This window comes from Pinus tabuliformis, chromosome 4_2 (assembly GCF_031772625.1).
Source record: "Pinus tabuliformis cultivar Carrire ecotype Pingquan chromosome 4_2, CPIR1, whole genome shotgun sequence".
Classification (NCBI taxonomy): domain Eukaryota; kingdom Viridiplantae; phylum Streptophyta; class Pinopsida; order Pinales; family Pinaceae; genus Pinus; species Pinus tabuliformis.
In genome coordinates this window covers 239894073-240038251 of record NC_142304.1, presented here as the reverse complement: position 1 = coordinate 240038251, position 144179 = coordinate 239894073, and positions in this window count along the sequence as shown.

Here is a 144179-nt window from a genome sequence, read left to right as displayed (position 1 = left end):
GTTTGTTCGAACAGCCAGCCTTCCAGATGACTCCAGACCTGGTTGTTGGCCTTGTAAATGGCGCCTTCCCTTCTTTGGCATGTCTGTTTCATCATTTGAGCCACCTTCCTTGGAGATAAGCTCATCCTCCCACCATTCATGGAGACTCCTTCTCCTATTTAAGCCTCTACCATTGCCATGAGCAGCTAGTTTTGGAATTCATAGTGTTTGGAGTGTTGCTGATAGTGTGTGAGCTTGATAGGTAGCTGGTGTGACTAGTTTGGGATTGCTAAAGAGCTAAAGGAAGGTTGTGAAGTGTTTTGATCTTGTGTAAACTTGTGTGAGAGAGAGTTTTTGTCTTGGGAGATCTACCTTCAAGGGTGAATGCTTGAGGGACTTGCTGGCTGGACCCTCTTGAGAAGGATTTAACATCAGAACTATGGTTGTATTCTTCTTTGTTTATCAATAATAGACGACTATCATTATGGTTCCACTCTTATTGCCTTTATGATGGTATTTGAGTTATATCCTTTTTGACTGATATATAGTTGCATCTACTGGATTTTATGCTTGTGTTTGTATCGTTCTTTGCATGTGCAGGTGTCCGTGCACGACGATCGTGAGGATTGTGACCAGCCGGGGCAAAGGAACGGGAACATCAACTCTTTTACAAGTACTAGCGTTGGAATCCAGGTAGGCCTTCATCATTGGTCTTTCATTTGTAATTAGGAACATGCGTGTTAGCGTTGTTTGATTGTTGCTAGACCTTATTTGGACTAGTAGGGATCGCCTATGTCCGCGGAGGGGATTTACCTCCACAACAATTTGGCGACTCCGCTGGGGAGTTTTTTTTACCTTGTTGTTTGATTTGTAAACTTTAGATGGAGCTTGAAGCATGGCCAGATAGCCTTCGAAATGCTATTGCTCTGCATTAGCGAAGTAGATCAAAGCCACTTCAGTCCATCTCCGGTTTGGTTTACGAACTGAACAGCTTGGAGCTGGCTTCTGTCTTTTTATGTTCATTTTTTCCTTGAGTTTGAGATTTTGCTCTCTTTTCAAAGTTTGGGGATTAGTTCTCTGTTTTTGGGTTTCCTGGTTTGGTCTGGGAAGTGCCTTGATTGTTTAAAGGCTGATTGTCTTGGTTTGGGATTTTTTGGCTTGATTGTGGCCGTTTTTTAGCTTCATCGCGGTTTATAATAAAACAGTCGCGCTGCCATCACATAGCCCTTTCTGTGACCTCTTGATCATCGAGTTAATACACCGAACAATCGCGATGGTTCTGAAAATCGGACCATCGTGGTTAAGTCGTGTACTTCCACGCTGACATCACATTGTTGCTACGCGTGGTTTCTAATCAGCGCATTGTTGCTGTGTATCACCCGCGCTGATTCCTGTAGAATTGAATTTCTTCAATTCTTCCTCCTGAGCCTGTTGGTCTTGCTATCCCCTGTTGTTTTAACTTGTTTTATGACTTGATTTTCATTCTCTGAAGATTGAAGCACTTTCTTGTGAAATCTTGTTGAGCGAATCTTACTTTTTGCATCTTGTGACCTAGTTTTGTCATCCCAATTTCTTTGGATTAGCTTTGCTTGGTTACTTGCTTACAAAGGTTTGTTTGCTGCTTGCTTGTGGTTTTGTGAAACCCTCCTCTTTGCTTGCTTTTGCTTGGTTGTTTAGGTGATTGTTATTGAACCAGTCTTCACATTGTTTCGATTACTTCTCACTACCCGGACACAGATCACAGTTGTTTGGGGTCAACCGATTCTTTTCACATTTGTTTGTTATTATTTCTCAAAAGTTTGTTTAATGCACTCTGCCATCAACAAAAAAAAATCTCTTTTGCTTTGTATTGGTTAATGAGAACTAGAACCTTTTCGTTTTGATTAATGATTAGTGATCTTAAAGAAAAGATTGTGAATTTCCATTAGCTGCAATAGAGAAGTTGTTTGTTGTTTTGTGATCATTTCGTTTGTATGAAAGCCTTCTAACTCTCTTGTAATTAGCATTCATCGAATGGAATGACATATTTTGGCATATAGTTTGCATTTAGGCATTTTTTGAGAGATTTCACACGGTAGGGCCTGAAAACTGAAACCTAATACAAGATCAACTTTAAAATGAACTGAATGAACTTAAAAAGGCATTGGAACATAACGCTCACTGTTTAGAGGTCTAGGCTAGAGACCTGCTCCGGCATCGTTAAACCTAGTCACTGTTGTTTCACATTACGGTTGGGTGATTCCTCCTTTTGTGACTCAATAGTGGTCTAGCACAGACTTGAGCTCCCACGTACCATCGAGTATATAGGGGAGACCCCACTAGGTTATCATCCTTTATCTACAGGAAGCCGTGTCTACCGCCTTACAAGCCGTAACGCACCGAACACAGCATTCGGGAAGATTGACTGTCGTACGGGAAGTCCTTGGTTTTCATATGACTGCCAAGGTGTATATGCAGTTTTATGGATTTGTTTGGTAAACCCTTTACCTAGTCTCTCCAGAGTAGTCACTTTTGATCCTTTTCGGACTCCTTAAAAGAAAAGGCTCACTTGAGCAGTTTGTCACTTCGGGCTCACAAAACATTCGAAGGCGACTAGAGTCACCTTTTTGTCATTTTCTCGACTCTTAAAACATGAAAAGGTCAAGTTGTGTCCTTGCATCTTAAAAATTATTTGGCTGCAATTAACATTACCTGGTTAGATCTTGTGTGCGTTAGCTTGAGTAGGCTTCTTTTCGTTCTTGATGGCAACTTTTCCGGGGTTCACCAACCCAGGGATCCCCTCTGACGGGAACCCTGGTCATTTCGCTCCTTTTGGAAATGTTGGTGCTCCTTATATGGCAACGTTGTCCCTCCCCGGGTTAACTGTTGGGTTTCCGGTTTGGTTGTTCTCAACCTCTTTGGTCCCTGTCGTCTCACCGTCTAGTCAATCAGTTCCTCCACCTGAACAAAATCATGTTGATTCTAAGGTGGACCTCTCCCCTTCTTCACCTGTTTCTACATCCTCGTCTTCTACTTCACCTGGTGAAAGTGTGGATTCAAGTAACCAGGTGGCTAAGAAGAAGAAGAAGACGAAGAAGAAGAAGTCTCATCAGCGAGAGGATAAAAGTGCAGTGACTACTCCAAATCCAACTCAAGTCGAGCCTCCTTCTGCTCCTCGGCGGAATTTCAAATTTCCTTGTAGATTGTGCAAGGATGACCACCTTCTTCGTGATTGTCCTAGCATTCCCAGGATCCTTGAAGTATGGTCTTGTGATCCGGCTCGTCCCTCATCGTCCTTTGAAGTTCATGGTGATGCCACCCTATCAACTGACAACATTCAGAAAAAAGGGAAGATTCGAATCCCCTGTAGACTATGTGAGGGCAATCATCCCCTTCACCTTTGTCCGCTCATGGATAAAGCTTCTGCTGTTTTGGAAAGTCTTATAGCTTCTTCACCCCAACTTCCTGTTGGTTATCAAAGGCTCTCTTCAGACCCTCTCCCTGTTGACAAAGAGATTGACTTAGATTCTTCTCTTGTCCAGGCTCCTCTTCCCGAACCAGGTTGTGCCAAGCCTGTTCCAGACCAACCATTGGTCGAAAAGAGTGTCGACTCGAGCTCACCACCCGTCGATCACTCTGTTTCGGAAGAGCATCATGCCCATGTTCTTCTCGTCTCCTCAGATTCCCGTGAGTCCAGAAATGACTCTCCTATCCCAGCTGCTCCCGAAAGTCCTTCTTCAGTTACTATAGAGCATTGGGGAAATCATACGATTCCCCCACCAAGTAGTTTGGTCGCTTCCTTCGATTGGAATTACTTGACCACCTTCCGCCTTCCATCCAATGTGCCTTTTCAGGTTACAGTACATGCCTGTGCTAAGGCAATACCTAGCACTGTTTTGGATGAAGGTGCTTCTGTCAGTCTTATGTCGTCCACTACTTGGCAAGCTTTAGGTTCCCCGCAGCTTGGGCCGGTCGCACAGAATCTGTTAGCATTTGACGGGGGAACCAGTCAACCTCTAGGGGTCCTCCCGAAGTTTCTTATTACTTTGGGAGGCAAAACCGTCTATATTGATGTGCTGGTTGTCCAAGGTGCTTTAGATTTCAGTCTTCTCCTTGGTCGTGACTATGTTTATGCCATGGGGGCCCTTGTCTCTTCGATTTTCCGTGTGGTTTGCTTTCCACACAACGGAAGAATCGTGACTATAGATCAATTATCATTCTTTAGTCTCCCGGCGCCTCCTGCGCAGCTGCCACCCCCTCCTAGTTTTTACCCACCGGTTGTGTCTGCCCCACCGCAGGTCAACTACGTGGCTACCTACCCCATGCCTGTATCCCATGATGATGCCGTCGTGCATGATGTCCTGGGGGCATTGGGACCTGACTTCCAAGATGTTGTCCTTCCACTGAGAGTGCCATTCTTGGAAGTGACGACTTCCTGTTCATTATGATGAAGTTCGTTCGGAGCATAGTTCGTGTTCCTATGTCAAGCTCCTTAAAGAATGAAACTAGGTTTGGTCGGAGCATAGTTCATGTTCCTATGTCAAGCTCCTTAAAAAATGAAAATAGGTTTGGTCGGAGCATAGTTCACTTTCCTATGTCAAGCTCCTTAAAAAATGAAACTATGTCTAGTCGAGCATAGTTCCTGATCTTGTGTCAAGCTCGTTAAAAAATGAAACAAGGGTTATGAGGATAGTTCTTTTCCTATGTCAACCTCATTAAAAAATGAAACAACTCCTCCTTTTCCAAATCGAGTCTTTGATTAAGATCTCGTAAAATCAAAGTCAAGTCTTTCCAACATCTCAAAAGTGAACCTTCATTCCACCCACTTTGCTGAATGCAATGAAGCTTGGGGGGCATGTACCTCGATTTGCGTTATTATGTTGGGGGCATGCGAACTCATAACAAGCATAGTTTTTCGTTTCAAGCTTGTGTAAACATGAAACCGAATCCAAGCGAAGTTCTCCATGGTTCAAGCTTGTGTAAAAATGAACCCATACCCATTTTACATCTCGTGATTGCTGTCTTTATCTGCTAAATTTTGCTAAATGAGCCTTGGTTGTTTCATTCTATTGCTACCATCTCTTTGGCCAATCATATGCTCTCACTTGGTGGTTTTTCCTTTCCTGAGGAGCCGCAGCGATGAGTGGTTTTATTTGCTAGCCTCTTGACCATTACATGTTTTGAGCAGTTCCACCATTGTCGGAACCAGTTGCTACCCTTTATACCACTCGTTCCTCCAGGACGAGTCACCTTTAAGCTCTTTTCTGACTCTTAAAATATGAAAAGATTGCCGAGTATTTTTCCCTTTTTGACTCATTAAAGAGAATAAAAATGGAGGTCTCCTTTCAGCTCTTTTTCGACCATTTAAAGACGAAAAGATTTCCGAGTTTTTCCTCTTGACTCGTTAAACGTGAATAAGAGGCAGTCGTCTTTAAACTCTTTTCTGACCATGTAAAGACGAAAAGATTATCGGGCCCTTATCGTTTCAGGCTCGTTAATGGTTATGAAACGACGTGATTTTGGTTGCTTTTTTACCTTTTCAGGTCGAAGTCACTACTCATGAAAAGTACTCCTCGATCGTAATGATTAGGCGGTTCTTTCGAGCATTGTTTTATACTTTTTCGGGCTTGAGAGACACAACTTTACGAAAAAGGACCCCTCCGGAGTTTCCTTTACCGCTATCTTTTCAAACTCTCTAAACATGAAAAGACGCCGAGTTTTTCCTTTGTCAGACTCGTTAAAACTTAATGACATCGGTTTCTGTCGAAATGACGCCCTTTCAAGCATATGCTATCCCCGTCAAAGTTGTCATCAAGAAATAACCGGGGTACTTGCCAGCAATGGACGAGAAAATGGAACCACAATTATTGTCGTGTTGGCAGTATGTCGTTCTTGAACATGGCACTTGTCTACATTCGTGTCTGGGTGGGAACATCTCATCTTGTTTTCACGCTTGCCTCCGTGGGTTTGGGTTATCCTGTTTGACCTCTCATCTACTCATTGCCTTGTCACCATGACCCATGATCATTTAATGTCGAATACTGCCAAGTCCACTGTTGTGCCGCCGATATGTTCAAGAGAAGTTGACCTCTGCAAGAATACTCAATCTCTCTCTGATACCTCACGCAAAACATTTTATCCTTCTCTGTCTCGTGTCGATGATGTGGGAAACATTATGGCCCACCTTCGATCAAGGTCACTTCCTGTCGACTTCAGCTCATTATCCAGGAAGTTGACCTAGAGACTCCCTTCAGGTGCCTTGGAGCCTGCATGCCTCAACGGCAGGTTCTTCGTGTTCGACGCGAGGTTTTCATCATTGGCCTCCGATCGAATGATTCTGCGGGTGTTCGACGCCAGCTCATTGATTCACACGTCGTAGATTGTACCTATAGTACCTTGAGGACCATTGTCATTATTGATGGTACCTCTCGCATCTGTTAACCGTTTTCATCATTGACTGGTAATCAGATGATGTTCTTGCATGTTTGACTTCAACTCCTATATTTGCATGCTTGAACTTGTACTTTGTTCGGGTCGAGATGGAGCGCAAGACCCTGGGTTTTGTCTGTTGAGATCCAGGTTGCGATTTTGTTGATTATTATGATCATTACATGACTCATTGATGGATGGCTGCACCCATACCTGAGTCTTCATGGATGGTTGCGACCATACCTTTACTATCATCACAGTCTCATTAGCTGGGTGGCTGTGTCCATACCACAGACCTCTTTCATATGTCTTTTGGATGGCTGCGCCCATGCCTAGACTACATGTCATTGATTATTAGAGATATCAGTTGTACTTGCGTGCAGATTCTTCTTGGTGGCGTTCCAGTCCAGTCCGTTTCATAAAGCATTTCACCCCTCCCACTCTCTCGGGCTTCATGCTTTAGGGAGCATCTGTTACATAGTAATTTGTCACTGTCTTCCTGTCAGTCTTCCTACTGTGTCATGAGTCTAAATCAATCATGCTCATGCTCTCTAATGTTGCCAAATGACCCATTTTGCCAAAGTTCGTCTATCATCGCGACTGTTGTAAAAATAAACGCGCTGATGAGCACGCCAAAACAAACTGAATGCGCTGCCAGTGCGGAAGTACACGTGATTCCCGCGCTGGTCGAATTTTGTGAGACAGCGTGTCTGTTATTCATATCTGATCACGCTAACATGACCTTCTCTATTATTCAGTAGCGATGTCAGCGCCCTAGTGCAGTTCTGAACCCGCGCTGATCCCGTTTGCGCGAGTTTGTTCGAACAGCCAGCCTTCCAGATGACTCCAAACTTGGTTTTTGGCCTTGTAAATGGTGCCTTCCCTTCTCTGGCATGTCTGTTTCGTCATTTGAGCCACCTTCCTTGGAGATAAGCTCATCCTTCCACCATTCATGGAGACTCCTTCTCCTATTTAAGCCTCTACCATTGCCATGAGCAGCTAGTTTTGCAATTCATAGTGTTTGGAGTGTTGCTGATAGTGTGTGAGCTTGATAAGTAGCTGGTGTGACTAGTGTGGGATTGCTAAAGCGCTAAAGGAAGGTTGTGAAGTGTTTTGATCTTGTGTAAACTTGTGTGAGAGAGAGTTTTTGTCTTGGGAGATCTACCTTCAAGGGTGAATGCTTGAGGGACTTGCTGGCTGGACCCTCTTGAGAAGGATTTAACGTCAGAACTATGGTTGTATTCTTCTTTGTTTATCAATAATAGACGACTATCATTATGGTTCCACTTTTATTGCCTTTATGATGGTATTTGAGTTATATCCTTTCTTACTGATATATAGTTGCATCTACTGGATTTTATGTTTGTGTTTGTATCGTTCTTTGCATGTGCAGGTATTCGTGCACGAGGATTGTGAGGATTGTGACCAGCCAGGGCAAAGGAACGGGAACATCAACTCTTCTACAAGTACTAGCATTGGAATCCAGGTAGGCCTTCATCATTTGTCTTTCATTTGTAATTAGGAACCTGCGTGTTAGCGTTGTTTGATTGTTGCTATACCTTATTTGGACTGGTAGGGATCGCCTCTGTCTGCAGAGGGGATTTTCCTCCACAACAAATAGATAAAGAAAATTTTGAACAGAAAGTAGATGGACTATACCTTTCTAGCTGCCTTCTTTCTCGAACTAATCTTTTGACACCTGGAGTTTGTGGCTCTTCATCTTCTAATTCCTCTTCTGCTGTAGAGTCTAAATCTTCCTCTAGCTCAAACCCTATCTTCTCAGGTTCCTTTTGGTTGGACTTCATGTTTAATAACATCTTTAACCTCTCTGAACACCACATCTCGTTTGTACACAACCTTCCTTGTTATTGGGTTCCAAAGCTTATAACCCTTTAAACCATCCTTATACCCAATAAAGATGCAATTTTCATATTTACTATCCAATTTTGTTCTTTTCTCCTTTGGAACATGTACATATGCATCACATCCAAATACACTCAGATGTGAAAGAGATGGTTTCTTACCACTCCATACCTCTTGTGGAGTCTTATCCTCCAACGCTGATGAAGGTGACTTGTTGTCCTAGCTTGACACCACTTAGCATGCTTCTTGCCCTTTCCATCAACGCTGATGAAGGTGACCTGTTGTCCTAGCTCGACACCACTTAGCATGCTTCTTGCCCTTTGCATCAACGTCTTGTTCATTCTTTCTGCAAATCCATTTTTCTCAGGTGTATATGGAGTAGTCTTCTGCCACGCTATACCACACTTCTTACAAAATTCTTCAAATTCCTTACTCCAAAACTCTCCACCGTTATTTGTCCTCAACACCTTTATCTTCTTCTCTGTCTGGTTTTCCACCAGAGCCCTAAATTCTTTAAACCTTTCAAAGACTTTAGATTTCTTCTTGAGGAAATATATCCATGTATTCCTTGAGAAGTATTTATAAATGATACCTAGTACACAAAATTACCCAGTGATGGAACCTTCATAGGTCCAAACACATCACTGTGCACAAGCTCTAATATCTGTTTCACCCTCTCACCACCAGAGGGGAAACCCACCCGATTCTACTTCCCATATACACAATTTTTACAGAAATAAAAATCCAGAGAGCTATTACTCATACCTTCTACCATACCTTTACCATGAAGTATTCGAAGGCCCTTCTCTCCAATATGTGCAAGCCTTTTGTTGTGGAGGTAAATCCCCTCTGCGGATAGAGGCGATCCCTACTAGTCCAAATAGGGTCTAGCAACAATCAAACAACGCTAACACGCAGGTTCCTAATTGCAAATGAAAAACCAATGATGAAGGCCTACCTGGATTCCAACGCTAGTGCTTGTAGAAGAGTTGATGCTCCCGTTCCTTTGCTTCGGCTGGTCACAATCCTCACGATCCTCATGCACGGACACCTGCACATGCAAAGAACGATACAAACACAAGCATAAAATCCAATAGATGCAACTATATATCAGACAGAAAGGATATAACTCAAACATCATCATAAAGACATTAAGAGTGGAACCATAATGATAGTCGTCTATTATTGATAAACAAAGAAGAATAAAACCATAGTTCTGACGTCAAATCCTTCTCAAGAGGGCCCAGCCAGCAAGTCCCTCAAGCATTCACCCTTGAAGGTAGATCTCCTAAGACAAAACTCTCTCTCACACAAGTTTACACAAGATCAAAATACTTCACAACCTTCCTTAAGCTCTCTAGCAATCCCACACTTGTCACACCAGCTACCTATCAAGCTCACACACTATCAGCAACACTCCAAACACTATGAATTCCAAAACTAGCAGCTCATGGCAATGGTGGAGGCTTAAATAAGAGAAGGAGTCTCCATGAATGGTGGGAGGATGAGCTTATCTCCAAGGAAGGTGGCTCAAATGACGAAACAGACATGCCAGAGAAGGGAGAGCGACACATACAAGGCCAACAACCAGGTTTGGAGTCATCTGGAAGGTCGACTGTTAGAACAAACTCACCCAGACTAGATCATCGCGGGTGCCTAACTGCACTGGAGCACTGACATCGCTACTGAATAACCAAGAAAGTCATGTCAGCGCGATAAAATATAATCAACAGTCGCGTTGTCTTATGAAATTCGACCAGCGCGGGAATCACGTGTACTTCTGCGCTGGCAGCGCATTCGGTCTGTTTTGGAGCACTCATCAACGCGTTTATTTTTACAACAGTCGTGATGATAGCAAAAACTTTGGCAAAGTGGGTCAATTGGCAACATTAGAGAGCATGAGCATGATTAATTTGATCTCATGACACAGTAGGAAGACTGATGGGAAGACAGTGACAAATTACTGTGTAATAGATGCCCCCTAAAGCATGAAGCCCGAGAGAGTGGGAGGGGTGAAATGCTTTATGAAACCGACTGAACTGGAACACCACCAGGAAGAACCTGCACGCAAGTACAACTGATATCTCTAATAATCAATTACATGTAGTCTAGGCATGGGCGCAGCCATCCAAAAGACATATGAAAGAGGTCTGTGGTATGGACGCAGCCACCCAGCTAATGAGACTGTGATGATAGTAAAGGTATGGTCGCAGCCATCCATGAAGACTCAGGTATGGGTGCAGCCATCCATCAATGAGTCATGTAATGATCATAATAATCCACAAAATCGCAACCTGGACCTCAATAGACAAAATCCAGGGTCTTGCGCTCCATCTCGACCCGAACAAAGTACAAGTTCAAGCATGCGAATATAGTAGTTGAAGTCGAACATGCAAGAACATCGTCTGATTACCAGTCAATGATGAAAACTGTTAATAGATGCGAGAGGAACCACCAATAATGACAATGGTCCTCAAGGTACTATAGGTACAATCTACGTCGTGTGAATTAATGAGCTGGTGTCGAACATCTACAGAATCATTCGATCGGAGGCCAATGATGAAAACCTCGCGTCGAACATGAAGAACCTGCCATTGAGGCATGCAGGCTCCAAGGCACCTGAAGGGAGTCTCTAGGTCAACTTCCTGGATAATGAGCTAAAGTCGACAGGAAGTGACCTTGATCGAAGGTGGGCCATAATGTTTCCCACATCATCGACATGAGGGAGAGAAGGATAAGATATTTTGCGTGAGGTATCAGAGGGAGGTTGAGTATTCTTGCAGAGGTCAACTTCTCTTGAACATATCGGGGGCACAACAGCGGACTTGGCAGTATTTGACATTAAATGATCAGGGGTCATGGCGACAAGGCAATGAGCAGATGAGAGGTCAAATAGGATAACCCAAACCCATGGAGGCAAGCGTAAAAACAAGATGAGATGTTCCCACCCAGACACGAATGCAGAAAAGTGCCATGTTCAAGAGCGACATATTGCCGACACGACAATGATTGTGGTTTCATTTTCCCCATCATTGCTGGCGAGTACCCCGGTTATTTTTTATGACAAGATTGACGGGGATAGCATTTGCTTGAAAGGCGTCATCCGACGTCATTAAGTTTTAACGAGTCTAACAAAGGAAGAACTCGGCGTCTTTTCCTGTTTAGAGAGTCTAAAAAGACAGTAGAAAAGTGAACTCCAGGGGGGGGTCCTTTTTCATAAAGTTGTGTCTCTCGAGCTTGAAAAAGTATAAAACAATGCTCGAAAGAACCACCCGACCAATATGACCGAGGAGTACTTTTTGTATGTAGTGACTCTGACCCGAAAAAGTAGAAAAGCGGTCAGAAGCACGTCGTTTTGTAACCAATAACAAGTTCGAAACGACAAAAACCCGGTAATCTTTTTAAGTTTAAACGGTCGAAAAAAGAGCTTAAAAGAGACCACCTCTTGCTTGCTTTAATGAGTCGAGAGGGAGACTCGGCTATCTTTTCTTATTTCACGTCGAAAAAGAGCTTAAAGACACGTTTCGGGATCAAGTGTGTATAGAACTTTTGTAACTCCACCAGCATGAGAATCTGCGCAAGGAACACTGCACGCGTAAACCTGTTCGAAATAATATAGACAACATGCATAAAAACATAGTGAAACTATATCGGAACCAAGCACATGGTAAAAATCTTCATAAAAAACCCATATTAATGAAAAATAATATTTAATTTTCAAAATTTACCATAAATAGGGGGGTAAACAAAATTTTTACCATAGTTACCATTTGGAGCTTTGGAGAACGACTTGGAGATGTGAAGTTGACGAGCCAAATTCCACCTCGTACGTGCATCATCCTTCCTGAAGTCAGTTCCAGGTAGGTTCATCTTCCCTTACGCTCCACTTTGAAGTCTTTTTGCTGCATTTTAACGGTGGGAAGTGGCTGTTTGGGCAGATTTTTTGAAACTCATTCCGCTCTCGGTTAGCACGGATTTCCCTATCGGGTCCGCGCTGATCGAAAAAAACTTCCACAGGCCACTCCCAGATCAGCGCGGAAGAGTGATGTACTTCCGTGCTGACCCGAAAAAAATATCAAAGGGCGCCCATGATCAGCGCGACTGTTTTAAAAACAGTCACGCTGACGTTGCGCAACAAGTTTTTTGACAAATTTAACGTATGAAACTTTATGAGCAGGGCCCTAATGAATTTTTTTTGATCATGCAGTTTAAAATGGCATTCGTTTTGGTAGGAACACGCTCATGATAATGAGGACATAGTGGCATTCGCTGATGCTGGGTGCCGAAATGTATTGCGGGTGTGTGGGTTGTTTAAATTCTTCTTAACTCTGCGCTTGCGAGCACAGCCTGACCTCCTGGAATTCTTGATCAGACCCTGGAAGCCCACTGATGGGAAGTTCGTTATCCGAGGCCGAGACATCGAGTTTGATTACACAAATATCTATTTTTTGACCGGGTTGTCACGTCGAGGTGAGATGCCTATTCTAGACTGACAGCAACCTGGTGGTGATACACTAGACATGCTGATGGCCCAGGTGTGCCCACGAGCACGCAAGACGCAGAGCGGGAAGATAGCAATTCCTACGGTGGAGGACATCATCCTTCAAACTATACTCTTCATGGTGACTCGGGCAGCGGGCTCCCAGGCCAATCATGAGGCCTCAAAGACCCATCTTCGACTGGCTCTCGAATGCTTAAATCCTATCATATTTAACTAGGCAGCGGCAGTATCGACAAATATGAAGAGACAACTAACTAACTGCCAGCGTGGTTAGTCGAAGCAGTTTAGCTACAGGTCGATCTTACTCCCGCTCATGCTAGAGCGGGTGCCGGCATTGCAGCTACAGGATATGGTCGTGGACCCGCCTAGAGGGCCTCGAGAGACGAGGGCCACACGATGGGGCCATGTCATGCCACGAGGAGGTGGCGGTCGACCAGTGGCATGGGGAGTATACTTCCAAGAGTGGTTGGAGAGGCAGACTATTTTTGTGGAGGACTGGCCGTATGCTAGCCTAGACTTCCGTGGAGACCCAGACATGCCGCTGCCTGCCGGAGAGCAGTGGGATGACGGTGGTAAGACACTTGATCTCATTTTTTGATTTTTTATTTTGTGATGTTTTTTATTTTTCATGTACATGTCTTAACGATGAATGCTATGGTATGCAGATGTAGGACCGACGAGACCCCTCGGCCTGGCCCCAGAGGCGCGGAGGGATGCACAGGGCATTGGAGCTCTGGCCCTGGCTCCTCCAGGAGATGATATGATAGAGACTGTGATACGGAACCTCGAGGGCTTGCTGTCAGGGATTCCAGATTACCAGGGGATAAAGGAGGTCCCCATAGCATCTCAGATCCATACAGTGGGAGTAGAACCTAGTATGCACCGCCTTTTGAGGCAAGTGGCACGAGCGGCTGTGGATTATAGGGAGCACAACCCACCATAGTAGATATCCAGGTCTTTATTTCCTACTGGTGATTTTTTGAGAGACATGTGTCTTAGATGTACAGAGAACACAGGCCCTATCTAGACATGTACACTTATTTTTGAGCGCCTTGGTGCGCGAACGATATATATATATATATATATATATATATATATATATATATATATATATATATATATATATATATATATATTCCTATGGTTTACTATTGTGCTTTTATGTGCTTGCTTGTATGATGTTTTGATTATAAATTACGCAAATGTCTATCTAATACATGATTAGCCAATGCATCAAATAATGTGTTTAATCTTCGTGGAATATGCTGATATGTAATGAAATCAAAATTCCTTTATAACAATTTAACACGTAAATACAACCTTAAAATGTGACGGTCTCTGACGGAATATCGCCCATTGAGCTGATGGACAACAAGTTGAGAGTCTAGGTTAACAACCAATGTACGAATATTGAGATTAATTGCCTCAGCTAATAATTCAATCATAGTACTATATTCAGCGACATTGTTTGTAGTACAGCCTAAACACACACCTTGAAGATCTATCAACTCACCGTGAGGATCGTAGATCACCCACGCTGCAGAAGACAAATTGCGAGTGCTGCGGCAGGCACCGTCAGCGAAACCAACATAAGGTGCACCAGACATCTGCACAAGAAGCAAAAGACACAATAAGCGGCAATCACGCCTTCACACCAAGCCAAAAACATGAAACACACACACACAACACACTTGCTAAAACACACGCATGTACAAATCGAAGTGCATGGAATCATGCATAGTACTTTTTCAAGTACAGCCCATTGCGGGGCTTATCGAGAGGATTACCTTCGTAGTCAACTAGCTCATATGCCCCTTTCTGCAAAACTCTCTTTACAATATAAGGGCCTAGCCACATGGGCTCGAGTTTGCCTGCCCCTAGCTTTTCATTTGCTTGGTCGTATAGCAGGACTAGATCTCCCTCAACAAAGGAGCGAGGATGTATGGTATGGTCGAAGTGAGTTTTAACTCTCTTCTTTTGTGCTTCGATAGCTAGAGAGGCTAGGCGACGAGTCTCGTCCAGCCGTTCCTCTACCGGAATAGTGTTGGGAAGCAACTCGACGGCTAATTTTAACGAAGGGATTTCGCATTCGATAGGAAGGGTAGCCTCCAGTCCATAAACTAGTTGAAATGGTGTGAAACCGATGGCATCCTTCACAGAGGTTCGGTAGGCCCACAAGGCGGGAAACAACATCAGATGCCAATTAGACTTATGCATGCCAACGGTACGTTGAAGCATCGTAACCAAAATCTTGTTAATGGCTTCAACCTGGCCATTGGACTGAGGATAGTATGGGGTCGAACTATCATGCCGTAAGCCTAGTTGGGTTGTCAGTTCGGTCATCATGTGATTATGGAAATGCTTCCTGTGATCTGTGATGATGGCCTGAGGAACTCCGAACCGTGTAATAACATGGTTGAATAAAAACTGCACCATTGTGTGACCGTCTTTAGTTAATGTGGGCATCGCCTCAGCCCATTTTGTAAAGTAATTGACGACAACGATAATAAACCCATGCCCCCAGGCCAAGCGAGGCTTACAGGTCGTATAATCAATGCCCCATTTTGCAAAAGGGCCAATGATGACAACAGGGTGCAGCGGAGCTAGTGGCGCACGCATCTTCCGCTGGTATATCTGGCACGCATGACACGAATGGACGGCAAGAATGCAATCCTTAAAAATGGAGGGCCAGAAATAACCAGCGTGGAGGATTTTTTGAGCTGTGGCATATCCGGACATGTGACCACCACAGGCGCCAGAGTGGCAGTCATTCAGGACTCGCTCAGCTTCCTCAAGAGTTAGACATCGACGGAGGACGGAGTCAGCGCCGAGACGGTACAGGGTGTCCCTGATTATACGGTAGGGTTGAGACTGATGACGGATCCGTCATCGAGCATCCTTAGATACAGCGGGATGGAAAGAGGACGTCTGCAAATATACAATAATATCCTCATACCAGGGATCGAGGGTGCTGATCAGAGAAAGAGTTTCATCCGGGATATGATCCTCTGAGTGAGAGGGTGCAGAAGGAGATGGCAAAGATCAAAGTAACTCAGCAAAGACTAGGGACTTCTTAGACTTGGCAGCACTGAATTCCAAGTCAAACTCTTGGAGGATGACGATCCACTTTGAGTATTTGCCCCTCAGCAATTGACGTGACAAAATGTACGTCATCGGGTTGCAATCAGAAATCACAGTCGTGGTGCGCAACAAGATATAATGCCGGAAATGTTGGATAGCACAAACGGCGGCCAACACCAACTTCTCGACGTAAGCGTATCGAGTTTCCGTGTCTAAGAGGTTGCGGCTGAGGTAATATATAACGTGCTCAGTGTCATCATCATCGTCTTGCATGAGAACCATGCCGATAGTGGTATCGGCGGCGGCCAAATATAGAGTATAATCGCGATGGTAATTCGGACGTCGCAATAATGGAGCGGGGACAAGGAGACCCTTAAGACGCTCGAAAGACTCCTGAGCGATAGCATCCCAATGAAAGGGGTTATCTCGCTTCAATAACCATGTAAAGCCTTTAGCCACTTCGGCATAGTTCAGAACGAATCGTCTTAGGAAATTTTCTTTGCCCTGCAAACTTTGCAACTACTGCAAAGAAGCAGGGGGAGGAAGATTCATAATAGCTTCGAATTTGAGGGGATCCAGACAGATGCCCTCTCGGGAGACAATAAACCCGAGTAGTCGGCTTGATTCAACGCAGAAGACACATTTATGAGGATTGAGCCTGATGCGGTAGTGTCGACAGTGGAGAAAGATTTCATGAAGATGGGAAGGGTGGTCCTGGCATTTGACTGAATGAGCTGGTAGATCATCCAGATATGGTTGTACAATGTGGTGGATGTCATGAAAAGCATAGGACATTGCACGTTGGAAGGTAGCACCAGCGTTCTTCAAACCAAAAGGGAGCTTTTTGTAAGCAAAATTTCCCCAAGGACAGATAAAGGCAGTCTTATGCTGATCAGCTGGCGCAATATTGATCTGGTTATACCCAGAAAAACTGTCCATAAATGAATAGATTTCGCTCCCTCCACACTCATCAATGAGCTGATCGATGAAGGGTGTGGGGAAGTTATCCTTAGGACAGGCCCGTTTGATGTCACGGTAATCAACATAGACTCGAATGGTACCCTGCTTTTTTTCACAGGGAAAATATTAGAAACCTAATCGTAAGTGGAATGGGGTAAATGAAACCAACCTTGAGAAGCTTTTCAACTTCTGCTTTAATGGCTGCAGCCTTTCGGGGGTGCACGGGGCGTAGACGCTGACGAACAGGCTTAGCACCCGGATACGTAGGTATCTCATGCACCACTATGCTAGGGTCAATTCCGGGCATTTCTTCGTAGGACCAAGCAAATACATCATGAAATTTGCGAAAAAGATCGGTGTAGAGCTGAATTTCCTCTGGAGTACAAGTGAATCCAATGTGAATATGCTCAAAATCCCTGGTTTCGCAAGATTTCAATGGGTTGGGTCTGCATAATGTTTCCCATATTGCCTTCAGAGGACACTTGATAAACTTGAATAGGTGTTTGAAGGGGCTGAAATGGGATACAGGAAGCAAACCGTACGAGACAGGTGATCATTTCCTGATGGGCAGGGAGAAACGAGGAACGGTGGTGGTGATCAGACCAAGGAGGTTCCTCGAGAGACATAGTCTCGATAATGGCTTTGTCGGAAGGAAATATTTCCTTTAACGGATCCGAAGTAGCGTCATCTCCAAGCCAAGGGGAATGAACATACGAGTCGGGAACGCTGCTCAGAGGAGTAGGTTCGGGAGGGGGAGTCGATGCAGCAACGATTTCAATGTAGTTGAGCTTGGCGGGACTCAAAGGCATCATATCGCCCCAAGATTCTATCTGATTAGCGAGAGGAAGGACCCATGGATCAGAGCGCACAGAAATCATGTTAATAGGAGCGAGATTAGGAGGTGGGAGGGAAAAGACACCCATCAGGGTGGGATCTTTAAAGAGTCCAGCTCCCACACTCTCACATGATTTGGAGGTATGCTCCACGAAAGGAACGTTGCCTTCAGAAGAGGAGGTGAAGAAGGAGAGCTAGTCCACGGTGACAATCTTCCCTTGATGAGGGAAACAAATGACATGGAAAAGGGAGGAAGCCACGGCTTGCATGGCGTATGTCCAGCTACGTCCGAGGAGGAGGTTGTAGGTAAGATTAGCATCGACAACTTCGACCTCCACTTCGACCGTCTTCCCTTCCAAAGAGATGGGCAACCATTGGAGGATACCATAAGGATGGGACTCTCTTCCATCAAAGGCTTCCAATGTCGTAGGAGACTGGCTCAACGTCGGAGAACCAATAGCTTTCCAACAGGAAACAGACATGATGCAAGTCGAAGCACCTTCATCAATGACTGTACGATGAATCATTTTAGTATTGATAATGACCTATATGAGGAAAGCGATTTGGTGAGGCAGTCTCGGCGTATGGCCTTCGAGGTCAAAAGAAATCAGATCCGAGTCAGGCGGGTCTATGCCACCGATGGCCGATAGCAAGGACTTCCTCTGGGAGGGGCAGCTCTGGAGGACTTCTAAGGCGGACATAGTAGACGGAGCCTGAGCTAAGTCCTCAACGATGCTGTAGTGCTGGGCAACATGAGCATTAGGGTTGTAAGAAGACTTCCGGAGTACACCTTTTGGAGGGGGTCAGATGGGCGTCTCAGTGCTAGGTCTCTCGATGTGGAGTGTGCCAGAACTGGATGGAGGAGCGTTGGAGGGGACCTCAGGCTCTTTCCCGGTATGCGATGGATATTCCTTTGCCCGAGTAGTGATGTGGACGGGAATCGTCCCAGCCATAAATACTTGAGAGCCAAATGAAGAAGAGGGTTGTGATGGATCTGCCACCATTTGAGTTTGTTGTGAGGCGAAAGGTTCTTTAAGCGCAACAGCAGTCCCAAGAGCACCTTTCAACAATCGACTAACTTCAGACCATCTGGGGCAGTCTTTAGTATAGTGGTGCATGAGATACCTATGTATCTGGTTGCTAAACCTGTTCGTCAGCGTCTACGCCCCGTGCACCCCCGAAAGGCTGCAGCCGTTAAAGCAGAAGTTGAAAAGCTTCTCAAGGCTGGTTTCATTTACCCCATTCCACTTACAGATTGGGTTTCTAATATTGTCCCTATGAACAAAAACCAGGGTACCATTCGAGTCTTTGTTGATTACCATGACATCGACCGGGCCTGTCCTAAGGATAACTTCCCCACACCCTTCATCGATCAGCTCATTGATGAGTGTGCAGGGAGCGAAATCTATTCATTTATGGACGGTTTTTCTGGGTATAACCAGATCAATATTGTGCGCGCTTATCAGCATAAGACTGCCTTTATCTGTCCTTGGGGCACTTTTGCTTACAAAAAGCTCCCTTTCGGTTTGAAGAACGCCGGTGCTACCTTCCAACGTGCAATGTCGTATGCTTTTCATGACATATGCCACATTGTACAACCGTATCTGGATGATCTACCAGCTCATTCAGTCAAACGCTAGGACCACCCTTCCCATCTTCATGAAATATTTCTCTGCTATCGACACTAATGCATCAGGCTCAATCCTCATAAATGTTCCTAACACTCTAACAAACAACACGCAGGTTCCTAATTGCAAATGAAAAACCAATGATGAAGGCCTACCTGGATTCCAACGCTAGTACTTGTAGAAGAGTTGATGCTCCTGTTCCGTTGCTTCGGCTGGTCACAATCCTCATGATCCTCGTGCACGGACACCTGCACATGGAAAGAACGATACAAACTCAAGCATAAAATCCAATAGATGCAACTATATATCAGATAGAAAGGATATAACTCAAACATCATCATAAAGACATTAAGAGTGGAACCATAATGATAGTCATTTATTATTGATAAATAAAGAAGAATACAACCATAGTTCTGACGTCAAATCCTTCTCAAGAGGGCCCAGCCAGCAAGTCCCTCAAGCATTCACCCTTGAAGGTAGATCTCCCAAGACAAAACTCTCTCTCACACAAGTTTACACAAGATCAAAATACTTCACAGCCTTCCTTAAGCTCTCTAGCAATCCCACACTTGTCACACCAGCTACCTATCAAGCTCACACACTATCAACAACACTCCAAACACTATGAATTCCAAAACTAGCAGCTCATGGCAATGGTGGAGGCTTAAATAGGAGAAGGAGTCTCCATGAATGGTGGGAGGATGAGCTTATCTCCAAGGAAGGTGGCTCAAATGACGAAACGTACATGCCAGAGAAGGGAGGGCGACACATACAAGGCCAACAACCAGGTCTGGAGTCATCTGGAAGGCCAATTGTTAGAACAAACTCGCCCAGACTAGATCATCGCGGGTGCCTAACTGCACTGGAGCACTGACATCGCTACTGAATAACCAAGAAAGTCATGTGAGCGCGATAAAATATAATCAACAGTCGTGATGTCTTATGAAATTCGACTAGCGCGGGAATCACGTGTACTTCCGCGCTGGCAGCGCGTTCGGTCTGTTTTGGAGCGCTCATCAGCGCGTTTATTTTTACAACAGTCGCGATGATAGCAAAAAATTTGGCAAAGTGGGTCATTTGGAAACATTAGAGAGCATGAGCATGATTAATTTGATCTCATGACACAGTAGGAAGACTGACAGGAAGACAGTGACAAGTTACTGTGTAACACCTTTGATGCCACGACATGGTCTTCTCTCCAGAGACCACTATATTTTCTGTTCCACATTCAGGAACCACAGAACTGTTGCACCCATCAACAACAGTGCTACCTTGCATCTTGTACAGAGTTCCTATCCTAACTCCCCGCATCAATACTAGTGCTCCCTGAACCATCTTGCAAGTATCCTTCTCGAACACTATTTTTACACCTGCATCATCCAACTTGCCTACAGAAATCAGATTTCTGGCCAATGTAGGAATATTCAAAACACCCAAAAGTGTTCTAACCCTTCCAACTTTCAAGTTCAGCTTTACTTTTCCATGACCAATGATTATAGCCTTCCTGTCATCCCTCAAGAAGAGATCACTACCATCATATTTCTCATACTCATAGAACCACTCTCTATGGGGAGTGAAGTGAAAGGATGCACCTGAGTCAATAAACCATGCCTCATGATCTACATGTGTACTTGAGGAAGCCAAGTACACATCCCCACCTTCATCTAAGGTGGTTTTCACCTCTGCATAAGGAGAATCATCAGATCCTTTTCCTTTGTCAGGAGCTTTAGATTTACAGTCCCTTTTGTAGTGCCCTTCCTTTCCGCATTTCCAACACACCACCTTTACAGGTTTTCCTGGAGATTTAGATCTCCCTCTATATTTAGATCTCCCATTCAATTACTTATTTTTGTTTCTGTTTTGGGACCGTCCTCATACAAAAGAGGCATCACCATTCTGGCTCTCCATATTTTTCCATCTCATCTCCTCTGTCAGAAAAGATGAGACTATTTCATCAAACTACAAGGCATTTGCATTTCTACCTATTATAATAACCAGACTGTCCCACGAATCTAGTAGAGAACACAACAAACCGATGCACTTATCTTCATTTGAAATTTTAATATCAACACATAATAACTGACTTACCATAGTATTAAATGTGTTTAGATGCTCTGTCACCAAGTCTCCATCTTTCATCCTCAGGTTATACAACGTTTTTTGTACTAACAGTTTATTCACCAGAGACTTAGATTGGTACAAAGTCCCTAACTTGTCCCACAAAGCCTTAGACATAGCTTCCCCTGATACATTCAACAATACTGAATCTAAGACACACAATTGTATTGTGCTCTTTGCCTTCCGATCCAACTTCTTCCATTCTTCATTGGACACTCCTGTTGGTTTAGTACCCAGATCTACCGCAATCCACTGATCTTTATCCACCAACAGATCCTCCATATTGAGTTTCCACAACTCAAAACTCTGACCATTAAATTTCTCGATCTCTATCTTTCCACTAATCACCATCTTCCTTCACCGCGAAAATTGATCCCACAGATGTCCCATTGAGCGAGGTCTTCCACAGGCCCGAGCAAAACCCCTCAGCGAAAAAGGCGTTCCCTTGAAGCCAAAACAACTCTGATACCAAATGTAGGTTTTATCCCCGTATAGAAATTACCTGCATACAAATTCTAAAAAAACAGAAAATAAAAAATGCGAGAGCATGACACATAAAACACATATACACAGACATTTTCCCTTGGATCCCAAAACCAGGACTACCAGCTTGATTTTTCATTATGTTCCTTTCAATATTACAATACATATTTATACATGCCAAAGCATCTAATACCATGGACCAAAAACCATTGCGTCCAAAACCATGGACCGAAAACCATCACATCCAAAACCATGTGCGAAAAGCATGCACAAAACCATAGGTAGGTTCGCCCAACCTAATATAGAGTCCAAAAAAAATTCCCCGAGGCAGTGCCCTGGACCCCGTAGATGTGGGCTACCCCCCCCCCCCCCCCTTAAACCCCCTGTGACCCCCCTGCTATGCAATCAGTGCAAAGAAGAGGGGCTTTGGCCCCCCTCTAACCCCCTGGTTAACTATGTAGGTTAGTCGAAGAAAGAATATAATACAACCCAATATTTATTGTGGGCAGTTATTTTTAGAAACAAAAACTTTGCCTTTTATATTTTAAGAGTCAAGAAAAGGATGAAAAGGTGACTCTAGTCACTTTTGATGGTTTAGCGAGCTTGAAAGGACAAGTTTCTCGATGATCTTTTCAAATTTAAAGTGTCAGAAAAGATCGAAATGACTACTCAGGTGAAACTAGGTAAAAGGAGTAACAAGTAACTGTGAACTGCATTATACATGTCAGCAAATAAATTTACCAAGGACTTGACGTACGTGCAGGCAATCTCCCCAAATGCTATGTTCGGTGTATCATGTTTATAGGGCGGAAGACTTGGCTTCCTATGGATAAAGGTTTTCATCCTATGGGGGTCTCCCTTTAGATACACGATGGTACGGGGAGCACAAGTCCATGCTAGCACTGTCTAATGCTGTAGCGAACGATAGCTACTAAATTTTTAAGATGTCGGAACATGTCTCTAGCCTAGACCACTAAATATGAACATTAATGTTTCAAATGCTCAGATTAATTGATAGATTTTGAAGTTAATATTGTAATTATGTTTCGATTTCAAGGCCTTAATGATGTTACCTGTTCCTAAAATGAAAACTAGATGATGAAATGAAATCCTTCGATTCGATGAAAGCTATCTACGTAGGGAAGAATATCACTCAAATCATGCATCAACCCAAATGCAAAAGTGAATCCATGAAAATCTTTAAACGCTAAATGAAAAATACAAAATCTAATCTTTCATTTGATAAGCAAATGCAATGCCAAAACAAACCTTAAAGAAAAACATCCTTAAGATATAAATGCATTCAATGTAATCTATTGCAAAAGTAAAAGAGAATGCAAGCAAGACAACAAATATGGAAATATATTTCACATTAATGATTTGAATGCAACCTAAAAAAGTTTTGAAAACTATGAAAAAAGAAACACTTCCACTTTCACTTTTCAAAACACAAAACCTCAAAGAAAACACTTCCTCTTGATTCAAATGAGACAATCAATTTGTAATCTATTGTTTTTCAAACAGAACTTAAGTGATTTTCACAGTATGTACTAATGAAAAAACTTAAGATGAAACAACCAAAAGTGATCTGCAAAGGATGTCTGAACATGCAAAGACTCTTTAACACAGGTAATTGATCTCTGATGTAAGATGCGAAACCAGCAAATGGACGAAGGTTGACCTAGAAGACCTAGACACCCTAAAAGGCTAATTGAACTTCAAGCACACTCAAACCAAGTTAAAAAGTGATTTCAATCAGACAATGGGAGAGTCAACTGATATCACATTGGTAAATCACTAGAAGAAGGCAAAAGAACTGATAACAAGAAGACAAACCCTAAATTTCTCTAACTTCTGCAATCATCACACCTATTAAGAGGAAATCAACTATCATCACTACTGTAATAAAAAAGCGCAATATCATCACAACTGTCAAGGTCAAAAATGCGATGGGATAGAAAAGTAAAGAAAAAACAAAAAATCTTTAAGAACAGCTCAAATCAACATCCTTCAAGCACCTACTATAAAGTGATACTGACTACAGACAAGCAATGAAGTCACTGAATGAATGGTTGATTAAACTCGTCCAAAGACAAGGTGAACAAATGGAAGGAAAAGATCATAGGTTCCCCAGTGGAGTCACCATTATTTTGAAAAGGTTAATCCTCTATGCGAATAGAGACGATCCCTCTAGCCCATTGAGTGGGTCTAGAAACTGAAGTGACAATCAAGTAGACACCTTCCTAGGTTATAATTGAATAGTAGAACAAAAGATATGACCTACCTCGTTTTGATGCTATTCTAATTTCTTTTGTTGAGGGCCTTGAACTGGTTGTGTGACGGGCTTGTTCCTGCTTCTCTCAACATTTATGTACCTCCACAAGTGATCAAGAGACAAAAAAGCATGCCAAAACAAATAGAAAATCCAATAACAACCTACTTAATTGATCAAGGAATGTCAAGCTAATAAATACATGAACGTATACATTTTGGGAAGATGAAACAACAATTGTATATTATTAGGAAATAAAGGGAAGCTTACAACCAAAGCCTTGATGTTGAAAGGCTCTCCTTGAGTGGTAATCCAAGGCCAAGCCAAGAATTCTCCAAGCACTCCTTCTCCAAGTCTAATGAATAGCCTCTGGGCACAAGCTTAGCATAAGGGTGCAAATAGACATAGACCAACCATTTGGGAACGAGAGAGGAGGAATTTATAGGCTGGGAGAGGGAGTTAGGACTTCTCCAAAGATAGGATTAGGCCCACATCTAAAGGAGGTAGCTCATAGGGTTAAGACAAAGAGGTCAAGTTAGGAGGATTTGACTTCATCTATGTGAAACCACCTCCATCTTGCCACTCTAGAAGCTTATAGATCATGAAGCTTCTCATCTCCTTTGGGAAATTAACTTTGTGGTATCATCACAGGTATGAAAGGGAATAGAGCAATGTCATCGCAGGTCAAACACAGTGAAACAAGAGACCATCATTATTTTAAGCCTCATAAGAGTGATGACTCTCATTTTAGGATTTTAAGAGCTATTTCTTCAGGGAAAGCTCAATACATTTTCCATAAACATTATTAGGAGGGATTTGAGCTATATATATGGATGAGTATATTGTATAATGGTCATGTTTTGGGCACTTTAGAGTATGTCACAAGGAAGTTCAGGAAGCATGACAAAATACTGGGTGAAGGGTTCTCCACTACAGTTCATTATCAATAGCAGGAGCCAAAAGAACCTAATTTCAGTAGAGGTTGTGAAGCAACTGGGGCTGCCGAGGACATCACGCCCACAACCATACACCATCGAGTGGCTTCACTAAGGGCGATATCTCCATGTCAGCCAACAATGTTTCCTACCCTACAAGATCAAACCCTTCACATATGAGATATTATGTGATGTTGCTCCTCTTGAAGTTTGTGATGTATTATTAGGACAACCATACTTGTGGAAGCGACATGTTGTGTATGAATTTAGGCCTTGCAATGTTATTATTACTTTGGGAAATAAGTTGTACAGGATACTGAAAGTAGCGCCGCCTACCACCATTTCTTTGATCACTACGAAGAAATGCAGAGAGATCATTTCCCAGATTGGGAAATTTGTTTTCCTTATGATTTATCCTCAGGGAGAGAATAATATTGTGGCCATGACCTCCAAACAGGGCTCCTCCACATGACAACAGAAGATGGACAAGGTCATGAAGGAGTACAAGGACATATTCATCTCACCCATAGGGGTACCTCTACACTGTCAGTTCAAGGACTCTAATGATCTGACCCCATGTGTGCCACTGCCCAATGGACCAATATATTGATGCTATGTTATGGAGAATGATGAAATCAAGAGGTAGATTTAGGATTTGTTGCAAAAACAACACATCAGTCCAATTTCATTACGTGGTGGGAGCCTGATCATGTTGGTACAAAAGAAGGATGGGACCTGGAGACTCTGTATTAACTATCAGGCACTGAATAAGATCACTGTCTAGAATAGGTATCTAATCCCATGGATTGATGACCTTCTGGACTAGCTTAAGGGGGACAAATATTTTAGCAAGATTCACTTGAAGTCCGGGTATCACTAGGTACCAATTGAACCCTTCGATGTGTGGAACACTGCCTTCAAATACAAGGAGGGACATTTTGAGTGGATGGTCATGCCTTTTGGGTTGATGAATGCCTTCACAACCTTCATGAGGATGATGGACGACATCTTATGACCCTTCACCAACTCATCCATGGTGGTGTATTTGGATGGAATACTGATCTTCAGCCAAATTTGGGAAGAGCACCTTCACCATATTTGACAGGTCCTCCAAACTCTGCGAAAACAAAAGTTGTGTGCCAATTTGGAGAAATGCACTTTTGGTATGACCTAGGTTCAATATTTTAGGTACATAATTGATGAGTGGGGTGTGTGTGTGGACCTAGCCGAGATACAAGTCATTCAGGATTTGCCAACCCCAACCACTCTAATAGAGTTCCGCAACTTTATGAGTCTTTCAATTTCTACCACAGGTTTGTGTTGGCGTTCTCTCATATCACTTGGCCTTTGAGTCAAGTCACCAAAGTCAGAGTGAAAGAAAAATTCTTTTGGTCCGAATTCCAACAAAGGGTGTTTTCTGAGATGAAGCATCACCTCTTCTATGCACCAGTGCTCACATTACCAGACTTGTAGCAACCATTTGAGATTGAGACAAATGCCTAAGAATAGGCTATTGGTGTAGTTCTTACTCAGTAGGGGCATCCAATAGCATATCATAGTGAGACACTTTTAGACATAGTCTAAAAGTATCCCACCTATGACAAAGAGATGTATTCCATGGTGCATGACTGCTGACAAAGGAAGAATTACATTCTGGGGAAGGAAACAATCGTCCACAGAGACCACTAACTCCTACAGTTCATACATACACAAGGGAAGTTACATAACGATCACCATAAGAAATGGTCAACATACCTACAAAAATTCCATTTTAACATTAGGTACAAGAAGGGCAGCACCAGTAATGTTGCAAACTTCCTTAGCTGACTGCTGGTCATGGAGCTGACCATTGTGATCAAATATTGTGGGCACAAGACTTCCAGCTGGGTGCATCTTTACAAGAGTGATCCAGAATTCAGTAACACATACCAGATGCTCCTAGAAGGCAAGAGAGTTCCAAATTTTCACCTCTAGGATACACTATTATGACACGTAGGACACCTCTGTGTTCCTTCAAGCGAGCATTCAAAGATGATTTGGGAGGCACACTATAGTCAAATCATTGGACACTTTGGAGTAGAGAAAATAGTGGCAGTGCTGCAGAAGTATTTTTAGTGGACATAGATTCGATAGGATGTTGGGAAGTACATCAGATCCTGCATTTCCTGTGCCATTTCCAAATCGACCATCAAGAAACAAGGCTTATATACTCCTCTACCTACTCCTAGTCGACCTTGGGAATCCATCTCCATGGATTCAAATTCAGGCCTCCCTTTGACTAAGCAGGATAATGACTGCGTTCTCATGGTCATCGAGAAATTGTCCAAGATGGCCATTCTTACAGCCTGTAAGAAGAGTATCACAATAGAAGCCACTCCTAAGCTCTTCTTTGAATGAGTGTGGGTACACTTTAGGATTCCATAGTCCGTTATCTCGGATTGGGACAACTAGTTCCTAAGTACATTTTGATCAAGTATTTGGTCAATGATAGACACCAAGCTCACTAAGTCCACAACTTTCCACCCAAAAATTGATGGCCAAATAAAGGTCATCAATAGGATGATCCTACACATCTTGCGCATGTACAACTCGAACAATCCATGCACATGGAAAAAAAGCCTTCCCCATGTCTAGCAAAGCTACAAAAGAGCTCTCCATAGCTCAACAAACCACAAGCCCTTTCAGGTGGTGTTTGGATTCCAACCACTATGTCCCATTGATGTGGCCATACCATTTTAGCTACTCAGGCAGCTTTGGCCCATGTCTAGTTTGAAGTTGACAGGGCTAACAAATTCATTGAGTGCACCCATCACATCCTCCAGTAGGTCCATGACATATTGGACAAAGCCAATGCTAAGTAAAAGTAGTGACATGATCAACATCGGGTGCCACACAAGTTCTAGGTGGGTAACAAAGTTTGGCTACATTTGGAGGAGTGTCTCACTGGGCCCCACCGTAAGCTTCGACTACTCTGATATTGGTGATACACAATCACCAAGGATGTAGGGGACAATTATTTTGAGCTCAACATTCTAGTGTTCCTTGGCCTGCACCCAATGTTCAATCTGGACCACCTTTGACCATATTTTCCACCATTACTAGACACATCTGACATTACATAACAACTCACACAACCAGAGTTAAAACTAGACTACATGGAATAGGCCAAAAATGATTAGATCATGGACACACAGATAAAAAATAATCACCAACAGAAGATCCAACTGTATCAAGTTTTCAAAGCAGGCTAACTCTTGCACCAAGGCAAGTGGCTCACTAGGGACCAAGTTCAGCAAAAGTTTCCCCATCTCATGGAGGCACTCAACGCAATGGGTACCATTTCTTCCTAAGTGGGGATAACTGATATAGGTGGATATTGGTGGCTAACCACCTATTCAAATTGGACCCCCATCATTGTTTCTTTCAATTTTTTTAGTTTCCTTAATTGTAGCACAATTTACTATTTTTGGCAGTTTTTCGGGTCCTGAACTTTTGAAGCCATTTTTGGGCTATAAATGATGCTTTTTTGGAAAATGGGAAAACATGAGTGTTTCACTCATGTTTGGAGCTGAATGTTTTAGTCCTCGGATAAATATTTATAACGAGGTATTTTTCACGTCAAACAGAGATTGTATGCCAAAGTTACGACCTCGGGAAGTTGATGTACCACTTTATCCAAATGGGTCCCATAGTTTTGGCACTTCATCTTCTAGGGTTTTTTTTTGGATGTTTAGGGTTTTCCATTGTTTCTAAATAATAAATAGACCTTCAGGCCTCATTTTAACACAACTGAGAGGCATGTAGCCGCCACATTTCTTCTCAGAGATAATCTACCATCACCTGAGCTAGCTTATTTCCATTTTTTTTGTAAGCATATTTCAGTTCTTTGATATTAGTGAAATGAAGTGTTATTTTTGTTGCATCTCTGTATTTGTGGTTATATTTGTATTTTTTGGCATTATTGTTTAAGTTCGGATCAACATTAGAGTTGATGCATGAGTACACCTTTGATTGATTTCAGGTGCAGTGACCTAAAGCGATTGAAGTGACGCCAACTAGTTTTAATCAACCAAGATATAACCAAACTAGACAATATAATCAACTGGACCAAGTACAAGGACTAGTGGCTAGAGGTGTAGGAGGACTAGCTCGAGGAAGAGGAGGATTTAGACAAGGAAAAGAAATGACATTCTGTTATAATTGTGGACAATAGAGACACCTCATGTGGGCTTTCACTAATCCCTATTGTACATGTACATATTGTAGAGTGTTGGACCATTCAACTGATAATTTCTCTCAATTGATGAGGGAAATGAACTACAAAAAGTGTGAAGGGATATCATTTTTAAAAATTGGGACGAAGTGGAGATAGTCCACAAAGTTTCTATGTTGGCTATCTACACTGATATTGAGTATAGGGAGCCTGTGACAGAGGTAGATCCAGCTTGAAACTTTCTCCAAATTTGCCTTGAGTTAGTGAAATATGCACAAGCATTAGAGAAATTTAGGAATCTAGTGGAATGATGTGCCAAGGAATCTAAAGTAACTACCACATGAACATCTCCATGCACTGTAGATCAGGTAGCTCATAAAAAGAGGAAAAGTAAGGAATTCATATTTGGCATGTAGGCTGGAGAATATGAAATGGAAAATATCATATTCGATTTGGGGTTTAACACCCTCATCCCACATCTACCCAACTAACCGGCCAACCGGGGTAAATATGTGATGATATGCCAGTATAATGGGATTCATCCTCCTAGGTGATCTTAAGGAAGTGGAATCAATGAAAACACAACACACAAACCTTCCACATCAACAAAATAACTCCTAGGAGCCAACCTAATGACTCAGGTAACCAACCCTTGAGACCATACGACGTTTTAGACAATTAAACCCCAAGACGCTCCCTTGATATTGACAAGCATGCGTTTATGAGGCTCCAAACACTCACACAATATTGGTATGCATGCATATAGGGACTTTTCTCATCAGAACTATGCTTGTGACTCCGATATTTGTGCCACTTTTTTAGGCCCAGAGCCCAAGTCATTGCATAGAACTCAATGACACTTTCAGAAATGAATTTACACTACATAACAATATTGTATTTGCAAGAACAATGACAAGGTTTAGACTGGACCACTACTAGCCATAATAGGCATTTCGTCAAACATGTCACAAATATGTAATCTACATGTCTAAATAGCAGAGCTAAACATATGGGTCTCATACTTATCAGATAATTGTTAAGAAGAAATGTTCCCTTATATCATTAGTTGCATTATCATCTATTAGGTCATAGATACATTTTTCATTCATTTACAAATCAAAACATGAGGAGAGACATACATCATCACTGTCATAATACATGCTTATAACCAACATAATAACAACAGAAATACCAAGGATACATCAACCATAGAATACACATATAAACTAATACATTTACACATAATATGTCACGGAAAGAACCTCTTATTAATGAATGCAAAAGCCGGGATGGGTATACCATATTCCACTTGACCATAGAATGGTTGAGCCAATCCTCTCTTCATCCATTCACTCCCATGCCATATTCCAAGCATGAATGTGGGACTTGTTATCACTTAGGTTGTTCCCCAAAGCAGTGAGAAAGGGAATACGTCCGAGGTAACCACTAAACAATCTTTTAGCTACACATTCTAGCCAATCTGCAACCAGAGAGGGCTCTCTCTTTATGATTTAGCTTTTTTTAGCTATATGTTAGGCTAGTTATGAAGCACAAGTATTCGTTTGAATTTTGGATGGTGACATTCAATAGAACAGGGCTACAAAGTATGAGAAGTTTAGACCATTGGGTTAATGGAGTCAATGAAAATAAACTTCTAGGTATGGTTTCTTTCGCAAAGGAGGAACTACAAAGCAAGATAATTAAACATGGAACAATTTTGAAGCTGGAATCAGGTGAAATGGAGTTAGGGGATGAAAGGCAATCAAGAATATTTCATCATGCTAATAGAGGGAAAATGGATGAATATTACCAAGGAGCAGTTAAGAATTCCTTAATTATATTCAGAGTGTAAGAACCAGGGAGACAGGAGTAGTCAAGAATTCCTGCCTATGCTAGTCCTGAAGAAAACATAAAAATGATAGGAATTGAACACAGAGTACAACAAAGTAAATTCTGGGCTATTCTTTTTTCCTACAATTTAGAGTATGATATGTAAATGATATATAAAACATAGAAATAATAAAAAAATATTTAAAAGACTTATTGATCCATGAGATAATCGAAGAATTCTACAACATGGGCTTCTGCCATCAATTCCATAACCAGTGAGTTCATCAGCAAAGCATTCCAGCAATCTTTATTCAGAAGAGTTCTCAAATTTACAGTGCAGGTCCATAATGATATTCACCAACCAACAACAATACATCTCTAGGGGAGGTATTTATACAAAAAGAGTTACAAAATATCTCATAGAGAAAATATCAAGCAATAACTTTATCCATCTACTTCTTCAAAGGAAGTAAATGACATTGAAAACAAAGCGCAATGAATGTAGGAGTAATTTCCGCTGTACTGGCTGCCTTAGGTGGTCAGATATATTTGACTTTTTAACTCAACAAGTCGGCTGGTAGTTGTCTCTTTATTTTGCATTCCTGCGTTGCTGTCCCGACCCTTTCATCTGTGCCTGATTCCGCTTTAATGCATTTTGGCATGACTTCCTTCCTCTGTTGTTTTCATTTTTATGATATGTGGCACGTGCATTGAATTTGATTAAATGCAGATGATCAAAAGAGAATTAAAACTACATTGGTAAAACCTCTAACATGCTCTGCCACCATTGGTCTGTTGGCAACTGGTGTCTTTGTAGTTTTATCAATATTTCATCAGCTTCGGTATACCTGTAGAAATTGGGTTGGATTTCAAAAAGATGTGTTATTTCATGCTCAATATAGAACAGATTTTCCAACTTGTCATATAAGCTCTATCCAGAGGGAGGTACTATGTCTTCTGAAGTGCTTGATGATGTTGTGATCTGATTGGTAACATATGTATTCACCCTGTGAGCATATTGTTCATGTGTCAACAGTCTCTGACTGCTGGTTAACAAACTGGGTAGACCCTTTTGCTGCAAGACTGTAAACTTTTCTGTAAAAGCATTTATTTCTATCTGCATTTCTTGACACTTTCTCTCCAGATTTTGTATAAAATTCCTCATAGTCAGCACCTTTTTAACTGTCAAAATGGTACCTGTTTTGTCCCTGATATCTAGAGCTGCTAATTGTTCTTTGGTATGAGTATTCAAAAAATGAATTAGTCTATTGGCCTATTCAGGCATGTTCTTCAATAATGCTCTGGCCTTTTGAATCTCTACTTGGGCCATTTCTATCAATTCAATTTGCTCATGGATATTTTGTATTGATCTCCATTGATCAGTGATGGACTGGCCAATTTTAGTCCACAAAATTGTTTTGATATCTGATAGAGGTTTATGAAGAGTAAGATCTTTCTCCAAGGATTTTACCTTATTTTCCAAGGCCTTTACTTCTCTTGTTCTTTCAGCCACAGTTATTTTAGATTTATCATAGCTTACCTCTAACTTGGATAGTTTTTCTTTGGCTTCCTTTAGTTCTGCCATTTGGAGTTCTAATTATTTTATTTCCTTCATCATCTTTTCCATGCTCATGCTGGTATCTGGCACTGTTTTTGTTGCTGTTGAAGTATCTGTGACTGATGTACCTGTTGCTGGGACAGTAGGAGGTATAGCTGTTGTGCTTGTAGGAGGAGCTGTTTCTGGTGGCTGGGAGGTCGACACTCCCTGCTTCTCTTTCATTGCTTTCTCCAATGCCTGCTCTGTTTCTGCTAATCTCTCATTCATCCTCATCAGTAAACCCATCATGTCCTCCTCTACTTTCTGCTATGCAACTTCTGTGGTTTGTGGATGCATTGTAATCGACAACTTTAATTGCTTTTTGAGGGCTGCAATGTCTTCCTCCTTCTTTCTTATTAATGCTTGGATGCCTTTGGGATCCTTGAGATCATGTCCCAGCTCTATGATGATTTCTTCTAAGGATTTAATTCTGTTATCCTTAGCCAAAGAAGAAGCCTTTTTCAATTCCAATTGGGCAAAAGTATTATGTAATGAATTTTGCAATTTGTGAGCTAATAATGCTTTGTCTGCCAAGGTGGAGTACACCATTTCTCCGGTTTTTTTATGTAATTCAATATGGTCCATTGGGTGGATGTCTTTAGAGAGAACTTCCAAATTGGTCCTGATATAATCAGCAGCTGACTGTGGTTGCTGCATTGTGGGCTTGAAGTGACTAAGCATCATTTTTCCTTCTTGTATATCGTATGCTGCCATTAACCTTTGTTGATTTGTGGGGGCCATTCTCAGCAATTGATTATAAAGTTGGATCCTTATTGGATCATTTCTAGCCTTTATTTAAGTAAATGCTTTCTTGATATCTGAGCCTTGCTTGCTCTATTGTTTTCTTTGTGGCCTGGTGGATGTAACCTCCACACTATGCTGCCTCTCTAGCTCTTGCTGATATGAACTAGTTGATGTTTCCAAAATTGGAGGAGTCTACTGTTTAGTTCTTCCCTCACCTCTCAGGTTGCCTGTTGTCTCTTCCAAGAGTTCCTCTTCAGAGTAAGGATTTAACCTTAGCCTCCTTTCCCCTTGCTATTTTGCTGGTCCACTAATAGGTGTGTCTTCTTGCCTGTCTCTTTTCTTGCCTCTTTCTTCATTAAGAGAAGTTTGTAATACAGGGATTTCAGGCAATTTTGTTTGTGTTGAATGACCTTACCCTTGGCTTTGTTCCTTTGATGTATATGGCTGGTTTTCCATTATATCTTGCTGCTCTGAATGCAGCACTTCTTTGCCTTTGGATGTCGCTGCGGGTGGAGTACTTTCTTGGGCAGGTTGTTGTGAAGTTGTAGCAGATGATGTACTCGCTCCAATGTGTTGAGGCAATTTGAAAGGGACCTATCCAAAAGAGTCCAGGTCAAGTGGTTTTTCAAGCTCTTTCATTTCTTTTTCCAATTTCTCTTCTTCAGTAATATCTTCAACTAATGTGCCTTCTACCCATTCTTGTTGGTTAGAATATTGTTGAATTTTAGGGATTTTGTGGTGAACATATCCTGTAAGGTTGTTTTTGACTTTTCTATAACTTATGAAATGTTTAGGGTCATATGGTGCCCAATAAAAGCTTTGTTTTAGCATAAGTTGATCCCTTAAAATCTTATCTGCCTCTTCCCAGGCTTCCCTTTTGTTGAAGATAAAAGGGCCCAATTGATTTCTTATCTTGAGCTGTGCCTTTTCCTATCACCATAGAAATGAGTCAAATCTGAACTAATAAATTGTTTAAAGTATTCCAAGGCAAACAGTCTCATAGGGACATACTTTGGCAGCTTGTAGGGGGATAATTCACAGCCATAAATCCGGATCACTTTGTGATTCTGGTAAAAGTACCAGTCACCAATACTGTAGTCTTTTGAGAGATGCAAAATTTTCTGCATTTCAACAGAGAGTCGACAGGAGGATTTATCAATAATAGAGAAGTAGTTGGATATATGAATAGGTCAATGAACTCACAATATGTATAAGGAGAGTTATGGACTTCATGGAATACTGAGGTCCAGAAAATTACAGACCTCCTTTCTCCTTTGAGGTCCAACTTTCTAAGATGAATTTGAAAACTATCAGGTTGATAGTAAAGCAGAAAATGGTATATATATGATGTGTATTTGAACACTCTTTCTCTGTCCAAGCTCATGAATTGCTCATGGATTTTATTGGCTATGAAGGTGGCATAATCATATTGGACAACAGGGGGCTGTCCTGGAGTGAATATGGACATCAACACTAAGACATTTTCATCAATATGCTCACTGGTTTTGAATCCCAAGATATAAGAAATCATGTCAGTAATGAATATACCAGCTTCATTGAACCAGACCTGATTGAAAGGAGGTGGCTGCCTGGGCTGGCGATCTGGTTTCATGAATAATTGAGCTATTCTGGTTATCTCTGTACTGGGCAGTTTGGCACCTTGGTCAAGCAAGAATTCCATGGTGAGAGGGGCTAGAGGCTGAGTTGGCTTAAAATGCAGCATCTCATTTATGGATTGAGGAGTAATATAGAAGAGGACAGTCCCAGATGGAGCCATAACTGCTCTTTGCGTGGGGTCATAATTTGTACAGCATAAATGGATGAGATTAGGAAGCACATTTACTATAAGGGAGGTAGTAGATGGCATGTTGGACTCCCAAATTCTAAATACATCGGTATTGCTTCTGTAGCTATTCCTAATTTCACAAAAAGCTTGAAGGTGAGGCTTGTCACCCATCATATCCTTAATTTGGAAATCCCTGTCAGCAAGGGGCATCCATTCCAATTCTTTATGTGGTGCATTCAAGGGGGCAACATTCAGGGCCACTGGAGCCTCCATTTTCAAGTTATTTTATGACTTTTTTAATTGGAGTTAGGGCTTTTGCAGCAACAGTAGGGTAAAATGACAATTTGGTCTCTTCTGTGGAAATTGCAGACGGAAATAAGCTTAAATTTAGCTTGATGGGCGAATTTGCAGAGGGAAACATAGTTCACAGGATTTATTTGAAAAAAATGGGTAAAGCAGTGACTATAATGTAGAGGTGTAGAGGCATCACTGTGGTTTCAATTCGAATTTTGGTTTTCCGGGCGATTTTCACAGAAAAACTTGGAAAAACAGGGTTTATGAGTGGGTTTCGGGTAAATACCTGTTTTATGGACGCCTTGTGTGAAATGTGGGTGGCGGACCGAGCTGAGGAGCCATGTTGTGGAGCGAATTTCAGTGGGTGATGGACTGTGTAGCAAAAATGGCGTTTTGAACGTTAAAAACCATGCAAACATCGTGCAGAAGAAACAAAGCGAAATGAATGAAAAACGACGTTTAACGACTTTTTAACAAAATTTTTGATTTTGATGGGTTTTTGGCGTGCTTTGGTTGAGTGACGTCAGCATGACATCATCTTTGTTGGGTAGCGGGGGTACGGAAGCTGACTTGGCGCTGATGTGGCGGACATGGCGGATGACACAGTGGTGAGGCGGCAGAGGACGTGGGTGGGGACGTGGGCACTGACGTGGGCGATGATGTCAGCGGTGGGAATGGAGGGCGGTTTATGGTTTTATCACACCGCTTATTGTGCAATGGTAGTTTTGGATGGAGCAGACGCGATAAACCACGGAGGAAACGCATGGACTTTGTGCGACGACGAAACCGCCAATTTCCCGGAGCCTATCGTTCAGTCATCGAGGGGCTTCCGATATCGACATGGGTCATTGGATGGCAAAGGCGTGATCCAACGGTTAACAGAGATCTGAGTTGGCGGAGGCTTATGACACGGGGCCCGCCCATTTATTTCAACGTTTTATAAAGTCTTCGGGGTATTAAACTTTGGTTTATCGGGGTTTTGCAGGCGCGGTTATTTATTTAACCAGGTGTTAGATAAATCCCATGATTTGTGTATGCGGAGGGGTTATTATAAGGTTCCAAGTGAACCTATAATTCCCAAAATTCTATGGTTTATGGCTATAATTGCTGGGGCAGGGAATATTTAAATATTTGGGGGTTTTTATGTATATTTTTATAAAATAGGGGTGGGGAAACATTATAAAGGAGCTATACAATAAAGCTAACGTGTTAATATGGTTTTATGAAAGGATAACGCTAAGTTTATAAGGTACAAACTTAGGTTTTTAGGGAAATGAAAGGGAAATGAAAGGATTTTTTTTACACAAGAAATGTGGCTTATTTTGGCTAAGTAAACACAGATTTCCACTTAGTATTTTTCATAAAATGAAGTGAACTAGGAACAATGAACAGATCTCAATGTCCTTGTGGGGAGGTTAGTAAATTATTTTTGGGGAAATGAGAAGGGAAATTAGTCATGCTTCGAATGTTTTCCAGCCACTTTGCCATGGTACCTGTGATAGCCATGAGATAGATCATAAAAAAGACAAAATTGTTCATGAACTTGCTTCTGCAACATCCAACTACCTACCCAGCCTAACACACCTAACATTTTTTCTTCTTTTCCCTTGGGTGCATTTGAACTAGCAAACCCTCTCTCTTTTGTTTTCTTTTAACTGTCCTCCTATCTAAGTCTACCCTTATTTCTTCCAGGGGCTCAGATTTAACTGTTGAGCTCCCTTGCTTCTCTACCTAACTAATGATCTGTCAAGCTCAAACTGTTTGAACAGACCTTATTCTCTAATGCTAAAACAAGAAATTTAAACATGGACTGGCCAAGATTGAGCTGTTTGGCCATCCATCAAGTGTGACAGAAGTCACTGATTGCATATTTTAAACTTCTTTGCAAAAATAGGACAGTAGTGGCATTTTGACTAGCACACTTTCTTGGTCTTTCTTTGGGGTTCATTTTCTTTGTTTTTTGACCAATTCATTCTTTTTTCCCTTTGATTTTTCTTTTAGGGCATACCCTCTTTACATTTTTTAAATTTTTTGGTTTTTCTGAAAATATGGAATCTTTGCAGCATGGAAAGGATGATCATATTTGGCATTTCCACAGTCAATCATGAAATATGACACCTATTGGTATAGGAACCTAATAGTGGCTCCACTTGGGGATGGCTTTTCTAGATGAAAAGCCAAGAACAACAAGTCAGATAGCCTTATATTCAACTCTTGCTGCAATCTGAAATTTCCTTTTGCTGGAGACAAACAAAATTGTATCTCTGCAACATATATGTCTTTCCCATAAGCTGGTTTGAACAGAATTACAGCTCTGTCTTTTATAGTTTGCCTGAATATTGTTATTATTTTTTATGGCTCCCAAGTTTTCTTCTTCACTTCTTCTCATAAACTCAAAATGGAATACAAAAAGGTGGCACAGATCCTTTCTTTTCCTCAAAATTTGTTGCATCTTATTACCTATCTTATTGTTGTAATAAACTGCAAAAAATAGACACTATTATGTATAAAATACAGTCCTGTCATCTCAATCAAAGTGGATCAAAATAATGTTTGAGCATCCGACCATTGACTGGCCCATCCTCTGCTTCTGTACCATCCAGGCTTCTCAAAAAATAGGTGTTGTTTCCTTGTACAGCCTGAATGACAAAAGGTCCTTTCCATAGGAAGTCAAACTTCCCATGTTTTCCTTTATCTTCCCTCCTGGAATCCCATTTCAGCACTTTGTCCCCTATGAAAAAATCATCTTCCTTTGTCCTTTTGTCAAAAATCTTCTTCATTTTTTCTTGTAGGATCTAAGATCTATGATACACTTCTTCTCTGGTCTGCTGTAAATGAACAGTTTGATTGATTCTTCTTTGAATATCATTGGGTTCTGCTTGTATTTCTTGCAGTAATTTTATCACAGGGATACCCAAAGATAAAGGGAATACTGCCTCCATGCCATAAACCAACTCATAGGGGCTTCTCCCAATGGATCTCTTTGTAGTCAACCTGTCTGCCCAAAGTGCATTAGCAAGCTTTTTGTGCCAATTCTTCTTGTTTTCTTCCAATATTTTCTTTATGATGTTGATCAAGCTTTTATTGGATGATTCATCTAAACCATTACCTTGAGGGTCATAAGCTGTGGAATGGCCTAAGGTAATGTGGTACTTGTGGCAAAAATTGATCATTCTTTTCGATTTAAAGGTAGCAACATTATCAGTTATGATCTTTTTCGGACACCCAAATCTAGATAGGATATTGGTTTCTAGGAATTGCATGATGATTGAGTCATTGGCTTGCCTACAAGGGATGGCCTCTATCCAATTGGTGAAGTAATTTGTGGCAATTAAAATCCACTTATGTTGGCCAGAAGAGGAAGGGTGAATTTCTCCAATGAAATCTAAACCCCATTGTTGAAATGGTCTCTCAGTGGAAATGGGTTTTACGGGTAAAGGTAAAAGCTTTCTCTTGCCTTCAAAGATTTGACATTTATTGCAAGAAACTACAAATTTCTTTACATCAGCAAACAGGGAGGGCCAATAAAAACTAGCTCTTAATATTTTATCAGCTGTTGACTTCCAATACAAATGTCCACCACAGTCTCCTGCATGAAATTCTTTAAGCACTTTATCCGTTTTATCCTTTTTTAAGCAGCTTAGTAAAATGACTTTATGATTTTTCCAAAATAAATCATTGTCTACTATACAAAACTTTGAAGCTTTCATTTTCAAGAATCTCTTTTTAGTTCTGGACAACCCTGGAGGAGCTTGCAGGTTTAACAATACATAGACTATATCAGCATACCAAGGTGATTGTAAAAAGGCTTGATTGATCTGTGGAGTCGCCATCTCCTGTTCGTTATCCAGTTCATTGATGTCAAGGGCCTGAAAATTGGTTTCAGTCATCAATTTGGCTAATCCTTGTCCTTTTATCAGTTTTGTTGGCTTAATTTCAATGTCATATTCCAAAATGTTGGCTATCCATTTGCCTCTTTTGCCTTCAATTCCTTCTTGAGTTAGAATGTCTTTGACCACGGCATTTGGGACATAAGCTATTACATGAGAGTATAGGATATAAACTCTGAAATCCTTGATGGCCTTTACAAGGGAAAAAGCTTGTTTTTCCATGATTTGATATTTGAGTGGAGCATCTCTAAGTGCTTTGCTGAAAAAAGCAATGGGCTTCTCACATCCTTGATCATCCTTTTGCAATAGGACAGCAGCAATAGTATGCTTAGATGCAAAGGAAAAGATTATGAAGTCTCTATCAAACTTTGGGCTTGTGAGGACCGGTGTTTTAGTTAAAGCTATTTTGATTTCCTCAAAGGCTTGTTTAGCTTCTATTGTCCATTTGACTTTGGAATCTTTCTTCAGCATGTTATTCAACAATCTTATTAGTTCAGCCAAGTTGGGTATGAATCTTCTTAGGAAATTGATCTTTCCTAGGAAGGCTTGCAGTTCTTTGATGTTCCTTGGGTGAGGCACTTGGAGAATAGCTTGTATTCTGTCTAGGTCAATTCTGATGCCATCTTTTGAGATTATGTGACCTAAGAGTTTGCCTTCTTCTAGGCCAAACAATGATTTCTTTGGATTCAAAGATATGCCATATTTTCTGCAAATTAGGAACACTTATCTTAAATGCTCTAAATGTTCTTGGTTTGATTTGGAAAAAGTAGTGAGATCATCAAGATATATGACTAGAAAATCGTGAATCTCTTTTGCAAAGGCTATGTCCATTGCTCATTGAAATGTTGCCCCTGCATTTTTAAGTCCAAAAGGCATTTTTACATACTTGAAAGTTCCCCAAGGTGTTGTAAAGGCAGTCTTGTCTTGGTCATCTAGGTGAACTGGGATCTGATTAAAGCCTGAGAATCCATCTAACAGTGAAATTCTAGAAGCCCCCACTACCCTTTGTAAAATGTGATCCATCTTGGGTAAGGGGTAGTGATCTTTGAGAGAAACTTTATTCAGATTCCTCAAGTCAACACACAGTCTTATTTCTCCCGTTTTCTTCCTAGTAGGCACTAGATTTGAAATCCATTCTGAAAACCTGATGGGTGCAATTATTCCATCTTGGTACATTCTTTTGACTTCCTTTTCAATCAAGGGGAGGAGGACAGGATTCACCCTTCTAAGCTTTTGTTTAAAAGGATTTTGATTTTCTTTTAAAGGTATTGTGTGTTGGATGACAGAAGTATCATAGGACTTCAGGTCCTCATAGCTCCATGCAAAGACATCTTGAAATTCTTTAAACAGCTCAATATATTTCAGTTTTTGGTCGGGAGGCAAGGCTTTGGACAATTTTACCATCTTAGGATTTTCTGCAGTTCCTATATTATAGTCCTCGATTTCTGCATTTAATGGCTGCATTTTTGGCTTTCTTGGAATATCATTTTAATCAAATATATCTTCCAAAGGAGTCAAGCCCGTGGGCAAAAAATTATCCTTCAACTCAATTACTTTAGATTCTCCCTCAGCAATTTCATCAAGGTCCATTTGTTTCAGCTCTTGTAAATTTTTGCTGGTAAAGATGGTTGGATGCAAAATGTGATTTGTTGTTTCAGCTAATATAATTTTCTCAATTTTGTCTATTTTCTATTCTTCACAAATGGTGCTTGTGTCTATATTTGTGCTTGAGAATTCCTCTTTCAAAGTCAAGAAATTATTAATTTGTGTGTCATTGTCAAACACCTGCCAATTTTTAACATTGTCTGGAACAGCAGGTCTGTGTTTAATCTCAGTAGTAAAGTGATGGTTGGGCTCGAATGGCAGCTTACAAGTGCTGGCAAATGTTGCCAAACTGTGAGCATGTAAATTGTGGTTTCTCGGAATTTTGGTTAGCTGGGATTCTAAGAAAGTGTTGAGTATTTCAATTGCTGCCCCTCTATAAGCCCTTAGCCTAAGATCATTTGTAACAAAATTTCCCTTCATCTGTTGGATAATCAAATCTGAGTCCCCTAGAATTGAAATCCTAGTTTCCCTTAGACTTTTAATCAGTTTGAGACCTAGCAGAAGGGCCTCATATTCGGCCATATTGTTTGTACATCTGAAATTCAGCCTATATGCATGTCCTTCAGCATGATCATTTTGTATATTGTGTATCCAAATTCCTGCCCCTGCTCCTAGTTTATTTACTGACCCATCAAACTCTAGATACCATAGAATTTCTTGACTACGGCTAGCATGAAGAGTTTTAGAAACTGTCTTAGTGGGCAGATTTGGATTTTGTAACTCATATGGTTTGCCTAGTTTGTTTGTTGCATCAATCACTTCAACAACTTTCAGATCTTGAGCAATATATTCTTCATTTATGCTTGTTTATTGTGCTGGTTCTAGAAGCTTGTGATTAGTTTGGGAACATATTTCAATATTGTATAAGATAAATGAATCCATATCAGAATGCATGGAATAAATGGGGAAATTTTGGGGTTTCTCTTGACTGCTGACCACATATTTCATCAATGTTTCCCGGTACAATCTCTTTGACTGGCCAAAGACTGAAATGGTGGCATAGGACATGTATACCTGCAAAGATCCTTGGAGTTTTGCACCCCAAGATTTGAACAAAAGCATTCCATACTTTGGTGGGATATCAGCTACCACTACATCCATTAAAATAGTCTTGGCAGGGTATTGTACTAGAGATACACACAAATCTTTGATTAGGCCTAGACACCTGACCTGGCTAGAATCAAATGAAAACAAGTCTTTGTATGGCCTTGTGATATCTAGGTCCAATCTTTCCATCACAGATTTAGGCATCAGATTATGGGAAGCTCCCGAATCAAACATTGCATTATGTAGTACTTTGTCATGAATGTTTAGGCTTACATAGAATGGAGGAACTCCTCCATCTACTGATTTACCATTAACTTCAGGACCAAAAATCAATTCTGGTTGGTCATCTAAGACATTCACTACATCTCTATTCTCTGATATTTGAAGTGACCTGCTGATTTGTTCTCTATATACCTCATGTTTAGCCAATTCGGACAGTGGAATGGCTATTTTTAACTTGCCTATTTCTGTTTCTAGGTTGAAAGGTTTTTCCACTTGAATTTTCTAGACTTTCTTGTCTTCTAAGGTTCTTAGAGATCAAGTTAGGATTTTCAAAAATAGCTGGAGGATTCAGATCTGGATTTGATCTAGTGTAACAGGTTTTCTTCTTTGGAGCCAGCTTCTAAATCTATTTTTGGTATTTTCTGGAAGTACTTGAAGAACACTGCTTTTGACAATATCTTTCTAGGAAATTATGAATTATAGAACTTTGAAATTTCCTGAAGATCTTTTGAAATCAAAGGAAACTGATCAAATTTTTGAGACAGCTATTTAAAGCATAAAGCTATACTAGCGATACACTGAAGCAACTTTTATTTACTCCTGTAATTGCATAGCAAAAATAGTTTCAAAGGCTACCTGGCTAACTTCAGGCTCCATCTGTAGCTTTAGAAAATAGACAGCAGTAACAAACACAGTCATTCAGTTCCCCAGTGGAGTCGCCAATGATGTTATCACTCAGGTTGTTCCCCAAAGCAGTGAGAAAGGGAATACGGCCGAGGTAACCACTAACCAATATTTTAGCTACAGATTCTAGCCAATCTGCAACCAGAGAGGGCTCTCTCTTTATGATTTAGGTTTGTTTAGCTATATGTTAGGCTAGTTATGAAGCACAAGTATTTGTTTGAATTTTGGATGGTGACATTCAATAGAACAGGGCTGCAAAGTATGAGAAGTTCAGACCATTGGGTTAATGGAGTCAATGAAAATAAACTTCTGGGTATGGTTTCTTTGGCAAAGGAGGAACTACAGAGCAAGATAATTAAACATGGAACAATTTTGAAGTTGGAATCAGGTGAAATGGAGTTAGGGGATGAAAGGCAATCAAGAATCTTTCATCATGCTAACAGAGGGAAATGGATGAATATTACCAAGGAGCAGTTAAGAATTCCTTAATTATATTCAGAGTGTAAGAACCAAGGAGACAGGAGCAGTCAAGAATTCCTGCCTATGCTAGTCCTGAAGAAAACATAAAAATGATAGGAATTGAACACAGAGTACAGCAAAGTAAATTCTGGGCTATTCTTTTTTCCTGCAATTTAGAGTACGATATGTAAATGATATATAAAACATAGAAACAATAAAACAAGAGTTAAAAGACTTATTGATCCATGAGATAATCCAAGAATTCTGCAACATGGGCTTCTGCCATCAATTCCATAACCAACGAGTTCATCAACAAAGCATTCCAGCAATCTTTATTCAGAAGAGTTCTCAAATTTATAGCGCAGGTCCAGAATGATATTCACCAACCAACAACAATACATCTCTAGGGGAGGTATTTATACAAAAAGAGTTACAAAATATCTCATAGAGAAAATATCAAGCAATAACTTTATCCATCTACTTTTTCAAAGGAAGTTAATGACATTGAAAACAGAGCGCAATGAATGTAGGAGTAATTTCCGTTGTATTGGCTGCCTTAGGTGGTCAGATATATTTGACTTTTTAACTCAACAAGAACATTATCTAGAAAGATGACCTAGAAATCGTCAGTACCTTGAAATCTGCATGCATCAATGGCAGGTTTCTCGCCTTTGACGACGGTTTACATCATTGACTTTCGATCGAAGGATTCCGTGAAATGTTCGACATCAACTCATTCATTCACATCTCATGGATTGTACTGGGTACTTTGAGAACCATTGACATCACTGGTGGTCTCTCTCACAGTTGTTAACAATTTACATCAATGGCTGGTAATCAAGTGGTTTCTACCATGTTCGACATCAACTCATTTATTCGCATGGATAGAATCGTACCTGTTCGGGAAGTAGAAATGAAGACCCTGGATCTAGTTTCCACCATCCAGGCTGCGAGGAGTTTTGTATTCATTATACAATAGACTAATCATAAATAGATGGCTGCATCCATACTGTGTCTACAAGAGTCTATGATTATGATGTACTGCAAAATCATTCCTGTATCAGAGCAGTAGTTAGTTTCTTAGTTAAAGTTTTCAATCTGAGTATGGGAATGCCTACCTCAGCGATGATATGATCTTATATATGTATTTTGTGTTGAATATTTGCAGGTTTCGACTGGGCTCTCCACAAGATAATCCTTGAAATGATAAAGTACTTCACCCTTCCTAGATGATATGAAACCCTAATCTACTACAGGCTTCACACTTTAGGGGGCAATCTGTTACACTAAAATTTGTCACCATGACTATTTGCAGTTAGTATGGCTCCATCAATTGTCATACTATCCTCCTTGGCAAGTCTCATACCTCTGCTCTTCATGTCAAACTCAAAGAAAGAGAGAAAGTCTTTAAAAATCTATATATCTCTGGGTACACAGTTTCTCTTAGCCTTACCTGCGTGTACGCACCCCAAGTTCACAATACCTGCGTACTTGTACGCTGTCTGTAAAGGGGTGGGTGCGTACTCCTGTAAAGGTCAAAAGGCACAAGTTTCACTTCAAAAAAGTTACTTGTGGTCATTTCTAGAGCACTCTAGAAGGTTGTTTGACGTGTATTGAGCGCCTCCAGATGGTTCATGTATCCCTATGAAAGAGGAACTTATCCCATCAAGAGGGGAGCTATCCCATTCAAAGAGGGGCTTATCCCATTGATGGTGGACCTGAATAACTTCCTCTAGAGCACTATAAATACAGGCATTGGGCCAGAGGGAGGAGAGGTTGAAAGCTGAACACTCCTAAGGGTAGATGCTGTTGGAATTAGGACTCCCTTATAGAGCTTGAGAGGAGAGATTCCCATCCTTTCCTAGCCTTATTTGGAAGTGGGTGAGCTGATCAAAGTAAAGGAAAACTCTTGCTGGACCCGAGGAGGGACCTGCACAACACCAAGGCTCAGGTTGTAATGGTTTCTTTTGTTTCCACTTAATGCAAATAAACTCATTTTTCTCAACAGATTGTTATTCATGATTTGTTTCATATACTCCTTGGTCTGTATGATGAATATGTGTTATTTTGGCTTGTTAGTGAATGCAGGTTTTGAAGAGAAGGAGGAGCTCATCTGGATCGATGAGGCTGGACTACTACAAAGCGTTGGACTAAAGGTATGTTATAATCACCTGATTACTTGTATTCTAAATGCATATTTAGAGAATGGTAGTGTTTACTTGTCTTGTTTGTCACTAGAAAGCCTTAGCTTCTAGGGAGGTTGGTTTTGTCCGCAAAATTGACTCTTTCCGCATGACACCATGTTATGGCATCAAAGGCTTGGACATATTGAAGAGAAGGGCCTTCGAATACTTCATGGTAAATGTATGGTAGAAGGTATGTCTAATAACTCTATGGATTTTGATTTACGTGAAAATTGTGTATATGGGAAGTAGAATCAGGTGAGTTTCCCCTTTGGTGGTAAGAGGGAAAAACAAATATTAGAGCTTGTGCACATTGATATGTTTGGAACTGTGTCGGTTCCCTCACTAGGTAACTCTATGTACTATGTATCATTTATAAATGACTTCTGAAGGAATACATGGATATATTTCCTCAAGAATAAATCTTAAGTCTTTGATAGGTTTAAATAATTTAAGGCTCTAGTGGAAAACTAGACATAGAAGAAGATAAAGGTGCTGAGGAAAAATAACGGTGGAGAGTTTTTCAAGAAGGAATTTGAAGAGTTCTATAAGAAGTGTGGTATAGCACGGAAAAATACTACTCCATACACACCCGACCATAATGGAGTTGTAGAAAGAATGAACAAGAAGTTTATGGAAAGGGAAAGAAGCATGCTCAGTGGTGTCATGTTAGGATAGGAATTCTGAGCAGAGACCATGGAGACTGCATTTTACCTGGTCAATAGATCACCTTCATCAACGTTGGAGGATAAGACTCCAAAAGAGGTATGGACCGATAAGAAACCTTGTCTTTCATATATGAGGGTATTTGGATGTGATGCATATGTACATGTTCCAAAGGAGAAAAGAACAAAGTTGGATAGTAAATTTGAAAAGTGCATCTTTATTGGGTATAAGGATGGTATAAAATGTTATAAGCTTTGGATCCCAGTAACAAGGAAGGTTGTGTACAATTGAGATGTGGTGTCTAGAGAGGTTAAGGATGTTATTAAACATGAATTCCTAGCAAAGGAACTTGAGAAGATAGAGTTTGAGCTAAAGGAGGAAGATTTAGACTCTACAGTAGAAGAGGAATCAGAAGATGAAGCGCCACAAACTCTGGCTGTGAGAAGATCAGTTTGAGAAAGAAGGCAGTTATAAAGGTATACTCCATCTACTTTCTTTTCAAATTTTTATTTATCTATATTGATGATGATCCCAGAACTGTGGAGGAAGCAATAGATTCAGAGGATGGAAAACTCTGGAAAGAGGCCATGGTTGATGAAATGGTATCTTTGCACAAAACCGAGGCTTGGGATCTGGTGGAGATGGCGGCTAGAAGGAAATCCATTGGCAGAAAATGGGTGTTCAAGAAGAAGATGAATGTAGAAGGAAAGGTGGAGAAATACACAGCTCGGTTGGTAGAAAAAGGCTATTCCTAGGTGCCAGGAATTGATTTTGGTGATATTTTTTCTCCTGTTTCCAAGGTAGCTTCTATTAGATTAATTTTATCTGTTGCTACTTCTTTTGATTTTGAGGTAGAACAGATGGATGTGAAGACAACATTTCTTCATGGGGATCTGGAAGAGGAGATCTACATGAAGAAACCTGAAGGCTTTGCGATGAAGGGTAAGAAATAACTAGTATGCAAGTTAAAAAAGTCTCTGTATGGTTTAAAATAGTCACCAAGGATGTGGTGTAAGAAATTTGATACATTTATACAAGGACTTGGCTTCACCAGAAGCAAAGAAGATCACTGCGTATATTTTAAATTAGTTGGTGAGTATTTTATTTATCTGGTCTTGTATGTGGATGATATGTTGTTGGATGGAAATGACAAAGAAATTATCCAGTATTTGAAGACCCAATTGTCCTCCAAATTCGACATGAAAGATATTGGTGTTGCAAACAATATTTTGGGCATGGAAATTAAACGAGATTGAGCAAAGAGGAAGGTTTGGTTAAACCAGAGAAAGTATGTCGAGACAACACTATAGAGGTTATGCCGGATAGTAAACCGGTGATGGTTCCTATTCTTGTAGGTGTAAAGTTATCTGTTGAACAGTGTCCCAAGACACGAGAAGAGGAAGAGGAAATATCTTGTGTTCCATATGCAAGTATGGTCGGTAGTTTGATGTATACAATGGTCTATACTAGACCAGACATTACACATGAAGTGGGAGTATTGAGAAGGTTTATGTCAAAACCACGGAAGGAGCATTAGACAACAGTGAAGCAGGTTTTCAAGTATTTGTGTGGCACTAGTGATTATGGTTTGTGCTACCAAGGAAGACCAGGATTGGACAGAGTTTTGGACATCCGTGGCTTTGTTGATGTAGACTGGGCTGGAGATCTAGATTAGAGAAGATCTACAAGTGGGTATGTGTTTAACCTATTTGGAGGTGTAGGTAGTTGGATGAGTAAGAGACAATCTGTAGTGGCACTGTCAACTACATTAGCAGAATACATGGTAGCCACTCATGCAATCAAGGAAGTAGTTCAGTTGCAGAGATTGTGTTCAAGTATGGGATTAGTACAATGAGCTATAAGGATAGACTGTGATAGCCAAAGTGTAATTTTCTTGGCAAAGAACCATGCTTATCATTGAAAGACAAAGTACATTGATGTTGAGTATCACTTTGTGAGGGATATGGTAGAAGACAAAAACGTGTTACCGGTAAAGGTGGACACTTTGAAGAATACTGGAGATGTATTGACAAAATATGTGAGCTCTAAGAAGTTCTCTTGGTGTAGAGAAACAATGGGTGTTGCAGGGCTAGATCAATGACTAAGCTCTCCTGTGGCCCCCTGTGGAAAGAAAACAAGAAGTTGGAGAATTTTGGGTTGTGCTATATTCTTTCCACGACCCTATATTAGGTAGGAAAACCTACCTATGGTTTTGTGCATGTTGGCACATGGTTTTGGGTGCTGTTCTTTTTAGTCCACGGTATTTTTTAGATCTGGTCAAGGGAACTACTATTATGTTCTAATCTAGGGTTAATGGATTGGGGTTTATGGATGCTTCGACATGTATATATATATCTATCTATCTATATATATATATCTATATATATATATATATATATATATATATATATATGTATGTATGTATCTATGTATGTATGTATCTATGTATGTATGTATGTATGTATGTATTGTAACATTGAAAGGAACATAATGAAAAATCAATCTGTTAGTCTTGATTTTGGGATCCAAGGGAAAATCTCTATGTATATTTGTTTTATGGGTTATTCTGTCGTTTTTGTTTGTTTTCTGTTTTTAGAATTCGTATGCAGGTAATTTATGTATGGGGTTAAAACCTACAGTCGCCCTATCGAGGCTTGACAGGATCAAACTTTGACTCATCACTCTTTGAGAGCTAGTGCGACATCTCGATGAGTCTCATCTAGCTGATTTAGTGAGAGAAAGTGGTCTTCTTCTACAGTAGTGTTGGGTGGTAGTTCAACAACAAGTTTGAGGGAGGGAATCTAGCACTTGATATGGAGAACTACTTCTTGGCCATAGGAAAGCTTAAATGTCGTGAAGTCTCTAGTAGTTTTTACTAAAGTTCAGTATGCCCAAATATAAAGATAACATTCGATTCTAGTGGGTTTTATGATTTCCCTCTAACCAGCAGATCATGGTCTTTAGGATGCCATTGAAAACTTCCACCTTGCCATTGGCCTATGGGTAGTGGGAGGAAGAATGTTCTTGCCGAAAACCGAGTAAAGATGTTAAGTCAAACATTGTATGGTTCTAAAAGTGGGAGCCATGGTTTGTAATGATTGTGTGGGGTACACCAAAATGAAATATTACTTGATTAAACAGGAATCAAGCAGTGGTTTCTTTATTAGCCCGACAAGTGGGAATGGCTTCAACCCATTTCGTGAAGTAGTCTATAGTGATAACAATGTAGTTGTGTCTATCAGAAGAAGAGGGATTACAAGTGATGAATTCAATGCCCCATTTATGAAAGGGGAAGACAAAATTAAATGGGTGAAGAGGGGTAGGCGGTGCACACATTTTATTTGTATATATTTAACAAGGATGACACTGTTGGACTACAGTAATACAATCTTTTATCAAGGTTGGTCACAAGTATCATGCGCACAAATTTTTCTGGGAACTTGCCATGCCAGAAAGATGATTGCCACATGCCCCATTGTTGGCTTGAGGGGCTCAAACCCAGGTTCAAAGTTAGCTATGCTAACCAAAAAAACCCTATACCACTCACCCTTTCAGCAATAATCTGCTCACGCAGACTGCAGTCTCACCCGAGCTGATATTGGGGGATGTTGGAACCAAGTTTCCACATCTAAAAGGATATGGAATGTGGATCTTGGCTTACTGTTACTTAGATATCTATTATTGTGCTATACGATCTTACTCAATATTATATCAAATCTGATCTATTCATACATGTTATCACTAAAAAAATTTCAAAATTTTTTGAGACAACTTGTATGGTTTCAAAGTTGTAAGTCAGTCTTGGTCAAGTCATTTCTATTGTTTTATTTAAGGAATCTAAAACAAAACATAGAGTCTTGTTCCCTTTGTTAAATATGGTCAACAACCTTGTTTTACCCACCATTGGTCCCACATTTATTCAAAGTGTCATGTGTTAAGGCTGTTTCAAAAATTACATGCGCTACAAAACTGTCTAGGAGTTTTCGTAGCGCAAAACCCAGTCTAGGAGTTTTCGTAGCGCAAAACCTAGAATTTGCACTGGCTGCGCTATGAAATCAGGGATTCGTGTAGATCCATGTCAAATGTCATCCAACTGTCAAATCTATCAGAATTCGTTAATATTACATCATCAATTGTCAGTCCATACACCTTGCATGTCACATTCAACTGCTCATTCTCATCATTAGGTTCGTTAGGTGTCTTGGTACGCTCAAGTTTCAAATTTCAAAAAAGGAGCCAAGTATTTTCAGTTATGATTATGTATGGGTTCATGTATGAGAAGCAAATTGACAGGCATTTAATCAGAATTCTTTGAAGTCCAAGTGAAGTAGCTTCCCTTTTCATTTCAAGTGAGGCAATGATCGAGATTAAGATGGTGCAAGCTCTTTCAATTTTCATCTTGCAGGAATTCCATGGAGTTTTTTACAGAAAAGAAGGATCATAGGTCAGGCAGGTGTCTAATATTGAACAAACTTTCAAACAGGTTGGCTGTTGGAAATTCTGTGAAAAGCTTCAAGGAGGTCACATGCAAGTCACCAAAGAATTTGCTTTCAATTTCACAGGATTTAATTCGAAGGTTGGAGTGCTCGAATTACCAATCTCTCAAGAGGTTATATCTGCAGTCACTGAAATTCCAAGGGGACAGAGGAGGTGGTTTAAAAAAAAAAAAAAAAAAACTTCAAGTTTGATATGACTCCTTGCAAGGAATTCTTAAAGCTAGAGTTTGTTGATTCAAACTTAAACAAGTTAGTGCCTTTGGATTTTCCTTTCTATCTATTTCGTAACCTAGGCAAAATGTGTGACAAGGTTCAGTTGAAGAACAGCATGAAGGACATCCTTAGCTAAAGGAAATCCCATAGCAAGTAAGGCTAAGTCCTAAATCTTGATAGATTACCTTTTAAAGCTTACATTGAAGAATGGTGCCTATCTATTCAGTTTTGAACAACTTCATGACAGTTGAAAAGTCATTTCAAGAAAAGGAAAGATCAAGAAAGTCAAATTTTTGGCCTTAAACTGTGGTTTTTGTAATTACACAGCAGTTTCGTAGCGCGCTAGGAAACTGCTGTAGCTGCATATTATGGTTCGGTTGACCAATTTTGAAAGACAAAGGTGAAATATTTTTGAAAATGAGTTTATGAAAAGGATCATTTACAAAGTGTGAGTATATAGCAAGGGCAAAACAAGTAGAGGAAAGACATTTATGAACTCCAAACTTTATCAGTCAAATTGTCTTCTTGTTTTTACCAGTCAACTTCTAGAAGCGTTTCTGAGCAGTTGAAAACTCATCTCTGAAAAGTGAAAGAGGTTTCCATTCCTACAATACTGAAGTACAAAAACCTCTTCCACTTTCTTCAAATCCATTATTATCTGAGAGAAATGAATGACCAAACTTGCGCTACGAAACTGCTATAGGTGCAGTTTTTCACAAGCATATTTCTCCTATTTTACACATGTTTTTCAAAGACACATTCTGGGTGGTAGGAAAGGTGTTTCAAAACACCGAGAGAGGTTTTTTTTCAGCATGGATTCTTTCACAAAATCCTCTCTCATTTTTTCAAAATACATTTTTTATGAGAAGATATGAGCTCTATCCCAGGACCTATTTTTCAGCCAGAACAGAGCAAGGAACAGTCTCTTAGTTTCTAGGAACAATAAAAGGATGAGTCATCAAGGGCCAGCTGGAGGGTTATGAGCACCATCAAATTAGAATTCATGGAGTTATAGGTGTCAAAGAATACTTTAAATGTTTAGATAAGGTTGTTGTAATCATAATAAGGAGTTACACTCCTAGTTGTTTTAGGTCTCTAGGACTGCTAGTTAGCTGTCATTTGTATTAAATAGTTGGTTTTAAGTGTCAATAGGTGTCAAATTAGGAGGAATTCAAATTCCCCTCATGCTGGAGGAAGGAATCTACATGAACTCTATATATGGGAGAAGAACTAATGTATTTGGGGTTGGAATTTTTTGTAAAGAACTCTCATATGGTGCTTTTGTAAAAGACCCTGTTTTAAGTAATACAGTATTTGGCTTTGCTTGTCAAGATTCAGAAGGAATTCAATGTTCAAAATGTCTTATGGTTCTCCTCCTCTCATTACTTACAGTGGTATGAATGTATGATTACTTAGAATTCATTGGTTATGCTCTAACTTCCTTCATACTTTGTAGAATGTGTTTTCCTTTATGCTATTGATGTACTCTCCATATGTTGAATTATAGATGCCCTGACTTCCATGTAAAGCTAATGTTATTCTCATACTAAAGCATTTCTTGACTTCATAAGCCCAATGGATGTTTACTAATTGTGTTTCAACCATTTACACTTCTTAATTTGTTTCATAGAGTTAGCCATCTTATTCATTATCAAAATCTTTAATCTTCTGAGGGAGCCCTCTCAGGTTGAGGAGGCTAAGCCTCAGCCAAAAGTAGGTTTGAAAGAGTTACACAAGGTCTTCCTGATCAGCAGCCTATCAGGGGTGGGTTTTGTGATAACATTTTGGTGCGTTTGCTGGGAGCCTGAAGTCTATTCATTCCCGAAATAAAGAAGCTGAACTTCTGAAGGTAGCAAGAGCTCAGACATCTTTTTGAGGCTGCAAAACTACCTTGGTGACTCCACACCTCGAATAACAAATTGGAAGGTGACTCCACTACTAGAAGATCAGTAGCTTGATGAAGTTCCAAGATGATTTCCACTACAAAAATGAATGCCAGGTATGCTCCTATGAATCGGTTTCATATCCCTGGTTTTCCAAATCCTATGCCAAAGGTTGATTGGTTAGAGGATCTTCCAATATTCAAAGATGAAAAGAAAGACAATGCTGCTCTTCATTTGGTTAGGTTTCATATGCATGTACACAGTCTTAAGGTTTAGTTCCCTGAAGATTATCTCATGAGGATGTTTATGACCACTTTAGAAGGAAAATCATGGTCTTGGTATAAAAGTTTTGAAAATGGTTCAATATATTCGCTTGATAATTTTCATGATGAATTCTATGAGATGTATAAAGAGTGTCATCCCTCCTTGTTGCTGGTCCAAGATTGTTGTAAACATTCTTTGAGTCTTATTCAGTATTTGGAGGATTTCTATGATGATGATGAGTTTATGGATGAGGAAATTTTAGAGGCTCTTCATAATAATACATTTAAACACCAAGAAGAAAGTATAACATTCCACGAAATGCAGCATGAAGATCAGCAGGGGTTCACTTATGAAAATCATGTTCAATCCTTTGATATGAATGAGAAGATGCAGCAAAATTGCTAGTTTTTTTATCATAAAGAGTATGAAATTGATTGCAAACACCAAGAAGAAGTACTGGAAGATAGCTTTTATAACCCTTAGGCAGAGGAAAAGGTTGATTTTTTATGTCAAACTTCTCAGCAGCTTACAACAATAAATGATCATAATAAGGAGAAAAATTACATTGTTTGTGAGAATCATTCAGAAAAGCAGTTGGATAACATATCAAAGGAATCTTGTGTGGTTGATAATCAGTTGTCTGAAGATTTAGAATGTTATGATGATCATCAAAATAACCATGTCCTCTTTGACCCTATAAATGAATACATGGCAAAGCTTTTCACACCAGTATTTCATTTTCATTTACATTATGAAGATCAGGTACATTATGAGTTGATTTGGTCATCTCAATACCATGGTTATTTTGAGGTTGAATGCAGTCAAGAGCCTCCAATATCAAAAAAGACAATTGATTGGCTTTATTGGAAATATCATTTTGCTTGACCTAAAGTGGAAATCGCAGCTAGTAAGTAGGTAGGAAAATGCAAATAAGCTCAAGGTTGACTGAGCATTTTTCAGTAGATATAGTTTTCTTTCTCCTATAGTGATCATCAAGATTAAAGGGAATGCTTGTCAAAAAAATTTCCGTTTATCATAAGAGGCTAAAGCACTGGACCTGCGAGTTCTTAGTGTACTAAAGGAGCACACTATCCCAAGTGGAGCCACTGTTATCACTGAAAAAATTTCAAAAAATTTTGAGACAACTTGTATGGTTTCAAAGTTGTAAGTCAGTCTTGGTCAAGTCATTTCTATTGTTTTATTTAAGGAGTCTAAAACATAAGATAGAGTCTTGTTCCCTTTGTTAAATATGGTCAACAACCTTGTTTTACCCACCATTGGTCCCACATTTATTCAAAGTGTCATGTGTTAAGGTTGTTTCAAAAATTACATGCGCTACAAAACTGTCTAGGAGTTTTCGTAGCGCAAAACCCAGAATTTGCACTGGCTGCGCTACGAAATCAGGGATTCGTGCAGATCCATGTCAAATGTCATCCAACTATCAAATCTATCAGAATCTGTTAATCTTACATCATCAACTATCAGTCCATACACCTTGCCTATCACATTCAACTTCTCATTCTCATCATTAGGTTCGTTAGGTGTCTTGGTATGCTCAAGTTTCAAATTTCAAAAAAGGAGCCAAGTATTTTCAGTTACGATTATGTATGGGTTCATGTATGAGAAGCAAATTGACAGGAATTTAATCAGAATTCTTTGAAGTCCAAATGAAGTAGCTTCCATTTTCATTTCAAGTGAGGCAATGATCCAGGTTAAGATGGTGCAAGCTCTTTCAATTTTCATCTTGCAGGAATTCCATGGAGTTGTTTACAGAAAAGAAGGATCATAGGTCAGGCAGGTGTCTAATATTGAACAAACTTTCGAACAGGTTGGCTGTTGGAAAAACTGTGAAAAGCTTCAAGGAGGTCACATGCAAGTCACCAAAGAATTTGCTTTCAATTTCACAGGATTTAATTTGAAGGTTGGAGTGATCGAATTACCAATCTCTCCAGAGGTTATATCTGCAGTCACTGAAATTCCAAGGGGACAGAGGAGGTGGTTTAAAAAAAAAAAAAAAAAAAAAAACTTCAAGTTTGATATGACTCCTTGCAAGGAATTCTTAAAGCTAGAGTTCATTGATTCAAACTTAAACAAGTCAGTGCCTTTGGATTTTCCTTTCTATCTGTTTCATAGCCTAGGCAAAATGTGTGACAAGGTTCAGTTGAAGAACAACATGAAGGACATCCTTAGCTAAAGGAAATCCCATAGCAAGTAAGGCTAAGTCCTAAATCTTGATAGATTACCTTTTAAAGCTTACATTGAAGAATGGTGCCTATCTATTCAGTTTTGAACAGCTTCATGACAGTTGAAAAGTCATTTCAAGAAAAGGAAAGATCAAGAAAGTCAAATTTTTGGCCTTAAACTATGGTTTTTGTAATTACACAGTAGTTTCGTAGCGCACTACAAAACTGTTGTAGCTGCATATTATGGTTCGGTTGACCAATTTTGAAAGACAAAGGTGAAATATTTTTGAAAAGGAGTTTATGAAAAGGATCATTTACAAAGTGTGAGTATACAGCAAGGTCAAAACAAGTAGAGGAAAGACATTTATGAACTCCAAACTTTATCAGTCAAACTGTCTTCTTATTTTTACCAGTCAACTTCTAGAAGCGTTTCTGAGCAGTTGAAATCTCGTCTCTGAAAAGTGAAAGAGGTTTTCATTCCTAAGATACTGAAGTAGAAAAACCTCTTCTAATTTATTCAAATCCATTATGATCTGAGAGAAATGAATGACCGAACTTGCACTACGAAACTGCTGTAGGTGCAGTTTTTCACAAGCATATTTCTCCTGTTTTACACCTGGTTTTCAAAGACACATTCTGGGCGGTAGGAAAGGTGTTTCAAAAAACCAATAGATGTTTTTGTTTAGAATGGATTGTTTCATAAAATCCTCCCTCAAGTTTTCAAAATACATTTTTTATGAGAAGATATGAGCTCTGTCCCAAGACCTATGTTTCAGCCAGAACAGAGCAAGGAACAGTCTCCTAGTTTCTAGGAACAATAAAAGGATGAGTCATCAAGGGCCGGATGGAGGGTTATGAGCACCATAAAATTATAATTCATGGAGTTATAGGTGTCAAAGAATGCTTTAAATGTTTAGATAAGGTTGTTGTAATCATAATAAGGAGTTACACTCCTAGTTGTTTTAGGTCTCTAGGACTACTAGTTAGCTATCATTTGTATTAAATAGTTGGTTTTAAGTATCAATAGGTGTCAAATTAGGAGGAATTAAAATTCCCCTCATGCTGGAGGAAGGAATCTACATGAACTCTATATATGGGAGAAGAAATAATGTATTTGGGGTTGGAATTTTTTGTAAAGAACTCTCATATGGTGCTTTTGTAAAAGACCCTGTTTTAAGTAATACAGTATTTGGCTTTGCTTCTCAGGAATCAGAAGGAATTCAATGTTCAAAATGTCTTATGGTTCTCCTCCTCTCATTACTTACAGTGGTATGAATGTATGATTACTTAGAATTCATTGGTTATGCTCTAACTTCCTTCATACTTTGTAGACTGTGTTTTCCTTTATGCTACTGGTGTACTCTCCATATGTTGAATTCTAGATGCCCTCACTTCCATGTAAAGCTAATGTTATTGTCATACTAAAGCATTTCTTGACTCCATAATCCCAATGGATGTTTACTAATTGTGTTTCAACCATTTACACTTCTTCATTTGTTTCATAGAGTTAGCCATCTTATTCATTATCAAAATCTTTAATCTTGTGAGAGAGCCCTCTCAGGTTGGGGAGGCTAAGCCTCAGCCAAAAGTAGGTTTGAAAGAGTTACACAAGGTCTTCCTGATCAGCAGCCTATCAGGGGTGGGTTTTGTGATAAAAATACAAAAAGACTACTCGTATATCTAAAATTCTATCTACTGTGCATGAATCAATAGATCTTAACTGTAATTAACTACAACTATATATAGATATAAATTCTGATGTTATCTTTATTGCGCTACAAAAAAAGTAAACAATAATCACATAAATTAGAGTAAAAGATGTAAGTACACAGATTTTCCTTTAAAATCTTCTTTAATAAATTTAGAGCTTCATAGTTACAATCTTTCTTACCCTGCGCACACAGCTGCAGGGGCCTTCGCACAAAGTCACAGACTTACCAAGGTCTCCACGCACACAGTTGCAGGAGCCTTCCCCTTCACTCAAACAGAGAAACATATGAGAATTATAGACTCAAAACATGAGAAATTTGATCAATGAATGGCCTTTCACTTACTAAGAAAACCCTTTATATATATTTTACCTCTTACAATACCATGGTCCGCAAACCATGGGTAGAACCCAAAAAATAAAATTTAATCCAATCCTTTTACAAAATAATGGGCTTTGACCTACCCTAAATCCCCTATGACTCCTAAAACACTGCGTGAATCTCATTACTCTCCTCAAGATTCGGGTTCTTTACAAAACTTTGACCTAGGGGGACCCTACCTAATAGGCCCCCAACACAAAGATATGACTCATCCTGAGTCACTCATCTGGTATGTCCTGAATATTTTATTTGAGACCACTATATGCATCCTTCAAAGGTTGAAGTGTCTCTGTGCATTGCATTGTGGCCTGTCATACTTCATATACTAGCTTCTCTATCATCGGCCCTACTATCGCCAGACCGTTGGTTCTTTACATCTGTGTTATGTTCTTTAGCTTTCTCTCCACTGTCTGTGAGATTTGAATGTCTTCATTGGCCTATGGCTTCATCCATACTAAAATAATCTTCTCCTTTCACATAGCTCATCGATCTGTCCCTACAAAATCTTGCCCTCCTGGAGATGGGAAAAACATTGTGCAGGTGCTAGGGTTCGCACTGTAACTTTGATTTCATCAAACTGTTGCTACTTGTCACAGATATTTACCTGTATCTTCTATACATGTAGGTCCTCCTGCAGCGACGTCCACATCTCCATAGTGTCCTTGAATATTTGGCTACAGTCCTTGACTATAGTAGCAATATTTTCCATAGCAGTCTTGATATCTGCTTCACACTGCTCACGAACCTTTGGCGGAGTTGCTAGTTGTAGTCTCATATTCTACTCCATGATATATATTTCCAACTTGAATTTGACTTTTTCCACTTCTGCCTTTGATTCTTTTATGACTGCTACAAGCTTCTGAAGCTTCTCTTTGGTTTTAGTTGCAGTCTGCATCTGGAGCTCTAGTAGCATGCCGCAAACTTTGGTGATTGCCTATTCAAGCTACTGCCTGTGCACAACTACCTCATCATGACCCTTGATGGCTTGATTCTTGTCCTCGAACATCTGGTGGTTGTCATCTTTGCCTTCTTTAATCACCAACAGAGCGTGATACTCCTTTATATAAGTTCATCAGTGACTCCCTGATGTAACTCATGTAATGTCTAAATGGCAAGCACTGCAAGATTGATACTCATATTTTTCTAGTGTTGCGCATGCTCCTGATCTTCAGAAGTCTAAAAATGTTGGGCACTACCTAGTAGATTCATAGCCGGGAGCTTAGATGTGATTACTGTAGTTGTGCTAAATGGTGCTATGCTCGCTTGACCCATGCTCACCTAAGTTATCCTTGCTTGAACCTTTCTCGCCTAAACCTCCAGCTTCTTCAGGCCCTGTTGGACCTCTGTCAAAATTTCTTTATAATGGTCTTGAATATTCCCCCATAAATACTTTGTCACAGCTCAGACTGTGTCTCCAATCTCGTCGATGTCCCCCTCAGTGAGGACCATTAGTTTTGCGCCAGTAGATCTTTTAGATTTTTTCTTCTTCCATGCTCCTCCAACACTTGATTTCCACCTCTTGACTATGAAAGGAGAATCTACCTCCTCAGTGTCAGCATAAGTGTCTTCTCCACCCCGATCACCACCTCCGATAGTCTATTCCTCCTGCTCAGCTTCGCAGTTTGTCTCCAGCGCAGTGTCCTTATCTTTCCCAATAATGGAACCATTTGTTGGCTTGAGGGGCTCAGACCCAAGTTCAGAGTTAGCTACAGTAACCAACAAAACCATTTACCATTGGCCCTTTCAGAAATGATTTTCTCGCGCATACCGCAGTCTGACCTGAGGTGATATGGGGGGATGCTGGAACCAGGTTTCCACATAGAGAAGGATATGGAGTGTGGATCTTGGCTTAATCTTACTTACTGATCTAGTACTATGCTATGTGATCTAACCCAATATTATACTAAATCTGATCTATCCATACATAAAGATTACTTGCAGATCTAAAATTATATCTACTGTGCATGAATCAATGGATCTTAACTGTAATTAACTAAAACTGCATTCAAAAATGAATTCTGATATTATCTTTATTGTGCAACAAAAAAGTAAATAGTACTCACATAAAGTAGAGTACGAAAGGTAAGTACATAGATTTTCCTTCAAAATTTTCTTTATTAAATTCATATCTTCACAATTACAATCTTTCTTAACCTACGCACATAACTGCATACTTACCAAGGTCTCCGCGCACACAGCTCCAAGAGCCTTCTCCTTCGCTCAAACACAAAAAGATATGAAAATTATAGACTCAAAACATGAGAAATTTGATCAATGAATGACCTTTCACCTATTAAGACAACCTTTATATATATATATATATATATATATATATATATATAGATATATATATTCCTCTTACAATACCATGCTCTGCAAACCATGGGTGGAACCAAAAACATACAAGTTAATCTAATCCTTTTACAAAATAAGGGGCTTTAAACCACCCTAAAGTCCCTATGACTCCTAAAACACTATGTGAATCTCATTCCGCTCCTCAAACTGCGGGTTCTTTACAAAACTTTGACAAAACTTTGACCTAGGGGGACCCTACCCAACAACCAGGATATAAGTCATTAAAAACGTGTTCCGCCTTGGCATATGTAAGACAATGTCAAAGAACTGAGTCAACATCATGACAATCTAGAGCATCTTTCAACACTAAATAGTGCTTAGCTTGGTGGCGGAAGTGATGACAATTGTCTGACGATAAATTTGGGTGAAAACGTTGTGTTTAGAGGTATACGAGAATGTCTTTGTACCAAGGATCAATATATTCAACTATATAAATAGATTCATTGGGCATAAGATCATGGGCTGCTTCATCTAGGTCAACTTTAGCAAGGTCTGCTAACAATTCTATGAAGAATAGGGATTTTTTAGCCTTGGCAATGGCAAAAACTAGATAAAATTGTTGGAGGATCACAATTCATTTGGAACATTTTCTTCTAATAACTTGACAAGACATAATCTGTCTCATGGGATTATCGAGGGAAATGATAGTAGTATGTCGTAGTAGGATGTAATTTCAAAAATGATTAACAGAAAAAACATTTGCCAAGGAGAATTTATCCAGATGGGAATACCGGAGTTCAGGCCCAATGAGGCCTTTCGAGATATAGTAAACCAAATGCTCACTGTGATCGTCATGAATTTGAACCAGAACCATGCCAATAGATGATGGTGAGGCTGCAAGGTATAATAGAAAGTCGCATGAATAGTTAGGAGGACTGAGTAGTGGGGCTGATATGAGTGCTTGTTTCAAGGGATCAAATGATCATTGAGATTGATCATCCCATAAGCACAATACTCCTTTCTTGAGTAGGGGCATAAAGACTTTCCTTAATTCGACATAATTCATGATGAAATGATGTAAGAAGTTTTCCTTCTCTTGCAAACTTTGGAGTTGTAGGATGGATTGTGGTGTGAGCAATTGAGTAATCGCATTTACCTTATTTGGATCAACCCATATTTCATGTTTAGAGACAATGAAACCAACTAGGTGTCTAGATTCAACAAAAAAATACACATTTATGCAAATTCACACAAATGTTATGGAACCTACACCTAAGAAAGATTACATGAAGATGAGCTAGATGTTGGGCTCGTTTCCTGAAATGAGTTAGAAGATCATCCAAGTAAGCCTGAACAATATGTCTAATATCATGAAAGACATAGTCGATAGCCCTCTAAAAGGTTACACCTGCATTCTTGAGACCGAATGAGATATTCTGATATGCAAATGTTTCCCAAGGACAGATGAAGGTGGTTTTTTGTTGGTCCATAGGTTTTGAAGAATTCTGGTTATACCCTGAGAAGCCATCCATGAAGGAGAAGGATTCACAATTTCCGCAATCATAGATTATTTTATCAATGAATGGAGTTGGATATTTGTCTTTTGGACATGCAGTGTTCAAATCGTGGTAGTCAACACAGACACGGATGGTAGCTTGTTTTTTGTCTATGGGAAACAGATTAGAAACCCATCCAGTCAAGGGAACGGGGTAGATGAAACCAACACTTAATAGTTTTTCGACTTCAGTCTTGATAGTTGCAAGTTTGCGAGGGTGGATGGGTCGAAGTATTTGCCAGAAAAGGCTGACATTGTCATATATATTGATCTCATGCTTGACAATAGAAGGATCTATGATGGGTTTTTCCTCGTAAGACCGAATGAAAATATCACAATATTCCTTAAAAAGGCAAGTGAAGCTCGCAATTTCCTCAAGACTATAGTCAACATCAATCTGAATGTTTTCCATGATACCTATTTTGAATGAGATATCAATGAACATATTCTTTGAAAGATTTCCCAAGTTACCTTCTGAAACTATAGTTTGGATATTCGTATAAGTCGAAGGAACTATCTCAGGTGGGTCAAAAGGTAGGATTTTTAGAGATGTCACGTCCGAATCAGATATCAAAGTGCGGCGATGAGAATTTTCTAAAGGTCGCTCTTCTAAAGACATGATCTCTTGAATAAAATTTTCCAAAGGTAAGAATTCATTGAGGAGATCATTAGAAGGAGCAGTGATGAGAGAGGAAGTAGTACCATTAGTCGTAACCAAAGAAATGGAAGAATAAGATGAAGATTGAATGGATTCATAAGCTAATTCAACTAGTGAAAACAACATCTATTCTCCATAAGAGTCAAAGTATGAAGGGGCTAGGAGGATCTAGGGATCGACAACATCATGAGGAATGGTAGAGACAATAGAAGTTGTCTGTGGAACCTCAGGCACCAGGAGGGAAAATAACCCAAAAGGTAGGAATCCTTCAAAAGAATGGTACCTGCACTGGCATAGTAGGTATACCACCCACTAAGGGCATAGTGTCACTAGGTAACAGGGAGTAATCTAGGGTACAGAAGGATAGTTGGTCCACTGTGACTATTTTTCCATCTAAAGGGAAGAGCATGAGTCGAAAGACCGAAGAAATAATGGCAATCATGGTGTAAGTACAACTATGGACCAAAAGTAGATTATAGTTGAGATGAAAGTAATGGGATGGATGGAAAGGTATCCTTTTGGGATGAAAGTGTGGCCATCAAATTATTTGAGGGAAGTCGATGACAGTGTGGGAGTGGGAGAAACTAGGGTGATCCAACTTGAATTGAACATTACGTAGTTTGAAGAACCTTTTTCAATGATCGTTCAATGTATAGATCTACCTTTCGATATAACTTGCCCCTGAAATGCAAGATGGTGGGAAAGGTGAGGCTTAATTTTTTCCATGTCAAAAATTTCTAGCATCGAATCCTGTGGGTAAATTCCACCAATGGTCAAAACCAAATATTTCCATTGTGTTGGAGAGGTTTGTAATACTTCAAGGGAAGACATGGCTAACGATGCTTGCACCAAATCTTCTACAATACTGTAGTTTTGGGTAGCACATGAAAATGTATTGTGTGTTGTCCGACGAAGTGACCCTTTTGGTGGAGGAATCATAAGGTCAATGATAGGCCTTTCGATATGAATATCATTAGGTGGCAGTGGATTCAAACTCGAGGTAGTTTATGGAGAATTAGTGACTTGAGTTACATAATTATTGGCTCTCATTTATAGATCAAAAGTTTCAAAGGTGTAAACAATTGAATATCCTTCACCAGAGGAAGGAGGATGTGAATTGTTGTTTCCCCCTTATGGGGGTTGTGGTATGCTTCGAGATAAGGTGTTGTTTTTGTTGGGAAGGGAAAGGGTTGTTGAGGACCACGAGGTTCCAACCAGTGTCATTTTGAGAAAGAAGGTTTCTGCATTCTTAAAGGTGAGGACATTTATAAGTCATGTGGTCCTCCATACAGATCTTGCAAGAGAATTGGATAGTTTTTTTCCTTCCCGGTATCAGATTTAGCTGCGACTTTCTATTTGGGGTTTTACTACATAGCAAGTTTCTCCTTAGAAGAGGTATTTTTCTTATTCTTCATGTTATTACCATTGGGTTTTTGTGTAGACTGCACAAATTTTATCACAGCAGTTGGAAGAGCAGCCGATTGAGAAGTAGGAGCAATATCAACAAATAACTCGGTAACTTTCTCAATGAGTTTTTTTACAACAACTCCAGAGGTAGCGCTGACGAGGCCATTATCATGCGCCCTGGGTTGCTGAGTAGCATGAGCATTGGATGTTTGAGGGGCATCGGGTATTACATTGTAGAGTGTGCTAGACTAAGAGTAGCTCAAATCTAAAAGTTGGGCACGATAAATGGATCGGCCTTTTGTGACCGCATGTTGGCTTAAGGGGCCCTGACCCAGGTTTAGCGTTAAGTTATCCAAACAAATCCTTACACTATTAGCCCTTTCGGCATCAATCCACAGAGCGCAGACTGAAGTATCACCCGAAGCAATATGGTGGAATGCTAGAACAAAGTTTCCACACCCAGAAATGGTTATGATGTCGTTTTGTACCCTTTTTCTGCCTTTGCGCAGATCGATAAGCCGTCGAGGCTTATCGATATAACTTGCTCTTAGTAGCCTCTAGACCTTCACCATGGTCTATGACTATTTTTTGCAGACCTTAAACAACTGAATCAACCACTTTCGCACCTCTGTAATCACTCCTAAGTCTGTTATTATCCAGATCGGCCTAAGTGTCTGATATCTTTAGAAATCATTAAGATATTCTTCACGTAAGTAGATATTATTACTTGCGTTCATATAACAATGTAAAATATCCAAATTTGCACATCAATATAGCATTAAATCATAAACCCAATATTCCTGATAACATAATTGCATTCATTCATAACAAAAGTAAATAGATCAAACATAAGTATTTCCAGAGTAGTCTTCTTTATTAATGCTTCATATCTTCTTACAGACTCAAACTACCCTGCGCACTCAGCTGCAAGGGTCCATTCACATAGCTACATACTCTACTGTAGGCCTCTGCGCCCACAACTATAGCTCCTATCTTCTACTCTAGGACTCTTCGCTCTTTCTGCTAATGACCCATTACATTCATCCTCAGTGACTGAAATGCCTTAGACTCCTCTAAGACTCTCCTTTTTATACAATCCCATGGTCCACAGACCATGGGTAGATCTTCTAAAGCTAACAAAACTTACATAAACAGAAGGGTAAAACCCTTCATGACACTTTACATCTATGCGCTCCGTGACCACAAATTACAGAGTGTTTACACTTTAAATACAAAAACTTGGGCTTTTGGCCCCAAAATTGACCCTAGGAGACTTTTTCCTAACAAGCCCCCAATAAAAATATGGTGACATGGTCCGAGTCACTCTGCTAGTGTGGAGATATTATTATGAAGGAATCCCAATTCCACTTGCACCACTGCAACTTTAGCTATACATTGCGTAGCTACCTAGTTGACCTACTCCACGAGCTGCTCCATTGTTGGTCTTGCACTACCTTCCTGGATCTCCTGTTGTGTTGTTTGCAGGTTGGCCAACTTCTCTCCCATGGTGGTGAAGATCACATAGGCTTCATCTAGCCAAGGCCCCAATCTTGCCTTGAGGACTGCCTCTTTTCACTGCGCTACTTCCACCTGCTCTTTCAGTTGCTTTACCTCCTGCAGCTTTGTCAATCTCTACATGATAACGATGGTGCACGCCATCACTCTAGTTTCATTGTATTGCTACTCCAATTCCCTTGCCTAGGTATTTAACCTCTGTAGGTTTGTATCTTCCTAAAGACTCATGAGGACCTCCATTGATTTCTTGAAGAGCGCAGTGCATTCTACCACCACGGCATCTACTACAACGACTTCATCCTCAACAGCTACCTCGCGCTATTCTCTAACCTCTGGTGGAGTTGAAGGCTATGCCCTCAACTCGAGCTCTGTAATATTTAGGTTCAGCTCAAACTGAACCTTGGCCATATCAATCCTAGCATCGCGTACACCTCTAGCCAACTTCCGAATCTTGGCCTCCAACGACACTTCTTCTAGGATGTACAATTCTGGAACAGTTCTGCATGCTTCTACTCCCACTGCTATGGTTCACTCACCATACTCCTGAACCTTTTTCCAGGTGTCTATCTCTCTTGTTTTCTTAATGAACATCTATTCATTGTTAACCTTCTTCTCACTGATCACGCTCACCGCGCGCTGCTATCAGGCCCTAAGTTCTATGATCACACCTGCTTGCAGCGTGTGAAGGACTTCACTTGGGAGCACAGCCAAGTTCAAACCAATGTTCTTTAGAGCGCTAACAGTAGCCTTTTCAGCTTCCACGTTCGTGCTTAGAGCTCCATCAGGTAGCATGATGACCCGGGGATCCAAAGAGTGAACCAACTCCACTGATTTAGTTGTTCCTGGTGCTAAGCTAGTTGATGTCATGATGCTCTACCTTACACCAACCTGCAGTCGAGTAGTTTGGATCTGCAGCTCACGCAGACTTGTCTGTATGGTGACCAAAGATTGCTTCTGCTGCTACTCAAACTGCTACAGTTGTTTCGCTTTCGTATCCCTTACCTTATCCCCAATGTCATCCAAGTCGCCTTCTATCAAGGTGATCGGGTCTATGGACGACTTAGTGGCCTTGGTATTTTTTAGCGGTCCTTCTTTTTCCTGTTCCCTGTTTTGCTTCACCTAGAAGGGAGTTTTTTCTAGGTCTCCACCACCCTATTTTGAGTGTTCTTCTTCTTCTATTTGTGGAGAAGGGGATTTCTGGCTCATGTTAGAGCCACGCTCTTCCTACTCTGCTTGTTCCTTGGCAGTGCGCTCCACTTCTGCGTGTGCCTTCTCCTCAGTCTCCTTCTTTCTCTTTTCATCCAACTGCTGAATCTTTGACTGGGCCTCTTCCTTCTTTCGCTTTCCCGCAGACTTACTAGACCTGATGGACAAGTTTGACATTGTGTGCCAATTTTATGTTCAACACTTGACGACCACTGCGATGGCATCATCCGTCGCTAGGTATGGTAAATCATACCACTTCTGTTCTGGGTCCTTTCGCGCCCGGATGGAGATATAGTGGAAGTCTACTTTGAACTCCGCGTATCCTGACAACTACTCAAAGATAGTTGGCAACAAGCATGGCTTGTGGTTAATGGCTGCGTGAGTGCTCGACTCCATTAGCACCTAAAATATTTTACTCTCTCGGACCCGGTCAACGTCCTTTGTGGCCCATAGCGAAGAAAACTTCATTACTTCTGGTAGATCTTTCATGATCAAACGAAATTCACTGTCCTTCGGCAATTCCCACGTGACCAACACAATCAAAAGTAATATCCATGAGGAGTGGAACATTTTGCTATGGTCCTGTGCCTCCCTGTAGTTTACGAGGAACTTGTTGCACAGGTAGCGCACCGAGTTGAATTGTACACCCATCGCGCATTGGGCCGCTAATTAAACCACTAGTGCCGACATCTCATCTACGCGACACTTCCTGATCACCTTGCCATCGAATATCTGGGTGGCCACCTTCACCGTGGGGTCCATAATACTCAAAATTGAATATCCGCTTGGCTTCCTGACAAGCTTAAGCTTGTCCTTCATCCTTTCGGCGAGGTCGCACTCTCCTGTCTTTCTGCCAAATTCAGCCCTGAATGTGGTAGTAAGATGATCATATGGATCATCATGTTAGTTATAGGGATCGACTCTCCCAACCACAGGCACCCGTCGTGCACTAGGCACAACAACTGTTTGATAACAATCAAATTTATGGGCATGCGGTGGTAATGTGGCACCAATAATAGACTCGAAAAGCCTACCTTTTCCTCCCCACAAATCCACTTCACTGGCTCCAGGGTGGTGACAGCTAAATCCTTGTAGAACACTCACTGCATAAAATTATTAGTATCCAGGTGGGGGAACTGCTTAGTGTCCCCCAAGTCCCAATCCTCTAACTTCAGATGTGGGACATGCATGAAGCACAGACCTTCAAATGTTATGTTTTCTGGTAGCACGGGTGTATTAAGAAGAAACTTTCCCTCATCAGGGTCCTTCAAGACCTTCACCTTGCCCTAGCACAGAGTGATGTATTTAGGCAGAATCGAAATAGGGTTTACCCCCTCAATATCAATTTCCTCTGTGCCCATATCAGTGTCCTTTGCACCCTCGTCGACCTCTAGATTGACCACTTTGCATTTTTCCTGCATGGTTGGCTTTTATTTTCTCTGATGCTTACTTGGTGACTCACACACCAACAATGTCTTCTTCTATTTATCTTTCTTTGTCTTGGGAACCTCTCTTGGCGGCATGGGCTTTGGCCTAGGTGACCTCGGTGATTTTGGCACTGCTACAGACACCTCCATAGCCACAACCTCAAGGGCACCCCCTTCAAAGGCCATAAAACCTTTCGTGCTTCTGGTTTCTATGGGTGTAGAAATGAGGCTATTAAGGAGCTCCTGGGTTTCCTTAGGTAACATGTCAAACATTGAAATGGCCACCAAATACTCAAAAAATGCAGGGTTCATGCGCAACGGATAGCACGACACATAAAATCTCAAAATGCAAAGTGTCTCTCATTGGGTGACCATCAGTAATTTATAGGAAATTTCAAATTGAAATTCGGCCGTTCCCCCCAAAATCCGCTCATACATGCTATATTGGCGGCAGATTTTCAAAGATCTCGCTCTTAAATTCAACCTTAAATGCCCCCCCCCCCCCAACCTCCGCTCCTCCTGCAGCCCCTCCATGAGATTTGGCTAGGATTTTGCTTCATTCAAACTCAGGCACATAACATTGCAATATCTCATCTGCTCCCATCTTATACAAGTGACCTACAATAAGAGAAAAATCTGCCACACACACCACCAATTCCTTCTTTTGTTTGCTAGTTTACCCTTCTGGAGCCATTTCAGTTGTCAGAAAGTGTATGATGTCTGCAAAATTATTATCTACTACGTGCATCGCAAAGAGCTATGGATCAGGAAGTCCTTCCTTCAAATTGGTAGGCTCCTCACCTGTTTCAATGCGCGACAGATGATCTGGTCCCGCATTCAATCACCCTATCTTCACAATGACTTCGAAATCATATTCTTGAAAAAACAGTATCCATCTGCATACTTTTGCCCCCAACACAGGCTTGTTGATCAGGTACTTTAATGCAGAATGGTTTGTATACATCTTAAAGTGTCCGCCTAGAAAGTAGTGTCTAAACTTATGGAGCATGTACACCATAGCAAAACCTTCGTGCTCTGTCATCAAAAAATTATTCTTAGCCTTAGATAACTTCCTCCTCGCAAACGTGATAGGGTGATCAAACTCTCCCTCATCGGCCTGTATCGGTACTACTCCCAGAACAATACATGAGGCATCCACATGCACATGAAATTCTTTCTTAGAATTTGGGAATACTAGGATCGGTGCGGTGACCATCTTTTCTTTTAACACATCTAGGCTTCGCTGACATTCTTCATTGCAATAGAATGTAGCATCCTTCTTCAACAACTTTTCCATCGGCACAATAATCTAGGCATAACTCTTGATGAACTTTCGGTAATAACCAGTATGCCCTAGCATTGCGCGTAGCTGTTTAACACTTCTCGACACCTCCAAATTGATTATAACGGTGATCTTAGCTAGATCCACCATTAATTCATGTCTGCATAATACATGACCCAACAAGATTCCGAAGGGAACAAAGAACAAACATTTCTTAAAATTTAGCGCAATCTGATACCTCCGACAAGTATCCAGCATCAAGCAAAAACTAGATACATGGCATTTCACCAACCCATACACCGTCCAATCATCAAAGTGCACCTCCAAGAACTTATGAATGAATTCCTTGAACGCTGCGATGACTACGCGTGAAAATATCACTGGCACATTCTTCATTCCAAAAGGCGTTATAGTATACTGAAAGCATTCCCATTTAGTCGCGAAGGTCATCTTACTCCTATCTTCCAGTGCGATCTTGATCCGATGCTACCTCGAGAACCCATCAGCGAATGAATATGCTTCCTATCCTGCTACATTATCCAACACTTGATCGGTGAATGGAGTTGGAAAAGGATCATGCACGCAAGCGTCATTTAGCTTCGTGAGATCTACGCATATCCTTCTTTCATCCTTCTGCTTCTTTTCTTGAACTACCATAGGACTTACCTAATCAGACTCCTCCATTGGTTCAATGATTCCTGCCGCTAACATTATATCCAACTCCAAACGAACCCTTTCCTTATATTTAGGATTAAGGCGATATGGCCTCTGCTTCACAGGCTTTGCATCTGGATACAATGTTATCCTCATCACCCCTAAATCACCTATAATCCCTTTCAGGTCTGAAAACTTTGTAGGGAACAAATTTTGATACTCACAGAACAACTTAGTAACCTTATCCACCATAGCATCATCTTAGTAGTTCCCTATCTTTGGAAACTTCGGCTCTGCCTCTGTCCCAATGTTCACTTGTCTCGTTTTCAGCGATGTGGTGATATCTAGATTCTCTATATGTAGCACCTCAACTTCGCAGTGACCTTCTATCTCTAGGATATTAACATTCCTGGGACCCTCCTATTCTTCTTCAGCAGTCACATTGTAGCACTCCAATGTGTGGCGCATCTGGGTGGTCCAATCTGGTTAAATAAAATCCAAGGGATCCTATGGGATTCTGAAGATCACTACTTTTACCTCCTGTAGTGCTTCATAAGTGCACTCAAATCCATATTCAAAGCTGAATGTAATCAAGAATCCCTATCTCAAAATATCCAATTCGTCCGTTCCATGGCATAGCTCTACCTCTAAGTAGCAATTCATAGGTATTACGTCCAAGGTGTGACAGAATAGATGCACCCACTCTAGTTGCAGTTCTGCTCCATAAGCATCGGTCCACTTGGCTAAGTGATCATGCAGATCACTCCTCCCATCATATTTCTCTATCAATTGCACCTTTGGGCGACCAAACTGCACCTTAATCAACCTTCTATATTCGCGCCATCCATTGAAATTGCCTTTATGCGTACCCCACCATCTTGCAGGCGTAGCTCGCAGTGCCAAGTCCAAGGCTTGCAAGCAATGCTTTTGTCTCACCTCCCTTTCAAATGCATCCAGAAGTTTATCAACATCAATTAAACCATCATAATAAGGTAGACTTCTTACTGCCGATGATAAAAATCACAATGATTTAGTCATCATGTTACATCGTAGCATAGACACTTCGTGCAATCTATTCTGCAAGTTCTCCAATTCCTCATCTGAATCTAATGTGTAGGAGCTCTCGCGGTCCCATACAATATGTCCATTAGCTATGACATTCACCCAATCTTGATCTCATGTCATTACCTTATAAATCTGGTCCAAATCATCGTCACTTTCATAGTCGCGGACCGGTTCAGTATAGCGCGGTCCTTTTGCAGGGTCCAAAGGTACTACTACACGGAGTGATTTCCTTTCAAATGACATCATCCACTTCTTCAAATTGATCACCTTATTCATATCAATAGCCCAGTCGATCCCAAGGAGCATGGGGTAGGGATTGTTGTCGTCAAGAATCTCTATTACTTTGAAATCTGCCAATGCACTCATGCCTTCAATATCGACTGTTACTCCATGTAATCTTCCCATGGGGATAATCTTTTGCTGATTCGCCATCCTCAATTCAATATGATACCATTTGTAGTGCAGGTCTCCCCATTCTCTCTCATATCTGTTTCGAAAAAACATTCACATCTGACCCAAGATCCAGAATAGCTTGGTTAATTTCATACTCTGTAATTTGCACAGTGAACCTCATCTCACGCCCTGTTCTTGCCTTATGCTTACCAATTTTCCTGACAATGCGTGGTCCCTTACGAGAATTACCAACACATTTATTAATCAACTCCTGTAATCCCTTTACGGCCTTTCTATCATGTAGCATGTTCATATAGGTATCCAAAAAGGTAGTAAGCATGGATGGGTCCATTTCTTCAGACTTATTATCCTGACTTCCTGAGGTAGAAGCCTCAGTGAAGCTTTTCTTTTCTTCCATGAAAGTTTCCTTCGTGCTCCAAATCAAAGACAACCTCATTTTTGGAGCTTTGCAAACCCATTCACCTTCTCCAAACTTCTTTCCCTTATCTTCACAAGTTGTCATCCCACTTCACAACATAATATTCACATTGGGGTCCTCTTCGCGGTGTTCATCCCTCTTCATCTACAGGTTCTATGTAGGCTGCTGAGGTTGCATCCCCTTTTTGCGCATCTTAGCTATTAGTATAGGGCAGTCTTCTGTCACATGGTCAAACTGAGTGCAGTATCGGCATGATAGGCATGTTTGGTTTGTGCATTCTCAGGCTTAGTGTCCTAGACCTCCACAATTGTAGCAAATAACCTGCCCCCAACCTCTCGCACGTCCTCCTCCACCTTGGCCTCATCCACACCCCTGATATCCTCCTCACGGAACCCCAACACCTTCAATCAGAGGCCGAGCTTCTATTTTCATTCGATATGCAGGCATTATTTCCATCATTAACTCATAACTACTACAATTACGCTCATCATGACCTACTGATTGGCAGAAGTTGCAGAAGAGCTGTTGCGGTGTCTGTACAAATTTTTGCAGCAAGTGACAATTATCTGTCACATGTTTTCTAGCTACTTGACAGATAGCACACCACAGCGCGGGCCCCGCACTTGCCCCTACTTGAGCTTTTGGTCTTAGATGCATTGGCCCTCCTCCTGTAACACAATTCTCGAAGATAGGGCAATGTTCTTTAGCATGACCTTGACTCTTACATTTCAAACATCAAACGTCTTTGCGCACCTTTGGCCGAGCCGCTCTATCCTTCTTTAGACTTTGGAATTCTAGGAAAAGGCTCTGCAACTCTGCGTGAATCTATTGAACTCCTAAAGAAACATCTTGAATTGGTGTCTCATGTAATTTCATCACAATCTCTAGGGCCTTCACCTAGGTCCCAATCTTTTTCTTTGATAAAGCGACCCTTAGATGCACAAGAGTGAAGCCACAAACCATTCATGGTGCTGCCCATTCGTAAGGTTCATGTTAGCTTCACAGATCTTGTACTTCAATCTCTAATTCAGCTCCCAAGGTGTCTCACTAGTCTTCATCATGTTTTATTTGAATCCAATGATTGATTGCACTTTAGATTTGGGCCTACCGAATTCCTTATTCAACGCAGTCTTAATGTCCACCAATGCAACCATCGGGTTATCAGTACAGTACTTAATGTACCATGTTAGCACACATTGTTGTAAATTTGTAATCAACGTAGCTTTCTTCATATGATCATATGTAATGCCCTGGGCTTCCCACACAACCTTCAGAATGAACTAAAACTTTTCTAGATACTCATTCCCCAAGCCCTTGAAAATGGACAATTTTATTGAATTTGCCATAGTTAATGGCGATAGAATGGTGGCAGTGGGGGTGAAGGTGTATGCGGTGGAGGTGAAGATGGAGGTGGTGTAGGTGGATGGGGTATTCGCAGGAACCCTCACCTTATTAATTGGACTATGCTCTGCGGTGAATCTTGTGCTTCTTCTTCATCGTCACTCATAGGAGGCTCAATCAACGAGCTATATTCAGGTCCTGTTCCTTTTCTATCCTTGAATAACTTCCCACTTCGTGTAGCTCCAAACATTAAGGTAATTGCATAACCCGCTTTTCACACAATAACATTTTAATCCAAGTATTCAAAGACCTTAAATACTTACCTCGTGGTCCTTTGAAGAAGTGTCGCTCTACTTCGTTGTAGCTAACCGAGGTATTGACCGCGAACTCTATCACAAATCCTCCTATGATATGATCAAGCCACTGATCGATGGCGTGTACAATATTATCTTCAGAGGCTTCCAGTCTCCGCACTAACTCCAGGGTCCACACTATCAGACCATCAAGCCTCCACTTTCCTTGGCCATCTGCCAGTTTAGCGATCCACTCGTATAGTTCGACCAGGAAGGAACAAAAGAAAATTTTGTGTATCTTTGTGTATAGATACCTATCCAACCACTATTATTTCGTCAATTGTGGGTTCTTATTCTCTTGCATAGTGAATTCGTGGATCTTTCTATCCAACCAATCTTCAATTTCCTTCTTAGTTGGATTCCAGTGATTCGACATCACACATCTCTTTATGCAGATCTCGGTCCTGACAATGGAACCATTTTTTGGCTTAAGGGGCCCTGACCCAGGTTCAACATTAAGTTAGCCAAACAAATCCCTACACTACTGGCCCTTTTGGCATCAATCTACAGAGCACAAACTTAAGTCTCACCCGAAGCAGTATGGGGGTATAGTGGAACCAAGTTTCCACACCCAGAGATGGTTATGATGTCGTTTTGTACCTGTTGGAGAGGTAAATCCCCTCTACGGATAGAGGCGATCCCTACTAGCCCAGCAGGGGTCTAGCAACAATCACACAATGCTGCTATGCATGTTCCTAATTACGATTAAACAAGAGGTAAAGAGCACCTACTTGGATTCCTGCGCTGTCATTTGACGAAGAGATGCCACCTTCACTCCTTCGCTTTGGCTGGTCACGATCCTCCTCGATCCCCGCGAATAGACACCTACACACACGAAGAGGAAACAAACACAAGCGTGAAATCTAATAAAAGCAACCATACATCAGTCAGAAAGGATGTAATTCACATTTAACCATAGCATAGACAAATGAGAATGGAACAATAATAGCAGTCATCTATTATTAATCAGAATAGAGAAGAGTACAACCAAATGTTCTGACGTCGATAACCTTCTCAAGAGGGGCCAGTCAGCATGTATCTCAAGCATTCACCTTTGAGGATGGTTCTCCCAAGACAAGCAACTCTCTCTCTCACAAGACAAGCAACACAAAACAACCTTCCCTAAGCAATCAATCACTTCCACACCTAGCACACCAAACCTATAGTAGCAGCAATCTGAGCACTACAAGCTCTGTACAATCCAAGCTATTCCAAGCTATGTCTAACTAGCTGCCCATGGTAATGGTGAGAGTTTATATAGGAGAAGGAGTCTCCTATAAGGGTGGAAGGATGAGCTTATCTTCAAGGGAAGTTGTTGGAAAGGGTCGAACAGACATGCCATAGAAGGGAGTCGACATTCACAAAGCTAACAACCAAGCCTGGAGTTATCTGGAAGGCTGGTTGTTTGAACAAATTCGCCCAAACTGGATCAGCGCGGATTATTAGGAAACTGTCGCGCTGTCGCCACGTCTCAATAACTGGGGTAGTCATGTCAGTGCGGAAGAACACGGGAAAGGCGCGCTGGCGACCAGCGCGGAAAAGGGATGTCCTTCCGAGCTGGCAGCGCACGGAATACACTACAGGGCGCCAGTCATCGCGGATATTTTGGGAACAGACGCGCTGATGAAAAAAACTTTGGATAAATGGGTTTTTGGGCCAGTTCAGAAGGCATGGACTTGATTATTGTGAATTCTTGACACAGTAGGGTGACTGACAGGGAGACAGTGACAAATTACTGTGTAACAGATGCCCCCTAAAGCATGAAGACCGAGAGAGTGGGAGGGGTGAAATGCTTTACAACACACGCCGAACTGGAACACCACCAGGAAGGACCGAAAATCTCTATCAATCAAATACATGCAGTCTAGGCATGGGCGCAGCCATCCAAAGGACATGCGAAAATGGTCTGTGGAATGGACGCAGCCACCCAGCTAAAGAGACCAAAAGAATGATAAGGTATGGTCGCAGCCATCCATGAAGACTCAGGTATGGGCGCAGCCATCCATCAATGAGTCATGTAATGATCATCCACAAAATCGCAACCTGGACCATAACAGACAGGGATCCAGGGTCTTGCGCTCCGCCCCGATCCGAACAAAGTACAAGTTCAAGCATGCGAATACAAGAGTTGAAGTCGAACATGCATGAACATCGTCTGATTACCAGTCAATGATGGAAACTGTTAACAGACACGAGAGGTACCACCAATAATGACAATGGCCCTCAAGGTACTATAGGTACAATCCGCGGCATGTGAAACAATGAGCTGGTGTCGAACACCCACGGAATCATTCGATCGGAGGCCAATGATGTAAACCTCGTGTCGAACACGAAGAACCTGCCATTGAGGCATGCAGGCTCTAAGGCACCTTAAGGGAGTCTCTAAGTCACCTTCCCGGATAATGAGCTGAAGTCGACAGGAAGTGACCTTGATCGAAGGTGGGCCATAATGTTTCCCACATCATCGACGCGAGACAGAGGAAAAATGATTTGTGTGAGATGGCAGGTGAGGTTGTATTATTGCAGAGGTTAACTTCTCTTGAACATATCGGCGGCACGAGGGTGGATTTGGCAGTATTTGACATCAAATGAGCAGAGGTCATAGTGACAGGGCAATGAGCAGATGAGAGGTCAAAACAGGGTAACCCAAAGCCACGGAGGCTAATGTGAAACGAGATGAGATATCCCCACCCAGACACGAATGCAGACTAGTGCCATGTTCAAGAGCGACATACTGCCGACACGACAATTATTACAGTTCCATTTTCCCCACCATTTCTGGCAGGTACCCCGATTATTTTTGGGTGACAAGCTTGACGGGGATAGCATATGCTTGAAAAGTGTCATTTCGACAATGCCCGATGTCATCAAGTGTTTAACGAGCCTGACAAAGGAAAAACTCGGCGCCTTTTCTTGTTTAGAGAGTCTGAAAAGACAGCGGAAAAGGAGACTCCAGGGGGGTCCTTTTTCGTAAAGTTGTGTCTCTCGAGCCCGAAAAAGTATAAAACAATGCTCGAAATAACCGCCCGACCATTATGATCGAGGAGTACTTTTCATAAGTAGTGACTTCGACTCGAAAAAGTAGAAAAGCAGTCAGAAGTACGTCGTTTTGGAGCCAATAACGAGTTCGAAACGACAAAAACCCGGCAATCTTTTTGAGTTTAAACGGTCGAAAAAAGAGCTTTAAAGGCGACCGCCTCTCATTTTTTAATGAGTCGAGAGGGGGACTCGGCAATCTTTGCATCTTTAAATGGTCAGAAAAGAGCTGAAAGCAGACCTCCATTTTTATTTTCTTTAACGAGTCAAAAAGGGAAAAATACTCGGCAATATTTTCACATTTTACGAGTCAGAAAAGAGCTTAAAGGTGACTCGTCCTAGAGGAATGAGTGGTATAAAAGGTAGCAACTGGTTCTGGAGATGGTGGAACTGCTCAAAACATGTAATGGTCAAGAGGCTGGCTAATCAAAACCACTCATCGCTGCGGTTCCTCAGGAAAGGATAAACAACCAAGTGAGAGCATATGATCGGCCAAAGAGATGGTAGCAATGGAATGAAACAACCAAGGCTCATCTAGCAGAATTCAGTAGATAAAAATGGCAATCACGAGATGTAAATCGGGTATGGGTTCATTTTTACACAAGCTTGAACCATGGAGAACTCTGCTTGGATTCGGTTTCATGTTTACACAAGCTTGAAACGAAAAACTATGCTTGTTATAAGTTCGCATGCCCCCAGCATAATAACGCAAATCGAGGTACATGCCCCCCAAGCTTCATTGCATTCAACAAAGTGGATGGAATGAAGGTTCACTCTCGAGATCGATGAAAGACTCGACTTGTATTTTACGAGATCTTAATCAAAAGACTCGATTTTGAAAGGGAGGTGTTTCATTGTTTTAATGAGGTTGACACAGTAAAAGAACTATCCTCATAACCCTTGTTTCATTTTTTAACGAGCTTGACACAAGAGCAGGAACTATGCTCCAACCAGACCTAATTTCATTTTTTAGGGAGCTTGACATAGGAAAGTGAACTATGCTCCGACCAGACCCAGTTTCATTTTTTAAGGAGCTTGACACCAGAAAAGAACTATGCTCCATCCAGACTTCATCATAATGAACGGGAAGTGGAGGCCCCCAAGAAAGTGGCTCCGGAGGAAAGGCCGACATCTTGGAAATCAGGACCTAATGCCCCCAGGACACTATGCACGATGGTGTCATCACTGGGTACGGGCACGGGGTAGGTGGCCACATAGTTGATTTGCGGCGAGGTAGATGCAACTTGTGGATGAAAGCCAGGAGGGAAGGACGAGTGCGCCGGAGGGGCTTGTGGACGAACGAACGATAATTGATCGAACGTCACGATTCTTCAATCGTGTGGAAAACAAACCACACGGAAAAGTGAAGAAACAAGGGCTCCCATGGCATACACATAATCACGACCAAGGAGAAGACTGAAGTCTAAAGAACCTTGGGTAACTGAGATGTCTATATAGACAGTCTTGCCCCCCAAAGTAATAGGAAACTTTGGAAGGATCCCTAATGGCTGACTCGTTCCTCCGTCAAACGCGGTGAGATGTGGTGCGACAGGTACAAGCGATGGGGAACCCAAAGCTCGCCAAGTAGTAACGGGCATAAGACTAACGATGCTCCTTCGTCTAACACAGTGCCAGGCAGCGCCATATGGGAGGCATAGGCGGTGACCCAGAAAGGCACATGGGATGGAAGGGGAGGGGTAGTCAAACAACTCCAATCGAAGGAAATGACCGAACTACTTGGTGGGGGAACCATATGGGTGCCCCCCTGCTCGGAAGGAACCAAATCAGGATTCTCCGGAGAGGTTGGGACGGGCAAACCATTATCAAGCTCAGGAGAATCTGAGGAGACGAGAAGAACATGAGAATTTTTCTCTTTCTGAAAAGAGTGAGCGAGTGGCGAACTCTAGTCAACACTCTGTCTGACCGATGACTGGTCTGGGATAGGCTGGGAACAGCCGGTTTCGGGAAGAGGGGGCTGGACAAGAGAAGAATCTAAAGCAATCTCTCGGTCAACAGGGACGCGATCTGCAGTCGCAGAAAGACGTTGATAACCAGCAGGAAATGGATTCGGAGGAGCAGCAAGACTTTCCAGCACAGCAGAGGCTTTATCCATGAGTGGACAAAGGTGAAGGGGATGTTTGCCTTCACAAAGTCGACAGGGGATTCGAAGCTTCCCTTTCTCCTTACCATTCCCAACGGATGAGGTAGCATTGCCATGATCATCAGTGGACGATGAAGGGCGGGTCGGATCATGAGACCAAACTTCTAATACCCTGGGAATGCCAGGACAATCACGAAGCAGATGGTCCTCCTTGCATAATCGACAAGGAAACTTGACCTTCCGCGGAGGAGCAGAAGGTGACCCGACTTCAGGTGTACTGGAGTGGATAGCTGGACTTGAGAGGGGGACTGTGTGTGTAGGCTCTCCCTTAGGGGACTTCTTCTTCTTGGTCTTCCTCTTCTTCTTCTTAGCCACCTGGTTACTCACATCGAGAATTTCACCAGGCGAAGTACAAGAGGATGACGTAGAAGTAGGCGTCGAAGGGGAGAGATCCACCTTAGGATCAACATGATGTTGTTCAGGTGGAGGGACTGATGGACTAACAGCCGATACGGTAGGGACCAAAGAGGTTGAAAACAACCATACAGGCAACCCGACAGTTAGCCCTGGTAGGGACAATGTCGCCATATACGGAGCACCAACATTCCCAAGAGGAGGGAATTGTCCTGGATTCCCATCAGAGGGGGAACCCGGGTTAGTGAATCCCGGAAAAGTTGCCATAGCAAACGAAAACGAAACCTACTCAAACTAACGCACACAAGATCTAACCAGGTGATGTTATCGTGGCCGAATTAATTTTAAGACACAAGAACCAAACTTGACCTTTTCATGTTTCAAGAGTCGAGAAAAGGACGAAAAGATGACTCCAGTCTCCTTCGAATGTTTAATGAGCACGAAGTGACAAGACGCTCACAGGCACCTTTTCATTTAGGGAGTCCGAAAAGGATCAAAAGTGACTGCTCTGGAGACTCTAGGTATAGGGTTTACCAAGCGATCCGTAAAACTGCTTATACACCTTAGCAATCGTATGAGAGCCAAGGACTTTCCGTACTGCAGTCAATCTTCCCGAATGCTGTGTTCGGTGCGTTACGGTTCACAAGGCGGCAGACTCGGCTTCCTATGGATAAAGGATAAAAGCCTAGTGGGGTCTCCCTATATACGCGACGGTACGTGGGAGCGCAGTCCGTGTTAGACCACTATCGAGTCACAGGAGGAGGAATCACCCAACCGTAATGTGAAACAATAGTGACTATGTTTAAAGACGCCGGAACACGTCTCTAACCTAGACCTCTAGATATTTGCGTTTAGTTCCAATGCGTTTTTAGGTTAATTCAGTTCATTTTATGGTTGATCTTGAAATTAAGTTTCGATTTCAGGCCCTATCGTATGTTCTCTCACAATTACCTAGATGCAAACTACATGCCAAAGAATATCATTTTGTTCGATGAACTCTAGCTATGAGAAGGTAAAGAATTTTTTTTTGATCAAACAAAACGAACACGAGCAATCAAACAACCTAATGCAGCTAAAAGCAAGGAAAGGAAACTTTTCTTTTGAAAATGCGAATCAATGAAATGTTCTTTTCCTTTTCAATTATCAAAAGCAAAGCTACTAGTTTGATTTTCTTTCAATGGCACAAATCATCTAAATGAATTTGGAGGAACCGGAACACCAAGCAAATTACTTAATGAAAGCACACAAAGTTCCCAAAGCACTCAACAAAAGTTTCCAAATCAAAGGAAAGCAAAGTTCTGCACGAGCTATGTGATCTAAGCTCGGCTAGACAAGCAAGGATTGCAAGCAAGGAGGAAGCGAAAAACCACTCGGAAACACAAACCAAAACACTCCAACAATCACTGAACAAGTGCATAAACAAATCCGAAATCGGCTGGTCAAACAAGCAAGCAAAATTCCTACGGTAGGCTTGACACACACACGGCCTCTAGATGTCCTAGGGCTAGAGTGCGAAATCAATGGAGAAAAGCGAACACCCGAAGGATAAGAGTCGCAACCAGTCAATTAGAGACCCAACACAACCCAGCAACTGTAAAGGTAATGATGAAAACACGAACCAAGCAGCGAAAGCAAAAGGGAAGGTATTCGCAAAACTAGAAAACTGAACAAAAACGGAACCTTATGGAACCAAGCTCCGCAATCAAGCAGTTCAGAGTCCAGACAGTGAAAAGCAAGTCATCAAACAGGTGGAGAGAAAAAAGGGATAGTCACAGCAACAGGTTCAGGAGGCCAATTTGGTCAAAAATGAATTTTACAGGATCAGCGCGGGTAGCCTTCAGCAACTCGGCGCTGACAGGAGGAGGCCTGTAGCAACTTTGCGACGTCAGCGCGGAAGGACAGGGATAAAGCGCGCTGTCTCAGAAAAACGAGGTCAGCGCGTAAAGAAGCCACACAGACGCGATGACATAAATCACAATGAAGAGTGGGCGCGATGTCAGCGCGGAAGGACACGAATAAAGCGAGCTGTCTCTGAAAACGAGGTCAGCGCGACTGTTAGACGTACAGGCGCGATGGAAAGAATACCAAAGGAACAGGGTCGCGATGTCAGCGCGACTGTTCTGAATTAAAACGCGCTGAGAGCAAAAACAAGCAAGGCCAAAACAAAAACTTCCCAAACCAAAGGCAAGAGCCTTTTAACAATTAAAATACTTCCCAGAAGTACCCAGAAAGTTTATAAGCAAAGAGACAATCCCAAAAACTCAGAAAAAGAGACCAATCAAAGTCAAACACAAAAGTGGACTCAAGAAACAAAAAGGCTGATCCCCAGCGGAGTCGCCAAATTGTTGGAGAGGTAAATCCCCTCTACGGATAGAGGCGATCCCTACTAGCCCAGCAGGGGTCTAGCAACAATCACACAATGCTGCTATGCATGTTCCTAATTACGATTAAACAAGAGGTAAAGAGCACCTACTTGGATTCCTGCGCTGTCGTTTGACGAAGAGATGCCACCTTCACTCCTTCGCTTTGGCTGGTCACGATCCTCCGCGATCCCCGCGAATAGACACCTACACACACGAAGAGGAAACAAACACAAGCGTGAAATCTAATAAAAGCAACCATACATCAGTCAGAAAGGATGTAATTCACATTTAACCATTGCATAGACAAATAAGAATGGAACAATAATAGCAGTCATCTATTCTTAATCAGAATAGAGAAGAGTACAACCAAATGTTCTGACGTCGATAACCTTCTCAGGAGGGGCCAGTCAGCATGTATCTCAAGCATTCACCTTTGAGGATGGTTCTCCCAAGACAAGCAACTCTCTCTCTCACAAGACAAGCAACACAAAACAACCTTCCCTAAGCAATCAATCACTTCCACACCTAGCACACCAAACCTATAGTAGCAGCAATCTGAGCACTACAAGCTCTGTACAATCCAAGCTATTCCAAGCTATGTCTAACTAGCTGCCCATGGTAATGGTGAGAGTTTATATAGGAGAAGGAGTCTCCTATAAGGGTGGAAGGATGAGCTTATCTTCAAGGGAAGTTGTTGGAAAGGGTTGAACAAACATGCCATAGAAGGGAGTCGACATTCACAAAGCTAACAACCAAGCCTGGAGTTATCTGGAAGGCTGGTTGTTTGAACAAATTCGCCCAAACTAGATCAGCGCGGATTATTAGGAAACTGTCGCGCTGTCGCCGCGTCTCAATAACTGGGGTAGTCATGTCAGCGCGGAAGAACACGGGAAAGGCGCGCTGGCGACCAGCGCGGAAAAGGGATGTCCTTCCGAGCTGGCAGCGCACGGAATACACTACAGGGCGCCAGTCATCGCGGATATTTTGGGAACAGACGCGCTGATGAACAAAACTTTGGATAAGTGGGTTTTTGGGCCAGTTCAGAAGGCATGGACTTGATTATTGTGAATTCTTGACACAGTAGGGTGACTGACAGGGAGACAGTGACAAATTACTGTGTAACAGTACCCTTTTTCTACCTTCACGTAGATCAATAAGCCCTCGAGGCTTATCAATATAACTTCCTCTTACCAGCCTCTAGACCTTCGCGAAGGTCTACGACTATCTTTTGTGGACCTTAAACAGAAAAATTAACCAACTACATGCCTCTGTAATCACTCCTAAGTCTGTTATTATCCAAATCGGCCTAAGTGTCTGATATATTTAGCATGCATTAAGATATTCTTCGCGTAAGAAAATATTATTACTTGCTTTCATATAACAATGTAAAACATACAGAGTCATGCATCAATATAGCATTAAATCATAAACCTAGTATTCATCATAACATAATCACATTCATTCATAACAAAAGTAAATAGATCAAACATAGGTATTTCCAGAGTAATCTTCTTTATTAATGCTTCAGATCCTCTTACAGACTCAAGCTACCCTGTGCACTCACAGCTGCGGACTCTACTTTAGGCCTCTACACACACAATTGCAGAGCCTATCTTCTACTCTAGGACTCTTCGCTCTTTCTGCTAATGACCCATTGCATTCATCATGAATGACTGAACTGCCTTAGACTCTTCTAAGACTCTCCTTTTTATACAATCCCATGGTCCGTGGACCATGGCTAGTGGTGGGCTCCAGTATTGTAGCAATAATGCTACAACTCCTGGAACTCCCTCCTTTAATTTTATCAACCCGGTAGTTCGTAACAAACTTGGAAGCGATGGTGCTGTATGCACAAGTACTAGCTCTTGCCGCAACTGTCACTTGGTTAGCTGGCACAAGTCCACTAGGAGCTTAATCCAACTTCTATGAGCTCTTAGAAGAAGCTTTTTAATTGATGGATGAAATCTAACTCGAAGGAAGCTAATCTAATTGCAAAAAGAAACTGAAAGCCAAAAAGAAACGCAAACCCTAGCAAACCCTAATTCTACCAGCTAGTCCTACTGACGCAAAGGAGCACATGCAAACTACTTAAAGAGATGCCATTACTTCTATGAAGATGAAATACATGTGTCTAGACTACCTCTATCTGAAGAAAACATCTTTTTGTATTTTTGATTAAGTTGTTGGAATTATCATGCATGTGCTTTTAACTATTTTTGACTGTGCAGAGGTGGATCAAGGAGGAGAAATTCTTGGAAGAGGTCAGGAAGGTTTAGAGAGGGTCTAAGGAGTCCCCAACACCCTTCCAGAGAGTTTCACAAAGTTTGGCTGCCAAGAAACCGCGTTTATGAGCTTCTACAAGAAGTCTGCAGGGGTTCTACAGGATGTTCTAGGATTTCTACATGAGGTTCTGTAATTTTTCTACAGGATGTTCAGAAATGGGGTCTTGAAGCATGGATGGAGGGAAAAAGGGGGAGGAATGAGTATGGAGGTGAAATAGGGGTGTAGGGGAGTTCAAGACTTGGAGGATGGAGTTGAGGAGTGGCGTAGATGGTGAGATTTGTTCAAGGAGGGATGAAACGATGTTGCACAAGAAGATGAGAATCATGGCAAAGTAAGCGAATGAGGCAAATGTAAGGTAAGGGTTCTGAGTGAAGGGTGAAGCAGGTAGGTTGGATGGAGTATGGGCAGGTAAGGAAGGATAACAGGTACTCTGCAAGTGGTTTTTCAAACTAAACAAACAAACACTTATAAAACCTATGACCTAGTTACTTCACTCCAAGGATAATTTTAGGGGCGAATGTTCACCCTTTGGCGAAATTAAGGGGTTTTAAATTTTTAGTGGGCGAATATTTTGTATCATAGTACATTTTTACAAATCACCTCAAATAGCCCACCTTATTTTAAGGGAGAGGGTAAAAAAGGTAAATTTAGCCCTTGAAATTAGGACTTACAACCTTCCATTCGCCCATTTTCAAGAATAGGTTTTATTTAAGTGAATCCATTCGCCCATTTTCAATAATAGGTTTTATTTAAGTGAATCCTATGGGCCAAATACCATATTTATAAAAGAGGTATGGTAAATTAATAAAAATATAAATAAATGAGAGGTATGGTAAATAAATAAAACATTTTTTATATTTACTCCATAAGTCACCTTATATACATGTAAGGGTGTAAACAAATAAAAATATAAGTGGAAGTATGGTAAATAAATAAAACGTCTTTTTATACTTACTCAAAAGGTATGGTAAATAAATAAAAATATAAATAAACTAGACCTATCGTAAATAAATAAAACCTCTTTTTATATTTAGTCCATAACCCTCGTTCTATTTATGAAGGCTCAAGAAAGAGGTTTTATTTAAGTGAATCCTATGGGCCAAATACCATATTTGTAAAAGAGGTATGGTAAATTAATAAAAATATAAATAAACAAGAGGTATGGTAAACAAATAAAACATTTTTTTATATTTACTCCATAAGTCACCTTATATTTACGAACAATCAAAAAATGGGTTATATTTTGGTGAAACCTATGGCCAAAATACTATGGGGCAAATACCATGGACTAGATTGTTATTAATACCATGCAAAAAACCATTATTAACCCTAATATTCGAATTAATAAAAATAAAAATGGCACATGGTATTGACCCATGGTATTCACCAAAATGGCACATGGTATTGACCCATGGTATTCACCAAAATGGCACATGGTATTGACCCATGGTATTCACCTGGAATGTAGCCTATTTAAATGGGGGAATTAAACCAGCATGTAGCCTAGGAATTTACAAAGTTTTATTATTTAGTGAAAGACTCGCCGAGATTTTACAAGATTTTATAATTGAGTAAAATATTCGCCATGCCTGGTGAGAGATTCGCCAAAAAACTATATATACATATTATATTATTGATAAAATCGCCTTCCATTTTTCCTATATACCATGGAGATTCGCCCATTTATTATATTTATAAATTTAGGGGGGGTTCTTAAAATTTTCCCTGCTTCACTCTAATCTGACCTAACAGCAAAAGGAAATGAACAGAAGTTTATTTGCAAGGAAACCATGTGAAAAAACTATGCAACTAAGCAATCATAAACCTAAACATGCATCCAAAACTGATATGAAGTTTTGCAAATGAGATTCGAACACTAATAATTGCATAGTGAAGCAAAAAATTTGTTTTTGTGGGCAGCAAGGTTACATTGGTCCCAGCTCATGATTCCACTGAAGGGGAGGTGAGATCCAAAGTACTTGGTAGCCTTTTTCTAAATATATTCCATGTGATTAACCTATCAAGTAAATCTAAACATGAAGAACCTTTTTAATCATCGAAAGCAACCTAAATAACAACACAATATTTAAATCTAAATAGCAGATTTTATTCTAAGAATGCAGCAAAAACACATAAATATAAACAAAGGATGTACTGGGCACTTGATATGGGCCCAACCCCAAGAGCTACAGCCTCCTAAGATAGATTTAGAGCTGGTGCAAAGCTGGATTCATATTTATTGAGCAAGAAAAGAAGAGTTACATCAAAACTGTCCACAAGGAGAACTTGAAAATGAGCTGAAAGCAAAGCTAATCTATTGCCTCAAAATCGAAATACAAACTAGCTAACTTCTGCCTACAAAGGACTAACCATTGGCTAACTACCAGCTAACCAAAATGAGGCCCTAAGCCTTCTTATTTATACAAATTGAGGACCCCAACAGTCCTCCTCAACTTTAGGGACTCGGCTGCCCAAAACTTGTAGTTAACAGCATTCCTACTTGACTTGCTTGGCTGCCCTTGTGCTAATTGATTTGGTGGCCCTTGAACTTTGAGCTGATGGTGGAGAATTCGAGGTAAGGGCCCATAAATGAAGGGGACACCTTCCTACAAATCCTTTCCCTTGTTCTCCCACGAATTTGGCTGCCAAGTGCTCATTAAGACCTTCAATTTTCTCTCCAAATTGACCAAAAAGGCTACACAAAGCACACATTAGACTTGTTGGCATAATGACTAACCCAATTCACTATATTAGCATAAATATAATCAAAAACATGCAATAAACTAATGATAATGGTGGATTAAGTCGAATTAGGAGGTTGAATGAGCCCAAATAATTATCCATTTTTGGGGCTCATCAGCTAGATCTTCTAAAGCTGACACAACTTACATAAACAAAAGGGTAAAACCCTTTATGGAAATTTACATCTACATGCTTTGCAACCACAAATTGTGGAGACTTTACACTTTACATACAGAAACTTGGACTTTTAGCCCCAAAATTGACCCTAGGGGACTCTCTCCCAATACCGCACCACTTAGGGCAATGTCCTTGGAAATTTGGGGAAGACGTGACTTGCAGAAGCAATCGGCTAACAAGTAATCCAGAATGGGAGCTTTAACAAGCCTCTACCTACATCTCCTTTCATGGATATGCTCAGAGATGTGGGTAGGGGTGTCTTGGAGAAGAGTAGTAAGGAGTTTCGTTCCTGTTTCATAGTGGATAGGAAGCCGGAAGTGCATTAAGAATTCCATTTCATAGGCACCAAAGGTATTAACTGATACACATGGTAACTCAATGTACCACTTAGACGCATTGTTAGTAAGGGCACAAGGGAAGATTCTAAGTAGATAATGTCATCAACCATGGAGTTCAATACACACCATAAATGGTAGGTGGTGACATGTGTAGCTGGATAATCCCCTTGTTTCCATTCAAATTTTGGAATGTCGATAGGTATATTGTGTGGGATTGGAGGCTAATGCAAATTGTGATTGATGGGGTCATTTTTCAGCTTATATAGATCAGGGTTATCAAGTGTTTCTAGAAAAGGAAATGGTGTAGGTGCCCCAAGTCTGACCAAGGTGGTGGAGGATGACTTGAATGACCAAGAGGTCCCCCCATTGAGTTGTTTCCGACAAGAAACATAGAATTTATCCGATAATAACCTCCTGGTTGTCGTGGTGCAGTCATATAAGATGGCAGTCAATATGGGATATTAGGTTGGGGGTGTTGAAGAGGCTGCAACACCCTCCAAAATGTTGGCTTGCATCAAAATTTCGGAGCCTACTATGGATCCTATGATCAATCATTTCTTGGTCACTTATTGGTAAGTTGATGATATCAAGCCCCTTCCTTGATCTTAAGAATTGTCCACGTTCCCATCTTTATGCAGCACGTGTCATTTTTGCGCATGGGGATTATCATTTTTTATGCAAAGGTAAGGTTTTTTCTATTGCAAAGGGAAATCCTTGTGCATATGAGTTGTTCTCATTACATAGACATGTTTCACACTCACTTCACACACTCTTGTCACGAAGTTCATTGCATCAAGAAGAGTGTGTTTTATATGTTCTGGATGGTCTATGTTGTATCACTAAGTGTTCTAGTGTGTGATCATAGTCAAGTTCTATCATTGTTTACATTAGTTTCATTGATGTCACACTTAGGCATTTTCCCAAGTAACCTAGCCTCATCAAGCTTTCCAGAACTATAGACCTCACTTTTTCAACCCTCGAGATTTTTTCCTTGCCTACTGGAACTGTGTAACGCATAGCAACCCCAACCTCCCTTGGCATCCAAAACTGCATAGTGGTCTCCTCCAGTGTCCTTCCTGTGGAGTGATAAAAAGGTGTCTTGTGAACTCCTAATTACCTCACATTAATTATCAACCCAGGGACGACTTTTTATTTCAAGAGTGTACTCTGTCTGAGGCGGCTATTTACTCAAGAGTAATGTTTTGCAGTATAGTGCTTAAAATGCAAAAGTAAATGAGAGCTGGAAACAAAATCTAATTTGAACAGCAAGAAACTAAATCATTCATTCAAATAACCACTAATCGAGGATACAGTAGCAATAACTCATTCCTCTAGAAATTGATGAAGGAAAAGGAATTAGAGTATGGATCATGGATCTGGGAGCATAATAGCGTCTGCTGTGTCTCACGACAGCCTTGATCCTCCTCCCACACTAAAACAGTAAATGCAAGTCAATGAAATGGCAGAAAGTAAAATGAAATAGCAAAAGAAACTGATGGAAAGGAAATTAGAGCATGGACCAAAGATCTGGGAGCTAAGCAGCGACTTGCTGACTCACTACAGCTTTAGACCTTCTCTCACACCAAAGCAATAAATACAAGTAAATGGACAGCAGAAAATAAATGGAACGGCAAGTCTAAAATGGAACGACCGTAAATGGAATTAGCAAACTAGAATTAAAGGAATCTGAACAGCAAACTCCGTTTTAATGGAAGCAAACAACAACCAAGCCAAATCAAATAAATCAGACAACAAAAGGAAATAGAATGGCAACTAATTGGAAATGAAATATGGAACAGCCTACGGTGCTAAAATAAATAATGCACACATCATACAGCGATATTAAGAAATGGTAATCTGAGTCTGATACGCAAGTATTAATCCTAGTTAGAAAGGGTAGCGATTGCAATTCATAATGGAACCACAATGTCAATTGAACAGCAATCGTATGAAGTATAAACCACGGACAAATACAATAATACCAGCTTAAGAAGGTTGTAGCTTGATTACTCCGCAATTAAATCATTCTGTAGAGAACATCAATGTTACATTAACGACTTTAAAGAGATAGCAATACGTTATAAGATCAGAATGCACATTACGACTTTCTTGTTGCAGAGAGCGATATATGAAATATAACATAACTGCAATATAAGATAATAAATCACACCAGATTACCAATTCAAGCTGATAACACAAACCACGCATAAACCAAAAAGATAATATACAGCAGCAGCAGCGTACTCCACCAGAGGCTGGGCCCTTAGCCGCCAGCGGATGCTGCGGGGTCACTTCAGAATGAGAAAATCGAACAGCACTCCCAAATCATTTATTAATCAGCCAATTGTGGAATCATTACAATAGCAAAGCTTAAGAATTACAGCATGAATAATCCACCATTGTTGTCCATCATCTCTCATTCCCCAAATCCATCATCACGTCTCACTCAAATCATCCTTCCCCATCTCTGATCTCTGTTTTCATTTAAATAGAGAGAGATCAGAGAGAAGTTACAATAAGGATAAGTACAACATAATTCCTATTACAAAATTGGTTTGCCTCTAACCATTTGATCAACAAGAACAAGGCGAATTTGGCTTTGCAGCTGAGATTTGGAGGACGGCCGCAACTGCAAATCAGAGAAAATCGTGCTCAAAGAACCCTGCGTTTCTCTTAGTACAAGCCGAATTTGGGCAAACTGTTCTTTAAGAAGATAATTGGGCCCGTTCTGGACAAAACCCATGTTCCGGATTTTCGAAATTCGTCCTCATTTTCTCAGAATCTCAACCGCAAAACTGTCACTCCTTAAACCAGCGAATTTCTGAGTTGGCAGATTTAAAAATCAAATCTTCAATCTGGAAGTTACCTTGGAGGCTAAAAATGGTGAATAATGTTATAACCAACTTATTAGCACTATCATTGGTAAAATAATGCATAATCATCAATTTATTAGAAATAAAGGAGAATAAATAATATTTATTCATGAGAGCATAAATAATTAATAAAATGGATTTAAATGATAAATTATAATAAATGGCATGATGAAGAATGGTAGAAATGGGTGGAATAAGTGTTCAAAAGTGATAATAATAATGGCATATTAACGACTCTACATACCCCCACACTCAATATGTTGCATGTCCTCATGCAACGAAAACTGAGTATATTGCATGTCCTCATGCAACCCAAAGACAAAAGCTATGCGTTAACCAAGCAATAAAAATTTGAGAATAAATGAATGCTTCCTTAATTAATGAATATTCAATTTTAGCAATCTCGATGAAGGCATAACAATTTTTACATTGACATTCAACTATATGTATGAAGTTGCAGCAAAATATGACATAGATAACAACAAACTTCATTAACCATTTTCCCAAAAACTACAAACCAGATTTTGTTGAAATGTTGCAAGTAGATTTGTAATATATGAAGGCTTCTATGATCCAAAAATCAGATCGTTTTGATGCATGGATCATGGGATATAAACAAAATGGTTGTAGGTGAGAGTGCATGATTTCCAAAATTTTTATGAACCAATTTATCTTGAAATTGTGTGGATTTGTATTAATGATACGTATGTGTTTTCCAAAAATTACAAGGATTGAGTTCATAGTTTTAAAAAAATATGTGGAAATCAATTTCTGCACTGTGTAAAAATGAAATTGTATGCCTTAAATAAGGAAGAAAGTAGAAAACATCCATCATGCATAGCAATTCCTCCCTCTCTCTGAAAAATTAGCATGTCCTCATGCGATGCTAGAAAACAAATAGAGGTGGTTGCTACCAGCTGTTGAATTCTATGCTTGGTGTAGAACAACATGGAATAAGGGAGGTGTTGAGAGTGAATAAGAATAGCAATGGATGATAAAGAATATGAATGACATGGTCATAAGAAGGAAATGAAAGAACACTCCCCCATACTCGGAAATGATATGCTGCTGAAAAAGGGAAAGTGGTAAAGATGTGGAATGAAGGATGACAAATAATGCTCAAAATGGATTTTCAGTAGATTCTCCTAAATTTATAATAAATTAGAAAACTATGCAATTTTACCTCAAGTTTTACCTCCAAAAAATGTGGAATGACATATAAATACTGGCAGTTGTTGAAGCTGATGTAGGCAGAGTTGGTGCTGAAAGTGATGCAAAAGGTGGAATCCAGGTAAGCACATAATGTCTGAAGAGTTGTTCATGTTCGCAAGTTGTTCGAGCCGCGTCTGTTAGTTGCAATAGTGTGGTCATGCTGTGAATAGAATTTTGCCCATACTTGTTGTTCTCTTGTAAACAAAGCACTATTTTGCATACAATGTGCTTGAATCCATAGTGTTAGCTTTGAATATCAACAGATAAGATGCATGCAAAATTGCAATTAGAAAAACTCAAATCAACAAGGTATGGCAAAGTGCAGTAATCATATCGCATGCAATCCCATAATGCATACATTCCCCCCTCCAATTGGAAAATGGGTTCCATAACCATAAAGCATATGAAAGGGGTGGTGCTGACGGCAAGGCAATGGAATGAACAATATATCAGTAAGGGAAGCAGAGTACACTTATCAATGATAGGATGGTGAAAATTATGGTTATATTGAGAGCAAAGTGTGTAAAGATAGTTATGAATAAGAGATAGGACGCTTTGGATTGATGATAGTTTATACAAAACGAAAAAGGACAACAATATGCTAAAAAGATGCTTTGCTGACGGTATTCTAGCTGAAAATGATGTGATTGATCATAAAACAATTTCTCATGCATAAAGGTTCAAACAGGGAAAAAGTTAAGGAAATAACTTTTCTGATAAAAAGAAAATAAGGAAAGGGTATTATAATAATAATTGACGAAAAGATATAACTTCAATACCATAAGCAGAGCCGCTGCTGCCAGCAGGCGTCCATAGCCTCGGCAGGGTTGCTTTTTAACCCATATGAGCTAGGATCCTCAATTTATAAATGGAGAGTTACAGTGCTGTTCTACAGAAGAGATCAGTGTGCCGGCGTGGTAACCAGATAATCACACTGCCATTCACTGGGATGTAGCAAAAGTGATCAGGCCGGCTCGTGATGAGACCTCCTGTTCCAAGGATAATTTGGCTATCCAATGGATCATAACCCTGGTGTGGTGGCCATAACGGGAATGTCACTCTGTTACAACCTTATGAACATGGTAGGCTGGCTCGTAATGAGACCCCCTATCCTCCATCTGCGAACAAAATTTTGTTGTTATTACATATTTTTATGATAAAATGAGGGAGGCTCAATACTCCTTAAGAGCAGGGATGGCGGAAGAAGTTGAACATGTCAATAGAAAAAAATATACCCATAATCTCATTTATTACAGACAGAGGAGATTATAACCAGGAAGGGTGGAACCAGCATGGTATTAAGATGATCAATCAATATCATGTTCAACAGAAAACAATGCAGTAAAGTAGTATATAAGTAATTGTGTCCCTTTTGAAGAAAATCTATCATCAAGGAGCTGTCCTGTTAAAGATCATAACGTGAATGATATTAACTTGCTTCAATAGAATCCATAATTCTTGTCCTCATAAAAGTAGTGTACTTCATGCCATGAAAGAGAATCAGGAAAATGTGGTTGAGATGAACTATGAATAATCCCATAAGAGAAAGGAAAAGGTTGCCCTCAAAAATATTCCCAAAGTGTTGCTCTTTTGAATGAACAGCAAAAACACTCACAAAGCGGTGTTTCGTGTAAGGAACATCAAAGAAAATGCACAACAAAAAACAAAAATACATACAAAAAACGTGAAAATGCAAATGTCGTTCGAAAAATCACAAATGCTGTTTCTTCTGAGAAAGGAACAGCAGAGACACTCAAATGTTGCTCCTTTTCGCAAATGATGAGCAAAAACGCACAAGTGCTGTTCCATTTCGAAAAGGAACAGCAAAATCACACAAATGTTGTTCCATTTCGAAAAGGAACAGCAAAAACACACGAATGCTGTTCCATTTCGAAAAGGAACAGCAAAAACACACAAGTGCTGTTCCTTTTTCGCAAAGGAACAGCAAAAACACGCAAGTGCTGTTCCTTTTGAAAAGGAACAGCAAAATCACTTTTTGAAAAGGAACAGCAAAGTCACACAAGTGCTGTTCCATTTCGAAAAGGAACAGCAAAATCACACAAATGCTGTTCCATTTCGAAAAGGAACAGCAAAAACACACGAATGCTGTTCCATTTCGCAAAGGAACAGCAAAAACACGCAAGTGCTGTTCCTTTTTGAAAAGGAACAGCAAAGTCACACAAGTGATGTTCCATTTCGAAAAGGAACAACAAAATCACACAAATGCTGTTCCATTTCGAAAAGGAACAGAGAAAACACACGAATGCTGTTCCATTTCGAAAAGGAACAGCAAAAACACACAAGTGCTGTTCCTTTTTTGCAAAGGAACAACAAAAACACGCAAGTGCTGTTCCTTTTGAAAAGGAAAGGAACAACAAAAACACGCAAGTGCTGTTCCTTTTGAAAAGGAACAGCAAAATCACACAAATGCTGTTCCATTTCGAAAAGGAACAGCAAAAATAGCAAAAACACGCAAAGAATGAATTAGCTGTTCACTGCATTGATGCTGAGGATGAGTTGCACTTTGAATGAAGCAACACCTGAAACACAAAATATAAAAGAAATTAGAAAAAAACAACATTTTATTTAAAAACAATATGTAAATTAAGTTACAACAGCTATGATATTATGTAAAAAATGATCTTTTTGAAAAATGTTTTGGCAGCAGTGACAAGACATGAATCTTGAAATTGAAATCAATTCTTCATTTGTTCTATTATGAATCTGTTGGGTAATGATAAAATTCCTTTGTTTTATAAAAATTTCTTTGAAAAATCACTCGTCCATAAATTGACCTTCTTTATTTTCCCAGGACCTGCAAAAAACGAGTGTCTACCTGCAATAAAACATTCAATCATAGAGAAAGAGAGGTGATCGGGCTCCCCTAATCCAAGAATTATGCAAAAAAACAACAAGTAGTTACTCTGTATAACAAATCCATTGAGAAAATAACAAAGTAAAATTTATCTGTCACTTGCGGGAGAGCAATGGCCAATCATGCTAGTCCGCAGTGTTTTAATCACAACTTCTTTGTTTTTCATCGAAATCGAGTGATTCCAAAGCCAAATGAGAGCTAAATCAAAGGTTTATCTCCAGTAAAAACAGGTTTTAAAAATTCAATCATATGATATGTCAAATTTGTTTAGAACAACCTGCATAATAGAGTCATTTTCGATTACCCGGCTTAGACCTATAGTTAATATTTCAAGCATAATGTTTTCATTTGATGTCGGATTCGAATGATTCAAATTGGAAATGAAAGTAGATTCATTTATTTATCTCCAATAGAAACAGCTTTTGAAGACAAGAAGAATTGATAGGTCAAATACTTTAAGGAACAACCGGAAAGACATAGTTTTAAGGGTGCTAATTTACGATAGACAGTCAGTATTTTGATCATAACTTCCCCATAAGATATCGAAAATGAGTGATTCCAATTGCATTGTAAACTAGATTCATAGGGGAATCTACCATAGAAACAGGTTTTAAAAATTCATTCATTTAGGCCTCCAAAAACGGACTGTCCCAACTCTGTTCCTGAGCTGCCCGCTAGATAACCGGTCAATGTTTTGGTTCTAACTTTTTTGTTTCAAATCCAAATTGAGTGGTTTAAATTGGGTTAGAAAGTAGACATCAAGGGCTACCTAGGGTAGAAATAGGTTTTAAAAATATTCACTTTTGGTCCCTCAAAACATGACTGTCCCGAGTGATAATGCAAACACGTGATGGAGTGAAACCAATCTTCAATATATCCGTTACTTTCTTGATTTCCCATCATACCATGAAGTTCTTGAGCTTTTAAAATGGTTTGTTGGCGTAACCTACAAGAAACCTCATTTTTTTTCCATAGTTTCTACAATTTTTGAATTTAAAACATTCTGAATCTCATTGTAAATTTTCTTTGATAGCGCATGCGAGATAGAATGGGTGGGAAGGGTGGGTAAATTTGGCAGTTCAACACTGTAAGCATGTTGTACTGGTTTATTGCGGTGAAGGTGTGGAATTAGTTGAGCAGGAAATTCAAAAAAATGTTGGGCAGTTTCTTACCATAACAGAAGATGTCCTTCATGTGTTCCTTCGAAGCTCCTTCTTCCAATATTCCTGTTAATTAGTTAGTGAAATGGGTGGTGCTTACATCACCACTTGAGTGAAATTATGTGATTTATTTTTCAAATTTTCTATTTTTTTCCTAGTCATTCACAAAAATTCAAACATCTACTTCTACACAATAAAGCAAGAGCAAATCTGATAGGAAAGCGGACAGTGGAGCAGGGCTTTTACATGCTCCGTACGCAGGTTCTTACCTTCCGTTTTTAAAATCCAACTCTTCCCTAACAAGCACTCATCATATTCACACTACTCTTTAAAAATGGCTACACTCTCCCTGGCAACGGCGCCAAAATGTGGAGCGATAAAAAGGTGTCTTGTGAACTCCTAATTACCTCACATTAATTATCAACCCAGGGACGACTTTTTATTTCAAGAGTGTACTCTGTCTGAGGCGGCTATTTACTCAAGAGTAATGTTTTGCAGTATAGTGCTTAAAATGCAAAAGTAAATGAGAGCTGGAAACAAAATCTAATTTGAACAGCAAGAAACTAAATCATTCATTCAAATAACCACCAATCGAGGATACAGTAGCAATAACTCATTCCTCTAGAAATTGATGAAGGAAAAGGAATTAGAGTATGGATCATGGATCTGGGAGCATAATAGCGTCTGCTGTGTCTCACGACAGCCTTGATCCTCCTCCCACACTAAAACAGTAAATGCAAGTCAATGAAATGGCAGAAAGTAAAATGAAATAGCAAAAGAAACTGATGGAAAGGAAATTAGAGCATGGACCAAAGATCTGGGAGCTAAGCAGCGACTTGCTGACTCACTACAGCTTTAGACCTTCTCTCACACCAAAGCAATAAATACAAGTAAATGGACAACAGAAAATAAATGGAATGGCAAGTCTAAAATGGAACGGCCGTAAATGGAATCAGCAAACTAGAATTAAAGGAATCTGAACAGCAAACTCCGTTTTAATGGAAGCAAACAACAACCAAGCCAAATCAAATAAATCAGACAACAAAAGGAAATAGAATGGCAACTAATTGGAAATGAAATATGGAACAGCCTACGGTGCTAAAATAAATAATGCACACAACATACAGCGATATTAAGAAATGGTAATCTGAGTCTGATACGCAAGTATTAATCCTAGTTAGAAAGGGTAGCGATTGCAATTCATAATGGAACCACAATGTCAATTGAACAGCAATCGTATGAAGTATAAACCATGGAAAAATACAATAATACCAGCTTAAGAAGGTTGCAGCTTGATTACTCCGCAATTAAATCATTATGTAGAGAACATCAATGTTACATTAACGACTTTAAAGAGATAGCAATACGTTATAAGATCAGAATGCACATTACAACTTTCTTGTTGCAGAGAGCGATATATGAAATATAACAGAACTGCAATATAAGATAATAAATCACACCAGATTACCAATTCAAGCTGATAACACAAACCACGCATAAACCAAAAAGATAATATACAGCAGCAGCAGCGTACTCCACCAGAGGCTGGGCCCTTAGCCGCCAGCGGATGCTGCGGGGTCACTTCAGAATGAGAAAATCGAACAGCACTCCCAAATCATTTATTAATCAGCCAATTGTGGAATCATTACAATAGCAAAGCTTAAGAATTACAGCATGAATAATCCACCATTGTTGTCCATCATCTCTCATTCCCCAAATCCATCATCACGTCTCACTCAAATCATCCTTCCCCATCTCTGATCTCTGTTTTCATTTAAATAGAGAGAGATCAGAGAGAAGTTACAATAAGGATAAGTACAACATAATTCCTATTACAAAATTGGTTTGCCTCTAACCATTTGATCAACAAGAACAAGGCGAATTTGGCTTTGCAGCTGAGATTTGGAGGACGGCCGCAACTGCAAATCAGAGAAAATCGTGCTCAAAGAACCCTGCGTTTCTCTTAGTACAAGCCGAATTTGGGCAAACTGTTCTTTAAGAAGATAATTGGGCCCGTTCTGGACAAAACCCATGTTCCGGATTTTCGAAATTCGTCCTCATTTGCTCAGAATCTCAACCGCAAAACTGTCACTCCTTAAACCAGCGAATGTCTGAGTTGGCAGATTTAAAAATCAAATCTTCAATCTGGAAGTTACCTTGGAGGCTAAAAATGGTGAATAATGTTATAACCAACTTATTAGCACTATCATTGCTAAAATAATGCATAATCATCAATTTATTAGAAATAAAGGAGAATAAATAATATTTATTCATGAGAGCATAAATAATTAATAAAATGGATTTAAATGATAAATTATAATAAATGGCATGATGAAGAATGGTAGAAATGGGTGGAATAAGTGTTCAAAAGTGATAATAATAATGGCATATTAACGACTCTACACTTCCCTCTACTGAAACCCAATGTCTCTAGAATTTGTGCAAGTTTGTCCCTCAGCTAGCCAACTGACACTACTATCCATAAATGCATAGAGTAAGAAGGTAACCATCACCACTCTGAAGAATTGCGTAGAGCAGTCAGGAAGTCAACATTGCTCTCCATAAATTCGCAGAGTAGTATGGCAACCTTGCTCAGGAAAATTTCACAGAACTGTCCTCTCAAGACCCCATCCCGCAGTAGTGTCTTTCATGCCAAAACTGCACAGTATTCTCATAGTTGTCCAGCATGTATTTCATTCAGAAACTGTGAAGATTTTCCTCCCAGGGCCTCATCCCGGTAGTAGACACTGCTTTTTGAAACTACGCAAATCTATCTCTCGGTGACCACAAGGAAATATTACATGCTAGATAACTCTCAAGGAGTTGAGGAGAAAGACTAAGGAACCATGTTATGATAAAATATAGAGACCACATGCAAACTCTGTCAAATGCATAACCATCCAGAGGGTAAGTATCGTCTTGCTCCCTTTCGCTTGTTGCACCAGTGGTCATATTCTGGCATACAGATTTCTTTGTCCTAATTGCAATCTTGTCTTAATGATTTTGAAGGTTTGTCTTTGTGTGCATGAGTTGTCTTCACTTTGTGAACATCAGTTTCACTCACACACAAAGCTACAATCACAATCATACAAGTGTCATCATGGTCGTTCGAAGTTCTATCTCAAGTGTCACACTTGTCTCTCTTAGCTTTAAGACAGTCTCAATCAACACATGTTTTTTCTTATTGGTCTGTGTAACTATCTTGTCATCAAAATATGCTAAGTGTATGATCACAATGTCACGTATGTACATGTTCACTTTCTCTCACACTTAGCCATTTTCCCAGAAATTATGTTGATTGGACAAAACCCTTCAACTAGAACCCAAATGAGCTGCATTGCGCAGTATCAGTTCTTAGTGACCTTTCTCTACTACCCAGAACTGCACAGAGCTTGAGGCTATCCTCCGGGGCAACCCACACTGCACAATCTTGGAAGTGAGCAAGCTGACTGTCTCCGAGAAATGCACAAAAGTTGTCCCCAAGTGCGATCCAATCTGTACTTCCAGCAAGATCACTCATCAAGCCTCCCTCAGGTCTACCGGAAACCTCAACTGCATTATGACCCTAGGCTGTACTGCTCTCCAAAACTCCACAGACATGTCCAGCTACCTGCCCTGCATTGCCTATAGAAACTGCATAGTCATGTCAGTCAAGGAAATGGTGTACAAATTTGTCTTGGGAATTTTTCTTGTTCAAAATCCTCTCTTAGGCTAGTATGTTTCACGCATGTTTTTCATCCATTTGCAAGACTATTCTTTAAACATTTTTAATGCATGTTTGCTTAACTTGTACTAAGATAGTTGAACTACTTCAGTTATTTTTATACTTAGATTGCTGAAGGTGTGTTGTATTGTTTATCATTGTTGTCTCGTTTGTGTGGACTACTCCGTCGGACATTAGATAGATCATTTTTGTGTTTTCCTTGGTTATAATGACCGTCACTTCCATGTGGACTACTCCACTGGACAATGTACATGTTTTCCCTTACACTTTGGTTTTAATGACTACTGCATCTGTTGTGGACTATTCCGTTGGATGCTGGATAAACCCTTGCTATTTTTTGCGTGTATCTCTCCCTGGGTGGTACTACTACCTCTCATCTAGAGGCTCACTTTTACCCTCTCCTTTATAGTAGGAGAACCCAAACACAAGTTAAATTCCGCACTCACCAGGAATACTCACCTCTCTTTTTGAAGTCACAAGCATAACACTCTCATGCGCTGAACAACAAGAGCTAAGGAAAATCTATAAGATAATGGCAGCTGGGCCATCGTAGTGGATGGGACTCCTACACCAAAAAGTTTGAGGTCTAGTTGGGACTTCATACTGGGGAGATCCCCTTTGTTGGTGAGTCTAGCACTGTCAACAAAATGGCGCTAGTAGGAGGGCCAGATGACAGGTTGTGCCCATAGAGTCTGGTTTGAATATCTTATTTAAAAATGGCTATTCCTGACATCATAATCCTGGGACATCTTTCTACAAAGTTCGAATGTACCATCCCCATGAAAGTTATCCATGACTTGTCCAAGTTAAAATTTACTGGTGAGGGTGAACCATATTTTCATGCGCATGTGTGTCAAGTTATAAACTTTTACCTACACCACAAGATAGAGTATGAATATGTCTAAACTGTATTAGCCACCCTCACATTTGAACGTTGTGTTAAGAAATGGTGTCAAACATTACCCTTTGCCTCTATCGATTGATTTGGTCAGTTTGCCGAAAGGATGACTACAATGTTCGATGAGTATAGCCATCAGGATTTTTGTGAAAATATTTCTTGTTTAATAATGGAGCCTGATGAATCACTTGAGGAATTTGTTGATCACTTCCTTCACCTTTGTTACAAAATTCCTAAACAACTTTTGAACTTCGATTTCTTGAGAGAAGAGTTTAAACGCTTGGTTCATTCTTCTCAATATGGTGAACCCCCTCATTTCACTTCCTCCCCAACTCTTGCAGATAATGAGGCACCTCAGATTGTAGAGGAGGAGCCCAACACCCCGTTTGTTCCTTTTCCTCCTCCTTTCCTAGTGGCGATGTGGGTGCCCCATTTTGGTTATTGCAAAGCTGAGGAATCTAAGTAGCATTTCCCCAACCCATCTTCTCATCCATCTCCCGTTTCAATGGAGGAAATTCTAGAATGGATGAGGAAGCCTATAGCAAAGACTCATTCCTCCATTCCATAAGAGGATTTCACCATTCAAAACTCAAGTCTCAAATCTGATATGCATCTCTGCCATCCTCCATAATCTACAAGATATGATTCCTTGTACCATGGCTCGCTTGATTAATCTGCTTCAACTAGTTGTTCACATTCTCTTGATTCTGAAGTTGTTGGCTCAAATTGTGATAAGGCGCAAGGCAGACACATTACATAGGAAGAGGAGAAAAAAGGTGAGGACACTATCAATATTCCCTCTCTCTTTCCAAATTGTGCACATCAAAATAATAAGCTTCAATTATTGAACGATTATCAATCTTCTAATCTCAGTGGAACACCCTGTACAATTAATTCTTTTGATCAACCCCTAGTCTAGGGTAGTCATCTCTCCCATGCTTCCATATGCAATGACGAATGCCCAAGCACTTCTGGAATATGATCTGGTCAAAGAATACATTTATATCGAAACCTACTTCTCACCTCAGTTGCCTGTATGTCTTACCATTCACAACGTATTGACATGCGTCGTAGATACTCTGTGTTCTCTTGTGTCTTCATCTGATGCGTTATCTCCTCAATTGACACAAGGCAGTGAGGCTTTCCATGATGAATTTGAAAACAATATAATCACATAGTCTATTTCCCATTCCCCATCATCTCCTCTCTTGCATGAGGATAACTCTTTAAGTCAGCTTGTTGAAGCCGAAAAATCTAGTGAAACTTGTGACAAAGATGGCAACCATCCTGAGAGCAGTTTTGAAATCGGCAAAAACAGTTATCATCAAGCCATGCATGATGTGGTTCACGCCTCAAAATATGATTATGAAATTCTAGAAAGTTCCGAGACATGCCAAGGATTCAAGACACTTCAATGCCTGTTGATGGTTATGTTAGGACCTCGTGAATCTAGTAAGCCCCCTGAACTTAATCAGATATGGTTTCTCACACACAAGCTATCTATCTACATGGTCTTAATCCATGTGGGTTCTTGTCTAAAAATATTTTGGTATTCCAGACTGTGTGATCTTTCAAATTTTCATATTTTTCTTCATGAATAAATCCAAGAATCTATTACAGCACGCTTGTCTTCATGAACATCTCTCACATCAAACTCAGGTTGGGAGTGTACATCTCTCTTTAAATAATGGAATTGTGAGGTTGATCATCTCATAGACTATATTTGCCTGCAATCATATTCATCGAATATTCCATCTCATGATCAAATCTTTGATCTTCTTGCAAACCTTGCAAAACAATTTTTTCCGTCATATCTGGCTCACAATGAACTTGGTTCGATTGTGCAGAGTGTTCGTAAGATTGTTCAAATTGTAAACTAAGAATTTGATGTCTCAACCAAATTATCTAATAATTCCTCTATCTTGGGTAATTTTTATTCGGTTTATTATTTTTCCATCAACACATCTGATGACGGTCACTTTTTGCTTTCTAATATTCACCGTTTAGTACCTTTCTCCTCTGATTTCTATCAAGCAAGTGAGGCACTTTGGTCTATGCTGATGGAAAATCCTCACTGTCTTGGCATGACTATTGAGAATGATCAAAATTATTTTCCCTTCCAAGATTCTGATCATGATCCAGTTTGTCAAATAAAAATTTCACCCTTTCGTAGATCACGAGGTTGTTCAAACCGCCATTATGAATCTCACAATCCAATCGCTGAATGGCTCGAGCAATCTTACATGGCAAGCCATGTTGTAGGTAACAAGCTTCAATACTTCCTCGCACTTTCTAAGAATATGAGTGCGGATAAGGTCACACTCGCAAGAAGATGTTGAGGTTTGTTTAGAAACAATATCCATCATAGAGGTAAGCATGTGTATTGGGTGGTTGTGACACATATTTCTGCCCACAGGAAAAACCTTCCTTTTCGTGTGCATCTTATTCAAGTTTTCGTATTTTCTTTTGCACACTACTGCTTATCTATTTTAATCACTTGTATCTATGTGGATGTAGGTCAGGAGTGACTACAGTGGCTTCAATGCAAATTTCATTTCACGTAAGCCCGATCATTTAACTGTTATGATAGGAGTAGGATTAGATGCATCTTAGTTTTCCCTTCCTTGCACTCATCTTGCACTCGTAGTCTGTCATGGTTTTCTCATTCTAGTTTTACTTCCTGTTTTATTTTTCCATTTTTCTTTCTTATCTTTTGTTTTCCCGTTGTGTACTCCTTTCCTCTTGTCTTGTTTTTCTCTTTCATGTTGAGTTTTCTGCGAATAAGTGTTGCCATACACTTTGTTCTATCTTTTAAGTAAGTATGTGGCTAAAGTCCAGGAGTCTTGTGACACTACAATGCTTGGCCAATCCCATGTTTGTCTTCTCTGTGCTTGGTTGTAACTTTTGGTTGATGAAGTCTCAAGGGAAAATACAATCCATCTATAAGGCAAGCTCTGGTCAAACCATGAACTTGTGTCCAAACTGGGAAACCCCATGACTATACTCAGTCTTCTTCTCTGTGTGTTTAAGCTCATCAAACTAGTAGAAATAGAGAATGGGAAAATCTAAATGAGCAAACCTAAATCAGTGGTGTTACATGTTTCTCTGAAGGAACAATCTCTCCTTCTCTCAATAAGTTGGGATCCCTCTTCCACCCCAAAAAATAAATAAGTGCCTATGCAAAGTTCTCTTTCGAAAAAAAAATAACAAAGGTGAAAGAAGAGAAAGGCTTCCTATATAGAGAGCTGAAGCAAGCAACTCCACGGGGGTACTGTCTAGGCTCATTAGAAATGGAGCAATGCTTGTGCTCCTGTGTGACTCCACTGGGGTACTGTCTAGGACTACTAGCAGTGGAGCAACATAAGAGACGAAAACTTATGCTCTGAAAATCCTAATCTTGCGAGACAAACTACCCTTCCCGATTGCTGAATCTTTTGTTGTGTTTGACTGAGTTGGTATAGGGTGAACCATGTTTGTCCATGGGTTAAGTGGGGAAGCTAGAGAAATTTGCACAATGAGTCAATACTCCCTCAAATACTAAGGCCCTGTGCTAAAATGAACTGAAACAGAGAAGCTGGTATTGAACCAGTGTGTCACCAAGTGTTGTAGCGGCTGAAAAACCCTCCTAAATTTTGTCATGCATCCAAATTTCGGAGCCTACCATGGATCCTATGATCGTTCATTCCTTGGTCACTTATTGGTAAGATGATGATATCAATCCCCTTCATTGATCTTAAATTTTTTCCACATTCCCATCTTTATGCAACATGTGTCATCCTTAGGAATGGGGATTATCATTTGCCATGCAAAGGGAAGTTTGTTCTGCTGCAAGGGGAAAGCCTTGTGCGTATGAGTTGTTCATATTACATAGCCATGTTTCACACTCACTTTATGCATTCTTGTCACGAAGGTCATTGAATCAAGCATAGTATGTTTTAGATGTTCTGGATGGTAAATGTTGTATCACTAAGTGTGCCACAGTGTGGTCATAGTCAATTTCTATCACTACATCAATTTCGCTGATCTCACACTTAGCTAGTTTCCCGAGCAACCTAGGCTCATCCATCTTTTTGGAATTGCATGCTTTTCTTCTGCAACTCTCAAGAATTGTTCCTTGCCTACTGGAACTACGTAATGTGCGAGAGCCCCACCCTACCTTGGCCTACAAAAATGTGTAGTTGTCTCCTTCAGTGTCCTTCCCTCAGTTGAAACCCACCATCTCTAGAATCTGTGCAGTCTTGTCCCTCAACTTCCTAGCTAGCACTGCTCTCTAGAAATGCACAGAGTAGGTAGGCAACCAACACAGCTCTCCAAAAATGTGTAGAGAAGTGAGGCAGCCAAAACTGCTCCCCACAAATGCACAGAGCATTCCAACAACCTTGCTAAGGAAAATTGCACAGAACCGTCCTCCCAGAACGCCATCCCGCAACAGTGTCTTACATCCGAAAATATCACAGTATTGTCCCAACTTTCTAAACTGTCTTGCATTCAAAAACTACGCATATGTGCCTCCCTGGGCCTCATCCCACCAGAAGTCATGACTCGTTGAAACTACATAGATCTATCTCTTAGTGACCACAAGGAAAGATGACATGCTAGATCAATCTCATGGAATTGAGGGGAAAGACCAAGGAACTACGTTATGATAAAATATCGGGACCACATGCAAACTCTGTCAAATGCATAACCATCTAGAGGGAAGTATGATCTTGCTCCCTTTTGCTTTTTGCACCAACAGTCATCTACTGGCGTGCAAACTGCTTTGTCATGCTTGCGATCTTGTTTTGGCAATTTTGAAGGTTTTTCTTTGTATGCATGAGTTGTCTTCGCTTTGTTAACATCGATCAAACTCACACACAAAGTTGCAAGCATAGTCGCACAAGTGTCATCAGGGTCATTTGAAGTTCTATCTCAAGTGTCGCACTTGTCACTCTTAGCTTTAAGATAGTCTCACTGAGCACATGTGTTTTCTTGTCGGTCTGTGTTGTCTCATCTTCAAAATATGGTAAGTGTATGGTCACAATGTCAAGTCTGTACAAGTTCACCTACTCTTACACTGACCCATTTTTCTTGAAAATTTGTCGATTGGACAAACCACTTCAACCAGACCACGACAGAGATGCGTTGCGTAGCCTCAACTCTCAGTGACCTTGCTCTGCTGCCCAAAATTGAGCACATCTTGAAGCTATCATCCTTGGAATCTCGCACTATGCAATCTCGGAAGTGAGAAAGATGACTATCTCCTGGAACTAAGCAGAAGTTGTCCCCAAGTCTGATCCAATATGTGCTTCCCTCGAGATCACTCATCAAGCCTCCCTCTGGTCTACCAGAAACCTAAACTGCATTGTGATCTTGGGCTGCAATTCTCTCAAAAACTATGCAAACATGCCCAGCTGCCTGCCCTGTACTTCCTGTAGAAACTGCATAGTCACGTGAGTCAGGCCTCTGCTGCCTAATGTTGTATTGTTCTAAGAAATTGAGAATATTTGACTAGCATGCCCCCCTTGCTGGTTTGTTCTGCTCTATCCTCAAAATTGTGTAGTTTTGACTAAAACTCTCTTTACTCCCCCACTCTTCACTCATCCTAGAAACTAAACAGTTATGTCTAGAAGGCCCCTACTTCCTGTCCGACACTATCCCTCAAAATGATGTAGTTGTGACCAGTAGCTCCCTGCATCCTGATCCAACCTTGCTCTGGAAAACTGCATAGAAATATCTTCCAGTGCCTCTTTCTTCTTGCTCTATCTTCCTCAGAGAAACAATGAATATTTCTAGTTGGACCCTCGGTTGACTTGCCTAGTCCTTATCTTAAAAACTACACAGAATTTTCTAGCAGTTCCTCCTGACACCCTACCTTGTCTTCCTCCCAGGCACTGCACAGTTCTGCTCAGCTAGGTTCTACCCTGTAGCTGTCACTACTATCTCAGATTGCACAAATCTTCCTCCTAGTGACATATGTGGAGTTTACCTCGATAGTGCTCTGGAGCATCTCATCTTGACCTAAGGTGTGCTTTGTTCAGTTTCAGTTCCTTGTCCTCCTAAGTGTCACCTGCACCTGAAACAAAAAACAATGCATCATGCTAGACTAGGATATTTTGGATTTGATGTGGTATTGTCATGAGTGATTGTAGGAATAGGTACACTGATGAAAAATGGCATGAAAATGAATAGGATGAATAAGGAGCGCATGTTAGAAGACTTGCTCAAAGTTGAACGAATGTATGAAGCACATGGAGCAACAAGTGAAAGTGATACATGTTTCTGAACCATCAACCAAAGACCAAGACCATCAAAGACCCGACATACTTTGCCATGCGGAGGTGAAGACATGATACACCGAGAGCACACTCAGTAGCATAGTAGCTTGACACAGACACTATAGTCAACCAAGACATGTTAGCAGTGTCATGTCAAGTTATGTCACTAGTTGTCTCGGCCACATCACTACTATGGGCCATACTTGTTGTAATCAAATGTAATGTGATGTGAAACTCCAAGAGACACACATATGAAGTTGAATAGTCATGTAAGTCATAAAGTCATAGGAATTCAAACATTCATGAGGGAAGTCAAAGAGTCACAAGGGTCAAGTATCTCCCTTGGCTTTATATACCCCCTCATTGTATGAGAAAAGGACTTTTCACCTTGGCTCCTCCCACATAGCCTTCAGAGTCTGTAGTCTATTCTTTGATGAGTGAGAAGTGGCTCCAATGTCCCACTACTGGGGCTAGTGATGTATGTTGTACATATGTGTCTTGGAAATTTTGATTAATTCAGAAGCCTGTCTTAAGCCAACATGTTTTCACACATGTTTTGTATCCGTTTGTAAGACTATTCTTTAAATGATTGTAATTCATGTTTTCTTAACCTGTACTAAGATAGTTGAACTAATTCAGTTGTTTTAGTACTTACATTATTGAAGATGTGGTTTATTATTGATCACTATTGTCTCGTCCATGTGGAGTAATCTGCCAGACATTAGACAAACCATTCTTGTGTTTTCCTTGGTTATAAGGACCATCACCCCCATGTGGACTACTCTGCTGGACAATGTACATGTTTTACCTTACACTTTGGTTTTAATGACTACTGCATCCACTGTGGACTATTTTGCTAGATGATAGATAGACCCTTGCTATTTTTCGCATTTGTCTCTCCCTAGGTGGTACTACTACCTCTCATCTAGAGGCTCACTTTTACCCTCTCCTTTACAGTAAGATAATTCAGACATAAGTTACATGACACACTCACTGGGAATACTCACCTCACTTTTTGAAGTCACAAGCATAACACTCTCATGTTATGAACAACAAGAGCTAAGGAAAATATCTAAGATAATGGAAAGTAGGCCATTGTACCAGATGGGACTCCTACACCAAACAGTGTGAGGTCTAGTTGGGACTTCATTCTTGGGAGATCCCCTTTTTTAGTGGGTCCAACACCATTAACAAGGGGAAAAAGACTGGTTTCTCCTAGGATAAAATGTGCCCCCTTGACTCAATTATGGTTGAGATGGGGGTGCCCAAATGGATGTAGCAAGATTGGTTTGAAGGACATGGCTAGAAATATAGTTTGCAGCAAGCACATGAATCACACTAGAAATAGTGTCCAATTGGAGTAGGTAAGTCAATCAATGAAGTACTAGATTGTCCTATAGGCAGAAGGGGAATAGTCGTGCCCCCAACTGATATATGCATGTTGGGAACATTGTCCCCAAGCATCTAAACCTAGGGGTTAGAACTTAGCAATGGGTTCCAACCAAAAGGGTTACTAATTGCGGCCATGATAACAATGCTACTAGGAGTGATAACTGGAGGTCTAGGAGCTGACACAAAAGGGATAGAAACCGAGATGTGCTAGATTCCACTCATAGCTGGTGTAACTAGGTTGCTCGAACTAGGGTAAAAAACTAGTTGTGTAGTACTGACCATAAGCGGGGGAAGTGATGGTGGAGCGAAATTTTCCACAAAGGACCACGACCCATTAATCGTTGTAGGAATATTGGATGTGGGTACTGACGAGGACATGACAAGTGTAGGTGGTACCTAAACCAACACTAGTCCAAGAGGATTGGTGAGGGGAGGATTGTAAGGAGGTAGAACTCCTTCATGAAAAAATTCCTTAGGCAGTATGGTGTCTGCGGAAGTGTTATGTGGTTCCGTGTTAGACACTGGAGACTTATTTCCCAGAGAGGGAGAATCCAACTCACTAAGGCTTAGTAGGTCCTCCAGAGTCATTGGAGGAAGACCTTATTATTGTCTAGATAGACGATGAGGGCCAATTGTAGCTGAAGTGACAAATATCTTTTATCAAAAAAATTTAAACTGATATTTTTTATAGCCTTAGTGTCAACAATCCACCACCTAAAAATAAAAGAATACTTTAAAGTTAATCAACAAGCAACCTAGGCACATAACTCTATCTCATGACCACCACTCACTAAAGATGAAACCCAATATCATAGTGGCTAAAAGAGAGATTCGGTCAAATGTACAGTTATGACTACTCTTGCAATTCACTTGAACCTCAGTGTGAAGGGGCCAAGCACTATCGTGAAGACAAGCACCCTCCTAGTAGAACAAAGACAAAGTAGGTTCATCTATTTAGGTACTAGAGAATCCACCCTAGTCACCTTTTGTTCATCCCTCAAAATTCTGGGCACTAAGGTTACCTCAAATCACAGACACCACCATGTGGGCAGGATACCTGAGTCCTCGACTCAGCCTCGATATCCCTAACTGGATCTCCAATATAGAGAATACCCACCAGAAATGCAATTGAAGGTAAGCTACCTTCTCTCACACTCTGATGTTGTCTCACATTTAACTCCTTTTTGAGGGGAGAGGTCCCTCATGATATGAGTGCAGTAGGATTTTTCTCTCATTAATGACGCAATTCTCAATTTCGTGATCTTGGGTAGTTTACTCACCGCTGCCTAGCCCAAGATCCTAGCTTAAAATAATCTATGTGTAAGCTCAAAAAAGAGAGTTGTGATTACGTTTATTAAGCATTGATGTTATGTGAACTTGTATTAGTGTCTCCGAAGGGGTGTTGGCGTATGGAGTTTATTGAGACTCTGACTCAAACCATGCAAGAAAAAATATTTAATTTTTTCATTCGATGAAAGAGAACTTCTTATAGGGAGATACCATTTTTTTCAAAACACACGCACAAAAATGTATACATATAATTCTCTAAATAATAACAAAATATAAACATAAACAAACCAGCTAAAACAAGAATCTAAAGTAAAATTTTCATTTTCCTTTCCTAAAAAATAAATGCAATTAAGTTATTCTCTAAAAAGATAAATGAGCATGCAATAAACCAATCAAGCAAACTTCACAGTTGCAGATCCCAAGGCTAGACAACATGCAACCTATCAACCCAAGAATCCGCAAAACTGAGTGGATATTGAGATATTGGTTTAGTAACACTCCTTGGAAGGATAAGCAGAGTTTTAGTAGTAGGACTAATGCTTTTTGAAAGACACTAGGGAGTTTTATAATGCTCTAGATTGCACAAGGAAGTGCGTTATAGAGAAACGGGGTGAAAAAAGGGTCCTATCAGGGATTGATCAGAAGTTGTGAGTAGCATAAGAGGTCAGGAAGCACACAGGGTGATTAGAATATACATCCAAAAGAACAAGAAGGCCTAGAGAGAAAGAGAGATCTAAGAACAAGGATAGCAAAGTCAAGAACTAAGAGAGTTCTCCAGCGAAGTCACTAATTCTGTTGTAGGGATTAATGGATGGGTTGTTGTAGATAGAAAAACCCTCTCGTGTCTCCAAGACCCAAGGAAGATGGAATTAGGTGACCTGAAACTCTTCGGAGATACATGCACATATTCATGTTACTCTTATAATCAATAAAGTAAAAGAGAAGAGTTACGTCTCAGTCTCTAGTATAGCTTCACCAAAGATCTCAGTGTGGCAAAGGGAGAACCGCCTCACCCGCTCTTAGAGGAGAACATGCACATAGAAAAGACAAGAAGTAACCTTCACGACATATACATCTTGACAGTTAAAAGCATTAAAATATATGAATATATAAATCTAGCACATCTAAGAGAACCATCAATCTCGAATTCGCATCAACATATACAAAAAAGAGTTTTCAACATCATCAAGTAGAAAAAATAGGAGCATATCAATATTATCAGATTAGATAATAATGATTAAAACCATGGTTTATGAATCAATTCTTCCCTTAGATCCTTGGCTCCTTTCCCATCTCTATCTCTCAACTCTTTGACAACATAATAATACTGATCTCAAAAATTATGATCCCTATTACAACCGCCAAACCTCTAATTTATAGATGAGGAGAAGCTCTCTCCTTGCCAATTCCTTTATGAGTTCAATGAGGCAAAAGATTAGATGTTACCTTTCTTTATTTCTATTTCCATTCCCATGAAGCTCGATTAGGATTAGCAACGTCCTTATTTAGGACTACGGTGGATGTTTCTTGCTTTTCGAGCTAGCATTTGAGAGAAAAGCGGAGTTTCAGTCAGTCAACTTGCACTTTGACCTCCGAAATCTTATAAATATCTAGTAATGTTGCCCTTTAGGAAAAAAAGAGCATTAACTTAGGGGATAAAACCTTTTTTTGATTCATGAGGAGTGTTATAACTCACCTTTTTTGCTTCTGGGGTGCATTAACCTGGAAAATGGACCTGCAACTTAGTGTTTTGTTCTAGTCAAAGTATCCTTTTCCTCTAAGTTGATGAGGAGGTCTTTTTGCATATAACAATCCCCAACAATTTGCACCTGATTTGCACTATATATTTGAGGCTTACCACCATGATTCTATGGACAATCCCTCGTATGTTGTTCCTTACTGCATGTCCAACACTCCAACCATCTAGTACCATCACCTTTATGCTACTGTTGTGACCCATGTCCCTATCTAGCTGCATTGAATTTATTTTTTGGTGCCACATTTTATTTCTCTTCTACATTCTGAGTCCTTTCTCTTTTTGGCTACCATTTACCTTTACCTTTATCTTTCCCTTTCCATCCTAGCTGAGATTCATTCTTACGCTTTGATTTTTCATATAAATGTTTCAATTTCCCAATAAATTCCTCAAGTGACCAAGGCTCATCATACTCAATCCGATCTCTAAATGCTAATAGAAAACCACTAAAAAATCATTGAATTTTAGCCTTCTCATCTTTAAGATACAATACACACCTCAATAGCTCCAAGAACTTGGTTGTATACTCCTCATATGTCATCGAACCCATCTTTAGCTCATAGAATTCTTTGGCCTTACTATCATAGTACGTTTCTGACAAGTACTTCTTCCTAAAAATCCACTTGAACTCATGTCAATTTAAGTCCTCTTTCCTAATGTCTCTGACCTGCTTCACATCTTCCCACCAAATATCTACTTTACCTATCAGGCTGAAGATATCTACTCTGGCCTTCATATTATCTATGTAATTATGCAACTCAAATAACTTCTTCATCCTAAGTATCCAAACCGCTCCATCTTCTATCTTCTTCAACTCTCCATCAAAATTAGGTGGCTTTGATTTCTTAAATTCATATGGAAAGCATCCCCTATCACTCCTCCTGTAAGGGTGATAATGATGATGATCATAATGCCTATCAGAACCAGAACTAGAGTAGTACATGTGTCCATCACCTCCACTATCTAGAGTATCCAACAACCTTCCATCTCTCACCATGTCATCTCTATACGACCTGTGACCATGATGAGATGTACCGCCATATGCCCCATTAGTTTTGTCCTCCTACCCATGGTTGATCCGAAGTGGTCTCTATCATTGCAATTTTGACAAACTCTAAAGGAGTATTGCATTAACCTCTGCTTGTTTCTCTTATGCCTGCATGCTTTTGTCATTGTTCACCTTACAACTCCTTATTTCTTTCTTCAAGCTTCTCAATGTGTCTTCTAAGTCAGAAGAGTTCCGAGCACCCCACTGCTCATCTAATTCATAGGGAGAATCGTTGTAGTCTACCATCTTGCTAGTCATTTGATCTCTTTCCTACAAGGTATACTATGTCAACTAAACCAAGTCACAATAGAGAAATGTACCTTAGAAAAATTCAGGGAGGATATATCTCATTTGCAAGATCATCCAAATTAGTTTACTATATATGTAACATAATCATGACAACATATATACATATAACAAATAGGTGTATCAACACATAAACATCATTCTAGCCAGAGTCTAGTCATCAATGCATGACCATATCAACTACACATACCATGACCTCATGCATGACAACAACAACCATACCAATTTATACTGGAAATACACAAGCATAAACAACATGTAACCAATCATACACTCATGATGACATACTTCACAACAACAACATCCTATTTCACATGGAAACATCACTACAAGCATGACCAACACCATGCATATGCAACAAGCATATAGACCACATGATCATTAACACATGTGCAACCAACATGAATGCATAACCAATGCACACTACCCATCTAGTCCAAGGGGTGAACCATTCTCTGATACCACTTTGTGATATCAGATATGACCCAAAGAGATTGCAACCTACTCTAATACAACTCTGTGATATTAGATATGACCAAAAGAGAGTGCCACCCACTCTAATACCACTATGTAACATGCTCTTCCCACATCTACCCAAGTAACCAGCCAACCAGGGTAAATGTGTAATAAGAGACCACTATAATGGGATTCAACCTACTAGGTGACCTTAAGGAAGTAGAATCAATAGAAACACACCACACAAACCTTCCACATCAACAATTGAACTCCCAAGAGACAACCCAACCACTCTAGTAACCAACCCATGACACCATCTGAAGTTTTAGGTCATTAAAGCCCCAGATACTCCCTTGATGTGGAAAATCATACGTCTAGGAGGCTCCAAATGCTCCCACGACATAGGTATACATGCATTTGGGGAATTTTCTCCTCAGACCTATGCCTGTGACTCCAAGATTTTTTCCACTTTTTTAGGCCCAGAGCCCAGGTCACTGCCTAGAACTCAATGACACTTTCGGAAATGAATTTACACAATATAACAATGATGCATTTACATAAATAATGACAAGGTCTAGACTGGACCCCTACTAGGCATGACATGCATTTCGTCAAACATGTCACAAATATGTAATCTATAGGTCTAAACAACATAGTTGAACATAGGGGTCTCATACCTATATGAAATTCGCAAAGAAGCATTGTTCCCTTATATCATTAGTTGCAGTATCAACTATTAGGGCTCAGATACATTTTTCATTCATTTACAAATAAAAACATGAGGAGATCCATACATCATCACTATCATAATACATGCTTATAACCATCATAATAACAACAGAAATACCAAGGATACATCAGCCATAGAATACGCATACAAAGCAATACATTTACACATAATATGTCAAGGAAAGAACCTCTTATTAATTAATGTAAAATCCAACTCAGGATGGGACTACCACGTTCCACCCGACCATAGAATGGTTGAGACAATTCTATCTTCAACCATTCACCCCTGTGCCATATTTCAAGAATGAATGTGGGACTCAAACCAAAAGAACCAACCAAGGCATCCCAAGGCTACACCACCTCACCCTCATCCATAGAAACCAAGCTTTACCATAATCCATCTCGAATCACTAGGCCAGACAATAACATGTAACAATAAGATTTAATATGATCCCCGCCAGATCACTAGGCAAAAACAAGCATGGATGCCACCATATTTCTCTACCTACACTGTGAGGAATTTTCTTATCTCCTAGTCTCTCAAGGTTTACTGCAATCCACACCGGATCACTAGGCCCTAAACCAAGACCCACTCTCCAGGCTTTATCACATATCCCATCCTGGGATTAATAGGCCTAATGGAGAGCACCCACCTCTAAGATTTACCATATATCCTGCAATTCACTAGTTGAGAATTCCTAGTCCCACCGAGGTAAGACAAAATCTATCTTTATCAAAGACCTGTAATATTCCTAATTAGCTATGGCTAATTGGAATATTCGATTTTGCTCAATTTTGCCTTTTATAGTTATTTATAAATAAAAAGGTGAGGAAAAGGGAGACATAACTCAACTTTAGAATAAATTCACTCCCTAGTAGCACAACATTGTGACTTAAAGGGGAGCCAAGGGGGCCAAAGGACGACACAGAGATGGGGCCCACGCAGACACTTGGAGGGATTGCGCAGATGGAAAGGAACACGTGGCAAGGGAGGGACTGTGTTGGAGGAGGTGGGCCTTGGGATTGATAGACGAAAACGCTATAAAGGAGAGGGGAGCTTCCTCATTTTTTCATTCAATTATGTGCATTTGAGCTAGTCACTTCGACTTAGAGCACGTTGGCTGTTTAGCTGGTCTACAACACTGTTTAGTACATTGAGTGTCTGTTCGGAGATTTCAACCTTGGCCCTGAGGGACTTCGAGTGCCTAATCAAGAAAGGTAGTTTCCAACAATATTTTGCAGTAGGATTGATCTTTGGCATTGTGGAGGAGCTGAGCATTTGAGGACTGCGCAGTCTTAAGAGAGAGGGATGCAGTTCTTTGGTGGGAGTTCCAGATTGGGGGTTTGTTAAGGATTAGAGCTGGGAGATTGAGCAAGGGATCAACTCTTACATATTGGAGGATTTTGATAGAGTTTTGGGCTAAGTTTTGGAGGACTCTTTTCAGTGGCAGCGCAGAGCCTTGAGGGACAGCTTAGATCCCCAAGGGGGTGATTTTTGGGGGTCAACTATTTCAGAAAAGCTCTCTGGGTTTTTCTGGGTTTCTTGAGTAGAGTCTGATTCCAGAGTTTCAACATTTTCTAAGGAGGGGAACAACCCCAAATCCTCATTTGATTTCTAGGAGTAGCAGTAGCACGATAATTCTCCAGCAACTTGGAGGCAATTCAGAGAGAGGCCATTCGTTTGCTATTCTGAGTATATTTCTTCACTTTCCTTGTGCAAGTCGAGGTGATACCTATCTGATCACCTCTTGTACTCTTTCCATTACTCAGTATAATAAAATGGCTTAGCATTTCTCTCTGCATTTCTTGAGTATCTTCTTATAGTTCATGTTCACATTATTATATGTTGTACCACTGTTATTTTTATCACTTTGAGTTTCCCGGTCACTATATCATTTGGACGTGTTTGGTTGGAGTTTGCTTGGGTTTGAGGGATATCCCAGAAATAGGATATTACAGTGGTATCAGAGCATAGATCTCGCTCAGCCTATGGAGCTAGAAATCTATGACACCGGGGGAAAAGCCATACATCTTTTACAGAGGTAGGAGATACAGAGACACTGGGTGTAGGTTGGAGAACACCTATGGAGAGGGAGACTGTGTTTGGGTGGTGGACACAGAATAGGAGGAGCTTGTGGTGAACGCAGAATAGGAGGAGCCTGTGGTGGATGCATAGTAGGAGGATCCATGGATGCAGAGTAGGAAGATCCGATGGCAGATGATGATGAGAAGAAATTTGCGGACATTCTCCTCAAATCTGTGTAGGATCTGTTGAGGCAGACCGAGGTGATGGGGCAAAGATTCATGACAGTGGAGGCTAGACAGTGTGAGAGCCCACAGGTTTTCCAAGTTGGAGGAATCAGGTGCATCTCACCATTTGCGAGAGCAGGGTGGCACTCAACGTGATACTACTCAGCAGGTGAACTTACATGCCCCTACATGCTCTACCATGCCCACTTTCCTAGGAGAAAACACGGGGGCCGGAGCATAGCAGGAGGTAGAGCCCGGTCATATGGGCGATTATTTTGCGGAGTACCAGGCCTATGGGCAAGAGTTCAGGGATGCTCTCTCATTCAGAGACTTTGTTCAGCTCTAGCGGGATAGTAGACCCCGTGACCATCACAGAGGATACCAACATTACCATAATGGAGACACCCACCGCACAGCTAGTAGATTCCACTTGCCTACGTTTGATGGTTCATCAAACAGTTCAACAAGGTCTTGGGTGGAGAAGTTGGATATCTATTTCCAGCTTAACCAGATGTCGGAGGCAGAGGCCATCAAGGTGGCAACATTACATTTGGATGGTGAGGCCCAGGATTGGTGGTTCCATGGGATGGTTACGCTCGAACATTCCACAGTGACGGCATATGCCAATTTTACCAGGAGATTGATGGAGAGGTTTGACCATAGGGATCCGGAACAGTACTTCGTTGAGCTGACAAGGCTCAAGAAGACAGGGAGCCCAGAGACTTACATTGCAGACTTCTTGAGGATTTCAGTGATGCTGCCAGATCTATCCATGGCATGGAGGATCTACATGTATGTTGAGGGGTTAGCAGAGCCACATCGAGGTCTAGTTAGGTCCACTAGACCATCCACACTCTAGGATGCTATTAGCAAGACCTGGGACTTACAGGATGCCTTCCCCAGGACCCAGACACCTTACCCCTAGAGACAGGCTTTCTAGCCTAAGGGAAAGTATGTGAGGATTTTTCCTCCAAAGGGGAATCCAGGACGAGCACGAATTGATGATGATGCCAGAAGGGAGTTGAAGAAGAAGCGATTGTGCTTTACCTGTCAGGAGCCGTGGGCACTGCGACATAGATGTGCTGCTGGCAAAGTGTGATGCAGGAAAGTGTTCCCTCTGCGGACAGAGGCAACCCCTCTAGCCCTAGAGTGGGTCTAGTCACAAACAAGGAAAAATCAACAATAGCTTTCCTTAAATAGTTCAAGTTGGAGGCCTACCTCAACCGGTGGTCGATGGAGTTCCGTTGCGCTGCTCCAACTTCCGCTTCCTTCCCCTAATGAGTAATCAACCTGAAACAATGCAAAGGAAATACAACAAAGCACGTAACCGGAACAACAATGATCTATTTACCCACAAAGTCAAGAAGTCGTGAGCTATCTAGTACATTACATACAAGACATAGGAAAACATCATTGATTGCATTAATTATGAAATAGAGTAAGCTTACAACCAAGGTCTTGACATCAGAAGCCTTCTAAGAGGGATCCAACCAGCATGTTCCTCAAGCATTCACTCTATGAAGATGGATCTCCCAACATACAAGTCTCTCTCACTCACAAGTTTTACACAAGATCAAAGGCACTTCACAACCTTTCTTAAGCTCTCAACAAACCCACACTTGTCACACTCACACCAACTATCTAGCAAACTCACAAGTACTAACAGTACTATCAGAAACACTCCAAAGACTAAGAATTCCAAACTAGCAGCACATAGCAATGGTGAGAGTTTAAATAGGAGAAGGAGTCTCCATGAAAGGTGGGAGGATGAGCTTATCTCCAAGGAAGGTAGCAAAAATGACGGAATAGCCATGCCAGAGAAAGGAGGGCGACATAAACAAGGCCAACAACTAGGTCTGGAGTCATTTGGAAGGTCGACTATTGGAACAAATTCGCCCAATCTAGATCATCGCGGGCACATAACTGGTCTGCCGCGCTGACATCGCTATTGAATAACGGATCTAGTCAGGTCATCGCGGGAAACTACAAGCTACAGTTGTGCTGGCACATAAAATCTGACCATCATGGGAATCACGTGTACTTCCCCGATGGTAGTGCTTCTGGACTATTTTGGAGCACCCTTCAGTGCGTTTATTTGGCCAACAGACGCAATGAGGCAGAAACCTTTGGGAAAGTGGGTCATTTGGAAATCATCAGAGAGCATGAGCATGTATGACTTAGACACATGACACAGTAGGAAGACTGGAGTGAAAAAAATGACAAATTACTGTGTAACAGATGCCCCGTAATGTATGAAGCCCAAGAGAGAGGGAGGGGTGAAATGCTTTACGAAACTGACTGAACTGGAACACCACCTCGAAGAACCTGCACGCAAGTACAACTGATATCTGATAATGAAGTACATGTAGTCTAGGGATGGGTGCAGCCATCCAAAAGACATACGAAACTAGGTCTGTGGTATGGACACAGCCATCCAGCTAATAAGACCATGATGATGATAAAGGTATGGTCGCAGCCATCCATGAAGACTCAGGTATGGTCGAAGCCATCCATCAATGAGTCATGTAATCATAAACCAATCCACGCAACCTGAACATGTGTAAGTTGAGTTCAGGGTCTTGAACCCATCCAATCATAGTAAAAATTCTAACATGAGAATAGATGTGTTGAGGTCGAGCATGATAGAACATCGCTTGATTACTGGTCAATTATGAAAACTGTTAACAAGCGCGAGAGAAACCACCAATAATGCCAATGGCTCTCAAGGTACTGTCCAGCACAATCCACAAAGTGTGAAAAAGGAACTGAAGTCGAACACTCGTGGAATCACCCAATTGATGACCAATGATGAAAGTCGACCGTCAGGTGTGAAGAAATTGCCATTGAGGCATGCAAGCTTTAAGGTACCAAAGGGGATCTCTAGATCAATCTCCTGGATAATGAGCTGATGTCGACAGGAGACGACCCATCACAGGAGGGCCGTATTGTTTCCCCCATCAACGACATGAGATAAGGAACAAGTGGTAGATGGCGAAACAGAGTATCAGAGGAGAAGGCGAGGGTGTAAACTGCAGAAGGATTATACTCTTGAACATATCGGCGACACGACTCTGGAAGGTGGTAGCATTCAGGCATCAAGGGATCAAAGGCTCGATGGAAACGGCATGAAATCGGATGGAATGAGGCTAGAATGATAACCCAAACCCGCGGAAGGCCAAATGATGATGTATGGATGTCCCAACTCGACAAGAAGCAAAAGTGTCGATGTTCAAGAGTGACTAGCTGCCATAGACAATCAATGATAAACCTATTGTTGAGTCCAACCTAGTAATGATTTAACGAGCCCTAGGAAGGAGAAGCTCGAGTCTCGTCATGGTGACGAGTCCAATGTCGTCCGGGTTTAACGAGTCTGACATAGGTAAAACTCTTAGTCTTTTTCATGTTTAGAGAGTTTGAAAACGACACGGAAAAGAAAACTCCAAGGGGGTCCTTTTTCGTAGAGTTGTGTCTCTCGAACCTGAAAAAGTATAAAATGACACTCGAAAGAACTGCCTGACCATTACGATCGAGGAGTAATTTTCGTAGGTAGTGACTTCGACCTGAAAAAGTAGAAAAGTGGTTGGAAGCACATTGTTTCGTAACCAGTAACGAGCCTAAAACGACAAAAACTTGGCAATCTTTTTGTGTTTAAACGGTCGAAAAAGAGCTTAAATTCAACTGCCATTTTTTTTCTCTTTAACGAGTCAAAAAGGGAAAAATACTCGGCAATATTTTCATCTTTTATGAGTCAGAAAAGAGCTTAAAGGAGGATTGTCCTAGAGGAATGAGTGGTATAAAGGGTAGCAACTGGTTCCGGCAATGGTGGAACTGCTCAAAACATGTAATGGTCAAGAGGTTAGCTAATAAAACCACTCATCGCTGCGGTTCCTCAGGAAAGGAAAAACAACCAAGTGAGAGCATATGATTGGCCAAAGAGATGGTAGCAATGGAATGAAACAACCAAGGCTCATCTAGCAGAATTTAGCAGATAAAAGGCAATCACAAGATGTAAATCAAGTATGGGTTCATTTTTACACAAGCTTGAACCATGGAGAACTCTGCTTGGATTCGGTTTCATGTTTACACAAGCTTGAAACGAAAAACTATGCTTGTTATGAGTTCGCATGCCCCCAGCATAATGACGCAAATCGAGGTACATGCCCCCCAAGCTTCATTGCATTCAACGAGGTGGATGGAATGAAGGTTCACTTGCAAGATCTTGGAAAGACTCGACTTGGATTTTACGAGATCTTAATCAAAGACTCGATTTGGAGAGGGAGATTGTTTCATTTTTTAATGAGGTTGACATAGTAAAAGAACCATCCTCATAACCCTTGTTTCATTTTTTAACGAGCTTGACACAAGATCAGGAACTATGCTCATACGCCTGTTCATGGGCCATCCGAGAACATGGCTCCCAAGAGGTCTTCGCAGGAGGGAAGAAACACACTCTGGGAGGAATACATGTCATGATGCACCAATGACATATCAGGTTCCAATGCCCCTAGTACATGATGTACGAGACCATCTGCATGATCATCAGCAGAGGCGGAGATGGAACGGGTAGCCACATAATTGACCTGTGGCAAGGAAGGCACTGCTTGCAAGCAAGAACCAAGAGGGGATGGCAGCTGCACAGGAGGCACCGGGGGACTAAAGAATGATAATTGATCTATGGTCACCATTCTTCCGTCGTGTGGAAAACAAACCACATGGAAAAGGGAAGAGACAAGGGCCCCCATGGCATAAATATAGTCACAGCCAAGGAGAAGACTAAAATTCGCGCCTTGGACAACCATGACGTCTATAGAGACTGTTTTGCCCCCCAAAGTAACAGGCAACTTTGGGAGGATTCCAACAGGGTGATAGGGTTCTCCATCGAATGCCAACAGATTCTGCATGACCGGCACAAGCTGTGGGGAACCCAAAGCTTGCCAAGTAGTGGAAGGCATAAGATTGACAGACGCACCCTCATCCAAGACAGTGCCAGGTATGGCCCTATTGTAGGCGTATACTGTAATCTCAAAAGGCACATAGGATGGAAGGCGGAAAGTAGTCAAATGACTCCAATCGAAGGTGACCACCAAACTATTTGGCGGGGGAATCGTATGATTGCCCCCCTGCCCCTCAAGGACTGGAGGAGGACTCCTCAGATCAGCTGGGATATGAGAGTCATTTTCGGACTCTGGAGAATATGCTGAGACAACAAGAACATGAGCATGATGCTCTTCTGAGACAGAGTGATCAACAGGTGGTGAACCTGAGTCGACACTCTTTCCGACCAATGGTTGGTCTGGAATAGGCTGAGCACAGCTAGGCTCGGAAGAAGGAGGACGAGCAAGAGAAGAATCTAATTCAATCTCTTTGTCAATGGAGGGAGGGTCTAAAGAAAGCCACTGATAACCAACGGGAAGTTGGGGTGAAGAAGCTGTAAGACTTTCCAAAACGGCGGAAGCTTTATCGATGAGTGGACAAAGGTGAAGGGGATGGCTGCCTTCACATAGTCTACAGGGGAATCGAATCTTCCCTTTCTTCTTACTGTTGCCTGTTGATAGGGTAGAATCGCCATGAGCTTCAGAGGACGATGAGGGACGACTCGGATCATGAGACCATACTTCTAAGATCCTAGGAATGCCAGTACAATCATGAAGAATATGGTCACCCTTGCACAATTTACAAGGAAACTTAACCTTCTGTGGAGGAGCAGAAGGTGTTCTGACCTGAGATGTACTCAGAGCAGTAACTACATAAGTGGCCTTGCATTTATTGGACTTCTTCTTCTTCTTCTTCTTAGGCTCCTGGTTACTAGATGTGAAACTTTCACTACGCGAAGGAGGAGAGGAGGAGGAAGAAACAGGGGAAGAAGGCGTAGGATCAACCTTGGAATCAACATGTCGTGGTTCAGACGAAGTAGACGGTGGAATAGGAGTTATGACAGTCGGGACCACTGAGGTTGAAAATAACCATACGGGCAAACTGATGGTTAACCCAGGCAAAGACAGTGTTGCCATATACGGAGCACCAACATTTCCAAAAGAAGGAAATGGACTAGGATTCCCATCTGGGGAAAGAACTTGGCCGGTAGACTCAGGGAATGTTGCCATCAAGAACAAGCCTGAAAAACACTCTTCTCACAACCAAGAACTCGAACTATTTCCAGGAATATTTCATGGGCAGATAAATTTTATGACACAGGAACACAACTTGACCTTTTCATGTTTCAAGAGTCAAGAAAAGGATGAAAAGGTGAATCTATCTCTTTCGAGGTTTAATGAGCCTGAAAGGGCAAGTGCTCAAATGGACCTTTTCTTTTAGGGAGTCCGAAAAGGAACGAAAGTGACTACTCTGGAGAACTAGGCAAAAGGTTTACCAAACAACCCGTAAAACTGCATATACACCTTGGCAGTCATATGAAAACCAAGGACTTTCCGTACGGCAGTCAATCTTCCCGAATGCTATGTTTGGTGCGTTACGGCTTGTAAGGCGGTAGACAGGGCTTCCTATGGATAAAGGAGGATAACCTAGTGGGGTCTCCCCATATACTCGACGGTACGTGGGAGCACAAATCTGTGCTAGACCACTATTGAGTCACAGAAGGAGGAATCCCCCAACCTTGAGTGGAAACAAAAGTGACTAGGTTTAACGACGTCGGAGCACGTCTTTAGCCTAGACCTCTAAATGTGTGTGTTATCTTCCAATGCATTGTTAGATTTATTCAATTCATTTTAAAGTTAATCTTGAATTATGTTTCAGTTTTCAGGCCTTACCATATGTATATCAAAAACCTAGGATGCAGCTAGAATGACCGAAGGATCTTTCATTTTGATGAACACCTACTTATGGAAAGGTAGAGAGTTCATTCCCAAACCAAGACAAGCGAATGCAAACACTAAGAAACACAATGCATCAATACACTAATCTCACGATGCATCGATACTGCTAATGAAAGATTTAAAATTTTCTTTCCAATTTCTCAAACATGAAAATTCGTAATGCAAATGTACTTTCACTTTCGTATGCTAAATGAATGCAAACTTTTGATTTTCTTTTTTTTTTTGTGAATTCAAAGAGACAAACAAGCAAGTGTGAACTGATCGATCCAAACCATTGTGATCTATGCTTGGTAGTGAAGAAATCAAATCAACAAAAAAATTGGTTCAATAATCGACACTAAAAATAAACCAGAAATAAGCAGTGAAAAAGCCTCAAGCAAATCAATAAGACGGTTGTGGAAAAACGGTTGATCCAAACAATTGTAATCTATGTCCAGGTAGCGAAGAGAAATCAAATCAATGCCGAGATTGGTCCAATAAAAATCACTAAACAATCAACCAAAAGTAAGCAAAGGGGAAGGCTCAATCAAACCAACAACAAGCAGGAAACGAAACTTTGCAAATAGGCAACCAAGCGAAATTGATCCAAAAGACTTGAAATAATGAAACTAGGTCATAAAGCAAGAAAAACAAGATTCATTTAACAAAGCTCACAAGAGAGTGCCTCAACCTCTAAATAGTGAAAAACAAGTTATCAAACAATTGAGAACAGCAAGGGGCTAGCAAGACTGACGAATTCAGGAGGCAGAATTGAAAAATTCAATTCTACAGCAATCAACGCTGGCAATACACTAGCAATAAGGCACTGATAAAGAACAATACGCAGCAACAAAACGATGTCGGTGTGGAAGTACACGACTTTTCGGCAATGGTCCGATTTACAGAACTGTCATGACTATTAATCGTAATTGCGTGATGAACAGGATACTACAAAAGGAGTGACGCGATGACAGCGCGACTATTAAATTAAAAGTCGCAATGATGTTCAAACAGCAATAGGTGAACCAAAAACTCCCAAATCAAAAACAATCAATCTTTAAGCAAATAAGGACATTTCCCATATCAGGCCAGGAAACTCAGAAAACAAATAACTAATCCCCAAAACTCCACAAGAGACCAAAACAAAAATCAAGACAAGAGTAAACAATAAAATAACAAAGACAAGTATCCCCAACGGAGTTGCCAATTTGTGATGCAGGAAAGTGTTCCCTCTGCGGACAGAGGCAACCCCTCTAGCCCTAGAGTGGGTCTAGTCACAAACAAGGACAAATCAACAATAGCTTTCCTTAAATAGTTCAAGTTGGAGGCATACCTCAACCGGTGGTCGATGGAGTTTCGTTGCGCTGCTCCAGCTTCCGCTTCCTTCTCCTAATGAGTAATCAACCTGAAACAATGCAAAGGAAATACAACAAAGCACGTAATCGGAACAACAATGATCTATTTACCCACAAAGTCGAGAAGTCGTGAGCTATCTAGTACATTACATACAAGACATAGGAAAACATCATTGATTGCATTAATTATGAAATAGAGTAAGCTTACAACCAAGGTCTTGACGTCATAAGCCTTCTCAGAGGGATCTAGCCAGCATGTTCCTCAAGCATTCACTCTATGAAGATGGATCTCCCAACATACAAGTCTCTCTCACTCACAAGTTTTACACAAGATCAAAGGCACTTCACAACCTTCCTTAAGCTCTCAACAAACCCACAATTGTCACACTCACACCAGCTATCTAGCAAACTCACAAGTACTAACAGTACTATCAGCAACACTCCAAAGACTAAGAATTCCAAACTAGCGGCACATAGCAATGGTGAGAGTTTAAATAGGAGGAGTCTCCATGAAAGGTGGGAGGATGAGCTTATCTCCAAGGAAGGTATCACAAATGACGGAACAACCATGCTAGAGAAAGGACGGCGACATAAACAAGGCCAACAACTAGGTCTGGAGTCATCTGGAAGGCCGACTGTTGGAACAAATTCTCCCAATCTGGATCATCGCAGGCACATAACTGGTCTTCCGCGCTAGCATCGCTATTGAATAACAGAGCTAGTCAGGTCATCGTGGGAAACTACAATCTACAGTTGCGCTGGCACATAAAATCTGACCATCGCGGGAATCACGTGTACTTTCGTGATGGCAATGCTTTTGGACTATTTTGGAGCACCCTTCAGCGCGTTTATTTGGCCAACAGAAGCAATGAGGCAGAAACCTTTAGGAAAGTGGGTCATTTGGCAATCATCAAAGAGCATGAGCATGTATGACTTGGACACATGACACAGTAGGAAGACTAGAGTGAAGATAGTGACAAATTACTGTGTAACACAAAGCACATTTCCTTAAGGTCTTCTCCAAGAGTAGCTGGGAAGAGGATGAGGAGGATGATGTGGAGGCAGGAGGTAGTCATGTCGTGCAGGATCGTTTTGCCAGCTCCACCACCAGCAGCAGGTGGTGCAGCTTTTGCACCTACCGGAGGGACCCTTGCAGCATTGCGAGGAGTTCCCAAGTATTTGATGCTGGATGTACGGGGGTCAGTATGTGGCAAACGTGTATCAGTTCTGGTTGATAGTGGGGCAACCCACAACTTCATCGATGCACAGATGGTTGAGCGAAGAGGTATACAGACAGAGAGCTTTGATGGCTTTTCATTTTTGGTCCCAGGAGACCAGACCATGGTGTGTGCTCCTTATGTCCCAGAGTTATCAGTGACGATTGGAACCTACACACTGACTGACAACTTTTTCGTGGTCAATATCCCGAACACCAACATAGTACTGGGTGTTCAGTGGCTTATCACTCTAGGGAAGGTCATGACAGTTTAGAAGGCCCTAGAGATGGAGTGGGATGATGAGAAGACAGGGAGGCATGAGAAGATACGGGGACAACACACATATCCGCCTCATACTGTTTTAGCTCATCAAATGGAGGCAGTCTTCTAGAAGGGAGACATATAGTGGGTAGTAGAGCTGCGTGCATCAGAGACAGGGATTACAGGGCAGACAGTACACCCAAAGATACAGTCCATCCTTGATGGGTATGCCATAGCATTTGGGGAGATTCCGCCGGGACAGCCACCGGACCAGGGGTTTGAGCACAACATTGAGCTTTAGCAGGGCATACAAGCAGTGATTAATACCCCCTATAGGCATCCCAAGGCCTATCAGAATGAGATTGAGTAGGCCATTCAGGAGTTGCTAGCTCTTACGCACATTCGGCCGAGCACGAGTCCTTTTGCTTCTTCCGTGGTGTTGGTGAAGAAGAAGAACAACACATTGAGGATGTGCATTGACTACAGGGCCCTGAACAAGAAGACACTGAAGAATAGGTACCCCATACCTAGGATTGATGAGTTGATGGATGAGTTTAGAGGAGCACGGTTCTTCTCAAAGATTGATTTGAGATCTGGGTACCATCATATTTGCGTGATGGAGTAGGACATTCCCAAGACCGCCTTTAGGTGTCACTATGGGCACTTTGAGTTTTTGGTGATGCCCTTCGGGCTAACCAACACCCCAGCTACATTCCAATCTTGCATGAATCACATCTTCTGCAGTCACTTGAGGGAGTTTGTGTTGGTATTATTTGATGATATACTCATTTACAACAGGACTTGGGAGGAGCATCTCCAGCACATTGAGATAGTGTTGCGCATCTTGGAGGAGCAACAATTCTATGCCAAGCTCTCCAAGTGTGAGTTTTGATTGACGGAGATGTTGTACTTGGGACACATCATAGGGGTGGATGGAGTGAGAGTCCATGAAGAGAATATTAGGGCCATCCGATATTGGCCAGAGCCGAGGAACGTGACGGAACTTTGGGATTCATTGGTATTTGTACTTACTACTGGAAGTTTGTCAAGAGTTTCTCATAGCTTGCTGCACCCCTGATAGATTTGACGAGGAAGGGGGCATTCAGTTGGTCGGATACAGTGCAGTGAGCCTTTGACAGGCTCAAGGAGGTGATGAGCAGCTGCCCAGTGCTTGTATTGCCAGATTTTTAGCAGCCATTTGTTTTGGAGTGTGATGCATCGGGAGAGGGGATCAGCGTAGTATTGATGCAGGGAGGTCACCCTATAGCCTTTGAGATCCGAAAGCTCCTTCCACACGAGTGGTTGTATTCTATATATGACAATGAGATGCTGGTCATCATGCATGCATTGGCCAAGTTCCGGTAGTATTTCGTGGGTAACAGGTTTAGGGTGAGGACTGATCAGAACAACCTCAGGTTCTTTTTGGAGCAGAAGCAGCTACAGGAGAGGTAGCATAAGTGGATTAGTAAGATCCAAGCATATGACTTTGACATTGAGTATGTTAAGGGTAAGAATAATGTGGTAGCAGATGCCCTTTCACATAGACTAGCCACGTTGTCTCTTATGAGCTTGGACGCAGACTGGAGGGCTCGACTCTTAGTAAAGGACTCCAAGGACATATTTGCATTCGAGGTTCTGGATGGGTAGGTGGCAGATGACAGGTACAGGGTGGTCAATGAGATCATCTACTACATGGACCAGATCTTCTTGACTGAGAGATCTCAACTCAAGAAGAAGATACTTCAGACGTCACAAGATTCACCATTAGCAGGCCATCAGGTGTTTACCAAAACCTACAGGGCCATTAGAGAGAGGTTCTCATGGAAGGGCCTCAAGGAGGACGTACTCCAGCATGTCTGGGAGTGTGATGTTTGCCAGAGGAGCAAGGGGGAGATGAGCCATCCTGTAGGATTATTGTATCTTCTTCCCATTCCGGAGGGGAAATGGAAGTGTATTTCAATGGACTTCATCACAGGGTTGCCCATGGTACAGGGCAAGGATTGCATCTTTATCGTTGTTGATCGATTAACGAAGTACTCACACTTTTTCGCCATATCCGCACACTACACAATAGCACAGGTGGCCGAGCTGTTCTTCAGAGAGATCTTCAGGTTACATGGTCTTCCAAAGACCATCACCAGTGACAGGGATAGCCGTTTCATGGGCAGATTTTGGCAGGAGCTTTTTCAGTAGGTGGGGACGGAGTTGACACCAAGTACCAATTATCACCCACAGACGGACGAGCAAACAGAGATATTTAACAAGTGGCTGGAGGGCTACTTACATGACTATGTCAGTGGGTAGTAGTGAGCATGGCTGAAGTGGTTGCATCTGGGGGAGTACTGCTACAACACTACACATCACATGTCCATTGGTATGTTGCCATTCTATGCTTTGTATGGATATCATCCCTTATCTTTTGCTGACATGATATTTGGTGCTAGAAAGGATCCGAGAGCCAAGATTTCGATCCAAGAGACTCAGGATATTCTCTGAGCTCTCAGGGATAATATGGCTATAGCACAGAACCAGCAGAAGTTGTATGTCAACAGGGGTCAGATGGAGAGACAGTTTGAGGTAGGGGACTTGGTCTACCTATGGTTACAGCCATACCGACAGGCATCACTAAAGCAAAAAGGGGCTGAGAAGCTCAAGCCCCACTTTTATGGACCATACAGGGTGATACGCAGGATTGGACAGGTTGCGTATGAGTTAGAGCTGCCCCAAGGCAGCAAGATTCATAACGTCTTTCATGTATCATGCCTAAAGAAGGCATTGGGACAGCATGTGACAGTGACAAATGAGCTACCTCCCATGAATGATGAGGGGCATTGGGTGTTGCAGCCAGAGGCTATTATTGATACCATGGAGAGGCAGCTACGGAGCAGGATGGTTCAGGAATTCTTGGTGAGGTGGAAGAATTTACCGGATGAGGATGCCACTTGGGAGAGTGTGAAAATTTTGTAGCATCCATCACCTCAGTTGCTTGAGGACAAGCAACATTTTGCTGGGGGAGACTGTAATATTCCTGATTAGCTATGGCTAATTAGAATATTCGATTTTGCTCAAGTTTTCCTTCTATAGTTATTTATAAATAAAAAGGTGAGGAAAAGGGGGGCATAACTCACCTTTAGAATAAAGTCACTCCCTAGTATCACAACGTTGTGACTTAAAGGGGAGCCAAGGGGGCCAAAGGACCACGCATAGATGGGGCCCACACAAACACTTGGAAGGACTGTGCAGATGGAAAGGAACACATGACAAGGGAGGTACTGCGTTGGAGGAGGTGGGCATTGGGATTGAGAGAGGCCAAATCTATAAAGGATACAGGAGCCTCATTTTTTCATTCGATTATGTGCATTTGAGCTAGTCACTTCGACTTAGAGCATGTTGGCTGTTTAGCTGGTCTGCAGCACTATTTAATGCATTGAGTGTCTCCGTTCGGAGATCTCACCCTTAGCCCTAGGGGACTTCGAGTGCCTACTCAAGCAAGGTAGTTTCTAGTAGTCTTTTGTAGTAGGATTGATCTTTGGCGTTGTGGAGGAGCTGAGAATTTGAGGACTGCACAGTCTTGGGAGAGAGGGACGCAGTTCTTTGGTGGGAGTTCTGGATTGGGGGTTTGTTGAGGATTAGAGCTACGAAATTGAGCAAGGGATCAACTCTTGCATATTGGAGGATTTTGGTAGAGTTTCAGGCTGAGTTTTGGAGGATTCTATTCAGTGGTAGTGCAGAGCCTTGAGGGACAACATAGATCCCCAAGGGGGTGATTTTATGGGGTTGGCTATTTCAGAAAAGCTCTCTGGGTTTTTCTGGGTTTCTTGAGTAGAGTTTGATTCCAGAGTTTCAGCATTTTCCGAGGAGGGGAACAACCCCAAATCCCCATTTTATTTCCAAAAGTAGCAGCAGCATGGTAGTTCTCCAGCATCTTGGATGCAGTTCAAAGAGAGGCCATTCCTTTACTATTCTGAGTATATTTCTTCACTTGCCTTGTGCAAGCGAGGTGCTACCTGTCTGATCACCTCTTGTACTCTTTCCATTACTGAGTATAATAAAATGGCTTAGCATTTCTCTCTACATTTCTTGAGTATCTGCTTATATTTCATGTTCACATTATTATATGTTGTACCACTATTATTTTTATCACTTTGGGTTTCTCGGTCACTATATCATTTGGACATGTTTGGTTGGAGTTTGCTTGGGTTTGAGGGATATCCCGGTAACGCGATATTACAAAGCCACAGTCTCATTCATAGGTTACTAGGCCATGTGTTCTATTATTCAGAGATCCACCTCACTTAGATTTGAATCCATCGAGTAATCTAGCTCAACCGAAACATGAGAACCCCATCACACCATGGTTATCTAGAAATGGAAAGACTAGGCTGAAAACACTATCAAACCTAGAAAAACCCATGTGATAACAACAAAGAACCACATGAAATACCATGCATGCCAAATATAGCAAGGAAAACACACATGTAAATCAATACCTGCAAAGAATACTGCTATAACTGCTTGATCCTACTCTTCCTTGCTTTCTCCTTCCTTCCTCTTTCCTTCTTTGAATTTCTTGATCTAAGGCCAAAGTGCTCCAAGAAAACTTTAGGTATCCAAGAGTGAGAGAGAGTGAGCAGGAATAATGAGAGAGCTCCAAAACTAAACTAACAAAAGGTACCAATTGATCCCCATAATTATTTTTATCAATAAGGCCTCTATTTTCTTGAGTTTCCATTATTTTCCTCCTCACACGCAGCCTGTGACTTTTCACCATCATTTTCTCCTAATTTCCATTATTTTCATAAATAAATGTGCTCGAAATTCCATTTTTCATTTCCAAATGATTTATCCATTTCCTTTTCCAATCTCCTTAGCCATAATAAACCAAATGAACATCCACACTAGGATGTCTCTCCCAAGATTCAACTTGAAATAAGTGTCCCATCAACTGTGATTATTATTTTTCCTTTATTAAATTTTATTACATGGAATTTTCACGAGGGCTATTACATGGGGTCTGATGTAATTATTTTTCCAAAGAGTACTTGGGAGATGATGGGAAAAACCAAGTTAACCTGGTCTCCCGTTATTTTCAATTAACCCAACCTCCATGGTCTCGTTATGGAAACGGGGTTACAAAATTTCTCTTTCCCCAAAGTGTTTTACTATCAACCTATTTTTCTCCCTACAGTTAGTACTCATGAGTCCTTTAACATTTCCCACTTTCTTGAGTTTTGACCCTTCTTTTGACCTAGTTTTTTCCACAATCATTGGGACCAGGTGTTAGACAGAGTGATTCTAGCCTTATAGTTGCATGCAGAACCCTTATTGCTAGCAAATGGATTCAAGATTTCTCTATTCAATCCCTGCAACCCTGGCTCATGTTCCAGAGGCTTACTTTCCCTAGGATATAAATTCAAAGACACATGTTGTCAAATCTCTTCGAGTTGGCTTAGGTGATTTATTATAGAAGCTTCCTAACATCTCTTCAGCCTAAGCATCTACATTAATCCTCATCATAATCCCTCTGTCTTTATATACTAGTTCATCCTTGAAGGTTAGGTTCATTTTTATAGTTTTGGAGAGTTAGAGAATTGTTACACTAAAATTTGTCACCATGACTATTTGCAGTTAGTATGGCTCCATCAACTGTCATACTATCCTCCTTGGCAAGTCTCATACCTCTGCTCTCCATATCAAACTCCAAGAAAGAGAGAAAGTCTTTAAAAATCTATATATCTCTGGGTACGCAGTTTCTCTTAGCCTTACCTGCGTGTACGCACCCCAAGTTCACAATACCTACGTACTTGTACGCTCTGTCTGTAAAGGGTTGGGTGTGTACTCCTGTAAAGGTCAAAAGGCGCAAGTTTCACTCCAAAAAAGTTACTTGTGGTCATTTCTAGAGCATTCTAGAAGCTTGTTTGACGTGTATGGAGTGCCTCTAGATGGTTCATGTATCCCTATGAAAGAGGAACTTATCCCATCAAGAGGGGAGCTATCCCATCCAAAGAGGGGCTTATCCAATTGATGGTGGACCTGAATAACTTCCTCTAGAGCACTATAAATACAGGCATTGGGCCAGAGGGAGGGGAGGTTGAAAGCTGAACATTCCTAAGGGTAGATGCTACTGGAATTAGGACTCCCTTGTAAAGCTTGAGAGGAGAGATTCCCATCCTTTCCTAGCCTTATTTGGAAGTGGGTGAGCTGATCAAAGTAAAGGAAAACTCTTGCTGGACCCTAGGAGGGACCTGCACAACACCAAGGCTCAGGTTGTAATGGTTTCTTTTGTTTCCACTTAATACAAATGAACTCATTTTTCTCAACAGATTGTTATTCATGATTTGTTTCATATACTCCTTGGTCTGTATGATGGATATGTGTTATTTTATAAGTTTATCAGGTGCTATTTAATCTTTTGGCTTGTTAGTGAATGCAGGTTTCGAAGAGAAGGAGGAGCTCATCTGGATCGGCGAGGATGGACTACTACAAAGCGTTGGACTAAAGGTATGTTAAAATCACCTGATTACTTGTATTCTAAATGCATGTTTAGAGAAAGGTAGTGTTTATTTGTCTTGTTTGTCACTAGAAAGCCTTTGCTTCTAGGGAGGTCGGTTTTGTCCGCAAAATTGACTCTTTCCGCATGACAAAATGGCAACTCTGCTGGGGAATCAATTGATGTGAATGATTTTTCCTTTGTGTGAAACTTTGATCTGAGAAAAGTTGTTTGTTTTCTAGTTTTTGGCTGTCTGACTGTGTATTTGGGTGGGCTAGCTTAGGGTTAAATTAGATTTTACTTTTTCTTAGTTTCGCTAGAAGTACGTAGCCTCTGCGTTGAGCACAGTGCGTACCTGTACGCACTACAGCTTTGAGCACAGAGCGTACATGCACCTGTGCAAACAGGTTGCCTGCGTACCCTGTCAAAATTGAGAAAATTTCAATTTTCTCTTTTTTTTTCCTTTTAGATTTTGTTTTTAATTTGTTTTTTCTGCCCAGATCCACTGGTTTTCTGCCATAAATTTTCACCTAAGCTTGTTTCGTCAGTGTCAAGAGTTTTAGTGAAATTCATAGAGATTTTGCCCTAGGGTTTGATTTTTGCACTGGTCCTGTAGTGACTTTGACTTTAGAAGGTGTCAAACCTTGGATTTCCCTGGTTTTGTTCAGTCTTCTTAGGAGTCGGGCCTGTCATAGATTCCACCCTTGTGAGAAACCTACCTTTGTGTTCTCTCTTTGCCAAATCTCGAAAAAGTTTGTTGATTGAAATTTGAATTTTATTCTTGAGAAAAAAACCAAAAGATTTTGATTTTTGTTTTTGACTGTTTTTTGATTCTGCATTAACTAGTCCTTAGTTAAATTTTGACTGAGTAAAACATCCGGGAATCATACTTGGTAGGCTTTTGCCTCACTAGATTTACTTTTAGGTGCATTTCTCTTAGATTTGCTTTTGAGTGAAATTGAGTTGATTTGATTGCCATAGATTTTTTAACTTTGATTTCTGTTAAAGTAAGTTTTACATGCTTTGTTAATTAGGAAAAAATACAAAAAACTCTTTTGAAGAAAAGTTTGCTTTGGTAGCATTTGAGTCTTTGAAAGGAAAAGGAATTTTCGTGAAGTAATTAGTGGTCATGTGTTGTATGTTTTGGAAAAGATAAAGAGTTTGTTTCTTTGATTTTCATTGCCAAGAAAGTTGTTTTTATATCAATTTTGCATTCTCCAACTCTCTTAGCTAGGGAATTCATCGAAAAAGAAAATTAGTATAAATCATCCTAAGTGCATCTTTTTAGTGGATTTGAGTCGAGTCTACACACCATCAGTTTCATCTCCACTACCTTTTGTCTTAAAGGAAAGCCATAAAATTAACGCTTAAAGTAAAATCAACTTAGTAACTTTTTATTTACTAGGGCTCTGAAACACCAATATAGATCAGGCTAGTGTCTTGGAGTAGGAGAGTAATTAACTCTCCAAGACAGTAAAACCAAACAAGTAGCTCATCTTGTGGTAGGATAAATCCAACTGTTTCACTTGTACTCTGGGAAAGCTCCTCTTAAAGGAGAAGCATGAGACCGTGTCCGAACCAGTGAGGGGATCAATCCTCCTTCATTGGGAAAGACGCCAGATACGCACGTACTACAAACGGTAAACCTCGGATTATTGTCGAGGAGCCTGGGGTCACTTGTCGGTAAACCTTGGATTATTGTCAAGGAGCCGGCAAGGGGATTGAGCTTGTTACTCTGCCCTTGCGTGCTATCGGGTCGTAGACTGTTCCCCCAGGTATATTTGTTGCTGTTGGTAACCTTAGTGACCATTATCTTTAGGATTCTACTGAGGTGACGGTGGAGGGAAGATCCCACTGTACCTGGAGCAGACGTCGGCTAGACTCACTTGGATTTTCCGGGGGGTTCACTTCACTCGAGATGGTTAAAGTGGAGGAACTTGTGCCGGTCTATTCATTAAGCAGGTTGCCGGGGTAACTGTTCCACCCACCACTTCTGTACTGAATTTGGCGATGTTGGGTTTCATCTCCAACTAGTGTTTTCAGTCCGGAAGGCTACTGTTTGTGTATGGTTTGACGCCCTAGATTCTTTAGGCGTGTGATTCGAATTTGTTTGGTTCTTTAGAGACTTTAGGCAGTTTGCTTTGAGATTTTACTTTGTTTGCGTGTGCAGTAGTTTAAAGTTTTTAACTGTGGCTGAATTACCGAGACAGTCCCGTAGACTTCGGGGCAAGTCTCCTGAGATTGTTACCGTGGCCGATTTGTTGAGGAAGTCCCGTAGACTTCGGGCGAACCTCCTGAAGAGGTCCCGGGTCATTACGAAGGTTTGAAAGTCCTTGTAACTCCTAGTGGTAGTAAAGTAGGTTCACCTGAAGAAGGAGAGTCGTCATTGGTAGTCCATCCAGATTACCAAGGTCTAGAAACAGGTTATAATCCTGAAGCTGTTGCAGTTTCCGAGCTTGCTGGTAGTTTTTCATCTACTAGTGATATAGGCGAAGAACCTGAAATATCTGAACCTGTTACTCCAACTTCTAGTGCTCCTGAATCACCTAGGGTAGAAAGAGTCATCACCGAAAATCTTCTTGTTGGTTTGATAGCTATTGAAGAACTTGCTCCAGAGGAAGAATTTGGCGTCTCTATCCTTGAAGATCAACCTACTATTGATCTAAGGGAGCGTGAATCCATCTTTTACAGTCCTCCTAGAAGTACTACTTGGTACCTTTCGTTAACCAATTATTTGGACAACTCAGGGTTAAGTTTTTCTCCACCTCGTACTCCTTATCCACCTGGAGGTATTTATACTCCTGTAAATATGTCTGGTCAGTCGTCTGTGTTCACTCAATCTCCTGAATCTTTCTTGTACGGCGGTCCTTCTATTCCCTCCGGGTATCAGTCACTTTCTGGTACTTTTGCGGGAGCATCTCCTCAACCCATTGAACATGGGTTATTAGCTGGAAAAAATGGTAATAAACCGTTGGGTGTAGGAGACATTTACATGATGTCAGGTTCAGTTCCTGGTTCTCAACCTCAAGGTGGCCAATTACTGCCTGGGGGGTAGCCTCAATTAACGCCTGGGGGGCAACCTCAAGGTACACAAATTGCGTCTGGGGGGCAACCTCAAGGACAGTATGTACCCATAGTACAATAAATTCCTCAAGGTCAACCCCAGCCTCAATATGTACCCCAAGGTCAACCTCAGTATCAATTCATAGCTCAAGGTCAACCCCAGTATTAGTACTTACCTCAAGGGTATCTACCTCAAGGTCAGTACTCGAGTCAAGGTTATCAACCACCTCAAGGTCAATCTTATGTTCAAGGTACGGGAAATGTACCTTTCAATTACCAATCCTACCCTCAATCCGGTTATGGATCTCAATATCCTCAACTTGTCATGGGTCAATACCCCGGAATGAATATACTGTGGGATCCATCGCAAGTTCAACAGAAATTGCAGCCAAGCATACAGTTGTCATCTCAAGCTGGACAACCCTTAGTTGCTGGTCCACCCCAGCAACCAGTCCAGTCTAATGTTCAAACTTCTGTACCTTCGGTAGTTACTCAGTCGCCCATTGCACCTAGTACTCCATCTCAAACGACTGCTGCAACTACCGCAACATCTGTTCCTTCCACCACACTTGCTTCTGGAGTATCGACAGCTCCGGTTTCTACTGTCTCTGCAACTACTCCTCAGACATCTTTACCATTGTCTGGATCTACGATTCAAACTACGGTTCAGATGCCTGTAGGACAACCTGGTTTAAGTACGGTTGTCACTAGTCAACCACAATTCGCTTATCAACCATACCAGGGACAGTACCAATACGGGCCTGCTGTCCAACAGCCAGTTTACCGGTATCAACCGTATCCTGGGTACACTTATCAACAACCTCAACAACCCCAGTACGGTCTGGTTAATCCTGGTTTTCCAGGAGGATATAATATCCCGAATGCGATTCCTATTCCAAGTTATCCTGGATATCCTCCTCCTGGGACTGGTCTTGTGACCCAGAGTTTTAGGGATCCTAATCGGCAGTTACCGTTTATCGCAACTTTGGATTTACCGGACTTGTCGCGCCTAACGAACGATCCAATAAATTATCTTCCGTTCTGGCCGCCAATGCCAAATAAGTTGCCCAGTGATATACCCAAGTTCGAGGGTAAGTCTGGAGAGGATCCGTCAAATCATGTGATGACTTACCACCTCTGGTGTGCTTCAAATTCCATCTCGGATGATTCGATCCGCTTATGTCTTTTCCAGCGTACGCTCATTGGTCTCACGGCCAAGTGGTACATTGAGTTACCACGGGCCTCTTTTTACAATTTTAGTCAGTTAGCTACCTCGTTCCTAACTCATTTTCAGTTTCCGGTCAGATATGATAATGGCACGGAGCTACTAACTTCATTAAAATAGTCGACGTCCACTTATATTTCCGATCATATACATGAATGGAGACGTCGACGGCGATTAGTGAAAGTTTTTATCCCGGACCAAATCTTAGCTGAATGGTTTGTTAAATCATTATTACCGAAGATTACTGAAGACGTAGCTAAGGCCAGAGTAGTTACTGAGGAGCAAGTGATTGCTCAAGCGCAATACCTTGACTTAGTTTACACTCAGTCAGGTACGTTACACGAAAAGATCCCAGATCTTCAACAGTCAAATCAAATAGCTGCTGCTCCTTCGGGATCTCATGCTGCTGATGGCATGATTGGTACGGTGAATACTAAAAGAAAGAAGAAGTCTTCAAAGAATTCTTCACCCATTATAACCTTACCAGATTCCCCGACAGGAGAATCTTCTCCTGAAATTTCCGCTGATATTCACGCTGTAGAGTCATCTACGGCTAAATCAAAAAACGGTGGGAAGAAGAAAGGTAAGAAGAAGAGTAAAACAGACAAGACTCCAAAGGAGAAAACAGAAAAGTTGGAAACCAATGATGAAAAGCACAAACCTCGATATCCTTGTCTTATTTGTGAAGAGGATCATTTTACAAGAGATTGCCCTCATCGGGCCGAGGTTGTGAAAATCGTCAAAGGTTCCCCAACTCTTGCTGTTTTGAAAGATCCATTTCCAAAGCAGGAGAGTAAGATGATAGGTTCTTCCTCGAGTGCCAGTGAAGAACCCATATTGATGATGTCTCATGTAAGGATTGCGACTCGATCGCAAGATTATGGTAGTAAAAGTCCTGTTGATGGATTGAAAGAAGCAGAATCTTCTCATTCAAATCCATCAACCTCAGCTCCCGGTTCCGATCCACTATATATCGAGAAACCTAACCCTGACTTAGTAATCAAACCGCCCGCCAAGGGTGTACTTCGAAGGTCTGCTTTCAATCCACATGCGAGAGCGGCCCAGAATTACAACATTGTTGAGGATTTAGCTGTTTCACCCTCAGCAATGTCGGCTTTGGAAGTGCTGCAATCATGCCCAACACAGCGAAAATTACTTTTGTCGGCTATAGGAGCTGTTGATGTTCAGGACCCGAACCTAATAATCTTTGATCTAGAAAATAGTACACCGCGTTTGCCTCATCAAATGGCTTTCCAGATCCCAGTGATAGTAAAAAACAGGCCTATTCATCGGACTGTAATTGATGAGGGAGCTTCCACGTGTATTATGTCGATACAGTGCTGGAGATCGCTTGGTTCTCCTTCACTAAATCAATCCCCGACAATTCTTAAGGCCTTTGATGGCCGTGGGTTCCATCCGTTTGGCATTCTACAGGATTTGCCTATAGGGGTTGAAGGAAAAACCTTTAGTCTAGATGTGGAGGTGGTTGATGCCCCTCTAGACTACAACCTTCTGTTGGGTCGAAGTTGGTCTTACGCTATGACAGCGGTCGTTTCATCGGTCTTCAGAGTAATAAAGTTTCCACATAATGGCAAGATCGTAACCATAGAACAGCTGGCTTACTTTTCATCCGACCCAGCCTCTTCAGAGAGTATCCAGCATGTCGGTAAAACGACTATCCCTTACAAGGATGTTGGCGTAGGATTAGTTAAAGATGTCGGTTTACTGGGAACTTTTCCTTTTCCTCCAATCAACGTCGTGTCTTCATTCGCATCTATTCATATGATTACTTCAGACACCATTGTTTATGACGATCCTTGGATCATTCCTTCTGAATCTGAGATAGACTCATTTGGTGATGCAATGCCTTTGAGTCCATATGAAATTTCCTATGAAGTCGTGCAGTCTTTTTCCGACCCGAGTTCAACCAAAATCGACCAAATGAATGTGGTCCGTGAGGAATCACTTTTCATGTCAACCTCGGAGTTAATGAAATTTCCCGAAGTTGTGTCATCTGAGGAACAACTTTGTGAAGTCCTGTGCGTAGACGATTTACCATGGGAAGATCTCCATCATAGATCTTCGTTTTTACCTGAGGATGATCGTTTTGAAAACGATTTCTCATCAATCTTTACAGCTGAATATGTCAAAGAAGCTCAGAGTCCAATGAAACATCCTGATTCAGAGCTGAATTTGGGAAACATTTCTCGTACTATTCCCATTGACATTTCAGTCAAGCCCGGAATTGTTGAGCACATTCATATAGGTGCCTCGTGCTCAGATGACGAAATTCAAACATACAAGGCCCTATTTCAAGAATTCCGTGACGTGTTTGCCTGGTCTTACGAGGAAATGCCAGGAATTGATCCCGCCATTGTTGTCCATGAAATCAAGACTTACCCGGACGCTAAACCCGTCCGGCAATGTTTGCGTCAGATTCACCCACGAAAAGCGGCTGCAATTAAAGCAGAAGTCGAGAAGCTGTTGAAAGCAGGTTTCATTTATCCGATCCCGTTAACGGATTGGGTATCGAATATTGTTCCGGTTAACAAAAAACAGGGAACAACAAGAATATGTATCGACTATAGGGATATCAATCGTGCTTGTCCCAAGGACAACTATCCAACACCCTATATCGATCAAATAATTGATGATTGTGCCGGCAGTGAAATATTTTCCTTTATGGACGGTTTTTCCGGTTACAACCAAATCAATATTCTACCTGCCGATCAACCAAAAATGGCTTTCATTTGTCCATGGGGGACATTTGCTTATTGCAAATTACCTTTTGGGCTTAAGAATGCCGGAGCCACTTTTCAAAGGGCGATGTCTTATGCATTTCATGACATCAAACACATTGTGCAACCGTATCTCGATGATTTGCCCGCTCACTCCTTGCATCGAGCTGATCACCTTGTCCATTTACGAGCAATTTTGATGAGGTGTAGGCATTATCGTATACGGTTGAACCCACACAAATGTGTCTTCTGTATTGAAGTGGGACGATTGCTGGGATTTGTAGTTTCAAAAGCCGGCATTCGCGTCGATCCCTCGAAGGTAGAAGCTATCATCAAATTGCCTCCTCCTTCGAGTCTTCGCCAACTCCAAAGTTTGTAGGGGAAAGCAAACTTTTTACGCCGATTCATTCCTAACTACGCCGAGATTACCAAAGGTTTTACCAGGTTGTTGAAACAAAATGCTCAATTCTCTTGGGATGAGATAGCTCAGAAATCTTTTGATGCGCTCAAGCACGCGTTAACCCATGCACCGTTGCTGCATCCTCCCAACTACAACCAGGATTACTTTTTGTACCTCGCCGCCGCTCATTCCACTATCGGAATGGTCTTAGTCCAGGAAGATGAATTCGGAACGGAACATGTGATCTATTACCTTAGTCAGACGTTAAATCCCATTGAGCTCAAATATTCACATGTGGAGAAATTGGCCTTGGCAGCCGTTCAAGCTGTCCAACGTTTTCGTCACTACATTCTTCTCCGTAAAACTACAGTCATTTCGGATTGCAACCCTATGATCTACATTTTGACTAAAAAATTGCTAGGGGGCAAGTACTCTAAATGGATCGTTATCCTACAGGAGTTCGACTTGGAATTTGAAAAGTCTAAGTCTAAGAAATCTTTAGTTTTTGCAGAGTTGATGTGTGATTTCCCGCGTGCTGACACAAAAACTGTGGTAGAGGAACCCATTGCGGACGAATCTCTGTTTCTCATCAGCACTTTAGATCCGTGGTATGGGGATATAATTGTCTATCTCCAAACCCAATCCTTTCGGCCCAAACTTTCAAAGTCGGAACGTCGGAAAATTCGATTTCAGTCCCAACAATACAAAATTATTGGAGATACTCTTTATCGTCGTGGGGCAGATTTGGTTTTTCGTCGTTGCTTAACTCATGAAGAAGCTGAAAGGGTTTTGAATGACTGTCACTCTGGAGCGTGTGGCGGTCATATGTCTGGGTATGCCACAGCCCAAAAGATATTGCGCGCTGGCTACTTCTGGCCCTCCTTGTTTAAAGACTGTATTATTGCGGTCCGGAAATGCCACAACCGTCAAGTGTTTGATCGCAAGATGCGCGCACCACCTGCTCCTCTCCACCCTATAATTTCCGTTGGTCCTTTTGCTAAATGGGGTATCGATTTTATTACATGTAACCCTCACTCGGCCGGGGGGCATGCGTATATCATCCTTGCGGTTGATTATTTTACTAAGTGGGCCGAGGCGATGCCTACATTCGAGGCAGATGGCAAAACAGCTGCAATTTTCATATTCAATCACATTATTGCTAGGTTTGGTGTCCCACAAGCGATAATCACTGACCATGGGCGCCATTTTCGAAACGTTATGATGACAGAACTTACAGGCCAACTTGGTTTGCGTCACGATAGCTCAACTCCTTATTATCCACAAGTCAATGGCCTGGTTGAGTCTATCAACAAAGTTTTAGTTATCATGATCCGACGAATCATTGATATTCATCGGTCAAATTGGCACAACATGTTATTTTTCGCGCTTTGGGCGTACCGAACCTTAGTAAAAACATCAACAGGGTTCACTCCTTTCCAACTAGTTTATGGTTTGGAAGCAGTGCTGCCCATTGAATGCGAAATCCCGTCACTTCAAATGGCTGTCGAATTACTTCCAGCTACTTCCGAAGAGGAGAAGCGTCTATTATACTTAGCTCAATTAGATTAGACTCGACGTGACGCTGCATTGGCAATCGAGACTCACGCAAAACGGATGAAAGCTCAGTATGATCGCAACGTGACCCCTCGAAATTTTTCGGAAGGAGATCTAGTGCTATTATATGATCAAGCTAACGATAAATTAGGTGCTGGAAAATTCGTTCCTATGTGGCATGGGCCCTACATTGTCAAGCGAAAGCTAGCAAAAGGGGCTTATGAGCTGGTAGATTTTGATGGGGACTCTTTGGGTAAACCCAGAAATGGACTTTACCTTAAGAGGTATTATGCTTAAATGATGGGTATGGAGATTTAGTTAGGTTAGATTTTTCTTTCTAGCTGGTGTGTTTGTTAGTATAGAGAGTGTGCTTAGCTTAGAGAGTGTGTTTTTCGTCGTTATTCTGGCTTATCTTGGTTTTACTCTTGATATTGCAGATGTCGACGCCTCTCCAAACGTACATTGGATTCGCTGATGGTGCTTGTCGTAGTACATGGAATATCTCTTCCGCAGCTTGGGTTATCTATTCGCCCTCTGACGAGTTAGTTTCTATGCATGGGGTGAGCCTCGGTCAAACAACAAACAACATTGCAGAATACAGTGCAGTGATTGAATTATTGTCTGAATCTATTTCATTTGGGATTCGGAGTTTGATAGTGAGGTTAGATTCTGAACTCGTTGTATTACAGCTTAATAGAGTTTATGCCATTAGAAATCCAGTGTTATTAAGGTTATTTTTGAGAGTGCGCCTCTTGGAACGTGAATTTGATTACATTGAATATCAGCATATTCCAAGGTCATTAAATACATCAGCAGATGCAATTGCTTCTCGAATGTTAGACAGACATTTGCGATAATCATACATGTAAATTTAAAAACATTTCATCACACATGTTTAACAAGATGAGCCGGTAATAATGATATATATAGATAGGAGTGTGTCAAAAAATACATCGTCTTCGATCATAGGTTGAAAAATGCCTTATGATCGGCAAAAATGATAAGTACAAAAATCCAAAATGTCACATGTGTCTACAAAAGTGATCCTCCAATCACTGGTGGTGCTCTCTATACGACACCACTGCACGCGCTACCCTACACAAGAACCTCCTAAAAGGTCCTGGGACTGCGACCACATAGCGCTAAAGTCTGATAGGAATTTCATCTATAGTCGTCTCTGGTATGTCTGCCGTAAGACGCTCTAGGTCCTGTTCCAACTCAGCTAAGGTCTCTGCGGCCGCATCCTGTGGGGCCGGTGCTGGTGCAACTGGTACTCTCCTCTCGAAAGGTCGAAGATTGGCCGGACGCTGTGGGCCTACATCTGCATTTTGAAAATTGTCACTGTGAGTTTTGAGACGATATAAAAACAAAAAAAAGTAAATAATTTAAAAACTTGTGAAAAATGAAGTACCTGTGTCATCCCATTGTTCTCCCGGTGGAAGAATCATGTCCGGATCTCCGCAAAAATCAACTCCGGCATACGGAAAATCCTGTATCGAGAAGACCTGGTTCTCTAACCAGTGAAAATACTCTGGTCTAAATCGGACAACCTCCGTGCCCTCGTGAGGATGACGGGCCATCATCGCAACCCATCGCATCAACTTAGGCTCTCGGGGAGGCCTAACCTCAACAGTAAGCTGTTGTGGGATCAGCATCGAAACCCTCTCTAGGGAAAAACTCACAACTAAAGGCCCATATCCAAAAGTGTTCAGCTGTCCGTTTTTGGTCCTAGTCAGTTGGCCCTTTAAGTTGGCCAACACAGCATCGCACCAGTTGAAAATGGTGCCCCGATAGCAATCAATCGCCATCCGCATCTGGGATCCAGTGGCAATATGCAAAGCGGCACTCCCGCAAAGTCTGGTAACTGTAAAGGCAATTACCATAAGTTCAGGTCAGGATATCTTTTTGATTTCTATCCCCTTATCCTGGTTTTGGTTATTACACCACTCTAGTCGGAGACTAGCAATGGACTGGCCACCCGGCCTAGTCCCGGACAGAGTCAATTGTTCGCCCCTCTTGGGCAAAGTAGTGAGAAAGTAAATATCAGAGGGCTCTATCTCGAGCTGGTGCCCTCCAATGTAAAAGCACTGATCCTGAACGTTCCACCTTTCGACCAGCCACTCTAGAAAGCGCACCTGGGCCCTCATGCTAGGTATGGCCCAGTATTTGTAAAGACTGCATGCCTTCAAAGCATCAATGGAAGGTTGGTGATTAATCGCAGCCAAACCAACATCTTCGTGTTCCCTCTCGCGCCAATCAAGCATGGTGGGCAATCTACACACCATAAAACATCTGTTAGAGTCAATAAATTTAAAAGTTTTTGGTTCATTTTGGAGAAATTGGAGTTTAAAAATTCACTCCGCGGGGTACGCAGCCCGCCTTTAGAGACAGGGCGTATGTACACAGGTTCTCTTAAGGCAAGCTGCGTACGCCCGACATTTTCCCAATGGAGAAAATGTCGGGGTACGCAGGTCACCCATGGGGCCCCTGCATACCCCGAAAAGCGGACCTTGAAACCCCCAAGGCCTCCAAAAAATAAAACTAAAGCTTAAAAACAAATTCTAAACGGATGGAAATGCAAGGGAGGATGTTGTAGAATACCTGATGAGACGACGTTTGATTTCGACGGTCGGATTCTCCGCAATGTCCACGGGAAGTTTCTTGCCAAAAGCCCTTTTTCTCTCCTCAACAGTAAAATGGTAAAAATGAAATGGTAAAAGCCCTTTTTATAGGTTTTTTGAGTAAATGAATGTCAAATTTGTTTATTTTCCACCATGAAAAGGTATTTTTCAAGTATTTTTATCTATCTTTAAACATGTATGAGTAATGTGTTGGTTTTTGTGCAGGATAAAAGGATTTTCAGGGAAAATGTCATTTTTTCACAAACAAAAATGTCAGAGTCATCTTTTAAGCCCTTTTCTGACTCCCAAAACATGAAAAGATTTCCGAGCGTTTCTTTTACACTCGTTAAAATGGAATTAAAAGACGGTCCCCTTATAGCCCTTTTCTGACCGTAAAGACGGGAAAAGATTGCCGGATTTTTGTCGTTTCAAATTCGATACTGGAAATAAAACGACGTGTCCTTGATCGCTTTTTACTTTTCAGGTCAAAGACACTAATCATGAAAGTACTCCTTGGTCGTAAGATCAAGCGGTTCTCTCAAGTATTATTTTATACTTTTTCGGGCTTGGAGACACAAATTTATGAAAAAGTTTAACCTGGAGCCTTCTTAAGTTTTTTCAGACTCTCTAAAATTGAAAAACGCCGAGTTTCTCCTATACTGGACTCGTTAAAATTTCACAGTAAAGGACCTGTTCGATTACAAACAGGAACGGACCACTCCTTCTTCGGGTTCGAATCAAAACTAAGTTGGACTCATCCGAAGGATGAGCTTATAATCAAGCATATGTTATCCTCCTCAAGCTTGTAAAAAATAAAGAGGTACTTGCCAGAAATGGTGGGGGAAAAGAGAGAAAAATGAGCCCATTTGTTATCCTTTGTCTCAGAAGAAGCCTTATCACTACTCTTGAAAAAAACACTTTTCATTCACCTGGGTTGGGAAATCCTTTGCCTCACAGTTGATCAAACCACATTGAAAGTCTTCAGCCGGGTATTAACTTTGGGTCAAATGTCACCAAGCCATCTATTGTGTCGTTATGTGTTCAAGAGGTCATTGCAAATAAACCATTCATCTGCAAAATACCCATCATCCATCTTGACCATCCCTGAGTCAGTCCTTACAGCTACATTTCTTCAACTTGATCTATGATTTCGTGTTGTGGGCTTGCCTGCAACGGGTCGCTTTCTATCGACATCAACACATTATCTAGAAAGATGACCTAGAAATCGTCAGTACCTTGAAATCTGCATGCATCAATGGCAGGTTTCTCGCCTTTGACGACGGTTTACATCATTGACTTTCGATCGAAGGATTCCGTGAAATGTTCGACATCAACTCATTCATTCACATCTCATGGATTGTACTAGGTACTTTGAGAACCATTGACATCACTGGTGGTCTCTCTCACGCTTGTTAACAGTTTACATCATTGATTGGTAATCAAGTGGTTTCTACCATGTTCGACATCAACTCATTTATTCGCATGGATAGAATCGTACCTGTTCGGGAAGTAGAAATGAAGACCCTGGATCTAGTTTCCACCATCCAGGCTGCGAGGACTTTTGTATTCATTATACAGTAGACCAATCATAAACAGATGGCTGCGTCCATACTGTGTCTACATAAGTATATGATTATGATGTACTGCGAAATCATTCCTGTATCAGAGCAGTAGATAGTTTGTTAGTTAAAGTTTTTAATCTGAGTATGGGAATGCCTACCTCAGCGATGATATGATCTTATATATGTATTTTGTGTTGAAT